Source organism: Aptenodytes patagonicus, chromosome W (assembly GCF_965638725.1).
Source record: "Aptenodytes patagonicus chromosome W, bAptPat1.pri.cur, whole genome shotgun sequence".
In the NCBI taxonomy this organism is placed as follows: domain Eukaryota; kingdom Metazoa; phylum Chordata; class Aves; order Sphenisciformes; family Spheniscidae; genus Aptenodytes; species Aptenodytes patagonicus.
Genome location: NC_134981.1, coordinates 15,309,923 through 15,454,101, shown reverse-complemented (window position 1 = coordinate 15,454,101; position 144,179 = coordinate 15,309,923). Strand labels below are relative to the sequence as shown.

Sequence of the window (144,179 nt, the reverse complement as noted above, 5' to 3'; positions counted from 1 at the left end):
CCTCGGCTATGCAGGAGTGCAACAGGATCCAGGAGCCTTGCCACACAACTGATCCGAAGTTGGCAATGATGGTGAGGATGTATTGCCTATGCAAAATACTGCCTACGTTGGCTTAGGTGCCAGGCCAATATCCAGGGAGACAATGTGAATTGAAGCCAGTAAAAATAGGGAGGTGAGGATTTCAACTTGCAAAGAAATCAGAAAGCGGTGCAAAGTGCAGGTTACCTGTGTGCTGTGCAGCTTTCAGCCTATCTAGCCTTGGCAGCACTGCTTGAATACTGTATATTCAGAGTATTTGAGAAACATTCTTTTTCTCCATCCCACAGTTCTGGTATATATCAAAATCTGTGGCACTACCTTTTCATATTGGATGTATTCTATTTTGTAACAATGATTTTTTGGTATATGCTGATGAAATATCAGCAAACAGCCATTAGGAAGTATATTTAGCAATCAACGTGTCTTAAAAGATACTGTGGCAACATAGCTCATCCCTTCATACAAAGCGCCTTCAGGTTTCATTCCAGTTATTGAGGGCTGGCTTGCTTGCCACCCAAGAGAATTTTTCTTATAGGATGGGTAAGATTTCTGCAATCTGATAAGGAACACTTCTGTACATCTGGTCAACTAGATGACACTTGATCCTATTACCACATTTTTTTCCCTCCACCCTCCTGCCTGATATTTCATCTTTAACTCAAGGTTCAGTAGCTAATGGTAGATAATTTAGCAAATGATCAGTTGAGAATAGGTCCAATTCAGCAGCTGCTGAATTCAGGCGGCTGCTGCCGCCTCCCACCGCGACGCCGGGGACAGGGCAGAGCCGGGCGGTGAATGCCCGGCTGCGAGCGCCTCTCTGGTTTCTGGGCCAGAAGCGTGTGTGGCTGTGTGTGGAGTGCGATGCATCAGCGCCGAGCAGAAAGCCTGCGTTTTTAAAGCAAGTTAAACCCCTAAACTCCTCGATTGGTATGGAGTTCACCTTTCAATAAAATGGGGGGTGTGTGTGTTTGAGGGGGGGGGGAGGGAATGGATGCAGTTTGCTGTGTGAATTTATGGTTATATGGTGATTGTGCCATTTTAAAAGGGAAGATAATATTCTTCATTGTGAATGCTGTTCCTAATTTGCAAGAATCCTCTAGGTCTGGTCCCACCCTGTTGGGCAGATGTCGCTCCTTGGAAAAGGACAGGGAAACTTGAACCATCTCCTCCTTCTCTTGGCTGATTAAATTACCATTACATATATTTTCCTGGGATCTATAAGCCATCGTATTCACTTGCCATGAGTAAATTCCCAAGCACTTTCAGAGTTTTAATATTACTGTATACTCTCACAAACCCTTAATTAGCAAGTCACTGAAGAAGCATAAAAATGAGTTTTCACTGATGAGCTGTTCCAACTTGTTCTTTCAGTAACTATAGCAAACAATGCAATGGAACGTGCGTCTGCAGGGTATGAAATCAAATACAAAAATATTAACCTGTGATGAGATATACAGTATACAAACAACCTGGTAATTTTTTAAAAAAGAAAAATTCTTAAAAATATAAATGGGCAAAACATCCACTCTGCACTTTGCTTAACCCATCCTTTATTCTCCTGGTTACAGTCACTGCACAGTCCTAGGACTTGCAAAGGTTTGTAGAGCGGTGCCGAAAGCAGAAGGACCGATTGCAGGAGGAGGAATTCCCTGGCAATGAGACTGACAGAAGTGGGATAGGTCTACTTTGTTCAGGCACTATCCATGATTTGTCTTCATTTATTACAGTTGAAAGCTGTCATAATTTTTATTTCAGATGTGTCATGACATTTGATGTTTTGGATGTAATTGCTGAGTTAATACTCACTTAGGCATTTTTGATCTTGTAGAAATAGCAGGAAAAAAGAAGTTTCAGGACAGGAGCATTTTCCCTGAGTGATTTGGAGTCCCACTGTGGTGGTACTGTTGTAGCTCTCCCATAATCATTTTCAATTTGATTGAATTCTAATGAACTCTTTTACCTTCAAAGGCGGTATTCTTGAATTTAATTGGGCTAGCTTAGCTGAGTTAGTCAATACTGCAAGAAAATATGCCAAGTTTAAAATAAACTTGATTTTATGTCAGTATATTCATTTCTGAATTATCAGCTATATCAAATGGACCACATAGGGGTATTGCTTTGTTGTGTCTCCAAACTCAACTAAAAGTAATGCAACAGTTAGTAAAGGTGTGGGTTATTTGTTGTTGGTGTGTACTTTTGGAAAGCCATTAAGACTTTGTAGATGCTACAAGAAGAAAGGAATAGAAATGCAGTAGAACTACCATTTTGATAATATGACTTTGTTACTTGTTACTTATTGACCAAAAAGTATATAGTACATAGAAGTAGATTATGTTTAAGAGGAATAACAGTAACTGAAAGACTTAATAGGACAACCCATACAACAAATCCTGATGCTTTCTGTTGTAACACACTGCTCTTAGCTGCTTATAGGTTTGCCACATCTAATTCTTTAAACTTACATTTTCAGCATCCAGTTTCTTCCTTAGCCTGTTCTTAAAAATCGGAGCCAAAATAGCCCAGCTCTTCCTGAGAGTGAGGCCAGTGGAAAATACAGTAGCTTTCCTGGGCTCAATTCTGGTAACATTTTCTTTGGAAAGCTCTAGTGCCCTCATGCTTCAGAGTAGATACTTGAAATTTGGCGGGAAGGTGCTATTTGCATCGTCTTGAAAATCTACCTAAATTTGGCTAAGTAAAAAACCTTTGGAAAATTACATTCCTCTGGAAAGAAATCGATTTTTATCAGCTTGATTCTAGCATAAGTTTTGTCCATCCTTGGTATGGAGCTCAGCCAGACTTTCTCTGTTATTGGAGTTGTAGTGGGGTGCAGCTGGTTCTGTGTAAGGTCTAGGTCTACATCTGCAAACATAGAAACTCTCTCTCTCTTGCGTTCATGTTATCTGGTATTTTTACAGCAATCTCTGTTGTTGTTTGAGGCACTCTGCTTTTGTATTGGGTTTGCATGGCAAGGTTTTGGTAGCGGGGGGGGGGGGGGGGGGGGGGGGCGCGCTACAGGGGTGGCTTCTGTGAGAAGCTGCTAGAAGCTTCCCCTATGTCCGATAGAGCCAATGCCAGCCGGCTCCAAGACAGACCCACCGCTGGCCAAGGCTGAGCCAATCAGCAACGGTGGTAGTGCCTCTGTGATAACATATTTAAGAAGGAGGAAAAAGTTGCTGCGCAACAGCAACCGGAGGAGAGAGGAGTGAGAATATGAGAGAGAAACAACTCTGCAGACACCAAGGTCAGTGAAGAAAGAGGGGGAGGAGGTGCTCCAGGTGCCGGAGCAGAGATTCCCCTGTAGTCCGTGGTGAAGACCATGATGAAGCAGGCTGTCCCTGCAGCCCGTGGAGGTTAACAGTGGAGCAGATATCCACCTGCAGCCCGTGGAGGACCCCACGCTGGAGCAGGCGGATGCCTGAAGGAGGCTGTGACCCCGTGGGAAGCCCGCGCTGGAGCAGGCTCCTGGCAGGACCTGTGACCCCGTGGAGAGAGGAGCCCACGCTGGAGCAGGTTTGCTGGCAGGACTTGTGACCTGGCAGTCTGTTCCTGAAGGACTGCACCCCGTGGAAAGGACCCACGCTGGAGCAGTTTGTGAAGAACTGCAGCCCGTGGGAAGGACCCTTGTTGGAGAAGTTCAGGGAGGACTGTCTCCCATGGGTGGGACCCCATGCTGGAGCAGGGGAAGAGAGTGAGGAGGAAGGAGTGGCAAAGACAATGTGTGATGAACTGACCGCAACCCTCATTCCCCATCCCCCTGCGCCGCTCGGGGGGAGGAGGTAGAGAAAATCGGGAGTGAAGTTGAGCCCGGGAAGAAGGGAGGGGTGGGGGGAAGGTGTTTTAAGATTTGGTTTTATTTCTCATTACCCTACTCTGATTTGATTGGTAATAAATTAAATTAATTTCCCCGAGTTGAGTCTGTTTTGCCCGTGACGGTAATTGGTGAGTGATCTCCCTGTCCTTATCTCGACCCATGAGCCTTTTGTTATATTTTCTCTCCCCTGTCCAGCTGAGGAGGGGAGTGATAGAGCGGCTTGGTGGGCACCTGGCAGCCAGTCAAGGTCAACCCACCACAGCTTTCCAGTTTGCTTCTGGATCCTGGTCTGCTGATTGTCCGTACTGTATACCGTTAGCTGATTCCTGGGCTCTGGGTGAATCAGCTTGTTCTCCTTTTTCTGAGAATAATTCACTTCAGAGTCTATTCTCAAGTGATAGTGTTGGAGGACCATGCCTAGTGGAGGAAATCGAATTTAGTGTGGCCTCATCTCAGCAGGCCTTCACATTCAAGCCCACCACACGCCTTCCTCCAGCAACCCAGGATGTGAATGATATAACTCTGACATGTTCTTAAAATCCCCACTCTGTGAAGCACGCATCCCTCACACTATTTAACTCTGAACTGAAAAATCACAGCTAAATAAGGGTTATGCCTTTCGGGCCACAGGTGTACCACTTGAGGACCACGAGTCTTCAAGCCTCCCCATTGGACCCAGGCAGCCTGGAGGAGAAAGCAGCCCTATCTGAAATTGGGAGGAGGGGTTTCCTCTGAAACTTTGGATAGAATCCAGAATTTCAAGTGTAACCCCTTTTCTGTTTGGTACATATCTGACCCTTGCTGAGGGAAAAACATCCTGTTGGCCCAGGCACTTTGTTGGCAATGGGCTGCTGAGCTGTATAGAGGGATAGGAGAAGACCCTGCTAACATAGTCTTTTTCTTCAGATCACTTTTGTTTAAATCCCAGGGAACTGGGACCTATACACATAAAAGTTGTGATAAAAGAACAGAGTTGAACATGCAAAATTAGGAAGTGCTCAAAATAAGTTAGTAACCTGGATTTGTCCTTTCTGTGCATCAGTACATCACACGGTCCTATGGGTCCACGTCCACAGCCTTGCTGCTGTCACTGTCTGTGGACAGGGGAAGGTAGTGTGATCAGAGAAGAGGCTGGGACTCCTGCCTCGCTTAGTGTTGAAATTAGAAGGTCCTCTAGGAATGAGGAAGAAAGGTAGGATGAAGAGAGAGGATTTTTTTTTTTCCTTGCAGAATTGGATTCTTTCTCTGCTTTTTTGTCGGAAAAGCCCAGTGCAATTTCAGGCAAGTCATTTAAATCAAATCTTTGACACGTGGTTGGAGCTTTTGTGTTCCTCTCTTTCTCTTTGCTCAGTCAGGAGCTCTCAAAACTGAATCATGATCTGGTTAAGCTGACCTGAATGCGGGGCTGCTGCTGCAAGGACATTTCATCCGTTCCTGATTGCATGTTCCCACCAGTTTCCCCATGCTGCCACTGGGGTTTGGTCTGGGGAACAGGTCAGGGACCCATTTACCTGAGTAATGTTTTCCCTTTTTTGGGCCAGGTCAGTTTTGGAGATCAGCTAACCTGATCCTGTTCACCTGAGCAATTCATTTAAGTGTTAGCACTGGCATAGGAGACAGTCAGAACTCGTGGCCAGAGGAGGGAGGGAAGCTGGAAAAGTCCCTTTCACTGGTAGCCAGCACTTCCACTGGCTTGAGCTGGTTGTGAAAGTGCATCTTGACATGCAGAGCTGCTGTGTATTCACAGCTGTGAAAGAAGTCAATGGAAATTGTATTTTGAATGTGCGAAGTATTCTGAAAAAATAAGGTTTTAGCTGTATCACTAGATATCCAAAAGTGGTAAGTACTTTTGACCTTAATTTTTTTTTTTTTTTTTTTTTTTAATGGGGCTAAGGATGATCTCTCATTTCACTTGAGTGTTGAAAAATAAATTCTGTGTCACTTGCAAATACTTAGATGCTTATGGTCAAGATATGTTGAGATGGATCCACAAGGAAGCTGCTAATTCAGTAAGTTAAAACGGTATACATAAAAAGTACAAGGCCATGTACTGAGCAGCAAGGACTAAACTGATAACTGAATAGCAAGTGAAAATTGCACATTTGGTGCAATAAATGAAGCCAGAAGTCCAGGTGAAAATGCAATGTATGATCGTAACACACATGTACACACACCAACTTAAAACTGTACAACCCGTCTTAATTTTTGCCTTTCTCCCTTTTTGTGATCATCTTTTGTTACCTTGCTGTTTTATTATTATATTTGTGAGTAATGTTAATGTTTAAAATCATTCTAAAATCTGAAGATTGTTTGAAAGCAAGACCCAAACGTGAACTCTTCTGAAACTAAAACTATCTCTAGTTTTTCCTGCTTTAAGAGAGTTTGTCAGGTAGTAAGAGTGTTGTTATATATTATTTTTGGAGTTTTGCCTTTCATAGCATTGCGCATTGAAGTAAGGCTTCATTCATACTGTGTTACAGGACTTGTATTTTGTACAAATGATGTTTATTTTAGAAAGCATACAGGATATTACCATCACACTCCTAAACACATTAACAGTTAATATTTATTTGTGCATAATTTGGGCAAAGTCAACATGAGACCTTACCAACAAGTTTTAACTATGTGCTGTCTGGCTCTGGAACAATTTTTTAATTGTTCTTTGCTTTTTTGATTCAGTGACACAGAATTTTCATTTAGGAAGTCAAAGAAGTAAAAGGACTGATACTCCTTGGTTTTATTGTGTTTCTTAGCCACTATATAAATGTTATTCATTGTGGTCTTTCTTCACTATTGTTAATTTTGAATGAAAGAAAGTAGTTTTTGCATTTCATTTATGTAATGTATTTTCATGAGGGCTAATAATTGGAACTGCCAATGTAATGGCTTAATGTCCAACAGCTAAATGTGAATAAAATACTTTCCTTTAGGGTTAATGCAGGTAAAAGGGAGTTTATACATCTTCAGATGAGTAAGCCAAGTAATTTTCTCCAGTAGAAATCTTGGGCAGTCTCTATCCACAGTTGTTATTTTCATTTAAAGGTTTCCTTTGTTAGGCTCTGTGCAGGCCGGTTCCCATTTCCATGGTGACCATGCTGAAATGCAGACAGGACACAGGCTGGATTCTCATCAGCATCCCCATGCACTTGCATACCAACACATGTTATCTGCTTGGTTTAGGACATTTCCATTAGCAGTTTTAATGTTTAGGACTTCTTTTTCACAGTGATCTCTGGCCCTGTGATACAGGGCTGTGTTAGGATTTCAGACCCTGTAAAGTGAGAGAAAGCAAGTTGATAAGCTTATTTTTTTGTGTAAATAAATTGGCTGTACTGTTCCCGTTCAAATTAGTCAAGGACATCGGAGAACTGTCTCAGCCTTAGTTTTCATTTCTGTTAAAATGGATAATGGAGAAGGATTTTTTATTTATAAACCTTTGTGAAAGACTGACACATATCTGTGCTAAATAGTTATATGAACATACCCCCTTTTCAAAGCACTGATAAAAGGATAATAAAAATAAATGAATGTGAATTACACAGAATAAATGATACCTTCTGTCTATATTAGCTGAGTGTGTGTATCTCTGTAAATCAATATGAGATAATATTCTTCCTGCTCATGCTGCACTCATTTTTTTGGAGGTGGAGAATACTAAAGGCATCTAGTAGAGTCAATATAAGCTGTGTGAGCCTTTCCATCACTTCCAAATCAGGATGGGAGTTCAGAATTACCAAATAAATTCAATATTCTCAGTGCTAGTAACTGTTACTTTGAATTAGTCCTCTGAAGATCCTGAAATGCTATTCAGGGACTAAGTTAGTTTTATTTTCTCCTGGAGATGCATATTCTTTAAAAATCTAAGAAGACTTGCACATTATTCGGGACTTAAAAGAGGAACTATACAGGCAAAGAAGTAAGATAAACACAGACTCTCTGAATGCTGTACGAGCAAAGACATTTTGTGTATAACCAAATGGCATCTGCATGGTTGAATGTCACACATGATGAATGTCACAGATTCTTTTGTCCCTTTCAAATTACTGGTAGACAGGGCAAAGGGCTTGGAAGTTATGCACAGCCCTGGTGGAACTCTCTTGCCTTATTCCTGATTTATTTTGCCCTTTTAATCCTGCTTCCAAGTTCATCATTCTTCCTTTATTTCATACAGGATATTTTTTTAGTCACACAAATCTCCTTGACTAATACGGTTGGTTATTTTTAATGAACAGATAATAAAGAACTCTTGAGGAAAATTACTGTTAACAACACACTTCTGGAAGGGAGCGTATCGCATAGTGAAGGGACCATTCTTAAATGAGAAAAATCATTGAGCGGTGGTGGGGAAAGGCTGAATTAGGTTTTTATCTACCTACCTATCTAGCTCAAATATAAGTGACCCTTGTACAAGAAAGCTGGCAGCAGTTGATGCTATGTTAAGGCTGCGACACAAAGCTGTATGAAATCAGTAGCTGTAAAACTGCAGATGCCCAGGCTGCCTGACTCTCTGGATTACCCAGTTAAGAACTATATCAACTGACTGCAAGATCGGACTTCTTATTTGAATAAGGAATAGTCAACCTGCGTCAGCTCATGTGAGCTTAGTGCAGCAATGGGTGCCATTACGAGAAGTTGTGAACTCAGCACTTTTTTGGGGTGTGCTTGTGCCATGCTCTGTGCTGCCTGGAGTAAGGCAGCTGCCTGTAGGTAAACCAGCTGGATTAGCTAACAGGGTGTCTACCTTTCTCACATACATAGCAGTCACTTCTCATAACTTCTTGGTTCTCGTGACTGTTGTGTTAGGCCGTAGGTAGTTCATGTCTCCCTTCAATGCGAAAGCGCACCAAGTAAGAAATTCTATTTAATTACATAATCTGCTAAAACAAGAAATCAGTAAATTAATGAACTTGAAGCCTAAATTTACTCTCGGCTGGTCCCGTTCTTAGTGAGGTAAATGTCTACGTAGGTGTCCAAATCAGGGCGACCTATGTCAAGAAATAGTGGCCTGGTTTCTTAATAGCAACATGCTACAATAAGGAAAGTAAAACACAGAAAGAATCCTCTTGATACAGACCTGTCTGAAGCAGAAGCAAGTGGGGTATCTTGTCCCTGGGCAACTAGTGTGTTAGATGGTTACCAAATATCGTTGCAATGTTTTGAAACTCAAATGTTTCTGTGCATGTATCCTTATTTGCGTTTTCTGTTTGAGGAGAACAGTAATTAAGTGAAGAAAGGCACATTTTAATAAATAGTTTTTCATAAAATTACTGTTCACCTATTCTACTTTCTTAGCTGTAAATGCTAATAAGACAATAAGAGTAGTGCTCTAATAATGAATATGAGAGCAATTTAATCTAATATTCCTACCGTGTGGTATAAAATTGAGTTCTTGCTATGTGCAGTACTTCAGATGCATATAGAACTGATTGGATTTATAGATATTAAACTCAGATTTAGCTGAAATTTCTCAAATGAGAATTTAGCTAACCTTTCCTAAGTGGAAAAAATGTAAGCAGCCTGACGCTTTGTCTAACTATGCCCACCAAATAGTTCCCATTTAGATATGCCTGAAATACATATAGGTCAAACTTAGAATAGCAGAAATGACTGAAAATGAAATAACTCTCTTAAGATGGGCAAAACAATAAACAGAGAAAAACAGAGAAAAACTCCAGCAGCACTGCTTGGATAGTAGTCCTTTAGTAGCTCTGCTATTAAGTTATCCATTTGACTCTAGCCAAATATCCTTTCATTTCGCTGTCTCTACTCTCTTTTTTTTGTTGTTGTTTTCTTTTACAATCTACCAAAGTTCAAGTTATCATATTGAACAAATACAGTAAATAAAGTACTCTAGGAGTCTCTGGAGTTGTCTTTCTCAGAAGTTGACAGCTACAATAGACTTAGTTTCTCTGAAGACAAAAAGCAACTGTTCTGCTTTTGTGGAAGCAAGTATTATCTCCAGAAAACTCTTCTTAAATGTACATGGGCCCTTCTCTCTGTCCCCAAAATGTACAATGGCTGCATTTTACAAAAAAGATAACTTCTTTCCGAACTCTGACTAGAGATAGCCTGTCACCCACCTGACCACAGGCATTTGGATATGTCCCGTGTGTGGGCTGAGGGCTGGGAGAGTACATGCTGCTACCTCACTGCACCTGAAACCTGCCCCCCGTGCCCCAGCTGGGCTGGGTCAGAGTGGTAGAGTTAGGTGGCTTGGGCTCAGCAGGGACATTTAGGCACTTTTAAAGTGCATGAAAAATATTTGCTTGCAAAGCGGGAAAGCTCCTGCAGTTAAGCAGTGGGTCGAGGGGAGTGTTTGAACTCCCATCTTTCTCAGGCACCAGCATTAGGTGGCTCCTTCCCCTGAAGTCAAGGGTGAGGAAAAATGTTGGGAGGTAGGTGTCTAGTTAAGCTCTTTTTCAAGAAGTAGCTGCCTGAGAAGTGATGGTAATAGTTACCTGGGAAACGTGGGCTTAGTTCTCCCTTGAGGCTTGTGGCAACGTAGACTCGCCTCTCGCACTTTTCCAGAAGTGTCTTTGCTACCAGGCAATAAAGCCAAGAGAAGCACTCTCTACCTCCGCTATTGAAACCAGGTCTCTGCTCATCCTGGGATGCATATTCATGTTTCCAGGCAGACAAGCAAAGACTTGTTAGCCTGTTAGGCCTGCGGCCTAACATCTGGGGCACTTAGCTGGGAGGAGAGGAGTTCTGAGTTGGCCCTTTTAGACTGCTCATGCAATTCACATTTGGTAAATAGTGCTTAAAAAGAAATTTAGCTATTTAGTTACATTGTTTAATTATTTAGAGCAGAAATTATTTAATCCAGGAAGCGTTCATCGCCTCTGGCCGTGATATCAGAGTGGGTCTACAGTAGGATAGGATACCTTGCTCTTAGACAGGGGTGCTTCTACACCTGTATCATATTCTAAGTTTTTATATGACTTTGTGCTATAAAGGTGACAGATAATTTCAAGTTCATTCTGGGTTAGGCACCTACTGAAGTCTGGGCTTCCTGGATTGTTTTTCTGATTTTTAATGAGCCCAAATTCTGCCTAGGCCCTATCTGGTGCCAGAGTTGATCATTTCAACGTGCATTAAGGAGGAATTTAAGTGAGTGATTGGGACCACCTACCTACCATTCAGTCTGCCAACTATTGTATTATATATCCTGTGGTGCTTTGGAGGTTTTCTTGTTGCAGGAAGCTAACGTAGAAAACTTTTTACAGCTGAGGCTGTTCTTTTTTCTGGGTCTGTCTGTGTACAGCCCAGAAAGTTGAGCTCCCAGCTGGCTCTTGAGAAGCTGTGAGGGAGGAACAGGGTCCTTAATGGTGTGATGGCACAGCCTCTCTTGAGCCACTGCAGTCCTCACGCTGCAGGCTGCGACACTGGAGCGGCAGAGGGATCGATCGTGAGGCGAGTCCTTCAGCCTTTTTCTAATTTAGCCTTTTTGGGTCACATTTAACAGTGATAGAATATAATATGATATAATACACTTATATGATGTAATACACTGAAATTCTCATGTAGCCTAGAGTGTGATATGGTAGGGAAATACAGATGCCTTTGGTTGCTTTCCTGTCTTCTTGATATCTGTGTGCAAACATGCATTTTCATCTGTGTACAAACATGCTTTCATAGCAGCTGAGACGAACAAATGCAACAAATGGGGTATAGAGACAGCAGTCGCATCAGCTTCTGTGTGACGACATGCATTTCCTCTCTTACAGTCGTAACGTGGCTCACGCTTCTCTAACTATATTTGGAAATATTGCTGGCTTAAAAAAAGGGTCAGCAACTGATAATGTGGGCACAAGGGAAGAGAATTTGCTGAAGTGAAATACTGCATGAAAAGTCAGGTTTTATCATGGGGAAGCACATGAAGGTTTTTTTTATGATCATTACTTGTGAAACCAGTGACAACTGCATATATATCATATATGTGTGTACAGCTTGTTAGCCTCATGTACTTTTAATTTCTTTGTGATATCGTTGAGAATAAATTGTGGTAGTCTAAGGACAAAGCTGTTTGTTGTACCAAGATAAAGGAAGAAAAGAAAAACTGCAGGTCAGTTTAAAAAGATGCAATTTATGTAAGTTTTCTGTAAAAGAAAGTTATTCCCACTGAACTTAATGATGGAAACATGCCAGGATAATAAATTTGAGTAGGCTTGAATACTTACTGTCTTTATTAAAAACACATAGGAAGTTGTCAGTCCAGCAGGAACTGCTCTTTTAAGCATTACTTTGGAATCAGTCCTTGTACGTACAGAAGGTTGTTGAGATTTCTTAACTCCAGATGAAGAGCAGCTTATTCATCTGCTCTGGGAGCCGAGGAGAGCAATGTGTGGGCCACAAATAGGGAGTTATCAAGAGAAAGACAAGTCTTTTGGAGTAACTCATGCAGTCGTGGGTAAATTTAAATAGATCTCTTACTCTGCAGCAGTGGCAGAACAGTAAAATAGACAGCACCTAGTAGTGTTATCTGTCACAAAAATTTCGCAACTGGCCCATGCCAACCGAGGAGAGAGGCTAGGACGCAAAGTATAGAATTACAAGAGTAATTCTTTTATTCATGCTCATGAGGTGTCCCATTCAAATTGGGGCACCCCAAATGCGGTTTTACACTTGGTTCTTATACCTTTCAAGTGTTCAGGTACAACGTGATTTGACCAATCACTACTTAACACACACGCTACTGTTTTGAAAAGCAACTATAATTCTATGGCGTCATCATCCACCTGCTTCTTTCTTGATCTAAACATCCCTGGAGTTGGTCTTGCTACAGTTACTTATCTATGATGCCAGATAATGGGAGGGTTTCACAGAGGTGTTAGAGGGGCTAGGATGCTGGCGTTATCTCAGTAGTCCAGAGGGATATCCTTTATTCTTCAGGGTGGGGGCTGTCCTTCTCCTCCTTGCAATGAGTTGGGGTCCTTTAGTCATGCTATGCAGTATACAATGTAATATATATATTTTTTTTTCTTTTTCAGAAAGTTCATACAATTTCATACTATAAAGACTAATTGGTACAATAGCTAGGGAATGAGATTTTTCCTAACATATCCCAGTCTCTCCAACTTTTCATTCACAATTTGTGTGTTGTATTATGTTCAGTTTGCTTTTATAGCAGGTTATTGGTAACTCTTCATTGCAGCTTCTCAGATCATAAACGGTTGTAATTGAAAGGCAGTGACTCAGACTTTCACACGCTCAGAGGCTTTCAGACTGGAAGCTGACCTACTTCCAGGAAGAAGCAGTTGGCCAACTAAGCCAAGAAAACTTGTCGGAGGGGAGGGAGGATTTGTTACTAAATGAGGCATTGTTTTTCCATTTTTCTGGGTGTTTTTTTTGTTATGGTTTATAATTTATTTCTACACTAAATGTTATAATCTCTGTTAATTATTAAATAGTTTGAGATATTGTAGCTGATGTGAAGAAAACTTCGGTGTCAAGATAAAAGAAAGTAAAACAAATAGATGAAGCAGTAAAATCAGGACTTACCTTTTCAGGCTTCTGTAAACATGATGAAATATCAACAAAATAATTGAAGTGAGGATTATAAGATACTCTGACTTTTAGTACAAAAAAATCCAGTGTCTTGCCAATCACATTCTTTTCTCCTTTTGATTTCCTGTCAGAGGTTCACGTTGTCTTTATTTAGAAGGTTGTTCTCAATAAGAAATCTGGTTGATTTAAAATAAAAACAGATTAACTCTGATTATAAAACTGTTGTTTCAGTACACGAGCTGAAGATGTCTACTTGCCATTATGAGTCTGTACTGATGAGGTTGTGCATATTGAAGAAAAAAATGTAAAAAAACTGAGGAGCACAGGTAGTGTTTTCCTCGATACTCTCAGTAATGGGGAGAGACTTTGGAAAAAAACAGGCAAGCCCAAGATATCAATACATGGCTCCAGGACTGGTGCCTCCACCAAAACTTTGGGTTTTTAAACCATGGAAGAGTCTTCGAGGCACAAGGTATGCTGGGGCCTGACAGGATCCACCTGTCCCGATGGGGGAAATGCATCTTTGCTCTTAAGCTGGCGGGACAGATTGAGAGGGCTTTAAACTAGAAGATACCATCAGGAGAGCTGAAGGTAAGCCAAGGGTTGGCATGGCATCGCCTGAGGGTGGCAATGCTAGTGGGAACATTTACGCTGCTCCAGGGAGCACTGAGGGCTTAGGAGCGTATCTGAAATGCCTGTACACCAATGCACGCAGTATGAGAAACAAATAGGATGAACTGGAAGCGTTGGTCAGTTCCCAGAGCTACGATGTCATTGGTATTAGTGAGACTTGGTGGAATGAGTCCCATGATTGGAGTGCTGGGATGGAAGGCTACAGGCTGTTCAGGAGGGATAGGCAGGGCAGGCGAGGTGGAGGTGTCACACTCGGTATGTAAGGGAGAGGTTTGACTGTACAGCCCTTACAATTAGGGATGATGTGGTTGAGAGCCTCTGGGTGAGGATTAGGGGGACGGAAAACAAAGCAGATGTCGTTGTGGGTGTCTACTAACGATTGCCTAGCCAGGATGACAGCACTGATGAGTTATTCTGTAGGCAATTAGGAGAAATCTCTGGATCGGTAGCCCTTGTCCTTATGGGAGATTTCAACTTCCCAGTCATCCACTGGGAATACCATACTGCTGTGACGAGCATGTCTTGGAAATTCTTGAAGTTTGTAGTGGATAACTTCTTGTCACAAGTACTCAAGTGAGCCAACTAGGACAGATGCCCTCCTAGACTTGTTGTTTGTGAATAGAGAAGGACTCGTGGGAGATGTGATGGTAGGTGGCTGTCTTGGCCACAGTGATCACGAAATGGCTGAGTTTAAAATTTTCGGTGCAATGAGAAAAAAGGTCAGCAGAGTTGCTACCCTGGACTTCAGGAGAGCAAACTTCAAGCTATTCAGGGAGCTACTTAGCAGTGTCCCCTGAGGGCTTAGGGGTCCACGAGTGCTGGTCAGTTTTTAAGAACCACCTTTTAGAAGCACAGGAGCAGGCAATCCCATTGTGTCGAAAGTCAAGTAAGCGGGGCAGAAGACCAGCTTGGCTGAACAGGGAACTCCTCGTGGAGCTCAAGAGGAAAAAGAAATTGTACGATCTCTGGAAGCAAGGTCACGCTTCGCAGGAAGATTACAGAGCCGTGGTTCGCATATGCAGGGAGAAGAGACGAAAGGCTAAAGCTCAACTAGAGTTGAAACTGGCCGATGTTGTGTCAGATAACAAGAAGGGCTTTTTTAAGTATGTTAATAGCAAGAGGAGGCCCAAGGAAAACATTGGACCGATACTTGTTGAAGATGGTCACCTGACTAATAGGGATGAAGGAAAAAGCGGAGGCATTCAATGCTTCTTTTTTTGCCTCGGTCTTTAATAATACTGATAGAACTTGGGCTGCCCGGTCCCCTGAGTCGGAGGACCACGACTGCGGGAACAGTGACTTTCCATTTGTGGACGCTGAAATTGTAAGGGACCAGCTGTATCCGTTGAATGTTCATAAGTCCATGGGGCCTGATGGGATTCACCCCAGAGTACTGAAGGAGATAGCGAGTGTTACGGCAGGACCCCTCTCGATCACCTACCAAAGGTCTTGGGAGTCTGGGGAGGTCCCTGCTGACTGGAAGCTAGCCAACATTATTCCAATTTATAAGAAGGGTGTGAGGAAACTACCCAGGAAACTAGACCTGTTAGTCTAGCCTCATTTCCTGGAAAACTTATGGAGAAGATCATACTGGGTGCTCTTGAAAGGCATTTAAGGGACAATGCAATCGTCAGGCACAGTCAACATGGGTTCACAAAGGGAAAGTCCTGCCTAACTAATTTGATATCCTTCTACAATAAGGTCACCCGCCTAGTGGATGAAGGGAAGGCAGTGGATGTAGTTTTTTCTGGATTTTAGTAAGGCTTTTGCTACTGTCCCTCACAGCATCCTTCTGGACAAGTTGTCCAACTGTGAGATGAGCAGGTACACGGTGTGCTGGGTGAAGAACTGGCTGAAGGGCAGGGCTCAAAGGGTTGTAGTGAATGGGGCTACATCTGGCTGGCGACCAGTCACCAGCCGTGTTCCTCAGGGCTCAATTCTAGGGCCAGTTCTGTTCAATATTTTGATCAATGATCTGGATGCAGGACTTGAATGCACCCTTAGCAAGTTCGCTGATGATACCAAACTGGGAGGTGCTGTTGACTCTCTTGAGGGACAGGAGGCCTTGCAGAGGGATCTGGACAGATTGGAGCATTGGCCAATCGTTAATGGCATGAAATTTAACAAGACCAAATACCTGGGACAGAGTAATGCCGGACACAAGTATAAATTGGGAGAGGAGTGGCTGGGGAGCAGCCCTGCAGAAAGGGATCTGGGGGTGCAGGTTGGCAGCAGGCTCAACAGGAGTCAGCAGTGTGCCCTGGCAGCCAAGAGGGCAAACCGCATCCTGGGGGTGCATCAAACACAGTATAACCAGCCGGTCAAAAGAGGCGATTATCCCCCTGTATTCAGCGTTGGTGCAGCCTCACCTTGAGTACCGTGTGCAGTTCTGGGCCCCACAATTTAAGAAGGCTGTTAAGGTACTTGAATGTGCCCAGAGGAGGGCAACAAGGCTGGTGAAAGGGCTGGAAGGCATGTCCTATGAGGAGCGGCTAAGGACTTTGGGTTTATCTATTTTGGAGAAAAGGAGGCTGAGGGGTGACCTCATTGCTCTCTACAGCTTCCTGAGGAGGGGAAGTGGAGAGGGAAGTGCTGATCTCTTCTCCCTGGTATCCTGTGACAGGACACGTGGGAAGCTGTGCCAGGGGAGGTTTAGACTGGACATTAGGAAGCATTTCTTTACCGAGAGGGTGGTCAAACACTGGAACAGGCTTCCTAGAGAGGTGGTTGATGCCCCATGCCTGTCAGTGTTTAAGAGCCATTTGGACGTGCTTTAATTTTTGGTCAGCTCTGAAGAGGTCAGGCAGTTGGACTAGATGATCATTGTAGGTCCCTTCCAACTGAACTATTCTAAATATTCTAAATATTCTAAAATATTTTATTCGAGATGCTTCAGTGATCGGCACCCTTTTAATGCATGAGACCCTCTTATTCTGGCACAGGCTTAAAATAGGTTTGAAGCAAACTTAGCATTTTCTCTTTTTTTTGGCTACAAACACTTGAATATCTTGTTCTGAATGCTGTATTTAGATAGATGTACAAAATGGATAAAAGATGTCCTTATAGGGTAAGCACTATATAAGATGGAGGAAAATGGCAAGAAAATGCCTAGTATATTATTCTTCTCTGGACCTCACCAAGCTCAAAGCAAATAAGAAGATTTGTGTGAAGTAGATCTAAAAATCAAAAGCCTGCTAATGATTATAAAAATGTGGAATTTAAAATGGCTGTGATTGAAATATGTTGAAACTGTGGTTCACTTGATAACGTTCATGGTGAGTCAGAGTGTATTTGCCAGCTTTTCTACTTTGATTTTGCAATGCAGTCATGAGCGAGAGGCAAAGACGATCCACAAGAATACCGCAGATGACAGTGTGTCTTCAGAGGCGGGGTTTTCTGGTTGCTTTTTTGCTCTTTTCTTTTTGCTACCCTTGACTGGCGGCCTGGCCAGACAGTGAGGATGATAGAGGTGTTTTTGAGAAGTGAGCAGTGGTCTGGCAGACACTTTCCCCATTAATCCAGGTAGAAATTCTTGCTCTCAAAGAGCAGTGCTCTGATGCTGCAGCAGTGCAAATGATTAAAAAGAATAAAATCAAGCCCCAGTGATAAATGGGAAGGACAGGTGAAACGGTTCAGCGAGGAGACTGGATGGGAGGCCGGGGAGGAAAAAAGAGCATTGCTTCCCTAAGCAGTGATGAGGCCCAGAGGAACCGCAAGGAGCTGAAGCATCCCCGGGCTGGGCCAGGCAGTGCCTTTGCTCCTCGGGCTCAGCCCCTGTCTCGGAGAAAGCAGGACCACAAGAGAGGCCCCAGAAGGTCCAGGGAGGGATGCTGCAGCACCTGCAGGAGGGCAAGTGGAGAGGTGGACAGGCAAGGCATAACCCACCGCACATTGTGTTGACCCCTGTCTGACTTGTCACAGTGCCCTAGGTGAATTTGAACCAGCACGGGGACTTCCCTTCAGGCTGTTGGTTGTTACATCTGTAGTTTTATCCAGTTCTGGAAATTTTTGCCCTGGCTCTAGCATTTAATAAAACCCTCGCCTCGGACACAAGGCAAAAGATCTTCAATGCATTTGCACTGAAGTTGCACTTAGACAGAAGACATTTAGCAAAGTTACAATTTGGCCTAGCGGTGTGATTTGCTAACAACTGTGTAACAGAGTCCAGGCAGTCAAATAGAGTTTTTCTTTAGATGTCACTGGATTTGGAGTCAGACTGTAAATGTTTATCATTCTAGGATACTTTTGGCTCTTCATTCAAAAGCCAGGGTTTATTTGCATGTGCACCATGCAACTTGGAGAGTTCTTCTTCCTCTGTATTTACATGCAGGGTGGCATTGCGGTAGAGCCTCCTGTGGCCTCTGCGAATGGGGCACTGCTAAATTATACTTGATTTCTGACTGAGGATAACGTAATTTAAAAACAATAGGCCCGAAAATAAACCTAGGACGTGACATAAGCAAAATACTTTGATAAAATGTAAGTATATTAGATCACAAAAGAATTACTGGCAAAATCTTTCAATAATCTAATTTTTATATAGTCAATATCTATCTCACCTCCTCTTTTCCCTCTCCCCAAAACCCAGACTTGAACTATGAATATATGTGGTTGTGATTAGTGTCAAAAGTATTGCAAAACTGATATGTCTGTACATATTCTCTTCTTCAGTCTTAAATAACATGACTCAGGAAATATATTTCTCTCTACCGATGTTTCTGAAGGAACTATACTTTTAGCAAAGGATGACTGATTGCTTTCCAGAAGCCAGCTGTGGATAGTGGTTGTTTGAAATAACTAATATATGATTTCCTGTTTTGAGTTTGTGGTCAAAATGTAGTAACTGTGTGAGTTGTATTTCGTCTTCTAGTAACGCTTGTGTTTTCTATTCTATGGGCAAAGACACAAAATTCATTGAAATTTTTTACATGTAGTGAACTTTGCCTGCAAACCTGCGGTTGTGATTTTAATGTTATCACTATGATGTTATTATTGTTATTACTATTATAGCTAAGCTACTGTGATGGGCTGTTTTATGCTGATTTAATCCCTGTTAACCTCTCTTCCAAAGCTGGTTTTGGGACCTGGAAGAGAGTGATAACAACAATGAGCTCGCTCTGCCCATCAAAGCTAGAGAAACACTTCTTAGAATTTAAGCTTAGATTTTTAAGATGCCAAAGATCAGCACATCTCTCCTTAAAGGATCCCTGTTATAAGGGATTATCATAAAGATCGCCACTTTACTATAAAATGACTCATACTAAATAACTGGTGAGGCATATTTTGTGTGTAGAGCAGATAAAACTCATTCTGTCTGGGCACACAGGAAGGGAGGGAAAACGTGAGGGATGTTGTTTAACCCATTGAGCAACTCTGTGAACCTGCCTCACCTGGGAACCTCGGGCAGTAACTGCACGGTGCAACCAGGTTGTGATTTCTTCCATTGCTGCCATTTTTGGAGGATTGTCAGGAGCCCTAAGGTGTTCCTCAGCTGGGCTGTAGCTTATTCCTGGGATCCCACTGTTGTCTCCGTCCTTCCACCTCCAAGCTATGGGAGAAGGAGTTATCTACTCACAGCTCTTAGGGGTCTCTGGCCCTTTTCCTGCAGGTTCTGTAACGGACATTCTCCCAGATGTCCACCTACAGCTCTTGATTAGATAGAAATCAGGTCCTTTATGAATGAGGAGTGGGCCCCCACGCCCTGCAGACTCATAACATTTAGGACCTTGTCCCCAGCCCACGCTACTGGTTCCCCCCAAAACGGCATGGAGTGGCATACCCTTATTCCTAGGCATGCAAGTGCCCAAGGAAAAGCAATTAATACCATGACCACAGCAAAGTGGAGTTTGCGTTAAGTGTCATGGTTTCTTAATGCAGTGATATCTTGCGTGTTTGTATTTCTAAGTTTTCCTGTTTGGACAACTGTTCTGACTGGACTGAAAACAAACGTTTCTGGCACGATAATGAAATGACTCAAAAATGTAGGTTTTCTGATGCAGTAGATAATGTGATTTTTGTTCCAGTGTTTCAAACACTGTGGCAGATAGACACTAGAATACAAACAGTATTCAAACAGTTACAATCGGTGTAATTTTAGTGTACCTCAGCAGGCTGCTGATGTGTTTGCTGTGCCATAAGCTTAATTTATGCCTTAAGGTAAAGGAGGATAACGGACCTCTGAATCATATTTCTTGCCTCCCTTCAGCTAAAACATTCCCATTAGTAATGCTGCAACTTTTAAGCCAAACAGTGAATGAGTCATTAATCTCTGCCCACAATATTATAACATCTGTAAAGAGTGCTAGACAGGCTTTACACATGGAAAAATTACTGGATAGGAAGAATGGTTAAATGAGTGAATATGTCTTCAACTTTTATGTATATAATGTCATGAAAACAAATCTGTGGCAGGAAGTCATACGGTCCTTTGAAAAACTTTCAAATGTGGCTATAAGTACAGAATCCATACAATTAATGGTAATGTATTTCTGAAAGCTTGACCACATTCAAGCTTTCCTTGATGTTATGCTGTGCAAGAACACTTATTTCTACAATAGCTTTCTATTGACAGGCAGATGGATTTGGTTTTAGGTACCGAGATTCCTTTATATTCATCTTATATCACTGAAAAGCAAACAAACTACACAGGAGGTTCACTAGACTCTTTTAAATTTATTTTTTAAAAACAATAAAACACATGAAATAATTTTAAAGGAAAAAGAAAATGCTGTGCAGAATGTTGTGATTTCTCTTTCTTAAAAAAAGATGGAAATTCCCTCTTATTCCTGTTAAGTGGTATAATTAACAACAGTACATTCTGATTCTCTTGCTCTGCCTCCCCCCCCCCCCCCCATAGGATCATCATTTATGCAATAGTTAATCCAAGAAATTAAAACAATTAGACTATGTGGAATTCATTAGATTAGAGTGTCCCTAACTCCGGCCTCTCTGTGCCAAGTGAGAAGATGAAAACCCTTGGCTGCAGTTGAAGGTGGATTCCCCTGACTCAAGCTCTTCAGAAGAGGGACGTCATGCTCTTAATGACTCGGCACAGGAGATGTACTAAAGTGCTCAGGTAAGGGGGTCAGGATAGGTGGGTTGTGTCTGCAGCAAGGGCTCAAAATACAGACCATACAAGCACAAGAACATAAGCAGCAGCTGAGGGAGACTGCTCTAATGTAGATGCTGTTTTCCAAGTCTTCTAAAATTATACAGGGGATCGACAACCTCTAGAACAGCCTCAAATTGAAGCAGGAGTGATGGTTTAAAGCTCTTGCTCCTTTCCAGAGAAGTCCTACCCTATAGCTTGTCCATTCCCTTTAATATTAGCTACTTCAGTGCTGAAGTTAGGAACTGAGCTGAGCCAGACTCCCTCCATCACTTAAGCTCTGGTTATATACCCAATTTATTTATTCCTTTTTTTACAGGCTTTTATTTGAATGAAAAAATGTTTAGCTTGATAGTTATTAGAATCATATTACAACCCTAATGTGTCTTTTTATAGGAACAAAACATTACATGCTGTTCTGATATTTTTTGTGCCTGTCAAATTTCAATGAGATGTTCCTGATGTTTGCAATATTGCTTTCAGTAGGCTTTTCTGTTGTATAGTGAAAAGCAGTAAAATACTGCTCTTGCAGTGCTGTGTGGAAAGGCTCTATGGATAAAAATAGTGATTTTACTAATTTAGCCTGTGTAAGAGTAATGTGCTATAGTGGTATTCCCTTTACATACTTATATTTTAAATAGATATTATAATTGAAAATCTGATAATAGGACAAACGTGAAAAGGGAGAAAGCATGACGACAAAGAGGAAAGCAGTGTGGTTATATGAAGCTTATTACCGCTTTTACAGTGCAAAGCGAGTCTAAAAAGAATGGAACACTGATCTCAAACATACTTTGCATTGATAAAATACTTATGTATTTGTGTGTAGTCTTTATCTAGGGAAATAGACTGTTCTATTGACTCATATTTCTTCAGTTAGGCTGATGCTTTAAAATAAGACATGAAATGTCATCAGAAAAGCAAAAAGCTCTGGTTAACAGATTATCATAACAGAAAAGTGAAACGCTTAAGAAAAAGTATGCTAGATAAAAATGATGTGTGGCTTGTACAACTTAGAGTGATTAGTTTTATGAAGCCAGGAAAAATGACCTCATGGTTAACAAACTGGCTGAATAATAATAAATATAAGTATTTCTTTTGCTATTACAGACTTTCCACATGTACATAGGTGAGTCACAATTCATTCATAATTCTGTTCCTTTACAAAACCATAATAGGATAACAGCACTGCTATGCCTTTACAGAGATACTATAAGGATAAAACATTTATAATTCTGAGGCATTCAGATGCTACGGTGACAAGTGCCATTTAAATCTTTCAACTTGGCAAAATCATACATTTTCTTAAAATAAAACCTGCATCTCAAAATAAAACCTGCATCTCACATGGGACTGAAAACACCTCTGTGAATATTAATTATCTTCATTGTTCAACAAATGGATTTTTGCCTGCCTTCGAGGACTATTTAACTCACAATGAATGAAGCAAAGATCCTATCCACAACTCCTCTATGTCTTTTTTTTTTTTTTTTTTTTTGCACTTCCATTCAAGTTTTCCTTCTGTGCTCAGAACCAGGGCAACTCATCTTGTACCCCTTCAGATCGGGTGCGCTTTCAGGCGTGCAGACGAGCACAGCAAGCAAGTCTGCTGACTCGGTGGCTCTCCCAGGCTCTGCAAAGCACAGCCACCCACAGCGTTCCCATGGAGGGCTTTGCCCTCTCCTCCGAGTCATGCTACTACCTTCAGCAGACTTTTGTTATGAAATAACCACTTTTCCCACAGACACAAGGAGAAGTTGCAAACACCTTCAAACTTAATCCCACTTGCTGCATTCTCATAAGTCTCAGCCTTTCCCCAATAACTACTCTCTCTAATTTAGGAACTAAATAGAAGGGACTTAAGAGTGACAGCATCTTTCAAACAATAAAGCACCTTCTGGCACATTTCCAGAGTTGCACTTGCCAGCATGTTCAACCCAATCTATGGTCTCTTCTTAAAGAAAAAAAAAAGTCTTTATAAAAATATATTACTGCTTTTTAAGCTATTACTATAAAGTCAGTGGAGCCTATCTGCTAAGTTAAAACTTTTTGGAAAACTGCAATGATTTTTTTTTTTCTTTTCTTTTTTCATTTCAGTAAAATTTGTACCAAAAAGAGGAACAAATTATCCTGGCTTCCTTGGCAAGGCAAAGGCATTTCCACAAATGAGTACATCTTATAGTGCTCCTCAACATTTTCTGATCTATTGGCAATCAATACTGAGTCATCTCATGCTGAGGCAACATTGCACTTTGCCTGCAGGCCTCCATTTTCTTCTGTTAATTTTGTGTGGCTGCAAGTAATGTAGGAAGCTCTTGAGGACAACGCACAGCCCGAGAGCCCTGGGAAGAGATCCTCGTGGAAGGAAGACAAGTGCATGAAAGAAAGAAACAATATTCTAACTAAGTTTAAAAGAATCTTTTGCTATCTACATTTCAGTGTATCCTCATATAAACTTTTAATCTTTGACACAAAATAAACATAATTTAAGTGCTTATTTAGTATGCAAAGTCTTCATCACTTCTTAAACTCGTAAGTAACAAAGATGAGGTGTGGCTTATAATACTAGAAGCAGCTTGCCAGTGCTAAGTTTCCTATCTGTGCTCTTAATTATCATTTTGTACACTTTTAAACTCATTGGATTAAATAGCTACAAAATAAATTTACAGTGACAGTTTATGAAGCACCCTCCTGGCTACTCCAAGATATACAGCAAGAGTCAAACTTTCAGGGTACCTCTAAACATTTTCTGCATAAATATGGACATTTCAATTTGCAGATACAATTGTGCCCCTGCTTATTTGAGTACAGCGTGCAATCAGATGGGCTTGAATGTTTTGTGCATACATTTTTTTAGGCCTGCCAAAAATCTGTTTCAAGTTCAAACGTTTATGTGATTTAATGGATCAATCCTTTATGGTCCTCTTGACCATAAAAATCTCTTTCTTAGAGTATCCTGGGTTCAGCTGGACACACTAAGATGAGCAGAAAGAGAAGTCCAAGGTATTTCAGTAATTTTCACCCAAAATTCTGCAGGTGTTTCTATCTTCTGAATTGTCATTACAGTATTTGGTGCATTCTCAAAGTTTGCATGTTCTGCTTCATGAACTGACAGTCTGCTTTCACAGAACTGACATAAAGAGGAAATTTTGAAAATTATGCTTTTTCCTTTTGAAAATCGTAAGGTGATAAAAAAGACTGGGATTGCTACAAGCTGACTTGTTGCATAATTTGAAATGAAAAATGATTCCACATACATAGGTATATAGAAATATGATTACGCATTTTCCATATTAAAAAAAAAAACATTAGAATCTTTGAACTCAGTTACTCTCCAAAAATGAGTAACACTTGAAAGTATGTCCTTGAGTATCACAAAATGCCATAAGGCTGTTTATTCTTCCTTTGCATCATTCACCTACGTGCTTGACTTGCTTCTTGTTGTTCTGCTTCTTTTTTAATGCACCAGAGTTTAGAAAACATAGTGACCACTGCATGTATATCTAAGTTTATAATTTTACAGTAACGTTTTTGAGGCAGACCTGAGCAAAATTTTCTGCATTGGCTTTTTTCTTCATTTCTCCATTTTCTTCTTTAGTGGTCTCTTGAAAAATCCAGCCTGCAGAAGAGGAAAAAAGTGACTAAGCATACAACCCATAGTGGTAGCATTCATACGCTGGTTCTTACTACTATTTTAATACTTTCAGTACAGTAAAAAGTCATTTTATATTTTTATCAGTGAAGTACAACATTGTTTTTCCTGGAACGGAAAAACTAAAGAGACATGTCATGAAAGCAGACAAAAGGAGTACAATTAATATATAGTGAGTGATTGCTGAATATTATGCCCACATAATGTCAAAGGCTAAAACGCTTAATAATAGTTAGTACTCAGTTGAATAAATAATACTTTATTTTATACTTGTCAAATTTTTCAAGAGATTATGCATGTTGAAATTATAAACTGTAACCTTCTAACACAAGTATAAACTGAATATTTAGCTTGGAGAAGAGTGCCCACTTGTGGCAATACTTACACTACAGGCCTAGCATCTCTTGCACTGAGAAAACCTGGTTATCAAAGGCCACAGCCAAAGCTAATAAACAAAAAAGCCCTTAATAGCACTAAAATCTCTTTTTATTTTTCTTTTCATAACATACTGGCAGTACAGGTTTCAATCGGTTAGCATTGCATGTTACACTTCAGAAAAGTGTAGTGTTATTAGTTAGTTTGTCATTTCTACAAGATTTCACTCTACTTATTAGATACTATTAGTGTCTGTGAGGTTCTAGTTATGAGAAGGCCATGGCAGAGAAGTTAAGCATATTTGTTTATTTTCATGAAGACAAGAATGTGCAGCTTACCTTCCACAAAGCAAATATAAGCAGTGCAAGAATCAAGAGTCCAGCGAAGATACTCAGGAGGAGAACCCATAAGGGGACTGTACCCAGTGAAAGTTCTTTGGAAATCTTAATCATGGTCTGCAAAGTGTTCAGAATGTAAGCAATAAATAACTTGTCCCTCTAAAACATCAACAGAGCAGCACAATTTTGATCAGTATGCACTGATTTTCCAGGGTACCACTTCATTCTAAGTACAGGAGGGAACTGAGAAAATAATCTCCAACATGAAACCTTGTATTTACATAATATCTTGCACTTTGTAGGTGCATTCATTTCATGAGGATTGGCCCTGCTATAAGTCAGTAATCATTGTTATAAAGGATTCAGTACCAAAACCATGAGTAGTTGAAGTGTATGTTAGGGAGTTTCTTTAGTATATTCTTCATCACTCAATGCCTGCCTCCCTGAAAGGTGGCAGTGATTAACAAACTTCTAAATCAATTAAGTGTAAAAGGCTGCATTGATACTAATTTAATTTTAAACCAGGTTTATCTGGTGTAAACTAAACTGAAATAAGGAATATTCACATTTAAATGAAAGTGACCATATACGAGTTTGAATTATTTTAACTTAACTTATTAAAGAGACAATTTTACAGTTCAAAAAAGCATTAGAGCGCTGAACACTAAGCATCCAACTTGAAATTATGTCTTTTAAAAAATTAATTCTGAAATTCTTTGGTTTGTAAAGGCAGCTCTCGTTAACTGCAAGCCTCTCAGTTGTGTTTTCCCTCCTGGATTTAATTTCAACCTATCACTTAAAAGAAATGCCTGGATACAGTACCAGCTAATAGTTGACCTGTGATGTTTGTATTTTGGATAAGATCTAATTCATACTGAATGTTACTTTGCTCTAAATTTTGGGAGTATTAACACATAATAAGACTTGTGCTTAAAAATGTACATTATATTAAATAAGCCCCTGCACGTACAAGTTATCACAGAAAAGCAATGCATTAGCCACCATAAACCTCTTGGAATAAAAAGTATTAAAGGATAAATAACAAATCTAAGAAAATGTCTTTCTGCATTTCTCTTTATATCCGATACCACTGCTACAATGTTGTATACAAGTTCTTATTAATAGCCTATGAATAAACAACTCTGGATTTTAATAGGAGCTCATTAGTGCAATGTTGTTTCAGATGTAGCATGTAAGAAAGTGACAGGGAACTTCTGAAAAATAAAAGATCCTGTTTCAAATATGTCCTGGGTAATGAAGTGGAAAGAAATAATAAATGAAGAAATAATAATAATAAAGAAAATACAATGTACAAAGTAGGATCACTTCTAAATGACCCAGGACAATTTTTAAAATACTATCGATTCATTAAAAGAAGAATTTTAATTATGCTTTTAATTTACATAGATGCAGGAAGCATTTATACTGCAACAGGCAGAAATACTTTAGACAGTCCTTCTCACCCAGGTACATTGGTGGGTAACAGGATTTCAGTATCATCAGCTGGCTAATTCTGACATTTTCTACTGTAATATGAAATCACTTACTTGTAATGTACTTATCCTACTCTGAATACAACAGCTAACAATCAGTTCACTAGTAATGAATGATAACGAATGATTCAGTAGCAGAATAAATCCTATGAAGAGTAAATCCATGAATTATCATGTTCTTACCTCCAGTTTTTGATGGTCATTTCTTAAAATCAGTGATGAGTTTTCACTCTTAAGTAATGCTTTCACAACAAGGGTTAAGCTGTGAGTATTTGCCTGGAAGAAGAGAGAAATACCTATGGTTTATAATTAGGTATTTTGAAGCAGAAAGCTTTGTAGAAATGAGAAGGGTGAAAGCAAAACTTAATGCCAAAGTTTTGGGAGAGACGCTGAAAAATGCGAGTCAGTGAAGCTGCTCATGTGTATCACCTTCAGCACACACACATCACTGTTTGCAAGACAGCAATACAGCTTTGAAAGAGTAGAAAGCAGAGATTTCAAAGAAATACTAATCAATCCTGGAATGCTACTTTGGCCACAGGGACAGATTCGGGCTTTCTAAAATACTGCTGTATCTCCCCCTCGTGTCCCGTTATTTTCCAGAGAACAACAAAAGACACAAAACAGGAACTCAGTGTCAAGAATTCATCAACTGAGGAAAACAGACAACAGCCTGGCGTTTGTCGTAACCATCAGACAATACTGAGGTGTGCTCGAGGTGTACTCTCTCTCCTCTGCTCTTTTTGATCAAAAAACCCTTTCTAGACCTGAGAAATCTTTCCAGATTAAAACTTATTTTAAAGTTATATACTTCTATGTACCCTCTCCTTACATCTGCTGAATTAGAATTTGTGGATGCATAAGTAACTAGTAAAAAAAGGACCATCAATGCAGAATAAGGCGTGGGTTTTTTTAATGTGTTTTGAAATTCCTGCTAAGTTCTAAGTACCTACTTTAAGGATAATAAAATGCATATAAGTTAGTTTTGAGGAAATTTAAAAATAGCAAGAGAAATTATTTCAAATACTAGAGGACTATGGAAACTTAAGAAAATTAAAGATATAATTTCAACAGACATTACAAACAGTGGCTTAAGTTTCTCAAACCCAAGAGTATTCCAAATGCAAATGGGATTTACTTACTTTTATGATGGTAGGTTTCCATACTCTTACGAAACATTCACTTGAGATATGTCAGATGGGACCAGGGCACAACTAATAGATGCACAGCTATATGTATCACAGTCCTGTTTAAAAGTCACCAGCATGAGTTAATAGTAAGAGATTTTTCACGTTACTAAAATAAAAACATGTAAACTGGTATGTATACATATCATAGATTTGCTGTGGCATCAACACTAAATTGATATTAATTACTGGGGCTTTTTACGTAAAAATGACACTGCAGTATATAAAATGAGTTAAGATATTCATGCTGTGGTAGAATAGTCCCAGTTTTTGCAGGCTCGCTTAGCCTTGAGGAAGCTCTTACTGTAGGTACACAGCAAAACTCATCAGCAGAGCTCCTAAAGGAGGCACAGCCTGTAACAGCAAGAAGCATTTTTCTGCCAACACAGCTATAGCTTCTCTGCAGTGTTTCTTAACCCTTTCAAATCGTGGGACACCTGAATCTTTCAAGCAGGGCAGTGTGCGCGCGCGCGAAAATTTAGGTATCTTTACTTCCCAGTATCATTTGCTAGCTGGGAGGGCAGCAGAAGTATGATCAACGCTTTGGAAACATTTGCTTAGCCTGGACCTTTATCACCTCTGTGAAGGACATATGATAAGCATGGCAAAATACTCCTCTCATGGCTCGGTTTCATTCACACCAGAAACTCAACTTGTACCTCTATGCTGAGGAGGTAGTATGATGGTTTTCCCCCTGACATGCCAACATAACTATGTCAGCAAAATTATACTTCGCAACTCTTCCATCTAAATGTGAGAGGCTAATCCTTTCCAAATGGGGTCATCAATTATATTTCTACCAACTGCATGGAAAATCTGCCAGATCAGAGTGGTAGCATTTGAAAGTATTTTCAACTGCATGTCTAAAAAAGTCGCAAGGGACATGAGAAGCTTTAAAAATATTATTTATTAGTTACACTGAGAATATAGAAGGTGAAGATTTACTCAGCTGTCAAATGTGCTACTGTTATTTATACATTTACTAAATAAATAAAAAAAACCCACCAACAAATTCAGTTCCACATACAGTTTTGTAGCCAAATAAAAATAAAAAACTACAGCTAGTCTACATAAAGATGCCTTTTCAGGCTATTAAGACAAAGTGAGTTTCCATAGGATACAGTTTGAAAGAAGCTTTTACATATTTATTGCAGAAATACTCAGCTCAAAGATCTGGGATGAATATACATACTATATGTAGGCTTACCATAATTGTATCCTTTGTAGGTTCTTTTATTTTTGGCAACAGAAATGGTTTCCCAGTGCTGATCTTTAAGGGATCTACAGGGTAACCAGTTTGGCAGATGGCATTCTGTTAGCAAAATACAAATATTATTCTTATTGTCTGAATATCCAACCTATTACCAAGAAAAGCTCTGGAAACAAGCCAACATTAATAACATTAATAATATTTACTAACTGCACCAAGCCACTAAATGTAATAAAACTGCATATTGGGAGAGTGCAGAAGAAGAATTTCAGATGGTGTAGGTATTGAAGTATCGTTATTCAAACAACAAATGAGCTTTTTATGAGATAATTTAACCTAAACTCTATCCAGCTACTTAAACATCTGTAGAAGCAAACAAGAGCTTCCTGCAAGATGACCACTACATGAACCAGGAAGAGTTGGCTATTAAGAGAGCTAAATAGCTTTTGCACAGGAATCCACAGAGCTTCTGCCTTAGCAAGCAGACAGGAACGTTAAGTGCAGGATTCAGGAGCCTCTGCTGTAGTGCCCGGGGAGGGGGAGTGGGTGCTGGAGCACTGCTAGCCCTCCACGGCTCCTTCAAAGGCAGCTGGCAAATCCTTTGGTGTCTTCGGTGTGGGGGAATTTGGTTTTTTGGTCCAGGTCATTCACTTTCAGATCACTAGTGTGAAGAGGATTGCAAATCCCCTGCAGTGCACTTTGGCACACTACTATCACTGTTTAGCTAACAGTAGATGAATTATACCTACAGAAAAATGCAGACTTGTGACCTTATGTGCAAACTTGGGTCAAATGTGGTGATTTCTTAGGAACAAAAATAATGGGGGAAGGAGTTAAGAACAGACATAATTTCTTTGCAGTCTAAACATGAAATATTTTGTTGGGGTTTGTTTTGGTTTTTTTTGTTGTTGTTTTAAAGTGAACCTTGAACTTTCATTTAGACTGTTTCTTTTGTTTTTCAGTGGTGCAACACCTCAAAATATGTGCAATATTTGGAGAGAGGTGCGCATGCGTGTCTGTCTCTGAGGGAAAGATTTAAAAAAAAAAAAAAAAAGGAGGTTCAGGTCACCACTTAGTGATATTTGGGTTGTTCAGTCATCCAGTTATTGATATAGCTCTAGTTTTAATATCTACAGATCTGGAATCATGGTACTTGCTGGAATTGTGATCTCCTCCAACTGCTCTGGAGGAGTAAAACAGAAAAACTACTCGCCCTCAAATGAGGGCTGCAGTGAAGAGTATTTGAAAGACGTGACCTACCACCCCCTTCAAGATGTCTCAGTGCCCCAGACAAGGAAGAAGCCAGAGGATTGTTAGTGCCGGAGAGCAGAAATTCAGGAAGATTAATTGCAGTAGCAGAAAGAAGAGGACTGAACAGGAGACTGAGCTCTAGATTTACATAGCAGAACTAGAGCATTTGCAAAACTAAGAAAGGAACTCCCGTCCCTCATTTCTCAGTCTGAACCCCTCATCACTTGGCAATATATCAAATTAACCTTGTTATAGTCCAATTATTGTTCAGCACCATGTTAAATTTGCTTGTTTCCTTTTAAGAAAATTTATATCTCTGTCTTCTTATGCACATCTTTACATACTCTTAAAACACCAGCATCTTGTCTTTTAGACTAAAAAGCAAGATCTACCTTGAAGCAAGGCGTAATCCCAGATGTTTGCACTTTGCAGTGTCTTACACCAAAAAAAGTTTCAAATTTAAAATAATAATAAAAATACAAATTCCTAGCTTACTTGGGAATGTGACAATGCAGCGAGGTAGAGAAGAGTATTCTTGGCTGCTGTTACATTGGGAAATAAGATCTGCAGCGTGAGGTTTGGCATTGGAAAGTATTCACCATTTTCAATCTGTAAGAAAAAAGTTTTGATTAGTACTTTCCTTATTTTATTGTGGGTTTTTTTCCCCCCTTTTCTATGTTTTTTCTTTTCTTCTGTTTTTTTTTTTCTTTTTTTTTCTTTTCTTTTTACATTTCCACAGTCAGTTATGCAAAAAGTGGTGTGATGAACTCTTACCCCCCCCCCGAGAACAGCCTGTTGTGAATTAGAAGACACATTCTCCTGTGGTCTTTGGTAATGGAATGCTCTATTGAAGGAAATCAAATGGACAGGATGAAAGGGGCCATTTTGACAGATTCTTTCTTGTTATCTTGTTTACTGCATCCTCTTACCATCCAGGACTTCTATCTAAGGTCATTTCATTGCAATTTTTAATAAAGCCCCCAAAATGCTTTAACATGGGAGAGGAGCCAATGCTGAGTACAGTGGCTCCTGCCAGTTCCTCCTCAGGTGTGCTGAGGCAACAGCCCTCCTTGCTCACCTGCTCCTCTCCCCTCTTTTCCCTGAGAAGATCACAGGACATATCTGTAAGCTGCTGCTCCTTCTGAACAGGCCTGCTATGGCTGAGGATAGAGAAAACGCATTGGTGGAATTGGTGGCAGGGGAATTGGCAATCCTGTCTCAGAAGTGGACGAGCTTAATACGTACTCAAGATCCTGTTTTAACTTTTTTCTTCTGACTACTTATTTGTGATAAGCTGCTTGCAGAGATGAGTTGTGCTCATGAGATCATAAATGGTATGCTCTGCAGTCCACCAGCTTTTATATTCAGAAAGCAAAGATTTTGAAGTGAGATGAATAATGTCTTAAACATCCACAAAAAGCCTCGGGATTACTGGATTTGAACTTTTAGAATAAAAAAAAAAAAGTAGCTGAGTAAGACACTGTGGGCTAAAAAAAAAACCAAAAAAACCCCACAACCTTTGCCATTGCTGTTTAGTGAGAGCAAGACCTTTCCCATGCCCATTTTTTATAGACAGAAAGTTGATTCAGAGACTTTTATCTTTTGTATATGGGACCTTTGTTCAGCATTGGATTTACACTGGGAAACAAGGATGTTCTCAAGATAACTAAATTCAGTCCTACTGCAACTTGAGGCTGGGCTTCTAGTCCATTAAATATCTTTTCCAAGTGATTTTAGTTTGCAGTATTCATTCCATTAGGAAGACAACGTTCTTAGAGTATGGCATTTGCCTTTTTCAAAGCTGACCGGATGTTGAAAGTATCTGTTCTGACCTACGTTCATTGCAATTTAAGTTCTCATTTACCAGGGCATGCTCTCTTTCCCCTGCTGAGGGCAGGGGCTCTAAAACCCACCAGAACTACTCCACAGGAGATGGACCACTCTGAGAACCTCTGACTCACCTTATTCCAAAGCAAGCGGGGGGGGGGAGTGTTAAAACACAAAATTCTCATGTAGAAGGTCTAACATATTGCATAGCTGCTACTTAAGTAATAGGCTATCACATTAAGTGATTAAAACCAAATTAAAAAAAAAAAAAAAAGAAAAAAGGGAAGAGATGAAGCCAGTACCTATATCATGCAGTTTTACTTGTTTCTTACCCTATAATGCAGAGTAACTTCATCCCCAATCTGCTCTGTTGTGTTAATAGCAATAGGGACGGTATCATTTGCTGCAATTATAACATGGTGCTCTTTGAAAACACTGTGGGTTAAGAAAAAACCAAAACACAATAAGCACAAAAGCTTCATAAAAACTCTAGCATTTAATAATATATGTCTTTTCATTATTTCATTAATCCTCCAGGACTAGAGTCTTGCAATTAAGAGTGCACTGCTACTTCCACTAAAGTGCAACTCATCCATTTTCTGATTAGTGCTCACTTTTTATTATGTACATTTCAAATGTTTTGTTCAGATAAAACTACAAAATGAGCAAACATTGTTCCCAAAAATAATACATCAGGGCCTGATTGTGCTGCTCTTATTCTAGCTGTGTAGTTCCTTGTGCTAAGAGTATTGCCATGTGAAACAGGAAGTGTCCTATAAAAGAGAGAACGAAGTAAAAAGAACAAAACTAGCATGTTCTAAATTCAATCTTGTTCCCTATGGGACAAAAAAGGCTGTATTTGAGCCATGAAATGCATCCAATATGAATTTGACTTAATTATTTACACCTGCACACCATGCAATGTTCTTTACTGATAATATTTATAATGGTTTTCAGGGATGGAATTTAACTGAATTCTAGCTATTTCTGAAAATAAAGTATACTACAAGACCTGCTTTAAAGTTTATGTCTGAACTGATAAAAACAAACCCCTGAGAATCTAAAATTAAGGCTAATTTTTGAAGCTGGAAATCAAACCCTATGCCATGCAATATTATAGCAATACAAACTCACGGCCATCAGGAAGCTGGAAGTGTTTGCTTTCTTATGTACCTGAAATGCCTTTGAATGAATAGAGCAAAATACAAGAATCAACAAAAGCTGCTGTTGTACTTGCAAACTGCAGATCAAATATAAAGAGATAGAAGGAGCTACAGCAAGATAGGGACAGTGACTGCTCCATTATTTCATATAACTGCTCTTTTCAATGCAGCCTGTGCTTCCTATTCATGAGACTAGAAGCTGTCATTTGTAGATACTAACTGAGCACAGCTCAACAACAAAACAGTACTATATTCTCTTTGAACACCTGCTCTTTACTGTGCTAGCAAATAGAAGTACAGAGAAGCATCAATATCTTACAAATATTAATCCTACTTCATATTTTACTGGAATTGTAACATGTCCTCTGTTGTCACTCAAGGTCTCAGGTGGTTCTTCACTGTCACTAAAATAAAACAACATATGCCGCTCAGATCAGACTCTAATATTCATCTGCACATGCAACAGGACTACTAGGCAGGAAAGGACCTGAAGAAACTGAAATACCTACAGCTCTGGGTATGAAAACACACTACCCATTTCCAATTAATTACTGTCTCTAAAAATAAATTCAAAAGACTATTTCCAGTAACTAAAAAGGTAAGTCCTGCACCAGTCCCAGCTCAGAGATGCATCTTTGTTAAAGTTACAGACTGTAGTTGACTGAATGAAAACGGACCAAATAAGGGCCACTACTCTCACACCATCCCTGTATTATGCAGGGACGGCAAACAGAGTGCATTCCTTTTACCCATCCAGCTCTATCACAGAAAACTTCTGCAGTGCTCTTGCTCTTTGAGGGCAAGACCTTTTTGTTTAGCATAAACTGATTCATGCTAAAGTATGAGGCAATTTTGTAAGAGAATAAACCTTTTCTGAAGGCAAAACTACTGGGAATTATGACTCATTTATGATTCTCAGGCTCTAGAGACAAACAGCTATTTATTTAGTCCACTCAGTCCGCTGCTGGACTGAGTACATCCATAAAGCTGCCAGCTCTACAGATTGTTTAACCACTTCTGACTTTAGAAAAGTCATCCTTGTTTTACTACGAAACACAAAGCTGTAGAGCTTTCTAAGAAAAAAAAAAAATCAGAAGGTAAACAAGCAATGATTGCAACTAACCTTGTTGCGTATACATGAATAGTAGCATTTTCCAGGAGATACGATGCATTGAATTGGAATGATATTTTGAAGGAAATCTGGAGAAATACATTACACATTTTAAAAGAAAAAAAAAAGGAAATAAAAGCACACTAATAAGGCTTGACTTAATGAAAAATGAGCAAAATTTTGCTACTTTTACCTATGGAATCCTTATTCACATTTTAACCCTTTTCTATGAAGGAATCAACTTTTTTGAATTTGCCCCAACCAAGAAGGAAATAACAGTTATCACTTATTAAACAGAAGCTTCCAATTTTCAGAACTGAGAAGCCTCAGTAAAACTTATTATATAGTATATTAGAAATACATTGCTAAATAATTCTTAATACAAACCAACTGGTCTTGCAAGCAATTTATCAAAACCATTTTTTTCCTCCAATGAGAACCATCAAAACCTGGCAATTGCAGTGGTGATGAGCTGCCTAAATAAGGCTGCTGGAATCTCAATATATAGTAAAACACCTAGAATACTGAACAGAAATTTTTACAATGTAAATAAATGACTACTAGGTCTCACAAAAATTCCTTACTCATTAGAACTAGGGCAAATCTATCACAATTTGACACTACACAAGATTTGGGAACACTGTCCCAAACATGTCCCTCTTCACACCCTGACACTTAAGGGTAATTTTATATGAAGCAAAAGTTTTACTATTTGTTACTGTACAGGATTTTTGAGCTCAGACTTTTATTTTTTCTTTAATGTGTACAAATCTTTATTACAAAGTGACCCAGAGAAAGTTGTCTTAGATATTTCTTCATATTAAAAAAAAAAATCCAGGAAAAGGCTTTAAAAAGGAATGTGTTAGGGATGCTTATCAGTGAATAAGAGATTAATTAATTTCTGAATGCAAAGGAGAGTATGAAATTTCTAAATTTAGGGATCTATAGCTACAGACAAACCGACAATGAAAGCATGTAAAGAAAATGAGAAAACTCCAGTAAAGCTGGGAATGGAACATTTGTGGGCACTGGCATTAGGTAGTCTGCTCATTTGGCTTCAAGAAAGTAACAGCTGATTTACTTCCTACAAGTCCAAGACAAGCTGGAATGTGTATGTGGGAGGCAATATAAGAGGACATCTCTCCTGATCCTCCCCCTCTGTTATGTATCTGCAACACAGACCCGATATGACAGGGGAACTGACAAGAAACTGCCAGGAAAGACAGTTTGTCTTATTTGCATGCAATTTGATATTTCCCAATTCAATATCAGAACTATTTCAGTGAGGCTTAGATGCATATTTTCAAAGGCTAAGTTTAGCTAAAGCTCCCTCTCTATTCCAACAGGAGATACAGACTTATCACTAGAGCTGTTCAAGCTGGAGCTTGATTTTTAAGTGGACTGCTTGCTGGAAAGGTCTCTCACTCCCCACTGAGCAGAGGTGAAGTCTTGATGCCTGGCATTGGCAGATCCAGATTAGCATTTCCAGATACCAGCCTATTCTCTTTTCAACCGATTAAATTTCATATACAAAATAACTAAAGTCATAGGCTCCAACCTGTGGAAAGCCACAGTATCTAATGTCTTATCAGTATATCCTAACCAATATCCTATACTTCTGAAGACAGACCCTTCTGGCCAGGCATGCCACTTGTCTTCTGTCAGTGTCAATGATAGCAATATGCACCTTTTACCTCCTCACATACCACATCTGACTGCCCAGTTGCTGAAGACCTGATGTTTTCTTATCTGGCTCAATGCAGTTCATATCAAGAATAGCTTGGGAAACACGCATGGACAGGTTTTGGGGTGAATGCAAGACAAAAGAAATTCAGAGGTGATAGGGACTGCCCTGGCCTTAGAACAACATGGAGCAAGAACTTGCATGCAGGGGAACTTTTTACCTCTTCTGCAGGTTTTAGAAATGGATATCCCACTTTACAGATGATGATGTGATTAGATTCACAACTATCTTTCTGTATATCCTAAAGGAAAAAGAAAGTGAAATCAATACCCTGTGCAAACTCTTAAAATTTTGACTAAGCGTCAAGGGCTTATCAAACATATATACCATTGTCACTTTTCATCATCAAAACATCATAAGAGTCAAAGCCTTAATTTAACTGGAATAAAAATAGGAAGCCACAACTTCTGCAAAACAGTTTCCACCTATAGACATCTACATTAATTAGTTGCCATTATTCCCTTCCAGTGAAAGCGTTTGGAACATTAGCAATTATATACAAACTGGACATCATGCAAACAGCCATGGGATCTAGCAGATCAACATATGTATAAGTACACGGTTTTTACATGTAATTTTGTAAATGTGTTCCTAACTTAGCAATAAAAGTGACATTCATACTCCATACATTATGGCCACAGGGTCAGCAACAGTGCTATGGATCCCTGACTTCTCCTAACATGCAACATCAGGACTTTTGATTGGAAACAAACTTCTCAAATGTTTCCCACCTGAACTGAGGTGAATTCATAGCATATCTACTGAGGCAGGCAGAAGGACAGCTATTTTGGAAATGCTGTCTGAGGTAGGCATGAGGCAGGCACTGATCTACGCTACCCTCCCATGACAGTGCTTATTCTATACATGTGCAAAAGGAGAATCCTAGAGGCTCAGGAGCCATACTGATGAATAATGAGGCATTTCTGGCTCTACAGATGTACAGATGATTCATGATGCTGACGTTCATCTGAGATGCAGGCACTTACTGTCTAAGTGTCATTGTGAAACTTGCATCTGTCGTTAGTGGAGGCTAGGCCATAGTCCACCCAGGTCAAAACAAATACACTCTTTTAGAGGTATAAGCAAGGACAGCACTCCCAGGGAATCTCTTGCAATCAACTGAGATGATGCCAGAGCAGTGGAATTCAGGCTTAATACAAAGGCTTCCTCAGATCATTTCCAATTAATTACTGTCTCTAAAAATAAATTCAAAAGACTATTTCCAGTAACTAAAAAGGTAAGTCCTGCACCAGTCCCAGCTCAGAGATGCATCTTTGTTAAAGTTACAGACTGTAGTTGACTGAATGAAAACGGACCAAATAAGGGCCACTACTCTCACACCATCCCTGTATTATGCAGGGACGGCAAACAGAGTGCATTCCTTTTACCCATCCAGCTCTATCACAGAAAACTTCTGCAGTGCTCTTGCTCTTTGAGGGCAAGACCTTTTTGTTTAGCATAAACTGATTCATGCTAAAGTATGAGGCAATTTTGTAAGAGAATAAACCTTTTCTGAAGGCAAAACTACTGGGAATTATGACTCATTTATGATTCTCAGGCTCTAGAGACAAAGTCTGGACCCCCTTGCTTCTGTGATAATATTAATCTTTCTGTTAAGAGGCATTCTTCATAACTGCTGTGAAGCCTACAATGTTGGGCTCCTAGAAGCAAAAGTATTTTCTGGTCCATCAAGAGAGCAGTTTGGATATGCAGTTCAACAGTTTATAAATGAACAAGGCAAATGGTAAGCAGTTTGAACACTTTGTTATATGTCCAGTTAAAAGGTTAAGGAAAAAATGTTGCAACTTGTTTTTATTTTATAATTCCAAATTTCATTTAAATGCATCCAGTTAATTCACTTTTATATTAGAGTTATCTATTTACTAGTAAATACTGACTTTATTAAAACAAAAGTGAAAATATTCTAGAGATGTATGCGTGTGAAGGTTCAGGGGTTTTTCCCTTCACACAATGCAGTCTGAGGTCTGTCTTTCTGTTAAACTTTTACTTTCATCTCCAGTACACCAGTTACCTCAGACTCACAATTTCTTGTAGAATTTTAACGCTGATTTCAGTCCTTCCTGTAGCAATAGCATCTCTGTTACACATTCCATATATGTGGGATATTTTTCCATTTTAACATTGCTGAGATTAAAATAAATCATTAGGGCTGGGAAGTTCTAATTATTAATATCAAAATTAAGTGAACTTAAATTGATATAATTTTGTGTCTGATATAGTATGTATTGTTCGCTTCTCGAGGGATGGCATATTTGTATGTGTATCATAATACAGTCCTAGCAAAGGCTTTATGTCCGCTGCATTTCTTCAGCCATAAAATTTGATGTGAAATCCACTGTTGACACAACACTGGGCTTGATGAGTAATTAGTAAAATTTTTTTCCTTGTAATGTTGATTTCAGTAAGAACTTTAAAATATTAACCCAGAGTAAGCCCATTTACTGGAAGACACATTGTTTTCTCTTCTGCAGCCTCAGCAACCACAAAGCTTAAGGCATCTTTCATGGCAGGGACTATGTGTCTATAAATAGTTCAGTGGTACTCACCTACTTTAAGTGGTAATTTGTGTATATATGGTTTTAAGTCTATAGTGGAAAGTCACACGTTATATATATTATCATAAGCTGTCTTGGTTTCGGCTGGGATAGAGTTAATTTTCTTCCTAGTAGCTGGTATACTGCTGTGTTTTGGATTTAGGATGAGAATAATGTTGATAACACACTGATGTTTTAGTTGTTGCTAAGCAGTGCTTACACTAAGTCAAGGACTTTTCAGCTTCCCATACTCTGCCAGTGAGGAGGTGCACAAGAAGCTGGGAGGGAGTATAGCCAGTATGACCCAAACTGACCAAAGGGATATGTCATGCCATATGACGTCATGTTCAGTATATAAGCTGGGGGGAGTTGGCCAGGGGGCAGCGATCGCTGCTCAGGGACTGGCTGGGCATCGGTTGGCGGTCGGTGAGCGGTTGCATCACTTGGTTTTTTTTTTTTCCTGGGTTTTGTTCCTCTCTCTCTGTCTCTTGTTGTTTTACTTTTCATTACAATTTATTATTATTATTATTATTATTATTATTATTATTATTATTCTATTATTTGAAGTATTAAACTGTTCTTATCTCAACCCACGAGTTTTCTCACTTTTACTCTTCCGATTCTCTCCCCAATCCCACCGCGGGGGGGAGGGTGAGTGAGCAGCTGTGTGGTGCTTAGTTGCAGACTGGGGTTACACCACGACATAAGGTGAGACATTTTAGATGCATCATTCTCCATAGAATGAAACAGTGTCAGAACCAAAATAGCCACAAACTGGCATGTTTGTTTAAGTGATGACGGACAGATAGTAAGTAGTTGAACTTTTTTCAGTAAAAAGAAAGTAAGATGTCAAAATCTGAAATCCATGGAAATGCATATGAAAATGTATTTTACAGTTAAATTTTGGAAAAACCCATACAAAAAAATTGAGCTAGCTGAGACATTTATGCATAGCCCTGCACAGAGACGCTGTGCAGTTGCAATTAGTTGCATATGCAAAGATGTAAGACTACCTAGATGCCACTGCATCTCTGGTGTTACCGTGTTTACCACCAGTGACCAGGAGGCAAAGCAAGAGGAGAGCACAGCTGTATCATCTGAACTAAAAGCTCAGCATTTCCTCTTCCTCCGTTGGGTAGGCACTTCCCCCTGCTCCTCGCCTGATGCTGTGGCAGCTTCTCACTGCTTTTCTGCCTGCTTTAATTATGTTTTTAGTCACCCATAGATCAGAGCTCCCTTTTTTTAAAACTTCTTTGTAAAGCTATTGAAGGAGAACAAGAATGTCTGCCTGAAGTGAATTGAATGCTTTGGCTCATACATGGTATTTTCTGGAGAAATTATGTCATGCATTTTATCCTTCTTGTAATTTTTTTCTGTAAGCTTACAACAGGAGCACTAGGATCCAGATTCACCCAAGCTATTTATGTTTTATATTTCCCTGTTTTATTATAACTTCTGATATAAAAACTCCTCCACTACCACTTTCTTGGATAATATATGGTGGAGTTTGGGAAAGAAAGTAACTTTGGATTAACTTTTCCTATCTTCTCCCAAGTATATGAATATTATTAATCTGGGAAACTTTTCTGTAGATAGGTACTTCATCATTTGTTCATTCACTGCATGGTGTCTGACCATAGCTCCAAAAGTCAGGGGAATTTTATCAGCTCTAGTTTGAGTAACCATGACTTGTTAGAGACTCTTCAGTGAAGAAAAGCTCTTTTCAGTCTTCCTCTCAATAAATCATTAGACATGCTTTAAAAAAAAAAGTCATTCATAGTTTACTCTCGTTCTCTTCATTTTTAGGCTATTTTCTTTTTCTTGGGACAGTAGCGCTTTTTCTTGTGTGTGTTATTTAAAAAAAAAACAACCCCACACTCAAGCTGTTCAGTAGAGTTGGTTTCTCCTATAAGTGATGCAAAGGCTGCAGTCCGTGTGCAAGAACACTTGATGACATGGATGAATTAGGAGTGAGATAAACAGACTGAGCCTTGCATAAGGTCAGGATGCTACTTTTTGTCAGAAGGGAGCATTTATCACCATATGCTTTTATGAAGAGACCATCATTGTGCAGCGTGTGATGCACTTGAGAACTCTGTTCAGGCACAGTGGGGCTGCTCACCACATCAAACACTGCTGGGGTGGCACCTCTCTCCAAGGGAGAGGTTATCCAGAATCTGAGATCCACCAGAAATTTCATCACTTCCTAGACCTTGCTTCTGTTAATAAAATCACATAGTGCTATATTAAATACAGCATTAAAAATCCTCCTGTATTCTTTCAAAGAGCAGAAAGGAGAGATACAGAAAAACCAGCAGATAATTCAGATGTATTTCTGGGAGGTACATCCCCTGAGGCAATAAGGGCTATAGAAAATGATAGAGAGGAGAATTTTTGCAGAACTGGGACTGTGCATACAGCAGTATGTTATCACTTTTGCTTGGAGATGAATTCAGAGAGAAGAGGAAAGACAGTCCAAATGAGTGCAGGGCTATAGAGGGGGCTGGTACGTGTTGGGAAGCTGTGACACAAACCAGCAAGGGAGCCCTTTTTGTGCAGTCTCAGATGATCCAGGATAATTGGACACTGGTCTGCTGTGCATTGATGGCACGTGATGCTCGTAAATAAGGACAAACTTGCAAGTCAAGCAAAGCTCAAGCTTTTCATGGTGTCTGGTGGGAATTTCAAAACAGGAGCTCTTTAATGAAGTCAAGGAAAATTGTGAACACCAAAGAAACTCAGAAAAATTTAGGCAGACCACCACACAAGTAATTAGCCACAACAGAAATATCATTCAGTTTACGCTCTGGTTCTCCCTGTCATGAGATCATCTGTATTTGAACATTAAATTCAGACTAAATTCTCTGTTATTTTATAAACATAATATTTTAGAAAGGTGGATTGTACCCTGTCAAGTTCGTCTTGAATGTACATGCCATAAACAGCAGCTGATAGTACATTCTGTAAAGATAACAGTACTTACTCCAGGCTGGAACTTGTTTTTATATCTATCTCGGGTGAGGAAGACTGAATAGCTGTATATAGCTGTTAAACTGCTTTTTCCTACCCATATGTGTCTTCAGGATATATGTGTCTTCAGTCTGTGGATACATCCCACAACAGAGCTAAAATCTTAGTCTGCTGTTGAGGTACTGTTTGGTATCAAGTTGCAGCCACCCTGCTCAGTTGTCAGGATTTGGAATTTTTGAATTTTGTTTTGGAATTTATGTTATGGGATTTTTCTTTTTTAAAAACCTTAATATGCACTACCCTTACTGATGTATCACATAATCATTGCACCACTAAATAGTTTTAAAAATCATTGCAAACTGCTCACTACTGATCAAAGCCCAGCAGCCTTTCTCCTGAGGTGGTGTGTTGCCTCTCCAGAACAATAAGACATTTTGCTGAAAAAACACATTTCTGCAGCAACTTTTGTTTAAATCGATACATTTTCAAAACCTTCTGATTTTAATGAGGAGGGTAATTTCTGCCAACTTTTTTTTTTTTTTTAACAAAATGCTGCCATTGTTACAGCTCCGGCTTTTCAGTGCCCCCACCACTGCTAATGTTGAATTCCTTGCCCAGCTTTTGCTTCCCCCTACTACATGAGGCACATGGAGGACAGGGAGTTGATTTGAGACAGCTGGCATGGCTTCACCAAGGGCAAGTCTTGCCTGACCAACCTACTGGCCTTCTATGATGGAGTGACTACATCAGTGGACATGGGAAGAGCTATGGATGTCATCTATCTGGACTTCTGTAAGGCCTTTGACACGGTCCCCCACAACATCCTTCTCTCTAAACTGGAGAGATATGGATTTGATGGGTGGACTGTTCAGTGGATAAGGAATTGGCTGGATGGTTGCAACGGCTCAATGTCCAGATGGAGATCAGTGATGAGTGGTGTCCCTCAGGGGTCCGTATTGGGAGCAGTACTGTTTAATATCTTCATCAATGACATAGACAGTGGGATTGAGTGCACCCTCAGCAAGTTTGCAGACGACACTGAGCTGAGTGGTGCGGTCGACACACCAGAGGGACGGGATGCCATCCAGAGGGACCTGGACAAGCTGGAGAAGTGGGCCCGTGTGAACCTCATGAGGTTCAACAAGGCCAAGTGCAAGGTCCTGCACCTGGGTCGGGGCAACCCCCGGTATCAGTACAGGCTGGGGGATGAAGGGATTGAGAGCAGCCCTGCCGAGAAGGACTTGGGGGTACTGGTGGAGGAAAAGCTGGACATGAGCCAGCAATGTGCGCTCGCAGCCCAGAAGGCCAACCATATCCTGGGCTGCATCAAAAGAAGCGTGGCCAGCAGGTCGAGGGAGGTGATTCTGCCCCTCTACTCCACTCTCATGAGACCCTACCTGGAGTACTGTGTCTAGCTCTGGAGTCCTCAGTATAGGAAAGACATGGACCTGTTGGAGCGGGTCCAGAGGAGGGCCACGAAAATGATCAGGGGGATGGAACGCCTCTCCTATGAAGAAAGGCTGAGAGAGTTGGGGTTGTTCAGCCTGGAGAAGAGAAGGTTCTAGGGAGACCTTATTGCTGCCTTTCAATACTTAAAGGGGGCTTATAAGAAAGATGGGGACAGACTTTTTAGTAGGGCCTGTAGCGATAGGACAAGGGGTAATGGTTTTAAACTAAAAGAGGGTAGATTTAGACTAGATATAAGGAAGAAATTTTTTCCGCTGAGGGTGGTGAAACACTGGCACAGATTGCCCAGAGAGGTGGTGGATGCCCCATCCCTGGAAACATTCAAGGTCAGGTTGGACGGGGCTCTGAGCATCCTGATCTAGTTGAAGATGTCCCTGCCCATGGCAGGGGGGTTGGACTAGATGACCTTTAAAGGTCCCTTCCAACCCAAACCATTCTATGATTCTATGACCTACAGTTTGCCTTTTTTCCTGCTTGGAGAAGCAGCACTGGCTTCTGTCTTCTAGGCCTTTTAAGTTTGTCGGTCAAAACTCTCTTGCCATAGCTCACTGTAGTTTTTGAACTTTTAAGTCTTTTGTTCAAAGGATCGAAAGTTTTAGATGGTGAGAAGTGTTTTAGAGTGTGCAGAGAAGCATCTATGGGAGTGAAGAGTTTTCTGGTCTTCATATCTATTCGTTGCTTCCTGTAATTGTAGGGAAAAGGACCGGATGATTTAAGAGGTCCTTTCTACTTTTATTTTCCTATTTCCTATTAGCCATCTTTGTTTAAAAAACACACTAAAGAGCAAATGCATGAAAAGAAAAAAAGAAGAAAACAAAAAAAAGAAACCAGAAAATATAAAACGTGCTCTGACAACAGCTGGGAATTCAGCCCTTTGCTATGAATTCTGATTTTGTTTTCTGCTACATCACAGTTTGCCAGTTACTAGCTTTGTCATGGTGTAATTTCCCGGAAATAATTCCTGTTGCACTTTCATCTGCCACTCCTGTAGCCTGTGTGGTATGGCATTGCCGCTGAACTTTATTTGACTTCATGTAGTTCCATTGCTTTGTATATAGCATCAGAGTAGTATAATAACTTCCAGTAAAGTATGAGAAATGTAAACTATATAAAAGACAAAATTAAATTTTCTTTAGGCACAGCTGGCATAGATTTAGATTTGGGTTTAGAATTAGAGGAGTTTATCTTGTTTGGCTTAATTTTGGTTTGTACCACACAACAGCTACAAGGCTAGTTTTAGGGCTAGCGAAAGTAAAACACAGTTGTGAATATTAAGTTCTAGAAGTGGATTGGGTATAAAGAGTGATGTTTTGTTGGCATAAATAGATGTCTGGGTTGGAATTAAAGTTGAGGTTGGGGAAAGGAGGAACTTCAGAGCCCACATTACTGCTGAGCAGCATAAAGCCCATGGAGTGATCTCAAATATGCATGCTGAAAGGGAGAGAACTGCTTTTTCTAAATTCTGTGGATGGTGCTTGTCTCAGTTATGCCGAGAGCAAGGGTTAGGGTTGGCATTAGGTTTGGATTTGGGGACAGCTAGTGCTCAAGCACTCTATTCTTTTTTTCCCTATTTCCTTTTTTTTTTCCTATTGCCTTTTTTTTTTTCTTCTCCCCTATTTCCTTTTCCCCTCTCCCCTTTCTTCTGGTAGTGGTGGTGAGGCAGGATTCTTCACTGAAAGGGTGGTCGGTCACTGGAACAGGCTCCCCAGGGAAGTGGTCACGGCCCCAAGCCTGTCAGAGTTCAAGGAATGTCTGGACGACGCTCTTAGTCATATGGTTTAGTTTTAGGTAGTCCTGTGAGGAGCAGGGAGTTGGACTTGATGATCCTTATGGGTCTCTTCCAACTTGAGATATTCTATGATTCTATGATTCAAGGGTCACAGGCCTTGGTTGAAACTGGTGGCAATAGGTGACAATGGCTAATGTCAAGTTCCCTGGTGCCAGACAGGTTTGTTGGCTGGGTGTTAGGTGTTGACATAGCACATGCTAAGAAGGGCAATTATGAATCTTGCAATACTCAAAGCCACCCCAGTGGGATGACAGATGTCCTCATCCTGTATCTGTGGACCCATTAATTAATCAAGCTCTGGTTTTGGGGTACAGTGTAGACTAGCGAGATGCCCACGGTTAGAGTTTGGTCAGGAGCAGTAGGAGCTCAACGTGCTCATCTCTTTCTGAGTTTTGCAAGGCCTGCCAGGATAAAATAAAGGCTGGTGCTGGCAGCAGTTACATCTTAGGGCAGTGTGAGGAAAATTGTGATTCTTTAGTCATGTTTTGGGATACAGATCCAAAGTTACACTTAACACACATTCTTATCATCATAGTTCCCTATATCAAGGCTGTAATCATCTTTAAATACACGGGTCTGTCTCAGGAACCTCTCTGGAGAAACTCTAGCATTGACCACAAACTTGTATAACATCCTTGTCTCCAACTGCTTTGTCATGCTTAATATCACATTAACTAAAGGCATTTTCTCTCAGGTTGATTTTCAGTGTGCATTTCCCTACTATAGACATAGCTTTCACAGGGGTTGATGGTTCCCAGACCCAGGCAGGGCCATGGGAAGGACTGCCACCACCATCACCTCAGACAGCAGCAGTAAGTGCAAGCTGCGAGTCTTTAGTTTAGATCAACCATTTGTCAATCGAACATACAAATGCAGGCATGAAAATTATTATGGCTCAACTATTTGAGGAGTGATAGCATTATGGAACAGTTTCCTGTTGCTTCTCATTTTCACTCTGTTTGTATAAACTCTGTGCTTCAGGATAACCCATGGCTGCAGAGCGATGCCAGTGCAGTGCAGAGATTTACAGTGAGTTACATGATCAGATGGAGTGGTGCAGGGGGTATTTCCAAGATCCATTAAGGTCATTCTTTTGAACAGTAGCTGTCCTCCTGCAGGGATTCTGAAATATATTTGCCTTCTGGGAAACTTAGAAAAAAACATATAAATATTTATAAATGTACCCAGTGCAATGTTCAGCTTGACACTTAATGATGAAAAGCTGTTCCAGTTTCAGATATTACACATGCAGTTCTGCCATCCTTTTAAATTGTTTTCTGTTTCCATGAAAACTGTTAGCCCTTCCTCTCTCCCATTATTCCAGTTAGGATTTTATTACTGTAAATAAAACTCTGTAGTACCTAACAAGGGGGGAGACTGTAACACCCTGTCTTCCTCCTGTCAATCAATATTGACCGGCTCCAGCCCTCTGTGTCACTGCAAGTGTTTGCGAGTAGTATCATCTACCAGCATATGCCTGGAGTAGTTTCTAATGAGCTCTGGTTATTTGGTCCTGGTGGTTCTGTTTTCCACTGTGCAGATAAGCTATATTCCTCAGAAAATAACAAGATCAGAGGCCTCCTCACAGGTAGTGTAACATACACTGTTTTTATATAGAGAGGTATTTATGAATTGCAGGTTTAGAGATGCTAAAAGTACACAAAATCCTGTTCCTGCTGCCTGCATAATCACTGTTTTTCAACAAGGTAACTGAGAAGGAGGTAGGTATTTTTAAAATATTCCTACACAAAAAAAAAGAGACTGAAGTTACCCCCAACTGAACTGGTAAAATGGAATAACATTATTTGTGCTCTTAAATTTGTGTTTAATTGTGATGAAATAAAGTAAAAAAAAAAATGCAATTAGCAGTATTTTCTTTGAGAAAGCTAAAAAGGACTCAAACTCTTGCTTGTGCATCTAAAACTATGTATTTTTATCAAAGCCATTTTATTCAAACTAGTTATAAAATTGCAGCAATAAAATCAGATGACTCCTGGAAAGGTAATATGATATATAGCAATTGCTTTGAAACATAATCGTTTCATAAAATGTGTTCTTTTGATAGTGCAAGGTATTTGCATTACCTACCTATAAAATTTTAGAGGAAGGGAAAATAATAATAATAATAATGATAAAAGAATATACAAAATAAGTGATGCACAATGCAATTGCTCACCACCTGCCGACCGATGCCCAGCCAGTTCCTGAGCAGCGGCCACGCCCCCCCGGCCACACACCCCCCAGTTTATATACTGAGCATGACGTCATATTGTATGGAATATCCCTTTGGCCAGTTTGGGTCAGCTGTCCTGGCTGTGTCCCCTCCCAGCTTCTTGTGCACCTCCAGCCTCTTCGCTGGCTGGGCAGTATGAGAAGCTGAAAAGTCCTTGACTTAGTGTAAGTACTGCTCAGCAACAACTAAAACATCAGTGTGTTATCAACATTATTCTCATTCTAAATCCAAAACACAGCACTATACCAGCTACTAGGAAGAAAATTAACTCTATCCCAGCCGAAACCAGGACAGAGAGTTGTGCTGAAACATAGGTGTTCTTAAGCAGTATTCCCAGGGGGTGAATTAGTTGGTTTTGTGAAGGCTTTCAGTTAAAAATTAAAGGTGTCTTGAGTAGCAGATATTGAAGGGGAAACCATATGGCAGATGAAGGAATGAGTCAGAGAAAGTGAATCACTTCATATTGTAGGCACAAATTATCATAAGTCTTAAATTTCTTGTTCAGGATTAAATACTTCACACAGCAGTCTATTATCCCCTGCAGTATTTTCTTTCTGACTCAGTGTTGTCAAGGTGTGGTAGTGTTCAAGCTCAGACATAAGCATGTGGCTGTTGCTGAATAGATCCTGTAGGAAATGCTTCTTATCAGTTAAAAGAATAACTTAAAAGGAATCAGTTAACCGTTACCTGACAGGAAAATAAAATTTTTTGTCATTCAATCCCCAACGTATATGTTTCTAAATTTGTATGCATTTGTATATATTAATATCTTTGCTGTATTTCTTCTGACACTATGACATAATGTCACAAAAGCAACAGTATACATATTTCAGGCAGCCTGATCCCCAGAGGCTTCTCTACCAAAGTTGCCCCTGGTGAATCCAGTGTATTGACATGCAAGTGAAGCTCAGCTTCTGAACAGCTCTGGAGAAAACTCCTGAATGCCTTAGGTGCTATATCTGGTAAAAGCCTCTTTACCTGTTACCTACAGTGTGCTAAGCAATAATGCTGCTGGACTTTTCCAGTGTCATTAAAAAACCTAATGAAATTCCTGTTACTTTAGGTTGTTGGTTGGTTCACCCTGGAGTGGCTATCCAGCTAACAGAACTGGAGATATCTATGCATGTCCTGTTGGTACATCCAAAACCACATGTAAAAAATTGAATTTACAAGGTAAGTTGTAATGAATAATGTCTTGCTACAATTGTTCAGTTTTTCCTTGTTTTTATACCAGGCCAATCTATCTAATAAAATAACAATCAGAAACTAGCAAGACCAATAACAAAAATAGGTGTCAGCAGAGAATGTTGCTGCACCGGCATGCAGAGGAATTTCATTTTCATTGACAAGCTCAGCATTCCTTGGTCTTAACCTCCTTGAAGAATAAAATATAGATCTTACTGTATATTATAAGGCTGTTTCTAGAGCGATCTCTCTCTTGTCCTTTTCACTTGGCTGTTCCTGAGTTCTAAAATTAACTGTCGGCAAGCACTTACAGGTATTTTTACAGCTGCCCCTGTGATATTGATGTGAACTCTTTTTTTTGCCTTTCTGCCATTTATTTCACACATTCCTAAGGTGGATTTGATTTCTGACTTATTGTATAACTGTATTATTATTATTACTGTTTGCTATATCTTTTCTGGAAATCTTTTTGTTCTACCTTTATAAATTTTCTTATAGTCATTTGTATCAGCCCTAATAATGTTAGTAGTAGCAATATATTTACTTTATACTTGAGGGTTCTTGTTGTAAGGGTATGTGGAAGAGGAGTGTCTGCTCCTTTAAGGGTATCTGGTCAAGGACCTTTTTCAGTGCAACAAGAAAAGGAGGAAGCCATAAACAAGAACATGCAGGGACACAAACCTGACCAGCAAATGATCAGGGAGATAGTGATGAGAACCAAACCTGGTCAGTCACACTAATTGATGGGCTATCAAGAAACTACAGGCACCTCTTCCAGGAAAATCAACCTGGAATTTGCAACTGTTAAGACTGTAAACCAGGGGGACCCCGGACTGGGAGGAGTGCAGGAATTGATGGAGCTGTACAAACCCATGGGGGATGTGCAGGGGAAGGGGGAGCAGGGAGTAACAAAGAGAGGGGGATAGGCAGAAAAGGGTATAAAAACGGGTTGGTTGCATGTAAAATGGGGCTGGTCAGGATGCTTGTTTGGCTGAGCCCTGTGTCTGATCATCGCAGTCTGTCCTATCTCCTTATTAAATCTTTTCTTAAACTATCTCTCTGCATAATCTCAGTCTCTGTCCCGTGTGTGTGCTGCAAGGACTGTGCCAGCTACTGGTGAGACCTCTGTGTGTGTGAGTGAAAATTGGTGCCAGCTACTGGAGTCAGGCCGGGGGTGTGGGTGCCCTGGCCTGTGGTGCCAGCTACTGGAGCCAGTGGGGTTCTTTAACTTCCAGCCACTGGGGCAGCAATGGTATGTGTCCCAAAACCACCTGCTGGGCGGGGGACCAGGGTGAGTGAGGAGAGTGAGGGGCTCCACACTGACTGCCTCGTGCCGGCTGCTGGGGCATGAGTGTCTGTATCTTCCCCAAACTGTGTGTTCATGTGTGTGTGTATGTGTGTGCGTTCATTTATTCGTTCACTAGCAAACTTTAAGCTGGACCAGCTGGCTTAGGAGGGGCCTCGGGTTGGGCCTCGGGGTCCGTGCTGGTACACCCAGGGGGACTTGCAAATGTGGAGTGCATGAGGGACGAGTGTGTGAGTGCTGCCTGTTTGCAGCGAGCACCAAGCTGGACCAGCCAGCAAGTAGGGGACCTGTGGGGTGGGTAAGGGGGCCTGGGATCCAGGCAGGGATACTGGTGGACAGAGGGGCCATGCTGGTACTCAGAGGATCCACGAATGTGCACGTGCTTATGAATCCGGAGTGTCGTGTGTGTGTGCCTGCACTAGTGACCTTCAGTCTCTGCCAGCACAAGAGGAGCACACCCTGTACACGGGTGCTGCTGAAAGCAACACCTTGTCTGTGGCAGTCTGTGTGACTGGCCGTTTCAGGGTCCTCTGTGTGTGTCTGTGTGTGTGTGAGATGTGTGCTCAGCTTCACTACTGGTGCCGCGTCCCTCAGCCTGGGCAGAGGCTCCAGGTCCCTGGGCACCGGGCTGGGTTCCAGCATCCGGGCAGGAGGGTCCTGGGCCGGAGCGGCTGGCAGAGACAGGCACACTCTTAACATCACTTAACACTTGTTACATTCTCATTTTGAATTGCACTTACTGAATATACATTATATGAAGCCTTTTCTGCTGCTGTGTGTTTGCAGACTAAGTATAAAATGGGATTCACTTTCAGATACAGTGAAAATACGGGACCACAGAGTGTGCCAAGATGCCTACTTTATGCTTATTTGTGGTGCAGCACATTTCTGTCCTCCACCGTTCCTTCCACATTTTTGTCTAAAGCATGATACTGGATGAGAGGAGTCTGGTGTCCTGAGGAATGTAACAGTAGCTGCTCAGCTGCAGCTACTCAGCCAGCCAAAAATACTCAATGGCAAAGACGACAATTTCTTCCTCTCTTTTGCCTTCACCTCACTTGAGAGCAGGTATTCTAAATGGCCATACTTAATTCATGTCTATAATTAACGGTTAGCAAGTTTTTGACAAAGATTAGCTTTCGTTTCTTTTGTCTCAGAATTTTATACGGCCATTTGGAAGAGGCATCTTAGATTCTGAGAAATCAAGCTTTAGAAAAGGAATTCTAACTTACTAAATTGGTTCTACATGTTATTTACTATTCTGTCATTATTTAATCTCTTTTTATTTCAGCTTTAATAAATATTCCAAATGTGACTGAGATAAAGGAAGACATGAACCTTGGCTGGACTCTAATACAGAACTCAAAAACAAGAGGATTTTTGGTACGTATTGAGGACATATTCAATAGACACAGAAATTTCTGAGGAGAATGAAGAAATTAGAATTCTCCACACTTTTTGATTAAGTCCAAGCTGAATGTATTTTATTATGCAGCATAGATTAATACATATTTTGCATATTTTAAAACACTTTAAAATATTTTAAAATATTCCATCCCACTGTCATTACCTATTGTAATCAGCTTACATCAGTTTGTTCTTTGCGCAGTGCTGTGCCTTTAGTTAAAAGGAACAGCTCCCATCTCCCTACATGTAAAATCTCCCTTCTATATTTAACACCCCACAATCATTCTCCTTTGTCCTTCGGTTTGCTAGACAAACACAGAGTTTTTTGGCTGAAATGCCCTTTTTAAAATATACCCCTCTCAAACATGAATGACCAGATCTATGCTGTATTCCACATGAGTCTTTCCAGGGCACTATATAGTGTATTTGGTATTTCCCTAGCACTAGAAGTGCTTCTTGTTACATTATCTTCAGGCCATATTTGCTTTGCATGTTGGCATGTTTTTAATATGTGATCTCCCAGTTTTCCCCTGCATTAATGATGCATCTTCAATTTCTGACTGTAACAATGCTAGAACATTAGAGCATTTCCTTTTTTTTTTTAAGGTAAAGATCAGCAAAGTTTATTAGAATATTTTTATTTTTTGGTCCAAGATTAACATCACAATTTTGAGTTACCATTAATACAGAAGAAAACTAGAAAACAGGCAAATGAGATTGATCTAAAAAGAACTTCAAAATAAAAATAACTAAATTAAAGACTTTCCTCCAGCTTCATAGTTACTGGTATAGATGATTTCTTTTGTACCTCTCACCTCTGTAAATATCCATCTTTTCCAGTAAAACTAATCATGCCCCATGTGGCAGCTAAAAAGAGCACTTATCTCAAGATCAGATAATGTAGATATACTTCCTTTCTCTTGTCTAGAAAATCTGCCATCTTGTCAAATATGTTAGGATAGTTTGATGTGGTCTGCCACTGGTAAACCAGTGTGTGATTTATCTCATTTTCCATTTACTTCTGCCTTTAATTACCTTTTTTTCAATATTCTTGAGAAAAGGGTAATGATGCTATTCACTCTCTCTTCTCTTCCTAAGTAGAGACGGTGCATTTTCTGTTTTCCAGGCTCTCCTGACTGGACAGGGCAATCAGAAAGTATATGTAATGAAGCTATCATTTCTTTCAGAACTGTTGGACAGAGGTTATGTAGAGGTTATGTTTTTTCCTTGAGTTCTTTTAAAAAGAACCTCCCCCTCCAATATCCTCATGACAAAATACTGTCTCAGTATCTGTCTTTTTTATCTAGGTACTTTTGTAAAAATTCTTCTAATATCAGAGGTGTGGCTGTCATGCAACCAGCTGGTTGATCTAGCTGAAAACGTTTCTTTTTAAAGAGACCATTTTCAGCAAAGAAGCAAGATTATTTTCCCTGGAAGGCAATGAAACACATAGCCGAGGAGTATGTGAGGCCAGGGCCAAACTTCTTTTAGCTGCAGCTAAATAGGACAGTGCATACTGTGAGGCTGCACCCTCACTGGAGACGATGAAGAAGTTTAACATAAATATTTTGGCAAAGTGAATTTCCCTTGGGAACAAGGCTTCTCAAATTAATAAATGTGTGTTTGTGCACTGATCACAAAACTCTTCAGTCTGGTCACACTGTTGGTGATAATCGAACATACCACAAGAAAAGCTCCTCTGCATGTTTGCAGCGACCTCCTGGTTAGTGGAAGTACTTCTCTGCATGCTTATAAGCGATGTGCAAATACCAACCCTAGTTTTAAACACATAGTTTGTAGAGCAGGTGGCTTAAAGCAGCACAGATTCCTTGCAAACCAAGTCACACTCCCTAGAAGTTATAGCTGTGCTTAGTCTGGAGAGACCAGCTTGCAGGAGGCGGCACTAGGATGATCACAAAATATTCACAAATAGAGAATCCTTTTTATGAGAAAGTCTATGAAAGGGGTTACCTGACACTGTCACAGTGATAGCAAGGGATTTGGCCTGATAATCCAAGAGGGCTCCTCTGATCCTATATTCCTGTAGTCCTGCTTATTGTGCTTTTGTATATGGATATGGTGAGGTAAGTATTTGTTATTTTTATAGTTTCTCTTTTTTGTTATTTTTAAAGACTTGTGGTCCCTTGTGGGCACATCAGTGTGGAAGCCAATACTATGCAGCAGGAGTATGTTCTGAAATCAGTCCAAGTTTCCAGATACTAAGAAGCTTTTCTCCTGCTGTTCAAAGTAAGGCAACATGTGCAAAACAGATTCAATTAAAAAAAACAGATCAAACAAAGTCAAGATACATTTTGTTGGGGACTTTTAATTTGGGATTTTTAAAAACATGTATGTGCAAAAAGTAAAGCCCTGTGATTCACGTGTAAGGACTGACAGATTCTGATCTAATGCTGATATGAATCTGGACTCGCTCCTCTGAATTCAGTGGATTGCACCAGAGCAGTGAAAATGAAGACAGGCTCAAAATCTGCATATGCTTCTATTGAGTCTTCATTCAGGCAAAACCTTCCTGATCTGAAGTATTGCCCATGTGAGACCTAACTATGCACCTCTGGATTTAGCCAGAGAGTTGTAAGTACATTGACGCTGAAAGTGCATTTAATGTCCACTTTTTATTTTTGTTTTAGAGTGTTCCTCTGTCAAAGATGTTGTGGTGGTTTGTGATGAGTCAAACAGCATTTATCCCTGGGATGCAGTGTGAGCATTTTTGAAAAAAATTGTACAAGGCTTAGATATAGGCCTTAACAAAACCCAGGTAAGTCAAAGACATCTTTGAGAAAGACAAAAAAAAAAAAGGTTTTATTAGCATAACTACAGTACCTCCCCCAAGGCCAGAGATTATGCAGTTGTCCTTTATCTTTCAATATTTGGGTTTTTATCTGACAGCTAACCTATTCCAAAGGGGGTTAGTAATTTGATTCAAAACATAGACCAACTAAAATAGAAGTCTAGGTTATATCTAGTGGATTCAGATCTCTTTCATATATTATATGTAAGAATAATTAAAATGCAGTCTGTGGGGATGTGGTAAAAGTAGAACAGTTTCTTTTATGGGCTTTTCATATGGCTCTTACTTTCCAACTGCTGCATCTTTAAAATAGGAATTTTTCCTGCTTGGTTACTATCTGATCTTTGAGTTCTTTTTTCCTTTTAATTTGATGATGGTAAGGAAAATTTTATTGCCTTTTTTAAAACATTTTCTGTCTTTGCAGTTGTCCATTTTTCATAAACACTTCTGGGAACAAAGACTGGGGCACTGGAAATCTCTCTCCCTAAGGCTGCCTTCTTCCTTGGGCTACTTTGGAAGCGAGGTGCTTAAAAGCTAGGCTTCCTGCTCAGTCCTTTCCGAATCTCACCTTTAGCATCTTCTCCTCTTTTTTTTTCTTTCATACTAAATGTACGTCTTAGCATATTTATTTAGCATTCACCTGTATTAAAAATAAAAAGGGTTTGCAGCACTGTCAAGTAACTAACTTTTAGGATTTCCTTAGAAGAGATCAGAATGAGGTGCTGTCCGCTTGCAGAATTTTTGCTATTTTCTCATTTTTCCCCAGAGCTCCCTGTATTATTGCTGTCCATAAGCTCTTCCAGAAGTAACCAAGCAAACATTTAATGCCTACTATTTCAGATTGTTTGCATTAACATATTGTAGTCCATAATAAATTACATAAGATGCAAGAGCATTTAGCTTGCTTTGCTTTCCAAACGTGTTAATATTAATTGATTTTATATGTGTTGAAAGAAAATGATAACCCCATATGCATCTGCAGATCTTTTACTCCAGCCTCACAAATAATTAAGCATCGTGATTCTATGTAACTGATTGTAACGCGTGATAATCTAACAATTTCTTTATTGCATAGGTGGGTTTAATTCAGTACGCTAATGATCCCCATGTAGTGTTCAACTTGAATACGTATCAAACAAAGGATGAGGTTGTTAAAGCAATGGAGGGAACATATCAGAAGGGAGGAGATCTGACTGATACTTTCAAAGCCATTGACAATGCAAGGTAAAACATATTGATGATTACTATGCTACTATTGTAACTTATCTTACAAGTTGACGAGCACATCCTGAATGTCATTCCCACTGAAAGTGCAAGTGCTTGGAGCCTCTGAGGAGGTTCCCAGCGCCAGGCAGAATCCATCAGGTACATTTACAGTGCTCCGTGCAGAACAGTACAGGGATATGTAAACTAGACTTTCTGAAAAACAAGTCCTTAACCTTTGGGTTAAACTCTACACTAAAGTAGTTCTGGTAAACAACAGAATTGTTTGGGCTGTCTCAGATGTCTAAACATGACAGTGCATCCAACCATGGACAAGGTTTTAGGAAAGATACAAAATCACTGAAAGAAGTAAAATTTATCCAGGGATTCAGTGGGACCGATAACACTCGTGTTTGCAGGTCAGGCCTTGGTTGACTGCAGAGAAAATAAAATCGCTTGTCTGGTGTCAGTTTGTCACTGTAGCACCAGCAGCATGAAAAACAGGAAAAAATTAAAATTATATACCATGACTCTGAATACATATACAAACCAGGTCTGTTCCTCAATAGGAAGATGCTATATTGCAATTGAATCAAGGACAGAACTCTAGACCAAAATACATGCTGAATCAAATGGCCTTGAAAATCTTATTTAGGGACAGAGTCAGCCTTCAGTGGAGTCCAAATTTGCAGTAGTATTGAGGAACCTAATATTAATACTCTTTCCCTTTTGTTTGAACTTGGTGGAGCCAATTCCTGGCTACTCTGGTGTTACAAAACATTAATAGTTCTGATAAAAAAACCTTTTTATTTAGAAACATTTGTACAAAAAAAGTTTGTTTTCCCTGGAATGTACATTTCTATCAGAAATACCATCCAGTCCTACTTTTTTTTTTTCCCCCTCTACTTCCTTGATTACATTTCTGATGGTTCTTTGAGCAGTGCTTTGAGAAAAAGCTAATACTTTCTCTTCGCTGGGTAAAAAACTGGCTGGACGGCTGGGCCCAGAGAGTTGTGGTGAATGGAGTTAAATCCAGTTGGCGGCCGGTCACGAGCGGTGTTCCCCAGGGCTCAGTTTTGGGGCCGGTCTTGTTCAATATCTTTATCAATGATCTGGATGAGGGGATCAAGTGCACCCTCAGGAAGTTTGCAGACAACACCAAGTGGGCGGGAGTGTTGATCTGCTCGAGGGTAGGAAGGCTCTGCAGAGGGACCTGGACAGGCTGGATCAATGGGCCGAGGCCACCTATATGAGATTGAACAAGGCCAAGTGCCGGGTCCTGCACTTGGGTCACAACAACCCCATGCAGCGCTACAGGCTTGGGGAAGAGTGGCTGGAAAGCTGCCTGGCGGAAAAGGACCTGGGGGTGCTGGTTGACAGCCGGCTGAACATGAGCCGGCAGTGTGCCCAGGCGGCCAAGAAGGCCAATGGCATCCTGGCCTGTATCAGAAATAGTGTGGCCAGCAGGAGTAGGGAAGTGATCGTGCCCCTGTACTCGGCCCTGGTGAGGCCGCACCTCGACTACTGTGTTCAGTTTTGGGCCCCTCACTACAAGAAGGACGTTGAGGTGCTGGAGTGTGTCCAGAGAAGGGCAACGAAGCTGGTGAAGGGTCTGGAGAACAAGTCTTATGAGGAGCGGCTGAGGGAACTGGGGTTGTTTAGCCTGGAGAAAAGGAGGCTGAGGGGAGACCTCATCACTCTCTACAACTACCTGAAAGGAGGATGTAGCGAGGTGGGTGTCGGTCTCTTCTCCCAAGTAACTAGCGATAGGACGAGAGGAAATGGCCTCAAGTTGCGCCAGGGGAGGTTTAGATTGGACATGAGGAAAAATTTCTTTACTGAAAGAGTGGTTAAACATTGGAACAGGCTGCCCAGGGAAGTGGTTGAGTCACCATCCCTGGAAGTATTTAAAAGACGTGTAGATGAGGCGCTTAGGTACATGGTTTAGTGGGCATGGTGGTGTTGGGTTGACGGTTGGACTCGATGATCTTAGAGGTCTTTTCCAACCTTAATGATTCTATGATTCTATGATTCTATTAGGAGCATAATTAAAAATTCTTATTGCAGACTGTTAATTTACAAATAAAAAAAGTAAAATACTACAGATGCACCTTGTTCTAAGTCAATCATGGACATATTCATTACAGTATGTATACAGAATTCCATCCATTATAAACTGACATCTGATAAATCCAATATTTTATAACAGACAGTATGCCTTCTCACCTGAATTAGGAGGATGCCCGACAGCCACAAAAGTAATGGTTGTTGTGACAGATGGTGAATCACGCGATGGCTCCAACTTGAAAACAGTGATAGGTAAATGCAATGAAGACAATATAACCAGATTTAGCATTGCTGTAAGTGATACTATAATTGTATATATTATTGCAATTTTTGAAAGATCATTTTGTTGTGTATGCATGAAAATGCATGTTCGATATATAAGCTGTATGTAATTGTTACACTGGTGAGACTGAAACTAAGTGAAATTAATCTTTATGAACTAGTGAAATATCGGTGGTCTTTAACTGGCTGAAAAAGCAAAACCAATATTACCTGAGCAACTTCAGTGGGTTTTTTTCTTTGCCTTGGTTTATGTCTTTCCTATCTGAATGGTCCCTTGTATAGGAATATAGTCTAATAAGTAATTCAGTAATATGAATGAAAGTAATTTTATTGTTTTGTTATATGTAGAATACTTACTCAAATAATACAGAAGGAAATGGAGTAACACCATGGTTTCCTTCGCTCTTCTTTTGTTCTTTTTCTCCCCAAGGTTTTGGGATACTTAATCAGGCATGAGCTTGATACTACATACTTAAGAAATCAAAGGAATTGATAGTAATCCAACAGACAAATATTTCTTTAATGTGTCACCTGAGGCTGCACTATTGGAAGAAGCAGAAACACTTGGAGAACACATTTTTAGCATAGAAGGTAAAATACTCAATGTCTCTGAAAAATTAGATCAGATTCTCCTAGCTGAGGAGCTAGAAGAATTTTATTTAGCTTCACCTTAGTGTAGTACTGTGAAAATGAGGGGCAGCTGGAGCCACTTGTTGCTCCCCAGGAGGGCTCTGGTTTGCACAGGTGTTCCCCCAGCTACCCCACCCCTAATGAGCCTGAGCTTCAAGTTGGTTTCTGCAGATTTGTGGGAAATATCCCCCATTTGCTGAAAATTTCAGTCAAGTCCTGGGCTTCAGGCATCCACCGAGGGCTTGTCCATATGTGTCCAAATGTATTTGGAGCTATTACCACTGGAGGAGTAAAGGTATCTTTATGCTTGTCAGATTCACTTGTGTTTCTTTGTTAATGGTAAGCAAGTGTAAAGATAAAAAGCAAATCAGAAGGCTAGGTTACTGATTACAGAACTGAAAAGCTACAGTAATGCAATCTGTGTGGCATCTACCAGGCTCCATCCCTAGCATCACCCACAGTCCTCCGTGTACTTTTTGGACGAAGTTGCTGTAGAGGTGACTCAGAGGCACTTAATTCCCCCAAAAGCCAGCTTTTTAAAGTCAAATTTAGATCTTGCTTGGGAGACTTGTGACCTGCCCTCAGCCCTCCCAAAGGAGCTTTTCATGGCTGCAGCCTTACCGTGCTCAGGATGAAATCTTCCCCTTCTCTTTCACTTCCGTCTATTCTTTACCAGGCCCATGCTGCTAATCAAATCAAGGGGATCAGTTGAGCTCCCCCTTCTTGGGTTTTGCTGAGTACTCCTGTTGAATTCCCGTTACTCGAGTCCCATCCATCTAGCTTAGGAAATATTCCTAACATTTACAACAGTTTTTATAAGTCATATTATGATAAACATTCATTTGAAAGTTGTGAATATAGTTAGAATCATAGAATCATTAAGGTTGGAAAAGATCTCTAAGATCATCGAGTCCAACCGTCAACCCAACACCACCATGTCCACTAAACCATGTCCCTAAGTGCCTCATCTAAACGTCTTTTAAATACCTCCAGGGATGGGGACTCCACCACTTCCCTGGGCAGCCTGTTCCAATGTTTAACCACTCTTTCAGTAAAGAAATTTTTCCTCATGTCCAATCTAAACCTCCCCTGGCGCAACTTGAGGCCATTTCCTCTCGTCCTATCGCTAGTTACTTGGGAGAAGAGACCGACACCCACCTCGCTACATCCTCCTTTCAGGTAGTTGTAGAGAGTGATGAGGTCTCCCCTCAGCCTCCTTTTCTCCAGGCTAAACAACCCCAGTTCCCTCAGCCGCTCCTCATAAGACTTGTTCTCCAGACCCTTCACCAGCTTCGTTGCCCTTCTCTGGACACACTCCAGCACCTCGACGTCCTTCTTGTAGTGAGGGGCCCAAAACTGAACACAGTATTCGAGGTGCGGCCTCACCAGTGCCGAGTACAGGGGCACGATCACTTAGTTATTAAAGCTGCTAATTTCAGTGTACTATTAGTGCTTCCTAGGGCACATAAAAACAGATTAGCCACAGGAACAACACTGTGCAGACTGATCCAAGCCATCTATCATCATCTTTTGCCTCTTTTGGAAGAGACTCCATAGCATCATGGCTCCATGCAGCCATCTTATCAATTTGCCATTAATTTGCCTCAAAATATTCTACTGTTTATCAGCTCTCAGAGTTCCATTGTTTGTAAATGTTGGAAATGCTTTAGCGGAATTGGTGGGTTTAGAAAAAATTACATACAGTCCCTATATAGCTACACTCAGAGGCAGCAGGATTGGATCTCCTGTGTTGTTCTATAGGGTTAACCATATGTGAATTTTTTTTTACCAGGTACAGATCAAGGTGATACATTCCAAATAGAAATGTCACAGGTGGGCTTCAGTGCACATTACTCACAAAAAAAGGTATGTGAATTTAATTATTTAATGATATAAGTAGATGTAATTATGTAGACATGAATGCTTAGAAGTGCAACAAAATAAGACTAATAAAACACAATGACCAATTTTAAGATTTTTTTTTTTTTTTACAAGCAGGAGAATGTCAAAATATGCTCTTTTTTTTTACTTGGATACCACAAAAATTACTTCTAATAGATGGTGTATATCCCTAAAAGGAAAAAATTATTCATTAATATGTGAAGTTGAGTAATAGTTTCTTTCATGTAATGATTTTGAGATTAGTTAATCCAATGATTTCAGTGATTTCTGAGTTCACCTAGCATAAAAAATTCAGTTGCTCCAAGTTAACATTTTGCAGTTGAATAACTCAGAAGAATTGAAACAATATTGTAAAGCTGACATATTTCTAGGCAGTGACCAAGATGTAAATAAATAAAGTCTGAAAATAATTTGTCTAATATATATAAAGTTAATAATTTTTCTTTAAAGCATATTTCAGTTAGAAATTAGAGAGAATAATAAATCAGATATATTTTTCATGCTAATCAATTTTAAGATTATCTTGACCAAATAGGTCCTCTTTATAAAATTCAAGTGTGGTTCAAGCAGCTTTCAACTGAAAATACAGGAAGGTTGTCTATTTCTCATAGCCCTTCATCTGAATGAAAAAATTTCTTTAAAACGTTCTCCCTATTTGCACAAATTGAAGTTTTAATTTATCAAGCACTTGATGCTAGGAAATGGCAAAAATTAAGAAATATTTGAGGTTTTCTTCAGGAAAATTACACATACTATTTTTATTGCAGTTTTCTATATCAGTATCTCAGTTCAGTAATGAAAGAATTTCAATAATGTGAATAATCTAAACTATGTTTGTTTTCTGTGTACAAGTCTAAGATTAAGTATGTATAAGCCATATTAATTTGGATTTTAGATTTAATTGTCCTCTCAAGGACATCTCCTTACAATACACCTAAATAATGAAATTTTGTATCTTTTTCCATCAGCTTGCGTGCTGTCATTTGCACTTTTATTGGCAAAAGGGGGCTTTAGCTTTTTTTTACCATTTTGTTTGACAGTCTTCTGAGGATCATGAGTGCATAAAAGCATGGTAAGCCCAACCCCAGGGTGGACAGGCTTAGGAAATTATCACAGTGTTTCAAAGAATCATAGAATGGTTTGGGTTGGAAGGGACCTTAAAGATCATCTAGTTCCAACCCCCCTGCCATGGGCAGGGTCACCTTCCACTAGATCAGGTTGCTCAAAGCCCCATCCAACCTGGCCTTGAACACTTCCAGGGAGGGGGCATCCACAAATAAACCCATTTTATCTTGAGTTGCAGGGCCCTGGGAGCTAAAGCAGTCACTTATCCTCTTGCAATAGAGGGGTGATAATCCCACTTAACAGGGTAGTAAAATCCAGCATGTAAGTGGTAACCATAAGCAGCTCCAGTCAACTGCTTGCAGTCATTAGAATGTACATCACTGCCTTAAAACAGAGCGATGTAGGAAATTATGTATGGTAACTTCAGCTTCACTCACACTTTTTCTGAAATAGGTAGTTCTAAAATGTTGATTTTTATTTTTTAAAGGATGTTCTGCTGTTGGGTGCTGTTGGGGCTTATGACTGGAGTGGAACTGTAGTTCAGGAGTCTTCAGTCACCACCTTTCCAAGCCATGTGTTTGAAAAAATTCTACAGGACAGAAATCATAGTTTGTATCTAGGTAAGGGGCTGAAATACAAATCTGGAAATGTATCAAACCTTTATTAAGATATTAAAGAACTTGGAAAATTCTGCTCTAGCCAGACAGCCAGACTCCTGTTAAGAACTGATTTGAGAATAAGAAAAGAATTTTGCATCCAAAAAGATTTTATTTACTGATCAATAATTCATTGAATGAAATCTTTATTGTGGTTTTAAAATTCTACCCATATCAATGTGGTAAGCTGAAAAAAAAAATCAGGCTCTGTCACAGAGACATAAGAAGTCATGGGATTTGAAAAAGCTATTTAGTGTATCATACTGATTGTTCTGGGTACCTTCTATTTTAACATTTGTATGTACTTCCCCAATTACATGTGGATGAGAAGTTGATTGACTTGCTATTGTTTCATCTATGCTCTCTCTTTTCTTGGCCTTTTCCAGTTCAGTTTATAGTTTTAGGAATATTGCTGCAGTTTAACAGAGGTCTTATAAATAAGGCCCATATATTTTCTGATGCATGTTTTTGTGACCCAATAAAGCCAGGCAGTTTGTCTTCTCAGTACATTGAAATGTTTTCTGCAAACCTACAACATGCCTGCTCTGGTAATTCATCCCTGAAGAATACAACTGCATTAAGCAACTATGACTTTCTTATCCTTTAAGTTATTTAATGAGATGAGTAATCTTTTCCCTATGACTTAGCAGTACTTGTATCCAGCACAATAAAAAAACCTAAACCAAACCTTATGAGCAGTAGCTCTTTTGCATGTCTGAGCTCTTCAGTTTTTCTATTCTTCCCTTTTCTAGAATAATTCCAAAAAGGTCAGGTCACTTTCTTTCAGCACTTCTCCACTAGGTACTTTCTAGAGTATTGGCCTAAATCTTTTTGGAGCAAACGATGTTGTCGCCTTTTCTTACTCCTCATTGACACTGTTGCTGTCCCCTCATTTCCCTTCCACCTCCTCCTTTCCCCCACTAAGAGCTCTCCATACTAGTGGGGAGCCCAAGCTAAAGGGCTGCTAGCACAGTACAGCTTGCTAGTTTGGCCCCTGTTCTGCGCTGCACCCTCTCACTTCAAATGGCTGTGTGATCTATTAATTAGGAATGTGTAGCCTGCAGAATAAAATCTTGTTTTGTTGTTGCTTTTTGAACTTCTGGTCTCTAGTGATGTTCTCTCCCTAGAAAAACATAGTGACTGCACACAAGTCCGAATTAGACTTGTATACGTAACGACCAAGGCATAATCCTTTTAGACTGTGCTCTTCACTTTGTATTGCAGCTTGCTAAAGACCTGCATGTTCTGCCCAGTCACTGGGATTTTGTTATTCAGTTTAATTATAGTCTTTAGAAAGGATGATTTTGTTTTCTTCTGTTAAAATAAATTTGCTGTAATTAAACCACAGGAATGTAAAATATGTAGTAATGCTAGCTTTATAGCGCTAATACATGTTTAAAATATTTGCAGGTATTAAAAGATGTTTCCTGAAAGCAAATAATGTTAGAATAATGGGAATGAGGATTAAAATGTTCAAAGAAGTTCAATCAATCTAAGCCCTTCAGCTGACAAGCTATTAATATAGCCTGTTGTATTCAGCCAAAGCACTGGGCTGTGGTTTGGTGAGCTGTGGGGAAAATGCACTACAAGCTTTGCAGAAGCTAGGTGTTCCTCCCCGATTTGAAGGCTGGCCCAAATGTTGATTTCATGTTTATCTTTATTTCTTCATTCCAAGGATACTCTTTGCACTCTTTTTCCTATCTCCTTCACAAGCATGACATTTTTGTGGTCTATGTTTTACTGAATAGGCTAGACTATTGATCTATGTGTCATTGTTCTCTCCAGAAGACTATTGCAAGTTTGATATGACAACTTAGTTTCCTGTCTGGAAGCATCATTCTCTACCACTAACACACCAGGTTGACTCATCCTCTGTGCCTTTACAGATAACCAACTGACAACTTGTAGTTAATGGTCTCTCACACATGTTAAATGTTGGCTTCTCTCCCCAGGTTATTCTGTTGCTGTTCTCTCAACTCAGAGCTCCATCTATTTTGTTGCTGGCACACCAAGATCCAACTACACTGTCAGAGTAGTGGTTTATGGTGTTGACAGCCATGGTAATATCGCAATTGTGCAGTCCCAGAGAGGTGAGCAGGCAAGTATATTTTGGTCATGAATGCAGATTTTGCAGGCATCTGTTTTTATTGACACAGCAGTAAATTGCAATGCATTTGTTTTGAAAATTCCTCTTTCTTGCAATGCATTTAGAATCCCACTTGCACTTTTCTCTGCCACTAGACTATTTCAATGAGGTTAACTGCAACTCTTAAACAGTATTTTAGGAAGTCATTCAATTAGTGGTAAAAGATAATCTACAAAGCCACTTAATGTATCATGCTGTCAACAGTTCTAATTGGGGGAGACTCAGTGAGCTCCACTCTGCCTGAGAAGTTGTGAAGATGATATCAAAAGAGAGATTTGGAAGCTCATTCTCTTTTTCTCCATTTGGGAAAGAGCAGAAAGTTTAGAGGGTTTTGGTTTGGCTTGTTTGTAAGACAAATCTGAGAGTAAATCAGAGATCGGGTAGTTTCATGTGCACAGTTTAACATAAAAAAAATATACCTCCCATAGCTTATTCTCTGTTTGCATTCTTATTGTCGAGTGGTAAAACCATAGCAGTAGCTACTGGGTGGAAACAGTGGACACATAGTAAAGATATGATTCTTCAAACACTGGAGTATATTATATAGTAATTTCCTTCCAACAGGCAATATTTCATTCATTAGTATTGGACTATTTCTGGGTGTAAGAGTTTTCTGAGTCAGGTGCTAAAACATTATGCTTTACAAAATCCACATACAAACACAACTCTCTTACTACTGATTTCAGATTGGCTCCTATTTTGGCAGTGTGGTGTGTTCAGTGGACGTTAACGGGGATTCTGTGACAGATGTGCTCCTTGTGGGTGCACCAATGTTTATGAATGGCCTGAAGAAAGAGCAAGGGAGAATATACGTGTTTTCCATCACAAAGGTAAGAATGGCACTGTAGCAAAGCTGGAATTGGCTTTCTGCCTCCCTGTCCATGATAAGAGGTGATATTTTCATTTGCAGCTGGAGGGATTTGCTGTTTTTCCCTGGACTACAGTTTTACCAAGGAAAAAGCAGTCCAAACTGCAATAGTACTTAGTGGCAATGTCTGTTCTGTTAAATCAGAGAGTGATCAGAAGAGCGATCCCTGGCCCCATGGCCAACTGGTGCAGACTTGCTCAAGCTGGCATTGCTTCAGGCTAGCTTCTTTCAAAGAAGACTGTCCACATGCATGCTAAAAAGCCTTTGGCCCTGGATCTCTTCAGAGCCCCTAAGTCACTATTTAGTGTGTCTTTTTCAAAGTGTTTGAAATACCGTGAGTGGCGTTTTTGTAATGAGAAACAGAGTGTGTGCTTTGCCCAGGGTGTGGCATAAGTGCAGGGGTAAATGGTGTCAAGCCTGCCTGGTTTAGAGGACTTGCCCATTCTGCTTTTCAGGAGCAGCTGCAAACTTTCCCCAGAACCACTTGTGCATGTAATCTGGGAATAAGCCAGCTGGAACAAACCAGAATGGAGCAAATAATCAAGTTAATAGCTAAGCACTATTAGCGACCAGGGGCCTGCTGCTCTAGGTGGCTCCCTGGCTCTGGTTTTAGGCACTGTACACAAATATAACACAAGGTTGACCATTTCTCTGAAAAACTTAGCTCAAGGCTTTTGCTAATTAGTTGTTTGCCATTTGATTTTGGCAAATCTGTTCAACACCTAACAATATTCCCAAAACAGTTCTAATAAATGCTCTTCTGCCAGTTTTCTGCATTGTTTTGTAGACTTTCACACTGGATGGTTGCTATTACTCATGTTGTCATCTTTGTCAGCAAAACCATCTTATTTGTCTGATGCTTGACTGACTGTGTTTTTTGTTCAGACCTGTGGTAGGTGTTTTCAGAATATCCATATTAACAGTCCTGAAGCCTCTGGCACTTTTGAACAGCCTCACAATCAATCGTGGATGTCTGGATATGCAAAGTAAATTAATACCTGCTATCCATCAGAGAAAACAGAACATGGCCTTTTTACTAGGTAAATTGCAATCAAATAGAGAGGAAGGACCATCCTCTTCAACAGCAGCTCATAGTCAGATCATCCTGCAGCAACAGGAAACTGTACCCTAAAGCAATTTCAAGGTAGATGGAGGTGCTAGAAGTGGTACTGCTGGCAACTGACGTTGGTCTTTATGACTGTGGAATTAGACACAAAATATGGAAGAAAAGAAAAATGGAAGGATTTTTTTTTTCATGTTTTGAAAACTGAATAAATGGGAAGACTATCCTTACAACTTTTAGACTTTGTCAAATGCTAAGTTTAAAATTATTTGAAGTTAAATAATATATTAAGAATAATGAGAGAATGATTTTTTTTTTTTTTTAAAGAACCTGGATTTGTGCAACTTGTCTATGTTGTGCAAATTATACATTTCTAGTAATTTTTAATAACTTGGCTGGTATTTCTAAAATTTTAAGCACAGTGTGATAACTGAGGTTAAAAATGAGAATGATATTTGCCAGAGAGTTGAATTTAAGCTAGTGTAAATGTGATTATTATAATTATATATTATAAAGATCTCCAATCTTTCTTCCTTCATTGGCACTGGAGAGGTCAGGAGTTTAGCATTTGGACACGTTTTTTGCATTAGTTTAGTTAGGAAATTGCATTTCTGTTTCAAAGAATTATGTCCAGTTACATAATTTCCATTCCCTCTGCATAAAAACTGGTAATTCAAAACTGGAAACTGTATTTTTCAATGTATTGTGAAACTTTCAGAACAGTCAGATGAGGACAGTGAGAGCATTTAAGCTTCATACATATGGTTATATTTGCTGTTAGTGCTTTGCATAGCATCCTTTAATTTTGCTGTGTAATGCTTGCCAAGACTCTGAGACATAATGCAAACTGAATGGGCAATACAATGGGGAAGGAATTCAGGGTTGAGCAGTCCAAGGGGAATGTACTGGAAAACAAAACCAAAAAACAATGCACATAGATACTGCTCCTATGTCTAATCTGATGCAATGATAGTTGTGTTTTTGCTTTTGCTTTTTATTTTTTTTCCTTTTTTTAAAGGGAATTTTGGATCAACAAGAACTCTTAGAAGGCCCACAGGGGTCAGAAAACGCTCGCTTTGGATCAGCGATCGCAATGCTTGCAGACATTGATTTGGATGGCTTTAATGATGTTGTAATAGGTGCACCACTGGAAAACCAAAACTCTGGAGCAATTTACATTTACAATGGATTTCAAAAGACTATAATTACCAAATATTCTCAGGTAAATAACTTCGTTGCATAATGTTGTACTCAGTGCCTTTAGTTCTGCTAGAGGAAAACAGAAGGATTTTCTATTTATTGGCTACTATTTCATCTTCTTAAAGGAGTAATGTTATTATCATGGCTTATTTCAAGTTTTGTGCCTCTTCTTCAGCTGTCAGCATGCCCTGGATGATGTTGTGGTGCTTATAGCTGAAGTGTACAGAGGAAAAGGACTTGGAGGATGCTCTATCTGAGCCTCCTATAATTTTTGGTGCCTGTATATGAAGTCAGCTGATTTCCTATACATTTTTTGACACCCGTTATTCAGGTTTTTAGGGCTGATATACAACAATGAAGATTGGATAAATCCCAGCTCTGTAAATTATAAATATGTAGTATTAAAGGAAAATACTTTCAAGGGTCTTTGCATATCCCATATGCTAATATAATGGTAATTTTAATGTCACTTTCCATGCAGACTTTCTGGTTGCAGAAAGTATTTGTTAGAAGTCCTGTTAAGTTTCCTATTCTTTGAGTTGCTCAATGTGAGATGGAAAAAGTTTCTAGTAAGTACTAGCTGGCATACAGCAGTCAGTTAATTGATCTACTCCCAAGACAGAAAAATCTAGTCCATTGTCTGCTCCAACAGGGGAGGAAAAAGTGCTTAAAAGCATCTGAGAAAACATCCACAAAAGCATTTTGTTTGAACAATGCATTGTGTATACAGGGAATATCAGTGAAAATCCATTGCTTAGGCTGCTATCTACAGACTTAAGCATGCTTGTGGCAAACTCAGTAATCAAACTCTCCCAGAAAATTTTAGGATCAGATTCTGGTTTTGGACAACAGCTCCAGTTCTTTGGAAGATCAGTAGATGGCCATAGAGACTTAGATGATGATGACATTACTGATGTATCAGTTGGTGCTGGTGGAAATGTGGTTCTGCTATGGTTGGTAAACTCTTTTAGAAAGGAAGCACTTAATGATTCAGATGCAAGTTGAGCATTTAGTTTATTAAACAGCAAAATAAACAAACCAAAAAGCTCTTTCATTCTATGTGTTCAGAGCCTTCATCACTGCTATCGTAACTAGCTGAAAAACAGCATTAGACTAAACCTCTTTTAAGTATGTATCATCAAACCATCGAAAGCCAAGCCAGCCTGGGGGGCAGAGCCAGGGCACGTGGGGGGGGGAGCCAGTGGTGGAGGCTGCTGGGAGGGACTCGGGCAGGGACGGGGAGGGCCAGGAGACACCCCTGCCCACCGCCACTGTGCAGGCACGTGGTCCAGAGGGGAAGGGGCAGCAGCAGGGAGTGTGGCTTGCTTGAGAGTATTTGTAACAGTAGGTTGTACTCCAATCGCTGCAGTATAATTTTGATAGCTGAGCCTGAGACAGATGAAACCACTTCCCACACAACCTGCGTGACCTTTACTAGCTGGTAGGCTGATCTGGGGGAGAGACTTGTCCTGCAGAGTAAGGACAGAGAGCAGTGAAAGAGAGTTGGCACCTATTTCTGGCAAGAAACCCATCTTTTCTGGCATGTGGCCTTTGCCAGAGCAACCTGAGTGCTTTCACAGATCAAAGAAGAAAGGCTTCACAAGAACCCAAATCTTGTGCCTCCCTAAGTACTGTGTACTTTCCACTATTTCCTTGAGGAGCTAAATTAAAAAGCAGCTTGCTTTCCTGTCTGTCACCTGAGGCTCCTCATTGTAACAAGAAAAACATCACTGAATTGCTACTTATTTTATAATAAAACAAGATTATTAAAAGTGAATGGTCAGTTTCGACCTTTGACCCACAATAGAACTGCTGCTGGTGCTGATGGGAGTTAATTAAAGAAAATTATGCTCCTTGGAGTACCAGCATTTATTTAGACTTGATTAATGAAGATGCTAATTTTTCTTTCACTCCATCATTTGGTCTGATTAACGAGTTTCACTTTTTATTAAAGTGTTTGTTTTTACATGCAGGGTTCCTTTGAAACTGTTCTTCAAAATCTTGATTAATTACATGAAAGTTGTTTTTCTGAAAAATAAGAGTATTACTTAAAATGAAGAATTACCCTTCTTCACCTTCCCAGAGGAGCTCAGTAACTTCCCTAAAGGAGCAGAAGCAGCTTACTTATTGGGAAAACAGGACAAGGGCTTTGTTCTCTGTTATCTTAAGGGAAGGATTAGAGCATTAATTTGACATGATAAATTATTTATTGTCATTACTGAAAGTTACTGTATCAACAAATTCAGTTACATGCAAATAATTTTACCAGTGCCATAAAAAATGTTTGCATTGGGAAGCAAAAAAAAAAAAAATCAATGTTACATTTACAGATAGTAATAGAAAACAGCTTCTGAGTTACCCAGTGCTCTTGAAAATCACACGTAACCTTTTAAAAATATTTTTCAGGTCACAAAACATTGCAAATGTGTCCATAATTGCCTCATTTAAACCTGAGAAAATCGGTCTGCTGAACAAGAACACAGAAATAACTGTCAAAATATGTTTTCACGCTACATTTAGACCTGCTAAGAGAAATAACCAAGTGGGTAAGAGTATTTCAATGGCTTGTTTTATATTAGTTCCTTCAAAAGTCCATGAGTAGTGGAAATTCTAAAGAAATATTGGATTGAACGTCAAGAAAGGCAATATCAGTATAAAACTTAAGTGCTTGAGAAAGTGGTTTTAAGACCTACTTTCATCACTGGCTCCATAATCTTTGAAAAGTGAGGAATTAACAATATAAAGGAGAGCTGTATCCTCACTGTTCAACAAATCCCAGAAAATGTCATTAGTGAGAAGCTGATTTTTTTCAACCTTTGCTCACCAAGTTCTGTTGTTTTCCTTCAGCTGATATCACTCAGACACAGCAAGAGACTTTAGGAAGGGTAACTGGGTATCTCTGGAGGATGCTACTTGTGGGGACAGAGGCTTTGTGAGCTGCTGGTTTCAACAGCAGACTGGAGACTTTTCTTTTGTCTTCAGAAAAAAAAAATCTATAGGCTCAGTGCAGATGTCAGTGGGGAGAAGTTCTTCTTTTCGGAGGACAGGAGGGCACCAAATATTTCTGAGACCAGCACTAGCCTCTCATGAAGCTATTTAAATGTACATGTCATGGATAACACCAGTTGGACTACTTCAGTGCTATGTATAGTGCCTTTAGTAACTCATGTTAGCTATAAAATAACAGTGAACTTCCACAGTGTATTAGTTGTAACATGAAAAGAAGAAGACAGAAATTATTATGTGATTGAAGAGAAGATGCAGGTTCTTTATAGTCTCCTCAGAGTTCAGGGATATGGTTGCAAGGCCCCTTTATCTAGTGTAATCCTGGCCCTGCTGACTGGCTTTTTGCCTGAGCTGCAGGCTCAGACATCTGCAATGGAGACTGGATTGATTGCCATTTAATGTACTCTCTGTGGATGAGAACTTATGTCAGGATTTAAACCTGTTTGACTGCTTTGGAAAACACAAGAAAATTTTATCATTTTGAGACTGCTCTGTGTTTAGCAAGCTACGAAAAAAGTAAAATATTTAGTGTGGTTTGGAAAGCCTTATCATTCTGTAATGTTGAGCATAGTAATGAGATCATGGGCAGACTCAGCAAAAAATGTGCTGTTATTCTTCTTGTAGCTATAAAGTACAATGCAACATTGGATGCAGATCTCCAGTCCTCTGGAGTGACTTCTAGAGGATTGTTCAAAGAAATGAGGTACATACAGAGGGATCTTGTGGTACGTCATGAGGAGAGTTGTGTTCATGACGTCTTCAGTGTACAAGTAAGTGCAATTGCAAGCAGCCTTATGTGACAAAACCGATCAGAGGAAGATGTTGATGAATTTTACATCTATAAGATTAATTTCATGCATGGTGTAATCAATGATTTACATTTTTCAAATCCCCCACAACCGGAAAATACCGAGTAAAATTCTGATTTCAAAGACACTAATAACTGTCTTATTCAGCACAGCTTTTTAGGACAGAAGAAGCCGCTCTTAATTATGTACTTCAGCTCTGACATAACACAGAGCCCATAGTCCATAGTTTCCCTCTGAGTAGATTCTTCTGTAAGAACTAAGACTTATGTGGCAAATGTTTTATCTCAAGCTAACAACATTTCAGGCAGACTTCTGGTGCATGCTAGCCCTATGTATACACAAGTTGTGTTGGAAAAAATAAAAATAAAGTCTCCTTCTTTGGAGAAGTACTCCACACAGAGCGCTGAGGGTGCCCCTCTACCTCCCCATCCTGTTGCGCAGCAAAATTGCTCATTCCACTCATGCCAAAAGACCACACTGGAGCTAGGATTTTCTTTTATTTTAAAAGCTCATTTGCTTAGAAGTATTTTAGCCTGCAAGTGAAGCTTTTGACCAAAAATGTGCCTGCTTCAAAGCAGGAAGAAAAGCACAAGCTGAGAATGTATGGGTGCTGGTTTTTGGGAGGGTTTTTTTTGTAGTATATTTCATGAATGGTAAATGTCTGGTAGGGATGCTTTTAACAAAAGACAGTGCATTTTAATGAATTCTTTTCAAAGTGATGATAAAACTGGCTATGGTCTACGAGTTTCTTTGATGTAGGATAATGACATGCTAAATATTCTGCAAAGTAGTCAATAAACCCTTATGTATTGTAGATTTTCCTACAAAACGTACAATAGAGTTTCCCTCTACACACTAACTCCTACAATGAGAGTACTTAACTAGCTCTCAGGTCGTGTAAATATGACTGCAAAAGTTCTGTAAAAATGCTGTAAAAAAACACTGTAGGAGTTAATGCTGTAGGTGACCTGTACTCTCTAGCCTGTATTCCTTCTTCCAAGCTCAGCACAAAATTCTCACAAGATCATTACAGCTCACAAGAAATTGCGCAGGACTGGTCCTTGTCCCACCTTTCTCCTGCCTCTCTTCTAGCCCTACCTCTCTTCCCCACCCATCTGCATCTCTAGGAATTACTGCCATAACACCTATTTGTACTGCTCCTTAGTGTAATACAAGTCCTGTTGAAGACACAGACTGGGAATTTCCTCTCTGTTTTATCAAAACCTGATATTAAGATGACTTTTCTGTCTGTTTCCTCTGCAGAGCGATGGGACTGAAGTCTTGTGTCAGACAGGAACAGCACAAAGTACAGTCATTTGCCAAATAAGCTATCCTATTTTCAGAACAGGAGAACAGGTACAGCTAGCACGTTTAAATAACCTTGAATGATACCCAAAAGCTTTTTTTGTTGTTTTCCCCTAAATCTGCATTTACTGCTGGTGAGGATTTCTTAGATTTGGCAACAGTTAACTTCCCTTTGGGATTCAGAGGCATTAAAAGAAGCAAACTAAGGGCTAAACTTTTGTGACCCTCTACCATATTAAAGGAAAAAAGGCTCTTGAAGCACATTTGTCCCTAGCCGTGGCTTTCAAATGCTACTGTAGCTTTGTAACTCTTGGAGGGTGAGGGCTGGGAGCAGAAGCAGAGAGCATCATGCGTAGCCTCCCGGGAACTGAGCACAATTCCCATCAAACCCCTCCTGCTGCATGAACCAGGGGTAGCTCCCTCTCCTGCTCTGTGAATCTCATCTCTCCAAGAAAGCAGCATTGCTTTGAGAGGAGAGGGGTGGCCCACACAGCCCTAGGATAGATCGTATATCCTTTTTCTCATATATACCATAAATCCTGGGATATCCATGGTTTTATGGAACTTAATCTATTATGCCTCTGGGGCAGAACAGAAATAGGCTTCCAGCCTCTAACACAGTCAACTGGAGCAATAAGAAACTTGCCAGAGAGAATATAAACATGATGTTCGGGCGGGGGGGGCAAAACCAAAAAACCTAATTAGATATAAAGAGTTAAGTTTGTTCTGAATTTTTAATGGCATTGGTCAAAGTGGACCTGTTGGAGTGACGTCGTGGAAAAGAGTGAATACAAAGCTTGTGTCAGTGCTAGTGTTTAAAAGCATGTAATTGAAGTAATCCTGAACACCTTTTGTTGCAGCTTGTAGCTAGTTATACACCATTTAAAAATGCAAATAGCTAATGTTTATGTAACAATGTCAATTTGTAGGTGAGAGAACAAAGCAATTTTGTAGTATTAGAAATTACTGAAATACTACACAGAAATAGGTGGAGAATTCAGATATAGAGGGCAATTCTAGACATTTGCACATATGAATAATTATGTTGTTATTGTGAAGTGCTTTGAATGTTGTACCATCAACTCATTTATCGTGTGTTCCTTGTCTCTTCCATAGGTATCTTTTTATATTACCTTTGATTTTAACCTGAAAAATCTTCAGAATGGCAGTTCTAAGTTTTTGTGCATTGAGGTAAAGTATATAATCATATGAAAGCAAGTTAGGTATTAATACCTTATTTGTATAAAATAATATAACATCCGACTTAAATGTGTTTTGATGAACAGTGAAAGTAAGGAAGAGCAAGAACTGGACAACCAGGTCAGCTTATCAATTCTTTTGTTGTATGATGCAGAAATTCACTTCACGAGGTATGCTGAATAATGTAAAGAGTTGCTGTCATTTTTCAAAGGCATTTGAATATAGTAACAGTCTTGAAAGGCCACTGAAAAGATAGTGAAACTTTGTTTTCATTTTGGAAGTCATAAACAATTCCCACTTCATCAACAATAGCAGAACCTTATGTTCTTCCAATAATCTTACACACAAAAAATTATGGAATGTGTAGTAAGAAATTGTGGATCCATGTTTACCTCTGCACAATTGTTACAGGGGATCAGATGCTCATGTAAATGGAAGCAGTATAAAAACCAAACAGTGCTTGTGGTTTTGATAATATAATTAGTATATACTATATAATAAGGGTGGGCCTCTGGGCTCAAATGTAGTGACGTTGGATCAAATCTGGAGTTACTGATCAAAACTCAACAAAAGAGCAACAACAAAAAGAAACAAAAATGCCCCAGTTCAAACTCTCAGCAAAGAAATTAAAAAATAAATACATTTTTATGGACATATCTGCTGAACCTGAACCAAAAATATAAATGCTTGTTAGCAGTTTGAGATAATGATTTGAACTAAAACCTGAGGTGGCACATGGCAGATTCCTCCTTGCTGCAGCTGCGGTGGCAGTGGGAGCAGCACACCCCGCTTTCCCATGCACCCGGAGACTCTGGCTCACACCTACCCCTTCCCTCCTGGTGTCAGCCCTTTCCCCTCCCTGTGGAAGGCAGGTCGAGGCTGTTGCAAGAGGGATCCTTTACCCTGGGAAGGGCAGTTTGTAAGGAGAGCCAGTTGGGTGGGCAGGGGGAGAAAGACAGACAAAAATCCCTTTAAGACTGATCTTTATTTCATGCCATTGAAACCTCTTATCTTCAGCCCTGGAAACCCCCAGTGATCTGGGATGCACTGAAACAGTAATTAGTCTGTTACTGTTCCAAACAAGAATAACTTCAGTTACAGTTTAACTTAAATTAGAACGGAAACAAAAATACACTGGTTTGACTCTTGGATCAAGATAGGATATTTTACTTTTCATCAAAGAAAATATTTGTTTATCTTATCTTCCCCAATTACTGAATTTCTAGGATAAACTATATGTAGTTATATTTGACGCACTTGATCACCAATTCTTGGTGGAAAAAATGCTTTTGTGTCCCGAAGCATTCCAAAATTTGTAAACATAAACTGGTAGAAAATAAATAGTAATTATTCAAAGAATGACAGAAATGTGAAAAAGAGGAAGCTGCTTAAAAATGCAGAGCAACGATGAATTTGGGGTAATGAATATTCAAAGACCACCATAACTACAAGAACTGTTGGTTGCATGCAATGACTTGAGCTGGAATAGGGAACACAGTACAGAAGCTGAGTTTAATAACCTGCTTTGCAACAGCAGTTTTGAAATATTCGGAGGCCCTGGATTCACCGCAGCTGGGTGCATCAATTCTGGAGTCATGCAGAATTTTTCAGATTATTTTAATTGCTGAAAAGCACTTGAGTCAGCGAAGCGAGTTGTTTCAACTCTCTGAGAAAGTCGCATGAGACTTTAAGAGAAGCAGAGTGTTTGTTACTAAAGCTAGCAGCCACACAGAGATTACAGGAACATCTGACTAGGTGGCTAGCACAGCAACTTAAGCAGCCTCCTAGGAAATTGAGATGGTGCAAACTTGAATCAGCAAATTTAATTAGCTGAGAAATACAAACAGAAACTCGGTGCTTCAGAAAAGGCCAGGCACGGAGTCTATAAAAGAGTTACTCAAGGAAAAACAGGGTTTTGAATTCAGGTGCATCTCCTAAGTATGAGAAAATGCAATTTCATATGCAAGTCAAAGCATGAAGGAATCCCTACAGCTAGAAAAGGATTAGTTATTCTTGGAGATGAATCAATTTAAAAGAACTAAAGGAAGTACACGTTATGCTAAGGTACAATTTTAAATGCTTCCCTTGGAGTTAGCTCATTTTTACACTCTCTTCCACTTAGGAAATATCTGTCTGGAGATAGTTCCTTCTTGAGGCAGGTAATTTAGCCAAGAAGCAACCTCTTAAAATACAAGGGTTGAGGAAAAAAGTGTCGTCTTGCTGAAGTGAGGCTTTTCTAGGGAAAATCTCCTAATCTGAGTTTCCAGGAGAAGAGATGGGAATCAGTCTTACTAGTGACTCCTGCAAGGACAAGGAAGCTGATACTGTGCATCCTGGAAGGACCGGAGATTTGAGCAATAAGGAAGCAGAAAATGCTTCATGCGGGTTTTCCTAGGAGTCCTTGTGAGGAGGCCCTTCAAGGAAAGGGCCCACGGGAGGAAGCATGGAGGATTGAAAAGGATCCACAACGCAATATAGAGGAGCACAACTGATCAGGAAGCACCTCTGTGAGACTGCACACATGTTAATTTGGGATTGTATGCACAGATGTTACCCAGATTAAATGGGGAGAGCGGCACTGCTAAAGAGGAGGGATTTGTACCTTGTGCTACAGGAAGAGCTGATGTAGGGAATCATGATAGCTCCTGCTCCTTGTTAACTCACTCCCCAGCTTGGTTTGACTGCTCAAATTAGCCGCCTCGAGGATGAAGACCAGAAACAGTTCTGGGATGCTTCAGAGGAGGAGCTGCTCACAGTAGCACATGGATGCGATACACCACACAGGGATGCTTTTGTTGTCTTTGAGTACGGTGCCAGCTGGCTGAGCCCCTCAAGCATCCACAGGCTCTCGTACCGTGTCCTTCCATCACACACCTGTAATTTCATGCTATGGTGGGCTATAACCACCCTCATGTTACTTTGGAAATTTTTAATGAAAAAAACCCATAAATAATAAAGTGGCCCAGAGGAAACAGAGGGCTATGGGATATGTACCATGCGCACAAGCAGGGTGCTGTGTGTGTTTCCACACTCAGGCAGTGCGGAAACAAGCCTGCCTGTGGTCTATGGCATTAGGGCCCAGGATCTCCCTTGGGGTCTGTTGGTATTTGCTGTTATAGATGTACTAAGGGGAACTGTCAGGGGGCCTTTTCTGAGGACGGAGACCACTGCAAGGCTGAAAGTTGCAGTTTGTGCCTGGGAGAGGAGCTTGCAGTATGGCGCTGAAACACCATGGGGTGCAAGAGGCTGAGCGGAGCCTGCGTTTCATGCAGCCCTCCTGTCTTACCTTCACATGCTTGCTCCAGCTTCGGGCTTCAGTACACCATGTATTTTCTTAACCAACTTTGTAAAATTCAAACAGCAGTACAAGTGACTTATTTTATCTCTGACTGTACTTCTGACCTGTTTCACAAACTTACAACAAACCAAAGCACATCCAGTTACATATGTTTTCAAAGCAGCTACCAAATTGAAATGTATTGTTTTATGGTTGTTAACTAGGCTTGCCAACATCAACTTCTATGAAGTATACTCTGGTCATAACATTCCTTCCATTGTGAAAAATTTTGAAGATATTGGCCCCAAGTTCAGCTTCTCAGTTAAGGTTAGTAAATGGTTTTGGTTTGAGAAGCTGCCTTACCTCCTCCTGTAGTCTGGTCCCAAAACATAGTTGAAAAAACATTCCTGATTTCACTGTCTGATTTTGATGCTTTTGAATCACCCAAGTAAGAAAAAAATTGCAAATACCTGGGGGATTGTTGTGGTTTAACCCAGCAGGCAGCTAAACACCACACAGCCATTTGCTCACTCCCCCCACACCAGTGGGATGGGGGAGAGAATCAGGAAAAAAAAAAGTAAAATTCATGGGTTGAGATAAAGACAGTCTAATAGGACAGCAAAGGAAGGGAAAATAATAATAATAGTAACGATAAAAGAAGATACAAAATAAGTGATGCACAATACAATTGCTCACCACCTGCCGAACGATGCCCAGCCAGTTCCCGAGCAGCGGTCACCGCCCTCTGGCCAACTCCCCCCCAGTTTATATACTGAGCATGACGTCATATGGTATGGAATATCCCTTTGGCCAGTTTGGGTCAGCTGTCCTGGCTGTGCCCCCTCCCAGCTTCTCGCTGGCAGGGCACGAGAAGCTGAAAAGTCCTTGACTGGTGTAAGCACTACTTAGCAACAACTAAAACATCAGTGTGTTATCAACATTATTCTCATCCTAAATCCAAAACACAGCACTGTACCAGCTCCTAGGAAGAAAATTAACTCTATCCCAGCCAAAACCAGGACAGTATCCACCCCTCATTCTATACCATCTACGTCATGCCCAGGTCCCATACTTTCCAATACAGTCCAATTAATCACCACCCCTTTTCCTGTCTTTTCAAATATACACACAGACATCATTCCCTTAGTCTATGGGCCATCCCTCTAAAATATCTGTTGGGTTCATTCAGTCCATGACTTTGGGCTCCATCTGTCATAACAGTCTTTCAGGGCAGGAGAGATGGTGTGTGGTGTTGGATTATTGCATGCTGAAGCCAGTTTTGGTCCCATCACCGCCGCACTTGTCTGGTTCTATCATCGCTGCACTTTGCTCGGTTTCATCAAAGTTCATTCATCATTAATCTAGGTGATTCTTACTGTAATACCTTTGATATGGCATATAGCCACCATAGAAGTGATGACATACAGTATTATATAGCAATTAACATCATACAATTCAGATCATTGGCTATTCTCACCCAAAATCAAATCCCCTTGAGGTACACATCGGACTTCCCCATCCTCCTGCATCACCCACCAAGTGAACCCAGGTCCTTGAGCAAAAGCAATCCCACAGATGGGTTTGCCTTTGCCTGAGGCAGGAGTAACCCAGACTGCCTTCCCCAGCATATTTTTTATGTGCACTACAGGGACTTTATCCCCTTCTACAGTACGTAAAAGTTATGACTGGGCAGGGCCAGCTCGATTGGCAGATCCCCTAGTGTTGACTAACCGGGTGGCCTTTGCTAAACGTGTATCCTAATGTTTGAACATACCAGCACCCATTGCTCTCAGTGTAATCTTTAACAGTCCATCGTATCAGTCAATTTTCCCGGAGGCTGGTGCATGACAGGGGATGTGATACACCCACTCAATGCCGTGCTCTTTGGCCCAGGGGTCTATGAGGTTGTTTCGAAATGAGTCCCGTTGTCTGACTCAATTCTTTCTGGGGTGCCATGTCGCCATAGGACTTGCTTTTCAAGGTCCAGGATAGTGTTCCGGGCAGTGGCATGGGGCACGGGATATGTTTCCAGCCATCCGGTGGTTGCCTCCACCATTGTAAGCACGTGGCGCTTGCCTTGGCGGGTTTGTGGGAGTGTGATATAATCGATCTGCCAGGCCTCCCCATATTGATATTTCAGCCATCGTCCTCCATAGCAGAGAGGCTTTAACCGCTTGGCTTGCTTGATTGCAGCGCATGTTTCGCATTCATGGATAACCTGTGCAATAGTGTCCATGGTCAAGTCCACCCCTCGATCACGAGCCCATCTGTATGTTGCATCTCTTCCTTGGTGACCTGAGGTGTCATGGGCCCACCAAGCTAGAAATAATTCACCCTTCTGTTGCCAGTCCAGATCCACCTGAGCCACCTCAGTCTTAGCAGCCTGATCCACCTGCTGGTTGTTTTGATGTTCTTCAGTGGCCCGACTCTCAGGTATGTGAGCATCTACGTGACGGACTTTTACAACCAGGTTCTCCACCTGGGCAGCAATATCTTGCCACAATGCGGCAGCCCAGATGGGTTTGCCTCTGCGCTGCCAGTTGCTCCGCTTCCATTGCTGCAACCACCCCCACAGGGCATTTGCCACCATCCATGAGTCAGTCTAGAGATAGAGCACTGGCCACTTTTCTTGTTCAGCAATATCTAAAGCCAGCTGGATGGCTTTCATCTCTGCAAACTGACTCGATTCACCTTCTTCAGCAGTTTCTGCAACTTGTCGTATAGGACTCCATACAGCAGCTTTCCACCTCTGATGCTTTCCCACAAGACAACAGGACCCATCAGTGAACATAGCATATTGCTTCTCATTTTCTGGTAGTTCATTATACAGTGGGGCCTCCTTAGCACACGTCACCTCCTCCTCTGGCGATATTCCAAAATCTTTGCCTGTCCATAAGTCCATAATCACTTCCAAGACTCCTGGGCGACTGGGGTTTCCTATTCAAGCCCGTTGTGTGATCAGTGCGACCCACTTACTCCATGTAGCATCAGTTGCATGATGTGTACAGGGGACCCTCCCTCTGAACATCCAGCCCAGCACCGGCAGTCGGGGTGCCAGGAGGAGCTGTGCTTCAGTACCAACCACTTCCAAAGCAGCTCGAACCCCTTCATATGCTGCCAATATCTCTTTTTCAGTTGGAGTATAGTGGGCCTCGGATCCTCTGTATCCCCGACTCCAAAACCCTAGGGGTCAACCTCGAGTCTCCCCTGGTGCTTTCTGCCAGACGATCCAGGTAGGGCCGTTCTCCCCGGCTGCGGTGTAGAGCACATTTTTTACATCTTGTCCTGCCCGGACTGGCCCCAGGGCTACTGCATGAACTATCTCCTCTTTAATTTGTTCAAAGGCTTGTCCTTGCTCAGGGCCCCATTTGAAATCGTTCTTCTTTCGGGTCACTTGATAGAGAGGGCTTACGATCAGACTGTAATTTGGAATATGCATTCTCCAAAAACCCACAGCGCCTAAGAAAGCTTGTGTTTCCTTTTTGCTAGTTGGTGGAGACATGGCTGTTATTTTGTTGATCACATCCATTGCGATCTGACGACGTCCATCTTGCCATTTTATTCCTAAAAACTGGATCTCCTGTGCAGGTCCCTTGACCTTACTTTGTTTTATGGCAAAACCGGCTTTCAGCAGGATTTGGACTATTTCCTTCCCTTTTTCAAAAACTTCTCCTGCTGTGTTGCCCCACACGATGATGTCATCAATGTATTGCAGGTGATCTGGAGCCTCACCCTGTTCCAGTGCAGTCTGGATCAGTCCATGGCAAATGGTGGGGCTGTGTTTCCACCCCTGGGGCAGTCGGTTCCAGGTGTACTGGACGCCCCTCCAAGTGAAAGCAAACTGTGGCCTGCACTCTGCTGCCAAAGGGATTGAGAAAAACGGATTAACAATATCAATTGTGGCATACCACTTGGCTGCCTTTGACTCCAATTCATATTGAAGTTCTAGCATGTCTGGTACGGCAGCACTCAGCGGCGGCGTGACTTCATTTAGGCCACGATAGTCTACTGTTAGTCTCCACTCTCCATTAGACTTCCGCACTGGCCATATGGGACTGTTAAAGGGTGAGCGAGTCTTGCTGATCACTCCTTGGCTCTCCAGTAGGTGAATCAGCTCATGGATGGGAATCAGGGAATCTCGGTTGGTGCAATATTGCTGCCGGTGCACCATGGTGGTAGCGATTGGCACCTGTTGTTCTTTGACCTTCAGCAACCCCACAACAGAGGGGTCCTCCGAGAGACCAGGCAAGGTGGACAGCTGTTTAATTTCCTCCATCTCCAAGGCAGCTATACCAAAAGCCCTCCGGTACCCTTTTGGGTCCTTGAAATACCCTCTCCTGAGGGAGTCTATGCCAAGGATGCACGGAGCATCTGGGCCAGTCACAATGGGGTGCTTTTGCCACTCATTCCCAGTTAGGCTCACTTCAGCCTCCAATACAGTTAGCTGTTGGGATCCCCCCGTCACTCCAGAAATACAGATGGGTTCTGCCCCTGTATAGCTTGATGGCATTAGGGTATACTGTGCACCGGTGTCTACTACAGCCTTCTACTCCTGTGGGTCTGATGTGCCAGGCCATCGAATCCACACAGTCCAGTAAACTCGGTTGTCCCTTTCCTCCACCTGGCTGGAGGCAGGGCCCCTCTAGTCCTGGTCATAGTATTCATTACTCACTTCTTGTAAATGCGAATCAAAAGTCCCTTTATTAAGATCGGAAGTAAGATTGGCCCTTCTACTCTGTCTGGGGAACTGCCCGCTGGAAACTGGAGCAGCAATTTTCCTGGAAGAACCCCTTTCTGTGATTGTTTTCCCTTGCAATTCACGTACCCGTGCCCCTAGGGCTGAGGTAGGTTTTCCATCCCACTTCCTCATGTCCTCTCCGTGGTCACGCAGGTAAAACCACAGGGTGGCCCGTGGTGTGTACCCACTATATCCTCTCTCTTGAGCAGAGGGACGCTTACTCCTAATGGCTGAGATACTGGTCCATACAGGTGGGGAGTAGGACATATCCTCTTTGAATCGCTGGCACTCCTGGGACAGTTTCTCGGCTAACATGTCCAGCAGTTTCTCCACAGCCGAGATGCAGGTCTGTAGGGAGGAAGAGAGACTTTCCTCGTATTGCTGGAGTTGACCAGCCAATTCATCCACCGTTTGTCCCTCTCCGTCTTTCCAGATCATCACTGCCAATGAGTTGGTATATGATGATCGTGTGCTCCGTATCAACTTCCGCCACATGGGTCACGTGCACTTGACTTCATCTGGATCTTTGGATAACTGCTCATTGTCCAGGTTATCATAAATCACCTCCAGCACAGCTAATTCCCTCAGGTACTGGATACCTCTCTCCATGGTGGTCCACTTGCCTGGGTGACATACAACATCTTCCTTGAAGGGATACCTTTCCTTCACGCCTGACAGGAGTCGCCTCCAGAGGCTGAGGACTCGTGTCCCTTTTCCAACTGCTTTGTCAATGCCCCCTTCCCTGGAAAGGGATCCCAGCTGCTTGGCTTCCCTACCCTCTGATTCCAGGCTACTGGCCCCATTATCCCAGCATCGGAGCAGCCAGGTGACAACGTGCTCATCTGGACGTTGGCTGAAATCTTTTCGTATATCTCACAGCTCACTCAGGGATAGGGATCAGGTGGTTACCATCTCATTTATGGGTTCTGCCTCTTCCTCCTCCTGTTCTCGTGATGGCCCTGTTTCATCTTCATCCCTTACTAAACGAGCTGATTTTCTTGTGTATTTCTTCTTGTGTATAGGGGCAACTGATACCGGCATGGGTTGGTTCTCTGGTTCAGCTGCAGTGCCTGTCGCCAGGATTTGAGTAGCTGCAGTGCCTGTCATGGGGGTTGGAGTAGTTGCGGTGCCTGTCGCCGGGGTTTGAGTAGCCGCAGTGCCTGTCGCGGGGGTTGGAGTAGCCACAGTACCTGTCACGGGGGTTTGAGTAGCCACAGTGCCTGTCGTGGGGGTTTGAGTAGCCACAGTGCCTCTCGTGGGGGTTGATCTCTGGATGGTGGTATTAAATAATTGTTTAACCTTAAACAAGACCTGAACCACATTCAGGAGACAGAGCAATAGGAACATGCTGGTTTGAACATCCCAAGGATATTCAAAATTCTCTACAGCTGTTGTAACTCGCCTGAAGGAGAAAGGGAAGGTGAAGGAGCAGGGGAAAGTGTTCCCCCCGTCTCCCCCACAGATTGGTTCCCTGAGGAGAAAAGGTAAAAGGTGTAATTATTAATAGTTTCCGAAAAGTGGTTCCCGAGGTACGGAGATGATGGCAATGCTGAGTACAAATACAGAAGTACAAATACGAAAATTAGTCTCATGACCAATAATTTTATCATATCATAAACCAGTAGTGTTACACAGTGCAGCAAAATAATATCCTTGATCCAGCTCCCAGAGGTGATAGACAGCACAACAGGGAACATATACAGCAAGTAAGGTGTTACATAACACAACTTTGAGAACAAGCACGACAACTTTGAGAGTAAATTAATCAACATTGTGACCAGCGACTGTTAAACCAATATGATGAACGCGTATAACAAATTTGCCTTAACACGCTCTGGTCAGATCTGTTGTTATCTCAACCCTTCGTGCCCCACGTTGGGCGCCAAAAGGACTGTTATAGTTTAACCTGGCAGGCAGCTAAACACCACACAGCCGTTTGCTCATTCCCCCCCCACACCCAGTGGGATGGGGGAGAGAATCAGGAAAAAAAAAGTAAAATTCATGGGTTGAGATAAAGACAGTTTAATAATTGAAATAAAGTAAAATAGTAGTAATAAAAGTGATAAAAGAATATACAAAATAAGTGATGCACAATGCAATTGCTCACCACCCACCCACCGATGCCCAGCCAGTTCCCAAGCAGCGGTCACCCCTCCCCGGCCACCTCCCCCCAGTTTATATACTGAGCATGACGTCATATGGTATGGAATGTCCCTTTGGCCAGTTTGGGTCAGCTGTCCTGGCTGTGCCCCCTCCCAGCTTCTCGCTGGCAGAGCATGAGAAGCTGAAAAGTCCTTGACTTAGTGTAAGCACTGCTCAGCAACAACTAAAACATCTGTGTGTTATCAACATTATTCTCATCCTAAATCCAAAACACAGCACTATACCAGCTCCTAGGAAGAAAATTAACTCTATCCCAGCCAAAACCAGGACAGGGATAAATGCTTATAGTCTTTATCAGGTTAAGGATGAAACTTGCACTTACTGCACAAGTAGAATGGGGGAGGGATTGGTCCTGCACTGTTTACATATTTAGAAGATGGTTAATGCTTAACTTTAGGCTAACTTAAACTGTTATTTCACAGAGCATATTTGTCTTCTGCCGACTTGATAAAGGAAAACAAGTCTTTGCAGGCTTGGACTTTGAAACTTGAAGTTTGGCAAGAGTTAAGTGCTAAAACCAGATGCAAGAACTAGCCAGATCACAGCATTTATTACGTAACTCAGAATAACTTAGATACAAATATGCAGTGTGGAAGAAACTTAAATTATGTTCCATTTACATTCCTGTAACTGCTACTCTAAAGGACTAAATAACAGGCCTATTGGCTGTGGCAGAATATTTGCTTTTCAAAACATATTTCATGCAGTTAATAAGAGCTTTGCTAAGGAAACAGACAGGGACCTGAAGCTATACAGTATACTTTCTGCTTTACTATTGGCATAATGTAATTATTACCCTAGTAAGCGTATTAATACAAAAGTCATTGAAGCAAAAGGAGTCCAGTTCTTTCATAATTATCCATGATTTCTGATTTTCTTGCTATACCAAATAATTTATGCATATGTAAGTATAGCTACCTGAATTAATTGTGAGTTATTTGCTTTGCAGGTAACAACAGGAAGTATTCCAGTAAAGATGGCATCTGTAAAAATCCATCTTCCAGAACTGACCAACAAAGATAACCCACTGATATACATCTGCAGTCGCCACAGATCAGGTGAAGAACTGAATTGCACAAACTGCCGTGTTTCGGGTTTATTCAGTGCCATAAACATCAATTATTTCCCTCATAGTGTGGCTAAGATTCAGGGAATCTCTGCCTTTTCTCCTTGTCCCTTCCTCACAAAGGGAAGGGGGAGGACCACAATGTCAGCGGTACACTGGTCTAGTACTTGGCAGATGTGGATTATCTTTACGGTCCATAACTGATTTTTCATACAACCCTGGAGCTCTTCGACTAGGTCCTTCTCCAAGTTCCTGGGAAGGGCAAAATAAAAATGGAATTTTTAGATCAAGACAAACCTTTCAGGTCAATCTAGGGGAAAAAAATCACCATAAGAGCAGTTTAATTCTGACCAAAAACACATACGGTCTCTTAGTTTCCAAAAGTATCCAGTATTATATAATTCACAATCTAGCCTTTCACAGCCACCATCTCATCACAGAAATATATATTATTATGATGACTATAAACTCCTGAGTATAATGTTATCGAATTCCATTCCTGCCATCTTTCCTAGGCCAGAGGTGTTACTTGTCAAGCTTGGATAAATCCACTGCAAATAGGAAAAAGATCTTATTCTGCATCTTTCAAGAAAGAGAACTTCAGAGCTTCCAAAGAACTGGTAAATAAGACTTAGGTCTGCAGTACCGCAGGACAGGGGCACAGAGCTAATCCTTTCAAGCCCACTGCTGTACCTGTGGGGACAGCTATGGTGGGGGGTGGCATTCCTCACTCACAGTGCAGGAGTGCAGCCTATGGATGTTCTTACATATTGCATCTGCCTTAGAGAGAAGAAAAGGTGTGTGTTCTTCACAGCTTGCAAGCACTTAATTTGTATGCACAGAATAGCAAAGGCAAGGGCAAAAAATCTGAATGTTAAAAGAACATTTGTTAAAGTGTATTTTTTAATGCACGCTGTTGCCTCTCCTTGCTGTTTTCCCTGGAAGAACTGTAAGAATGCAAAGTGCAGTAACATCGCATGCAAACTGGAAGACCTCATGCTGAAGGGAGAGTATTTTGTGAATGTGTCCACCCAGATCTGGAACGGAACCTTTGCTGCTGTATCAGCTGCGTCTTCATGAAGGAACCAATACTAAAATATTTCCTAGTTCCTGATATTTTTCAAACTTCAGTAAAGAGACCTTCCAATCTAGAAAGACCTTCCTTTACTTTACATTGTTGTGTGTGTTTTTCCAGATTGAAAACTTGAATCTAAAGGTTACTTTTAAGTAAGTAGTGAGGCCACATAACAGAGCTGATAACCTTCAGTCCAGCACAAAACCTAAGAAAGTGCTGTGATAATGCAGATCTTCACAGCTGTAAAAAAACATTTTTCTGTGTCTGTTAAATTCATTCAAGAGGAACTACAGTTTCCACAAAACTCAACATAGGACAGCAGAGTACAGTATTGTCATAACCTGGAAAATAATGTTGCTTTTAGATTTTGAACATCATAGCCTACATAGTGATCATTTTAAGTCACATCAAAATATCAAGAGCCTATTAGATATCAAGATAGTCACATCAAAATATCAAGAGCCTAGCAGCACAAAGGAACTCCAGCCAGTAAGACAGCTTCATTGGGGGCCCAACTTAAATGCCTCTATGCAAACACGCGTAGCATGGGGAATAAACAAGAGGAGTTAGAGACGTGCACACGCCTGCAGGGCTACAACCTTATTGGCATCATGGAGACGTGGTGGGAGGGCTCCTATGCTTGGAGTGTTGGGACTGAGGGATACAGGCTCTTTAGGAAGGACAGGCAGGGGAGACGAGGAGGGGGCGTCGCCCTCTGTGTCAATGACCAGCTGGAGTGCATGGAGCTCTGCCTGGGGATGGATGAGGAGCTGACTGAGAGCTTATGGGTCAGGATCAAAGGGAAGGCAGGGACAGGTGACATTACGGTGGGGGTCTGCTACAGGCCACCTGACCAGGAAGACCGAGCGGATGAGGCCCTCTATAGACAGATGGGAGCAGCCTCACGCTCACAAGCCCTGGTCCTCATGGGGGACTTCAACCACCCCGACATCTGTTGGAGGGACAACACAGCAGGGCATAAGCAATCCGGGAGATTCCTGGAATGCGTCGATGATAACTTCCTTCTCCAAGTGATAGAAGAGCCAACGAGGAGAGGGGCTATGCTGGACCTTGTTCTCGCCAACAAGGAGGGGCTGGTGGGGAATGTGAAACTCAAGGGCAGCCTGGGCTGCAGTGACCATGAAATGGTGGAGTTCAAGATCCTGAGGGCACCGAGGAGGGCGCACAGCAAGCTCACTACCCTGGACTTCAGGAGAGCAGGCTTTGGCCTCTTCAGGGATCTGCTTGGTAGAGTGCCATGGGACAAGGCCCTGGAGGGAAGAGGGGCCCAAGAAAGCTGGGTAATAGTCAAGGATCACCTCCCTCAAGCTCAGGAGCGATGCATCCCAACAAAGAAGAAGTCAGGCAAAAATGTCAGGAGGCCTGCATGGATGAACAAGGAGCTCCTGGGCAAACTCAAACACAAAAAGGAAGCCTACAGAGGGTGGAAGCAAGGACAGGTAGCCTGGGAGGAATACAGAGAAATTGTCCGAGCAGCCAGGGATCAGGTTAGGAAAGCTAAAGCCCTGATAGAATTAAATCTGTCCAGGGACATCGAGGGCAACAAGAAAAGATTCTATAGGTACGTCGGGGATAAAAGGAAGACTAGGGAAAATGTGGGCCCTCTCCGGAATGAAACGGGAGACCTGGTTACCCGGGACACGGAGAAGGCGGAGGTACTCAATGACTTTTTTGCCTCGGTCTTCACGGGCAAGTGCTCGAGCCTCACCGCCCAAGCTGCAGAAGGCAAAGCCGGGGACTGGGAGAATGAAGAGCCGCCCACTGTGGGAGAAGATCAGGTTCGAGACCATCTAAGGCACCTGAAGGTGCACAAGTCCATGGGACCCGATGAGATCCATCCGCGGGTCCTGAGGAAACTGGCGGATGAAGTTGCTAAGCCACTATCCATCATATTTGAGAAGTCGTGGCAGTCCGGTGAAGTTCCCACTGACTGGAAAAGGGGAAACATAACCCCCATTTTTAAAAAGGGAAAAAAGAAAGACCCGGGGAACTACAGGCCAGTCAGTCTCACGTCTGTGCCTGGGAAGATCATGGAACAGATCCTCCTGGACGCTATGCTAAGGCACGTGGAGGACAGGGAGGTGATTCAAGACAGCCAGCATGGCTTCACCAAGGGCAAGTCCTGCCTGACTAACCTAGTGGCCTTCTAGGATGGAGTGACTACATCAGTGGACATGGGAAGGGCTACAGATGTCGTCTATCTGGACCTCTGTAAGGCCTTTGACATGGTCCCCCACAACATCCTTCTCTCTAAACTGGAGACGTATGGATTTAATGGGTGGACTGTCCGGTGGGTGAGGAATTGGTTAGATGGTCGCATCCAGAGGGTAGTGGTCAACGGCTCAATGTCCAGATGGAGGTTGGTGACGAGTGGCGTCCCGCAGGGGTCCGTATTGGGACCGGTACTGTTTAATATCTTCATCAATGACATAGACAGTGGGATCGAGTGCACCCTCAGCAAGTTTGCAGATGACACCAAGCTGAGTGGCGCAGTCGACATGCCAGAGGGACAGGATGCCATCCAGAGGGACCTGGACAAGCTGGAGAAGTGGGCCCGTGTGAACCTCATGAGGTTCAACAAGGCCAAGTGCAAGGTCCTGCACCTGGGTCGGGGCAACCCCCGGTATCAGTACAGGCTGGGGGATGAAGGGATTGAGAGCAGCCCTGCCGAGAAGGACTTGGGGGTACTGGTGGAGGAAAAGCTGGACATGAGCCAGCAATGCGCACTCGCAGCCCAGAAGGCCAACCGTATCCTGGGCTGCATCAAAAGAAGCGTGGCCAACAGGTCGAGGGAGGTGATTCTGCCCCTCTACTCTGCTCTGGTGAGACTCCACCTGGAGGACTGTGTCCAGCTCTGGAGCCCTCAGCATAAGAAAGACACGGACCTGTTGGAGCGGGTCCAGAGGAGGGCCACGAAAATGATCAGGGGGATGGAACGCCTCTCCTATGAAAAAAGGCTGAGAGAGTTGGGGTTGTTCATCCTAGAGAAGAGAAGGCTTTGGGGAGACCTTATTGCAGCCTATCAGTACTTAAAGGGGGCTGTCGTGGTTTAATCTCAGTCGGCAACTAAGCACCACGCAGCCGCTCTCCTGGATTTAGGATGAGAACAAAGTTGATAACGCACCGATGTTTTAGTTGTTGCTAGGTAATGCTTACACTAGCCAAGGACTTTTTAGTTTTCCATGCTCAACCGACTGAGAAAGCTGGAGGTGCACAAGAAGCTGGGAGGGGGCACAGCCAAACTGGCCAAAGGGACATTCCATACCATGTGACGTCATGCTCAGTACATAAACTGGGGAAAGCTGGCCGGGGGGGGCCGCTGCTCGGGGACTGGCTGGGCATCGGTTGGCGGGTGGTGAGCAATTGTACTGTGCATCACTTGCTTTGTGTATTATTATTATTATCATATTATTATTATTATCATTTTATTTCAATTATTAAACTGTTTTTATCTCAACCCACGAGTTTTTCTCACTTGTGCTCTTCCAATTCTCTCCCCCATCCCACCGGGGGTGAGGGGAGTGAGCGAGCGGCTGCGTGGTGCTCAGTTGCCGACTGAGATTAAACCACGACAGGGGCTTATAAAAACGATGGCGGCAAACTTTTTAGCAGGGCCTGTTGCGACAGGACAAGGAGGAATGGCTTTAAACTAAAGGGGGGTAGATTTAGACTAGATATAAGGAAGAAATTTTTTCCGCTGAGGGTGGTGAAACACTGGAACAGGTTGCCCAGAGAACTGGTGGATGCCCCATCCCTGAAAACATTCAAGGTCAGGCTGGATGGGGCTCTGAGCAACCTGATTTAGTTGAAGATGTCCCTGCCCACGGCAGGGGGGGTTGGACTAGATGACCTTTAAAGGTCCCTTCCAACCCAAACTATTCTATGATTCTATGATTCTATTAGTGCTGCCAGTTATATTTGTTAGAGAAGGTATGGAAATTTTTTTTAATTGATTTTTTTGTTTTTATTAGAGTTGGTGTCAAAGAAACTGTCCTTGCTTAAAAACCTACAGGATGCTTAAAAATATCCATCAATAATATCTTGACTTTCCCATTTTAAATCACCATTTTAAATCAGGATATAACTCATCATGAATTACCAGACTTTTTAAATGAGACCATGTTTGCTTCTCAGCTAGGCAACCAACCAGACTGTCTTGGAGTCCTAGGTTTGCCTAGAGCATCAGGAACATGATACAGTCTCAGTCTGTCTGGCGAGTCTTATGGCAGGTATTGACATTTAACAGCAGGCTTGTTGTCAGCTTCAGCATTCAGCTCTTAAAAGGAAAAGGTCAGATTGATAATGTAATATACTTATGCAAATGTGTGAAGGAAAGCATCTGTCTGTCTGTCTGTAAAAGTTTGTATTTTTCAAATCAGCTGGGTCAAGACCACTTGTTAGTGCTGTCAGGTATGCAGAAGGTGGAGACCTGAATAAAAGGTTGCTACCCTCACAAGAAAGTGAGTGGAAATAATTTGTTTACCACTGGGAGATGGGAAGGGAAGATCGCATGTCAGTTTTCCTCTCATCTCCCATTTTGTTATTTTCTATTTGATTGTCAATGTTCAGTGCAAATAATCTTGCAAGCACCCAACAATGCCACATAATCAGCCTTTTTATTTAGTGGCAATCGTTCATTGTCCAAGAAGAGGACAGCAGGCTTCCTGGTACCTGCTAAGCAAAGCAAGGAAAGATGTGTTTAGGAATTAACAAGATGCCTTGAATAGTGCTCAGGCAGGTTTCTAAACATTTAGGAGTGCAGGACAGACCACTTGGGCAGATTGCCATGGTGCAGGCGTGCAATAACTGTATACTGCAGGGACGGTCAATTCAGTGTGTGTCAGCTGCTGTGGACCCACGGTAGCTCGCCCACAGTACCTGGCCCTGCTGGGGGCTGTAGGCTTGTTAGAACCAGTTGCAGAGAAATGGTTGAGGAGGCAAAAGGACGGAGCACTCATTGCATCTGGTACGGCTGGCGAGAGCTCCCGTATTCCCATGAACCTGAGGCCATTCCCATGCACAGGGAGAACAGTGGTGAGCTGGTAGTGTCTGCACAGCTGTGCTCCTCTGCCTCTGGACACATGCGCAGAAGCAAGTGGTATCTGGCACAAGGTCCCTTTTCAAATAGGAATTGGCTTAAGATTTTTGTTGTCATCTTTGTTTAAGCCGAGGGAGTGATGTCAGAATTTGAGCAGTGGAGAGGAACAGATAGTGATAGGAAAAAATAAATGGGGAAAAACAGAAGCATTGGATAGAAGTGAGGGGGGAAAGAAGAGAAAGAACATCCAGTTTCCATTTCTTTCAAAGGCCAGAGATATGTCCCCATCTGTCTTTTGTTGCTGAGCTATTTCTCCCTTTCTGTTATTTTTTTTCTCCATCTCTTCCCTGCTAGTAGCAGTGACAGCTTTGAAATAACTATAAAAATGGATATATAATAAAATTCTTCTGTTTTGCTTGAACTATATGTTAAAGAAGAAAAGCCAGTTCTCCAGTTTCATTGCTAATAAGTAAAAACAGCAAAATTAGGCCTGGATTACTGATACATTATTACTTTCATAGACACATTAGCTTGGGACAAATAGAAAGATAATTTTAATTTTCTTAATACTGTGATTTTTTTCTGGTTCTGAAGTCTTCATTTCAAAGCAAGAGAATTATTTTTAGGATGTCTATATTCTAATCAATTTGCCCTGTAATAGAGCTTTACAGTTTTTTTTATCTCTTTCAGTCAACTTTCCAGACATTACAAAATTCTGCAGAGGCAGAAATCTATACTCATAACCCCGAGTTATTTATAATTGGAGAGAATACCCTAACTGTAAGTGATGGATAAGTAGATTTTTTTCAACTTCTCTATCTTTTACTGTATTAAAGTGATAATATTTAATTTTCAGTGTCCTTTAGGAGTACATAGCAAATTACAAACTCTGATGACATTTGATTATGTTGAACTAATGTATCCTTTTGGCTATATACAACCTCCCTTAAGTTACTAAAATGTTTTAATTTCAGCCGACTGCTATATAAACCAGACTTAGTTAAAATCTGCAGATCTCAAATAGATTGTAGAACTATCAGCAAAACTCAGTTAGAAACTTCTGAAATTCATTTAGCTTCCTGTTCATGAAAAGATCAAAATTTGGACTTCTTTCTGCAACAGAATTAATTGTTGTAGATAAATGAGCTCTGGGAAGAAACATTTTACCAAATCTGATTTATAGTCTTACTTCTGTAAGTGTATTTGATTTGATGTTTGTAGACAGATGTTTGGCACAGGTCTCCAGCAAATATACTTAATCTCATTTGTAAAAGAATGTGGAGTATTTTTTGCATTTGGAATGGCTGTCATATGGACAACACAGACACAGCTAATCTCAAGAAAAGTCTCCAAACCACCACTTTGTTAGTCTAGAATCCTTCTCCCAAGGTTTCCATCCACTATATACAAACATAAACAACACTTGAAGAATACATTAGTGCTGTGGTGGTGTTGTAATAGAGGGATACCTTGTTCTCTTGGCCTATCTAGAGAGGAACACTCTTCCATTTGTAATACTAAGTTTAGATTTATTTTTACAGGATTTACCAGCCTGTTTTATCCATAAAAATAATCAAGGCCTTTGAAGACCAAAATGCAAGTTAGTAAGGGAGTCAAATATCTGTGAGAATGTGTAGCATAGCCCATTCACAGGCAATGGAAAATTCAATTAAATATGTACGAAAGCAGTTATTGATTAACCTATCTCAATGTGGAAAAAAGACCATAATTCAGTGCTATGTTTTTTTGTCATTGTTTTCTCATGGATCACTCCATTTCTTGTAAAGAACCTCTAAGTAGACCCATTTGTATTCGGGGAAACCTCCAGTGCCTGAAGAAGCCACCGAGGCGAAGGGCTCCGGAGCGGAGGATCGCGCCGGGGGACCCTTCCTAAAGCGGCAAAACCGCGGCAAAAACCGCGAAGGCAAAAGCGCAGGGAGTGAGAGGGTGCCCCAGCCCCCCCATTCCCCGAGCCGGAGGAGGGAGCTCCTGACGAGCGGCAGCTCTGACTCAGCGTGGGCGGGGACAGGAGGGACGGCGGCCAAACCCCCTCACATACAAGAGCAGCCCCCAGGGAACGCGAGTGACCCGGAGCGCGGCGAACAGGGCAGGCAAACAATACGTGGCGCGTCAGAAGGGCGTGGCGCGTCAGCTCGCGCAGGCAGCGCGTGCAGGGAAGGCGAGCGGGCAGGGCGCAATCCCCCCCTCCTGGCTCTAGAGGCCAGCTCAACTAGTAGTCGTCGCCCTCCCAGAAGAGGACCTAGCTATGGTTTCCACTCGGCCGAAAGCCATCGCCAGAAGGAATGTGGTGACCCAGACAGAGCCCTCACACAAGCATACAGCTGTCCAGGTCTCTGGCTGCAGGGAGTGCCTGAGCCTGTCACTTGTACTTGGAGGGCAGCAGAGATAACACCTGTGTGCAGTGTGACCAGGTGAATGATCTGCTCAGCCTGGTGGCAGAGCTGAAGGAGGAAGTGGAAAGGGTAAGGAGCATCAGGGAGTGTGAGAGGGAGATAGATTGGTGGAGCCACACCCTACCATCCCTGAGGCAAAGGCAGCAGATGGAGGCTCCGCAAGAAGCAGAGGATCCCCTGCCCTCTTGCCACCAGGCAGAAGGAGGGGACCTAGGTGACAGGGGGGGAATGGAAACAGGTCCCTGCTTGGGGTGCCAGGCGAACCCCTGCCCGGCCTCCCTCACCTTCCCAGTTGCCCTTACACAACAGATATGGGGCCCTGGAACTTGAGGGCCAGGCAAATGAGGACGTAGATGAAGGTCCATCCAGGGGGTTGCCTAGGGTGAGGCAGTCAGCCCCACGCATTACGACTGCCGCTGCTAAGAAAAAAAAGGAGGGTAATTGTCATAGGCGATTCCCTTCTGAGGGGAACAGAGGGCCCAATATGCCGACCGGACCCATCCCACAGGCCTCCCTGAGGCCCGGGTCAGAGACATTACTAGGAAGCTCCCTGGTCTGGTACGGCCTTCTGACTACTACCCGCTGTTGGTTCTACAGGCTGGCAGTGATGAGGTTGCAGAGAGAAGACCTGCAGTGATCAAAAGGGACTTCAGGGCACTGGGGCGACTGGTTGAAGGATCGGGAGCACAGGTAGTGTTTTCCTCTATCCCTACAGTGGCAGGGAAGAATACTGAAAGGAACAGGAAAACACACCTGATCAACATGTGGCTCAGGGGCTGGTGCCATTGGCGGAATTTTGGCTTTTTTGATCATGGGGAGGTTTACATGGCACCGGGCCTGCTGGCAACAGATAGAGTTCAGCTGTCTCACAGGGGGAAAAGGATCATTGCTCATGAGTTGGCAGGGCTCATTGAGAGGGCTTTAAACTAGGTTCGAAGGGGGAAGGGGATAAAACCAGGCTCACTAGAGATGAGCCGAGGGGTGGCATGCCAATGCTGGGGGCGAAATCGATAGCCCAGCTCAAGTGCATCTACACCAATGCACGCAGCATGGGCAGCAAACAGGAGGAGCTGGAAGCCATTGTGCAGCGGGAGAGATATGACTTAGTCACCATCACAGAAACATGGTGGGGTGATTCCCACGATTGGAGTGCTGCAATGGATGGCTATAAACTCTTCAGAAGGGACAGGTGAGGAAGGAGAGGCGGTGGGGTGGCTTTGTATCTTAGGGATGTTTCGATTGTCTAGAGCTCAACGATTGTGATGATGGTACGGTTGAGTGTTTATGGGTAAGGATGAGGGGGAAGGCCAACAAGGCAGATAGATATCCTGCTGGGAGTCTGTTATAGACCACCCAACCAGGATGAAGGGGCGGATGAAGCGTTCTACAAGCGGCTGGCAGAAGTCCCACAATCGCTAGCCCTTGTTCTCGTGGGGGACTTCAACTTCCCGGACGTCTGCAGGAAATACAACACGGCACAGAGGAAACAGTCTAGGAGGTTCCTGGAGTGTGTGGAAGACAACTTCCTGACACAGCTGGTAAGTGAGCCTACCAGGGGAGGTGCCTCGCTCGACCTGCTGTTTACTAACAGAGAAGGACTGGTGGGAGATGTGGTGGTCGGAGGCCGTCTTGGGCTTAGCGACCATGAAATGATAGAATTCTCGATTCTTGGAGAAGTAAGGAGGGGGGGCAGCAAAACCACAACCATGGACTTCCGGAGGGCGGACTTTGGCCTGTTCAGGACGCTGGTTGAGAGAGTCCCGTGGGAGACGGTCCTGAAGGGCAAAGGGGTCCAGGAAGGCTGGACGTTCTTCAAGAAGGAAGTCTTAAAGGCGCAGGAGCAGGCTGTCCCCATGTGCCATAAGAAGAACGGGCGGGGAAGACGACCGGCCTGGCTGAACGGGGAGCTCTTGCTGGGACTCAGGAAAAAAAGGAGAGTTTACCGCTTGTGGAAGAATGGGCAGGCAATTCAAGAAGAGTACAGGGATCTCGTTAGGTCATGCAGAGAGGAAATGAGAAAGGCAAAAGCCCAGCTAGAACGCAATCTGGCCGCTGTCCTTAGAGACAACAAAAATGTTTTTACAAATATATTAATGACAAAAAGAGAGCCAAGGAGAATCTCCATCCCTTATTGGATGCGGGGGGGAACACTGTCACCGAGGATGAGGAAAAGGCTGAGGTACTTAATGCCTTCTTTGCCTCAGTCTTTAACAGGCAGACCAGTTATCCTCAGGGTATTCAGCCCCCTGAGCTGGAAGACAGGGACAACGAGCAGGATGAACCCCCCATAATCCAAGAGGAAGCAGTTAACGACCTGCTATACCACCTGGATGCTCACAAGTCTATGGGGCCGGATGGGATCCACCCGAGAGTGCTGAGGGAGCTGGCGGAGGAGCTCGCCAAGCCACTCTCCATCATTTATCAGCAGTCCTGGTTAACGGGGGAGGTCCCGGACGACTGGAGGCTTGCCAATGTGACGCCCATCTACAAGAAGGGCCGGAAGGAGGATCCGGGGAACTACAGGCCTGTCAGCCTGACCTCGGTGCCGGGGAAGATTATGGAGCGGTTCATCTTGAGGGCGCTCACAAGGCATGAGCGGGACAACCAGGGGATCAGGCCCAGCCAGCACAGGTTCATGAGAGGCAGGTCCTGCTTGACCAATCTGATCTCCTTCTATGACCAGGTGACCCGCCTAGTGGACGAGGGAAAGGCTGTGGATGTGGTCTACCTGGACTTCAGTAAGGCCTTAGACACTGTCTCCCACAGCATTCTCCTAGAGAAGCTGTTGGCTCACGGCTTGGACAGGTGTACTCTGCGCTGGGTCAAAAACTGTCTGGACGCCTGGGCCCAGAGAGTTGTGGTGAATGGAGTTAAATCCAGTTGGCGGCCGGTCACGAGCGGTGTTCCCCAGGGCTCAGTTTTGGGGCCGGTCTTGTTCAATATCTTTATCAATGATCTGGATGAGGGGATCGAGTGCACCCTCAGGAAGTTTGCAGACGACACCAAGTTGGGCAGGAGTGTTGATCTGCTTGAGGGTAGGAAGGCTCTGCAGAGGGACCTGGACAGGCTGGATCGATGGGCTGAGGCCACCTGTATGAGATTCAACAAGGCCAAGTGCCGGGTCCTGCACTTGGGTCACAACAACCCCATGCAGCGCTACAGGCTTGGGGAAGAGTGGCTGGAAAGCTGCCTGGCGGAAAAGGACCTGGGGGTGCTGGTCGACAGCTGGCTGAACATGAGCCGGCAGTGTGCCCAGGTGGCCAAGAAGGCCAATGGCATCCTGGCCTGTATCAGAAATAGTGTGGCCAGCAGGAGTAGGGAAGTGATCGTGCCCCTGTACTCGGCCCTGGTGAGGCCGCACCTCGAATACTGTGTTCAGTTTTGGGCCCCTCGCTACAAGAAGGACATTGAGGTGCTGGAGTGTGTCCAGAGAAGGGCAACAAAGCTGGTGAAGGGTCTGGAGAACAAGTCTTATGAGGAGCAGCTGAGGGAACTGGGGTTGTTTAGCCTGGAGAAGAGGAGGCTGAGGGGAGACCTTATCGCGCTCTACAACTACCTGAAAGGAGGTTGTAGCGAGGTGGGTGTCGGTCTCTTTTCCCAAGTAACTAGTGATAGGACGAGAGGAAACTCTCTGGCCTCAGGTTGCGCCAGGGGAGGTTTAGATTGGACATGAGGAAAAATTTCTTTACTGAAAGAGTGGTTAAACATTGGAACAGGCTGCCCAGGGAAGTGGTTGAGTCACCATCCCTGGAAGTATTTAAAAGACGTGTAGATGAGGCGCTTAGGGACATGGTTTAGTGGGCATGGTGGTGTTGGGTTGACGGTTGGACTCGATGATCTTGGAGGTCTTTTCCAACCTTTATGATTCTATGATTCTAAGAAGCAAAGGGAATATATGTGTAGTTCTAGAAATAATGCCATGGTTTTGCAGAAAAATTACATGCCTGTATTTGAAGTGTGCCGAGTGCCTCATCTTTGTGGCATAGTATTATTTCTGCTAGGAGATGAAAGTCATTAATACACAATGCAAATATTCCAATTAATTGTACATGCTTTTTAGGTAGCTCATAAACCATGTATTACTGGGCGTTTTTCCACAGTTGGACCATGATACTGCCAAACTTACATTACCAGCAGTTCTGTTGGTGATTTCAGGAGAACCAGAATTTGAATAATTATTCAAATGACTGTTGATTAAGTCAGTTGACAAATAAAATGTAATTCCTGAGCCAGCCATTGAAACATCTGCAGCTGGGACTTTTACAGCTCTGAGGCAGTGGCTGAACAGACCCTGAAAGTTATCCACAGGGCTCCTAAAAAACACAGTGGCTTTTGGTGAGGCTTACAGCCTGATCCTTACTCGATAGCCTCTTGCCCTGTGAGAAGTCTTGGAAAATGTGCCAGCTGATGGAGGTACACTCTCCCTAGGGCAGACAGTTTCCTTCGCCACTTCAGCAATGGAGTCAGTACCCAGCACTACATACTTCTTGGCAGGCCAGATGTGCCCTTCACACTTCCTTGGGAATGGGACAGTGCAGTAGCAATCAGTGTTTCTCTACTTGCCCTGTTATTTTGGACCAGTAACTGGGTTGGTAGGATTCATCCAACTTAATATCTACATTAATCATCCACATCAGTTAGCCCTTCTATAAACCCTAATCTATAGAAAGAATAGGTATTTCTGAGATGTAATTCATCTCATCTTAAAGATGATTCTAAAAAATAGGTAAGGTGAATTATGCCCTAAAAGAGCCTATCCTTCTCCATTGGAAGCCAAGGGTCTATACTGTAGATATAACACTAGATGATGTGAATCCCAGCCGTGGTATCTTACTGACCACAGTTTTACTTTAAGACATTTGTTCTTAGGCATAGATTTACCTCTCCAAAAGTGCCACTTCACTGTTAATGGAAAAAGCATTACTAGGCAAACTGCACACACATACAAGATTGGCTCTTTAATTTGGATGAGCTGGGTTGCCACATAGCCAAATGAATTAATATTGCCTTGTGATGCCATGTGGGGAAGCTGCTTAGATATCTTTGCGTAAAAGCTTTCAGATTTTTTCCAAATTGGAAAGAACTGCCAGCTGGAGGACAGAACGTTAACCTGCTATAATTGTCATTATGGCCATTTGGTTAGAAAATACACAAAGCCAGCCTGCCTCAGTGAAATGAATACATATAGCCACACTTAGCACAACATTAGAGCCTTCCAGCAGAAATTACTTAAATCACTGAGATGTCAGTCCAGTGCAAGTTTCCCAGAAAGCTTAAGATTAAATTACACCAGACAAATGCACTGAGAAAGTAAACCTACGTGACTTCTTTTATCACGTTTCAGGAAGGAAAAAAAACCCTTCATGCTAAATCTATGTCATTCCAAGATTAAATCTAAAGATTTGACAGTTCATAAATATTAGAGCAATGTCTCCCTGAGCAACTATGTTATATGTAACTATATAGTTGGTCATACCCAATCCAACTAAATAGGGTATCACCTGAAAACTAACTTCCAGACACTATATGCTGTTCTGGGAGCTCTCTGGCATTGCTTGTAGTTCAGGAAGCATAGGTCTGCTAGAAACACTCCTGTTTGACCCATACATCTTACTGCAAATTCTTGCGGTTGACTCAGGAGAACACAGATTAACATGAGAAGATCTAACAAGTTGTTAGTGATTTCCCAGAAGGTAGGAACAGCAGGCAAAGGAGATAGAGGTACCTGCCTGGCAGGAGGGGAGAAATTTCAGCAGACGCAGTGAGTGCATGATGGTGTCTGGCTTCCATGATTTGTATTGCCTTCTACAGCTGCTTACCACAGATAACAGGCTCTGACAATGCTCAGTTGGAAGTGGTTCTTCTCCAGCTGACGCAGCAAAAGTCTGTTTTGAGCAGATGGGGCTCTACACCAGGCTATTCCCAGCCTGCATGTAAGCATCTCTGGTTTACCTAGTGATGGTGCATCTGTGCACTATGGGGACAACTCTGAAAGACCTCCTGTTAATGGAGGGGCAGAAAGCTGGCAGGAAGAGATTGCTTCTCTGCCTGTTGTGTATGGCCAAGAGTGATGAGGGCCCCTAATCCTTAACTGGCACTGCCATGTGCCATGGTGGTGCAACCAGGTACCTGTGGACACCAGTGAAAGGGCTGTAATTGCCTGGTGTGTTCCAATCATTGATCCTGGAATGTGTGCAGTCCAGCTGTTCTTGATTAGTGAAGTATTTGGTTTACAAATCCTACTTTATATGCAGTTAACATTAACACCTAATGCACAATCTCTCTGCTTTCAGATCCCAGTTACAATAATGAAGCTGGATGAGAAAGCTGATACCAGTTGGTGTTGTGATTGGCAGTATATTGGCTGGACTCCTCTTGCTGTTAGTATTGGTTGCTGTTTTGTGGAAAGTAAGTAGGTGTTTATTCTTAAAAAGAAAAGCAGAAAGGGATAAATACATTTGGGCTATTTTCTTTGGAATCTCTCTTCTCTGGTGCTGAACAAAACTGCACATGCAGTTTAGTGGTAAGAATAATACTGCGTTGGCATTACACCCTTGATGGGAGCATTTAGAAGTGCTTTAAAAATCAAAATTCTAAAATGGGTCCCCATAGAAATTGGCAACATTAAGATGATAAATGAGTTGCCAATGGTTCAAAACAGGGGCAGTGGCATTTTTTTTTTTTCTTTTGACACTGCCTGCCTCCTTCCACAACTCCCCAGCTGGGCTCTGAACTCCCATGATATTCCCGGTGGGCAAAGCTGGGAAATAGAAGCAAGGAGATAGGATATACACTGAACAGACAAAAAGAGAACAGAGAAGGGTGAGGGCAAAACATCATTTACCAAGGATACCTAGATTAAGGGGAGGGAAAAGTTTTTCTGTGTGCCAGGGCATTGGTGCTTGAAGGGCTCCTTGGCACATTAAAGCAGCCTGAAGATGCCTGTATCTTGGCAGGGAGATAACTGGCTACTCAGCACTGCTGTTCTGGCATTTAGTTGCACCAGGCAGGAGTTTAAGGCCCAGCTCCTTTCATTTTACAATTAGGAATTGCCTACAAATCAAACACCATATGTGTGTGCATGCACACGTGCATTTCTACCATCATGCTATTTAGCTTAGCTGAGAAATGTAACTCTTGATGAATGACTGTGATGTGGTGTTATTTTAATACTTCTCACAGCTTGGCTTCTTCAAGAGACAGTATGAGAAAATGACACAGGATCTAGAAGATATCAATGAAATTACAGAACTCATGAGTTATGTGGATAAAGAGAGGAGATCTGAGCCACCAACAGTAGTTGTGATCCAGTCGGTTCTTCAGCTGGAGTGCCTTAAAGCTTAATTACATTTAAACATTTCTAATGAAAGTGTCTTTTTTATAGATTAAAATATTTTACAGATTCTACTTTATTATAAGAGTAACTGCAGGACAGTTTGTTTTTTAAAAAAATGATTTATAGTGCCTTTTCTTATAAATTTTTGCCTTTCAAACAAACTTAGCCCTTAGAACTGGCAGGTCTGGAGTTTACAGTAACATATTGTGCCAGCAACCCTTCTCCTGATCCACTGCAGAGTGAAACAATTTATTTCAGATTATTGTGGAACAGCATCAGTTTGTAATTCAGTTGACAAGTACTATATGTGTAAAGGACATTTTCTATTAAGTTGATGATGAATGTGTGGTGAATACTGCTTCCAGACTGGGAGAAGAAAACTCATTTTTTCATTGACTAGCTCCATCCTTATTGTTTTAGAGAAATGACTTGCACCAGCAAACCTTTTTAACCTTCTCTCTGAGAAGAAAATATGAATTTCGTAACCGCTTACAGCATGTTCTCTGCAATGTTATGACTGGTTTTCAAATTTCATCTTGAGAAGCACTACCAATACTGTTACACTGGGCTTTATTTTGTATCTATGAAATGTTATGTTTTGGGGTGGGTTTTTTTTAACATTCCGTGAAAAACAATCTAGATTAGAATCTAGATTGTCAACAAGATTGTTGCCATCAGCTGAGTTTGTGACCAAAACAATTATTTAAAAAGTAAAAAAAAAAGTAGCAATTGCATAAATCTAAAGAATAAGCTCCTGACTTGTAATTATGAACCCTGAGGGCAAATGCTCTAACAATAAAGATAAAAATTTGTCTGCCTCAATTCTTGTATAAACTTGTGAGGAAGAAAACAAACCCTACATCCATACATGTGGGAAGCTCCTACATAACTAGGGTCATGCACTCCAGGCCAGAGGGAGAATTTCACAACAGAGCAGATGGCAGCATCTTTCATTTCTGGTGCTGCTTGCAAGGAAATTTAGGCATTCAACCAGATTTCCTTCTTCCACCTTAGGTGGTCAATATCTGACATCCAACTTCTTGGGGGATTTAACAGTTTATCAATTAGGCAGCAATGATTCAATTCACCAGTCTTCACTGGGTTTTATTTTGTCCCAGACAACAGGATTTTCCTCCCAGCCTGGACATAATACTTTTCCCAAAATAAAGGGAAGGCATAGCAATGGGTAAGGTTTTGTATCCTAACTACTTCAAGTTGCTAGTTTTACTTTTCTTTTACAATTAATACTTAGATGGCTAATTCAGTTTTTGTAATGGGTGAGTTTATTGCACTTTTAAGTTGGCACAGCTACAAATAATGCTGAAAATACTATGTATATTTTGTATTATGCACAAGGGTTTTTTTTGTTTTAGTTTTTAAAAACAGCATGTTACAGGTAAAATAATATTTTGAAATATTGAGCTTCAGCATGTGCTTCTGTTTGTGCTTGCAGCAAGAGAAGTCAGGAATACCTTCAACAAACTCAAGTTATATATGATTCTGGTCTTGAATCTAGCTGCTGACTTCTTGAAGTACTAGAATCAAGTCCAAACTCAGAGTTAGTTTCATATGAGCCTATGTGTAGATTTGGAATTTACAAGAGAGTTTATAATCAAACTGACTTCTGAAAGCTAGCATGTAAGCTCTATGGGAGCAGGGACTGTATCTCTGTGGTGCCTACCTGAGGGCCTAACAGCATTACTACAATAAAAACAAGAATACTGCTGAACACAGCATTTATTTTTAAACAGCACCCTAAAGAGAAGAAATGCTACTGAAAAAGCACTATATAAAATGGGGCCAAATATGTCTTTGTTCCAGTAGCACACAGTGAAAACCCTAAGGGGATGACTCTGCTAGGTATACAAAGAAGCCGCGCTTAAAATCTTGTAGGTTATAGTTATGAGTAGAACACTACCAGTAAGCTATATTGTAGTATAAGTCAGTTCACATTAGTGCAAAATATCTATTTGGATAGCTCTGAGTGCAGCTATGTTGGTGTTAAAACCTTACCATGGTCAGGCCTTCCTATAAACATGAGGTTATCTTCACTGGCATCTAAAATTGCACCATATTCTGCCAGCCCCATGCCCTGCACTTTATACTATGTACAGAATTGGTTGGCAGTAGCATCTCCTGACACCAGCTCTGGCTATTCCCCACCATGCGTTGGAAAACCGAATGCAACATTTCAGCAGGAGTACGGTGGGGGAGGAAGGGGGGGAGGAACTTGGCTGTGAATAGGAAGACAGTCATGGCAGTAACTACCACCTGAAAACTAGCCACTTTCACGGAGCTTCCTCTTTTTTTTTTTTTCTCCCTTTCACCTCCTCCATATTTTAGCAGTGGTACATAAAGTTTCAAGCTACCAACTTTAGCACTTCTATAATACAGAACCAGATGACCCTAATCTTAAGGCATAAAACTCCATCTTTCACCAAATCTCAGCGTTCTGCAGAATTGAAAGCCAGATTCCTTATATCCTGACTTGTGTGTATTACCCTTTATATCCAAAACTGAGGTGCAACAAAAGTTTGCATATTAAAGACTAAAGAAAATGAAGGTATGAAAATGCATCTCAAAATCCATAGCTAATTGCCTCAACTTTTTATTGCCTTTAAAGGTAATAAAGTGTACATAATTTTCACAGCCTCAGAAAAGTTGAGTTCTATCTTTTAAGTCAACCTTTCTGCCCTCATTTATGATCAATTATTCATAGGCAATCACCGGCTTTGGTGTGCTAGCAGTTTTTAAAATGTATTTGCCTCTTTCTCTTAAAGCAGTAGAAATGGAACATTTAAAACAGAACTGCTATAAAGATACATCAGGATACTAATTTTTGTAACACTTGATAAGATCAAATTGCATGGTTGGTTTGTTTTTTAAAAAACAGGCCTCGGGTATTAAAAAAAAAAACTGCTGATTTAGAGTCGTCAGTCTATTCTTAACTCTCTTCAAGTACCTCCAAAGGACACTTAATGGAAGAGCTCAAGATTGAGTTTTCAGAGCTTTGGGGGGTGGTTAGCATTGTCTGCTTTCATTACATTTCATTAATAATTAGTTTTAGCAGTTTCCTCTTTCTAATGTTTTTGATGGAGCAAATGAATGTGTTAGTCTATAAAACTACAAATTCCTTGAACAGCTATGGGAAAATACAGCACCTGTATTTCCCAGCATGGCCAGCACCTGGGCAAGCCGGGCAGGCTGGGAGCCGCTCCTCCCGCACAGCCATCTCTCGGCTGCCATCTCCTGGGTAGGTTCCTTATAACACAACCCCGCCGCCAGTTTATTTCATGACAATCTTCCATCAGTTACTGTTTTCATAGTATGCATCAGGCTGAGCTTCTCTTGAGAATGGAACAAATGAAAGATTTTGAGCCAGAAAACTCTTAAGCAATGCTGATATATGGACATTCTGCCAGACAAAGGGATCAGTGTATTCAAATATTGCCAGCCAAGACCAAGACATCTTTTCAGAAGGAAAAATTCTCACTCTGAAGACGCACTTCCCTCCCACAAACACCACTCATCTGGCAGATCTCTACGCAAGTCACGTTTACCCTCTGGTCTGCAGCATCTGTTCCTGGGAACATCTGTCTGTACCTGGAGCCACCACCTCTGCAGCATGCTGTGACACAGCTGGAAGAGCCACAGAGGGGTGGGATTAACCTGCCAAGGCAGAGAAACAGCTGGACTCGTCCCAGAAAGCTAGGACTGCATTGTACATTGATCTGCAGCTGCCTATCATCCCACTCATGGACCTCACCAGAACACAAGGTAGTCCTCATCCAGCAGCCTAGTCCTGTGTGTGTAGAAACCAGGACATGTGCAGCCACATCGTTCCTTGACATGCAGTCAGATGCAGCTGGGATTCATCCCCTGGCCTGGAAATTTGGAAGCACTTCTAGACATAGCCTTAGGCAGCTATCTTAAGATATCTCCCTAGCAGAGAGGGTAGCCCTACAGAGGGAGCCGGAACACCGAGCTTGGAGTATGGATTTAAATTTCAGTGCGATACATTTTACCTCTAATTATGCACATCATCCCTCCTAGGGGCTTTTCCATTTCACTTTTAGATGCCAGCTGAAGAACCCAAAGTTACACAATACTGATACATCATTGTTCCAGAACAAAGCAGTACTTGCCTCATGCACAGCTAGGGACACAAAATGACATTTCATTGTTTTGACCATGGCAGCGTACACACATTGTAACACTCAGCTGTGGCTCAGTACATCATCTCTTCCATTCATTGTTCCTGGTCACTGTGAGGAAGTACACAATTATTCTTTCTCTTCTTTTCTGCACCCTCCTTCCCAGCTGCATTGCTGATGGAGAAGGTGCACTTAAGGTCACCCTGGAGAAATCTACCAGGAGGCTGCAGCACTAGAGAGGCACTAGTGCAACACACTGAATCCACAGGAATTGCCCCTGATCATAGGGCACCAAGTACAATTTAACTGTTCTAAATACCACTAGTTTTCTGTATCAAAGCACAGCACCAGTATGCAAGCACTGCATAGGTTTTACTTCATTCATAAACCATCCACCACAAGGCAAATTAGGCATTTATTTTCGTGAAATTAATACACTAATTAGTTGCATGATAACAGCAAACATGAACATGGAAAAATGAACACCAAAAATGGGAAACAGTTTGCATATTAGGTTTTTTTTTTTCTCTAAAAACAAAAAGAATTATTTGACAGAGGAAGTGATCTGTACTCAGGATTCTGTACAATTCCCAGTAAAAATGACATTCAAATAGTAGAGGGCTTCTCTCCAACCTCCAAAGCAAAGGAAAATTCAACCTTGAACTTGCTCAGTATCTGCCTAGATAACAGGGCCTACATGGTTTGGAGGCTGCGTATGTGTATGCACACAAGGAGCAGCTGCTGTCCTGCAGAGCAAGGACTTGCTCACTTCCATTGAGGAAAGTGCATCAGTAAGCTAATAAGCACAGTTTAACCATGCTTCTGCTTGAAGTTGTGTGTTCCACTGGGTTTTACTTAAGCCGGATACAGTAACCATCACTAAGTATTAAAACTGACTGAGATCACTGGGAAAAAAAGATCATTGCCTAATTTTCTGGTTTTATTTTGTGCAGCTAGAAGCTGTTTGTAGATTTTTTACTGCAGACACAATGAAATGGATTATACAGCTGAGGCTTAAGTGTTGTGTGATGTAATGATATATAAGCTTGAGCAAATCATTTTACTTCTCTTTACCTCATTTCCCTTCCTTTATATCTATCTTGTCTACATTGATAATGAGAACTAGATAAAATTGCCTCTCAGCATGAGTAAAAATGCCATACACAATGGGACTTTGAACTTTTAGCACCTAAACACTATCATGGCACAGAACAATAATATAAATAAAATTATCTTACTCAGATGAGCAGCCCATTGTTTCCAGTGGAAGCACAGGCATACTATGTCAGTCTTTTTCTCTTTAACTAGGTTTCAAAACAGTAACAAGAGAAAAACTGTATTAAAATCATAAATGCAAATATAAATACATATATAAACTGCAAAAAGTTCAATAGATGCACTTTCCTTTGGAAAAACTAATCCATTTTGATGACTTTGAATCCTAACCTGTCTAAAGTCAAACTACTAAAACTAATTAAACTTATTCTTATAGTTGCCTTTTTGTAATAATAGCTTTTTTTTCCTGCAGCACCATACAATTACACAGCCAAAAAATCTCCTTCAATATTAATCATGTCTAGACATCATTAAGTAGTTACAGGTTTGCGTGTTATTGCTAATCCAAGTTTGTTGCTGGTAGAGTATTAGATCTAACTTTGAATCAAGGTCTGTCCATATTTTTTTAATGTAATGGACTTGTAATATCAGCTGCACAGTAAAAATGTTTCTGTGAGACACAGCTACTGGAAAGTAACCACTAATAAACAGTTAATAACTCTGGGGTATAGTTTATATTTTCTTCTCTGTCTGTACCAAAATGTTTAATCTACTTCAAGTAGCTTTCATGCTACAAGAATGTCAAAATAGCATAAAGGTTGCAAACTGATTCTGCATTCATATAAAATTAAACTCAGGATTTTAAGATAAAAAAAAAAAAATCCAATTGTCCTGTTGTGACCTCCCATGCAGACAGTGAACACAGACTACCGGTATAAAGGCATTAAAGCAGTATATATCACAGAGGACTAAATACCTTGCAACCAAGAATTTTAGGGAAGATTGTTTTAAAAACTGACTCCATATTAAAAAGCACAAAGAGATTATTTCAAAGGAGAGTCAAGAACACTTAAAAACCCTACTTATTACTCATTCATTTCATTCAGTCCTAATTAAATTGTTCAGATTGAAATGTCTATTACAACTGCTTAAAAACATATAGATTCTCTGTAAAAACAGCTCAAAGCTAAACCACTATGCTCATTAGGAACAGTAACACTTTATTTTAAAAAGAGCACAGTTATTTTTCTGAATTTGCCCAAAAGCATTCCTTGTTTTCTTTCCAAGAATATTTGTCCTCATAAATCTCCTGGAAATATAAACAAAGAATGGGAAATATTGTGGGAGTCTGCTACATACAGCCACAAGCCAGGCCAAACAACTCAACAGTCATCCTGCTGTTATTTACTGATCACAACAGGACTACACAGCACTTAGCCGGCAAACAGAAAAGAGGACAGCATCCTTAGAACATACTGACTTACATATGGGCAGATCCTGAACCTTGGGCTGAACCCCATTACATTTAGAAGGGCCCATCTATGCTGAAGTCACTTCAGGAGAGATCTAGAAGAAATGATGTAAAAGCTGTAGAGTACACAGCACTCGTGTCTGAAACACTGCCCTTTTTACATGTTGCTATGTTAACCTACTGTACCATCATATTTAGGAATGAGAGTATTTAAGTGTATATAAAATGTCAATATTAAAAAAATAAAAATTACAACAATACCCAAAATACAGTAAGTATTACATCTTCAGGACAGACTGGACTACCCAGCCGCAGTCCAGTCCTAAGCAGCAAATTCAGCAGGGTTTTGAGCCCCTGATTATTCTTTCTGAGACCACAGAACTCCAGTCTCCTGAAAGAGGTATCAGAAAAGTGGAGCAATGCGGAGAACATCACTGTTACCACATGCCAAGTTTTGCCTGGGAGAGAAGGCAGAGTAATGCTCATTACTTGCATGCAACACTGTTGTTATGCAACGAGACTCTTTCTAGACCCGGGCTGGTCTCTCCACATTGTTGTGTGCCCATACTAGCTTTGGGACCTCTGCACATCCCTTCATTGTGTGCTGTTGCAGAAAACAGAAAGACAAGAAATGCTTGCAAACTGCAACGCTGTCCAAAGCAGAGCTGACTCAAGGCTATTCCACAAGCCTGCGCAGAACTGAATTTTTGCCACCCAAAAGAGGAGAGCTCAGGGCTCCTTCACTTTGACCCCAGGATGGAGTTAAGAGGAAAAGGAGCTGGATGGTACAGGCAAGGGAGGGCCTCCCAGGTGCCCTACCTGCCACAGATGGGCCTGGCTGCATTAGAAGAAACTCACTGGTGCTAGACATTGGCATTCCGTCAGGAGCAACTGCCGCCCATAATGCTTCAGCTCCTTCCCTTAAGAGCAGCAGCAGCCTCCAGCCCAGCCGTCTAAGACTCTGGCACAGGCCTAGAACCAAATTTGTCCCAAACATACCTTTTTCCATATTGGGACGGACGCTTTTAAGGTGTTGATGCAGTACATTACAGCTTCAAGGGATTCTGCTCTGTATGGAGAGGAGACTGAAATAATTACACTTGCTTCAGTTATTGGAACCAGACTAGGGAGAGAAGAGGAACAACAGCAGCTTTAGCTAATGCTTAACATCAAGAGCACACAAAAGTTGTGGCCATGTCACGTCAGTATTCTGGCTACACGCTCTCCTGACTCATTCATACTGAGCAAGTGTCAAGCCATGTCCAAAAGATTATACACTTTTAAAAAGAAAGAAAACCACAACCAAAATCATTACCAGATGTGAGAATTCCATGCTTTAGAATAAATAAACCCACCAGCCATAGGCTTTTTTCTTCTACTCTTTTTTTTAAATAAAGTCTATGGAATTAAGAGGAGAAAATTGCTAACTTGCAACAATGCATAGGAAACTCACTGGAAGCTAGCTTAATAATGAACAGTAACAAGTCAGGAACGGCCAGTTCTTATCTGAAAACCTGAGAAGTCATCTCAGTTTGCACAAGAATTTGTGAAAGAAGAAATTAAGTGCCTCAAACTATGCAGATTTTGCAATGAAACTTAAATTTTGACAAATTCTGATTTCAAATTATGAAATTTTTCCTGTTTGGTGTGTTGTTTTTTCCAAACTTAGTTAATAGAAGTAGCACAAGGTTTTGTTTTGCTCCTCACAAGGGTAGTATTCCCAAAAGCTGCCTCCCAACCCTCCTTCTATACTAAGACTCCTCTGGCAAACAGCTCAGAGGAAAAATCTAAGCTTAAATGCTTTGAGCTGCCCTTGAGAGAATTGTTCTCTCTGTTGACTATAGAGGAAATCTAAGGAAACTACCCCTCAGAGCTAATATTACCCTTTGCGATCACCTCCTAAGTTCCTTCTGCTGAGAGAAAAGGAAACAAGCATTTGCAACACACTCTGCAAATCCTGCTAGTTTCAGTGAGAAATCTGATGAACAGTGAAGGGTCAAGAGTATGTCAGACACTAGTATTCCATGTTTTAAACCCACCAGAAAATGCTTATCCAAGACTCAAGGAACAACAGGAGGTTCTCCTACAAACATGGCTGGCAATTACCATGCCTCTCCCCCTCCCCATAGTCTAAGCTTTCAGGTTCCCTATGGCATAATTTGACATAAATCTGACAATAAGAAACCAACATTCTGTGGCACCTCAATGGAAAGAGAGAAGAAAAAACAAAGTGGTGCCAACTTCATGTCTTTAAAAAAACAGCAAAAAAACAACAGCATCCCCTTCCCAGCAATGAGATCTCAATCCCTTCTCCCCACTTTCAAACCATCACACCAGCATCAAGGTTCCTGCAGTCTAAATATGGATTCCAGCAAATACTACCAAAACACACATTTTGAAAAAGACTATTTCTGAAACTTAGCTGTGCAGTGAGAGCTTGATCCTGCAGCCAGCTTTACTGCATTACAGTTTATATAGACTCCTGCACATCCTGCAACTATGTAAGCACAACCATGCACCAGACAAGGATTAATATTCCACTTGCAGAAGGATGTGGTCTGGCCATACATACCCAAGTCTATGGTGTACTGCAATATGTTTGACTGATGGCCATTTCTGTCTAACATCTCTGCAGATTTTCTTTATTTCGGTCTCTGCCATTGAAGTATACACTTCATACTCTAAGTGAATCACTTTTTTCCCTTCAAAATTTTTTCTCGTAGTACCTAAACACAAATGAGTTATCAACCAAAAGCACCAATAAATACTGAGTAAAACCCAGGATCTCCCACTACGGCCAAGGTCAGCACTGTGCAAACATAAATTACCTCCCCTAATCATGTCTGTGTAAAGAGATTCTTTGAACAAGAGAAATCTATAATATACAAGGAAGAATTTAGTCTACAGATTACACAAGTCTGTAATCTGTAATGCCCAAGGCTGGGACATCTTCTGTGGTAATTGCTAAGGTGCTATTATTGCATTTGCCTATGCAACGTTTATGTGCTCAGTATTTAGGAGCCCAGTGGCACTAAGGTTTGAGCACAAAGGGGTTTCAAGATCTGTACCATGTACGTAAAGCAACAGGACAGAGCCATCAGCCTTGACCTTCACCAGCCCATGGGTAAAATAATACTTTTCTTTCAACCAAGGTCTGAGTTACAGCAGCTTTCATACAGGTGTGGACCTGTGGTTTGCATAGCCACAACATCCCACTTCCCACCTTGAATACGCTGTGTCCAAGGGGATGAGAGAATAGCTCCCAAGCAGTCCTGTACTCCAGAGCTGCTGTTCTGTTCAGCCCTAGGATAGCCACACCAGCAGGGAAGCTTCTCACCACCTTGTCCCAATGCAACTGTTTAAGAGCTGCCATGCTCTTGTTCTAAATAATTCAGAATGTGTTTTCTAAACGTCCTGGGTTCAGTCCAAGAATTTATTTATTTGAGAAGCACGAGTTTGGGGTGTGGACAATCTAGGTTCCATTTATTAGACTATTAACACACTCAGAGATCCAGCTCAGAAACATTAACCTCAACAATGAACAGAGATGCTGCCTCACAGTATGGTGAAATGACCAGCTCTGACCATCTGCAGAGAGCTTTTCAGACTTGAGCTGGATAAAATCTTCTGGCACATCTTCGCTTACACCCATAGCTCACTAGAAAGGCTGAAACCAAACAGACTCTGTTGTTGTTTTTGGCAATACTAGCATTTGCCAACTGTCTTTTATTCAGTGCTGATGCCCCAATTTATTCAGAAAACATGCACCATCTACTTACCCCAAAAGACCAGTCTCCATGGCAAATTCACTTCTCAGCAGACTTCCTGAGAGAATATTAACTGCAAATATCAAGTGATGACCTGGTTTTTAATGCATACAGGTTCCTTCCTGGTAGGAAGGTCTGTTTCAGTGACACAGGAGACACTTCTAATTTCTCTGAGTAGAAACCAGTCACCAGTTCATCTAAGAATGAGGAGGAAAAGAAGTATTTTGAGCAGCAGCAACGGAACAAGCTGCAGTAAATACATGGACTGGCACTTGAAAGCATGTAAAGAAATGAAGCTATTCTAAGGACACCAGTTCCTTTGACAGCAACAAAAAAAAAAATTTGTTGGGTTTTTTTTAAGCAGCAGTCAATTCTTTTTCTGTATCATCTTTTCTGTTAAAACGTGGCAGGACGTTTTTCATTATTACCTTTTTTAGGAAAGCTGGATATCTATTGACAGTCAGAAATAACTACTAAAGAATAACAAGACCTAAAACCCAAATTTAAAACAATGCCTGACCTCTCTGGCAATTTTCTTCCATTTACTACATATGTGTTTGTCCCGGTTTCGGCAGGGAGAGAGTTAATTTCCTTCCTAGTAGCTGGTACAGTGCTGTGTTTTGGATTTAGGATGAGAACAAAGTTGATAAGGCACCGATGTTTTAGTTGTTGCTAGGTAATGCTTACACTAGCCAAGGACTTTTCAGCTTCCCATGCTCTACCAACTGAGAAGGCTGGAGGTGCACAAGAAGCTGGGAGGGGGCACAGCCAAACTGGCCAAAGAAACATTCCATACCATGTGACGTCATGCTCAGTACATAAACTGGGGAAAGCTGGCCGGGGGGGGCCGCTGCTCGGGGACTGGCTGGGCATCGGTCGGCGGGTGGTGAGCAATTGTACTGTGCATCACTTGCTTTGTGTATTATTGTTATTATTATTACATTATTATTATTATTACTTTATTTCAATTATTAAACTGTTTTTATCTCAACCCACGAGTTTTTGTCACTTGTGCTCTTCCAATTCTCTCCCCCATCCCACCGCGGGCAGGGGGAGTGAGCAAGCGGCTGCGTGGTGCTCAGTTGCCGACTGAGGTTAAACCACAACAGTCCTTTTTGGCGCCCAACATGGGGCTCGAAGGGTTTGAGATAATAACAGATTAACCGGAGTGTATTAAGGAACTTATATCTGTTAATAGTTGTGGGTCACAATGTTGGTGTCTCTGTTCTCGATATTGATTTGTATAATCTGCATCGTGCTCTTTTTTTTGCTGTACATGTTAGAGATTGGTGTTGGGTTTTGCAGTTTGCTGTGGTCTGCAGTGATTAGTGATGTTTCGCTTGTGAGGTTTGTTTTTAGAACATTGACCTTGACGTTAGTGTGGTACGTAAGAAGTTTCGCAATGAAGCCATTACTGTACCATGGATACCATTTCGTGGAGACAACTAGCAATTACAGTGACTTTTCTGAGAGTTTTTTTACGGAGGAAATACAGAATGGCAGTGTCACTACCTTCTTCTATGATGTTTCCTCCTTCATTACAGTAACTTTTCAGTATTTTGAACATCCTTGGGTAGTTAAGATACTTCCATTGGTACTTCTTTGGAATATCGTTTTGGTTTTGTCTAAAGCTGGTAAGCAATTTAAGAATATCATCCAGAGATCTGCCCCAAGGCTGAATAGTTATGAGTGGCAGGGTGTGTGGGACAAGATGGGCAAGTACCTAGGCCAATGGGCACCCCCAGTGTTTTGGAACTTCACCCCTGAGCAAGCGCAGAATCCTGAAAAGTTAGTAGAACATTTGGACAAAGTATGCTGTCACCCTGGCAACTCCAGAGAGATGCAGATCATTGCAACGTGCTGGGGCCTGGCCCATGCCTACCGAGCCCTGTTCAACACCATTCAGTGCCCTCAAAGGGAAGAGAAGGTCTCTGGATACGACGGTAAAACGACACGCACTGCGGCCACTCAGACCCTGGCGAGAGGCCCTGCGGCCACTCAGACCCCGGCGACAGGCACTGCGGCCACTCAGACCCTGGCGACACGCCCTGTGGCTGAACCAAAGAGCCAACCTGTGCCGGTATCAGTCGCCCCTGTACACAAGAAGAAATCTTAGAAGCGGAAGTTGGCTCGTTTAGTAAGGGAGGAAGAAACTTCTTCTAAAAGGGAGCCAGAGGAAGAAGTGGAAGAGGCAGACTACCCTGGAGAAGGGCCATCACGAGAACAGGAGGAGGAGGAGGGCCGGCAACTGCTCGGGGAGGAAGAAGAGGAAGAATTCATGAAAGAGGCAGTAACCACCCGATCTCTATCCCTGAGTGAGCTGCGAGATATACGAAAAGATTTCAGCTGTCGTCCAGGCGAGCATATTGTCACCTGGCTGCTCCGATGCTGGGATAATGGGGCCAGTAGCCTAGAATTAGAGGGTAGGGAAGCCAAGCAGCTGGGATCCCTTTCTAGGGAAGGGGGCATTGTCAAAGCGATTGGAAAAGGGACATGAGTCCTCAGCCTTTGGAGGCGACTCTTGTCAAGCGTGAAGGAAAGGTATCCCTTTAAGGAAGATGTCACATGTCGCCCAAGCAAGTGGATCACCATGGAGAAGGGTATCCAGTTCCTGAGAGAATTAGCTGTGCTGGAGGTGATTTATGGTGATCTGAGCAATGAACAGCTATCCAAAGATCCAGATGAAGTCAAGTGCACACGACCCATGTGGCGGAAGTTGATACGGAGCGCACCATCGTCATACGCCAATTCATTGGCAGTGATGACCTGGAAAGATGGAGAGGGACAAACAGTGGATGAATTGGCTAGTCAACTCCGGCAATACGAGGAAAGTCTCTCTTCCTCCCTCGTCTCGGCTGTGGAGAAACTGTCCCGGGAGATCCAGCAACTCAGAGAGGATAGGTCCTACTCCTCACCTGTATGGACCAATACCTCGGCTATTAGGAGTCAGCGTTCTTTTGCTCAAGAGAGAGAATATAAAGGGTACACACCACGGGGCACCCTATGGTTTTACCTGCGTGACCACGGAGAGGACATGAGGAAGTGGGATGGAAAACCTACCTCAGCCCTAGGGGCACGGGTACGTGAATTGCAAGGGAAAACAATCACAGAAAGAGGTTCTTCCAGGAAAATTGCTGCTCCAGTTTCCAGCGGGCAGTTCCCCAGAGAGAGTAGAAGGGCTGGTCTTACTCCTGATCTTAATGAAGAAACATCTGACTTGTATGTACAAGAAGTGAGAAACGAATACTGTGATGAGGATTAGAGGGGCCCTGCCACCAGCCAGGGGGAGGAAAGGGACAACCGAGTTTACTGGACTGTGTGGATTCGATGGCCTGGCACATCAGACCCACAGGAATATAAGGCTCTAGTAGACACCGGTGCACAGTGTACCCTAATGCCATCAAGCTATAGAGGGGCAGAACCCATCTGTATTTCTGGGGTGATGGGGGGATCCCAACAGCTAACTGTATTGGAAGCCGAAGTAAGTCTAACTGGGAATGGGTGGCAGAAGCACCCCATTGTGACTGGCCCAGAGGCTCCGTGCATCCTTGGCATAGACTCCCTCAGGAGAGGGTATTTCAAGGACCCAAAAGGGTACCGGAGGGCTTTTGGTATAGCTGCCTTGGAGATGGAGGAAAATAAACAGCTGTCCACCTTGCCTGGTCTCTCGGAGGACCCCTCTGTTGTGGGGCTGCTGAAGGTCGAAGACCAACAGGTGCCAATCGCTACCACCACGGTGCACCAGCGGCAATATTGCACCAACCGAGACTCCCTGATTCCCATTCATGAGCTGTTTCGTCGACTGGAGAGCCAAGGAGTGATCAGCAAGACTCGCTCACCCTTTAACAGTCCCATATGGCCAGTGCGGAAGTCTAATGGAGAGTGGAGACTAACAGTAGACTATCGTGGCCTAAATGAAGTCACGCCACCGCTGAGTGCTGCTGTGCCAGACATGCTAGAACTTCAATACGAATTGGAGTCAAAGGCAGCCAAGTGGTATGCCACAATTGATATTGCTAATGCGTTTTTCTCAATCCCTTTGGCAGCAGAGTGCAGGCCACAATTTGCTTTCACTTGGAGGGGCGTCCAGTACACCTGGAACCGACTGCCCCAGGGGTGGAAACACAGCCCCACCATTTGCCATGGACTGATCCAGACTGCACTGGAACAGGGTGAGGCTCCAGATCACCTGCAATACATTGATGACATCATCGTGTGGGGCAACACAGCAGGAGAAGTTTTTGAAAAAGGGAAGGAAATAGTCCAAATCCTGCTGAAAGCCGGTTTTGCCATAAAACAAAGTAAGGTCAAGGGACCTGCACAGGAGATCCAGTTTTTAGGAATAAAATGGCAAGATGGACGTCCTCAGATCCCAATGGATGTGATCAACAAAATAACAGCCATGTCTCCACCAACTAGCAAAAAGGAAACACAAGCTTTCTTAGGCACTGTGGGTTTTTGGGGAATGCATATTCCAAATTACAGTCTGACCGTAAACCCTCTCTATCAAGTGACCCGAAAGAAGAACGATTTCAAATGGGGCCCTATTGGACACTATTGCGCAGGTTATCCATGAATGTGAAACATGTGCTGCGATCAAGCAAGCCAAGCGGTTAAAGCCTCTCTGCTATGGAGGATGATGGCTGAAATATCAATATGGGGAGGCCTGGCAGATCGATTATATCACACTCCCACAAACCCGCCAAGGCAAGCGCCACGTGCTTACAATGGTGGAGGCAACCACCGGATGGCTGGAAACATATCCCGTGCCCCATGCCACTGCCCGGAACACTATCCTGGACCTTGAAAAGCAAGTCCTATGGCGACATGGCACCCCAGAAAGAATTGAGTCAGACAACGGGACTCATTTCGAAACAACCTCATAGACCCCTGGGCCAAAGAGCACGGCATTGAGTGGGTGTATCACATCCCCTGTCATGCACCAGTCTCCGGGAAAATTGACTGATACGATGGACTGTTAAAGATTACACTGAGAGCAATGGGTGCTGGTATGTTCAAACATTAGGATACACGTTTAGCAAAGGCCACCCGGTTAGTCAACACTAGGGGATCTGCCAATCGAGCTGGCCCTGCCCAGTCAAAACTTTTACGTACTGTAGATGGGAATAAAGTCCCTGTAGTGCACGTAAAAAATATGTTGGGGAAGACAGTCTGGGTTATTCCTGCCTCGGGCAAAGGCAAACCCATCCGTGGGATTGCTTTTGCTCAAGGACCTGGGTGCACTTGGTGGATAATGTGGAAGGATGGGGAAGTCCGATGTGTACCTCAAGGGGATTTGATTTTGGGTGAGAATAGCCAATGATCTGAATTATATGATGTTAAGTACTACATAATATCATATGCCATACTAATGATATTACAATAAGAATCACCCAGACTAATGAAGAATAACTTCAGTGAAACCAAGCAAAGCACAGTGATGATGGTACCAGAACTGACTTCAACATGAAACAATCCAACACCACATACCATCTCCATCTTTCCTGCCCTGGAAGATCATTGCGACAGATGGAGCCCAGAGTCATGGACTAAATGAACTCACCGAACATTTTAGAGGGATGGCCCATAGACTAAGGGAATGATATCTGTGTGTGTGTATATATATATATATTAAAAGAAACCCAGGAAAAGGGGTGGTGATTAATGAAAATGTACTGGAAAATATAAGACTTGAGCATGACGCAGATGGTATAGAATAAGGGATGGATATTGTCCCGGTTTCGGCAGGGATAGAGTTAATTTCCTTCCTAGTAGCTTGTACAGTGCTGTGTTTTGGATTTAGGATGAGAACAAAGTTGATGATAACCCACCGATGTTTTAGTTGTTGCTAGGTAATGCTTATACTAGCCAAGGACTTTTCAGCTTCCCATGCTCTACCGACTGAGAAGGCTGGAGGTGCACAAGAAGCTGGGAGGGGGCACAGCCAAACTGGCCAAGGAAACATTCCATACCATGTGACGTCATGCTCAGTACATAAACTGGGGAAAGCTGGCCGGGGGGGGCCGCTGCTCGGGGACTGGCTGGGCATCGGTTGGCGGGTGGTGAGCAATTGCACTGTGCATCACTTGCTTTGTGTATTATTATTATTATTATTATTACATTATTATTATTATTACTTTATTTCAATTATTAAACTGTTTTTATCTCAACCCACGAGTTTTTCTCAGTTGTGCTCTTCCAATTCTCTCCCCCATCCCACTGGGGGAGTGGGGGGAGTGAGCGAGCGGCTGTGTGGTGCTCAGTTGCCAACTGAGGTTAAACCACGATAGTGTTAATCATTTATTGGTGCACCAGTTTATAGTTTTTGGTCAGCACAATGGTTATCTCCAGCAGGAAACGCAAGTTATGCTCTCTCAAAAGAGTACCGGGGGTGGAGGGAAAGAATTGCAATCACATCTCTGAACGTAAACAAAAAAAAGATTACAGGAAGATTATACATAATCCATGAGACATTTTAGCACAGGATGACACTCCATAGGAAACTAAGCAAGAAGTGATACCTACTTAACAGAGCTTGGACAGATTCAGCCTCCACTAATTGGTGGGATGATGGCAACCTTGTCTCTGGGCTGCAGGACCAGGAACTGGTCTCCAAGAAGCATATACACCTGCTGAACAGCAAAAACCACTTGATCCCAGATGACAACAAGCCTGAGGGGGATTGGCAGGAGCACAAATAGGTTTCTAAACAGAGTGTTTGCGTTTAACCATGAGATTTCATTAAACAACTAACTGGTGCACAGTCTAGGGCAGCTGAGGTAAATACCACTGAGACTTACGCAACTCTGCTTCCAATATACTTTCAAAAATATGACAAACACCCACCTCCTACTCTTGGATTTTCTTGTTGAGGCTAAGGAGAAACCAACTTGGTGTAATTTTCAGAAGTCAGGAATTGGATTTGTCGTAGGCCTTTATAAACTGCATCAGAAGCAACCAATGTATACCAGACCCACTTTAAAAGCTTCTAACCAAGAAGCAGGTAACTCAAGAGGATACCAACTATCCGATTTGAGATTAGAAGGAAACGTTCCCCTGATTAAGTCTGGCTGGAATGGACAGCAATTTTCTTACACAGCAAGAAGTGTTGTGGGATGCTGTTTGTGAGACCTCATGAAGATTTGGTGGTCAAAGGCTTGCTCGTCGTGTAACCTCACAGTTTATGAGGCTTTGGGTCGTTTGTACTTAACAGGTCTGAAATTTGCTATTGATAAGGAGTGGCAACAGAGCTAAGAGAGCAGATATGTTTTTCTGGCAGACCTATATATTTTTTGGTCTTCACATCTGTGAGATGTTGTGAGAGTCCACAGCTCTGGATACCACAAGGCAGGGAGTCGCTTTCATGACTAAGTGCAATCACACAGTGAGTATAAGGGCAACACCAGTAAGATAAGCAGAAAAAGAATGCCAACATTTTACTTTAGAAGATGCAGGCGTGATAACTGTTATTGTTCAAGACTACAAAATCTGGCACAGACAGCGGAGAGCTGTATTGCCTAGAAACAAGCAAGCATGCCAAAAGGGTACAAGTAAAAATCATCTTATTTCCTACCAGCCAGATAGACAAAAGCAGGCAAGGCACAGGCTGAGCAAAACACAGTAGCACTGACTCAGAGGGCAGACTGAAGGGAGGGACTGTATGAAAGTAAAGCAAGCGACTGAGGAAATGAGCGCAACTATGGACCTGAAGTGCCCATTAGAAGGATGGTTTATAATTAATGTTACTTGCAAGTTAATTCATTGGGGAAAATGGGTGGAACAGAAGAGCATTGTCAAGTACGCTCAAGCTGCAGTTTGAATATCCATTAGCAATGTGAATAGAAGTCTGTGGTCAGTGCCCTACAATTATGTTGAGTTTTTCCAGAAAAGCTAGGAACAGAAGCATTTTCCAAGGCGGCTGCTATGAAGTAACTGCACATACAATATGTACTGCTCCAAGTCATCATTCATAAAAGGACATAGTTGACAAACTATGGCAAAGTAACCAAAGGTGCTGCTGCTTCTGACACCGAATAATAGGCTGCAAAGTAAAATACACTCATTCCTTACTGCCTCCTCCCCCAAAACACACTTGGTCTCATTCTGTGTGAGGAAAAGGACCCTGGTCTAACATTTGGTTAGAGCTTCTCATTTGGAAACAACTGCCATTGCTAAATAGTTGGGTTTTTTCATAGCCTTTGAGAGTAGATCTAATAAAGAAGGATGGTGCCTAAAGGAAGACTTTGGCACCAAAGTGCCAAAGGCCTAAATCCTGAGGACCTCAATCTCTGTTATGCTTTACTTTTTTTTTTCTTTTTTTTTCAAACGGTGTTGCACCTTTGTCCATCAGACTCATTCTTGACAAGACTGAGCACATTCCCTCACCTGAGGGGGACCTTCTGCTGACACCCCCAAAGAGCACCAGTGTTGCAGGGGTCCTTTCAGTGCACACCTAGCACACTCTCAGGACCAGACCCAATAAAACGCAACCAACAACGCTTTTTTTTTCAAAGCAGAGGAGGTTGAAAGTGGCTGAGCCTATTTCCTATGTAAGGGTTGAGTGGCTGGAAACCCATGGCAGGGCTTCAGTTCCCTTCTTGGCCTGCCTTCCAGAGGGTGCCATAAGCTCAGACTAATGGCTAACAGTACAGTTAAAGATAAGTGATCAAAAACACCTGCACGTTATCATGAATTTCTTATTTATTGCCCTGGCTGTGCTAGATCCCTTCTTGAGACATCTCACGTTCTCCACAGGTACTAACACAGCTCAGGTGTTCTGTTTTCACATGCAGCGGAGTTACCACACTGTGGCCCTCCTGGACGATGGGCCACATGTCTTAAACTACCCCTCATGCCCAACTTTTGGGTACGTTTAATGGACCTAGTCTTTCCTAGCATATACATAAAGCTATAGCATTTGCAATTGGCCAAAACACAAAATGCTTGCTGCAGGTTACAAGAACAAGGTACCTTCACTGTTTTTATGGTACCAAAGTACCAATACATGTTCCAGCTCAACTATAAACGCTGAATTTTTATTTCTTTACAAAAAAAAAAAAAATGTTAAACTTTGTGCACCTCAGCAGTAACTTTCCCAAATACCTTGGATGAATCTTAACAATCTCCTCCCAGAGCTGCAGAGAAGTGACCTGCTGTGGCACCAAGAGGTTCTCAGAGCGCAGCCCCGCCAGCTCCGCTCTCCTGGTGAAATACTGCACGACGACCTGCTCGAGGAACAAACGCCGTTCAGGGGAGCAGGGGCCCACTGAATAAAAAACGCTATTGCACATTAACTTCTCCGAAAATAATAAAATAAACGAAACCAAACCAGCGTGAGAAAAAGCTTTCCCTGGCTTTTTTTTTATGCCTACAAGCTCTGTCACGTTCTTCATGCTCTGGTTGTCAGAAAGAGAGCCGGGGGAGGGGGGTGTAAGCGCGGATCCGTGCCTCGCTCCAGCCGTCCAGGCCTCGCCCGCCGTGCCCGCACGGCGCTTCTGCCCGCCGACCGCCAGCACCCCACCGAGGAGAGGGACTGAGGGAGCCCTGCCACACCCCCCCCCAAGACCCGCCTCGCCTCTAACCGGAGCCCGCTCCCCACGGGCGCCGCCGGGCCGGGAACAGCGGCACCTACCTGGCAGCGCATGGAGCCGCGGTCCCCAGGCGGGCTGCCCTCTGCCGCGGGCTCCCGGCGGCGCCTGCGCCCGGACGAGAAGCCTCGGGCCTGGACCGCCCCCTGCGGCCTGGGCCGGGAGCGCGGCATAGCCCCGCTCCGGGACTGTCAGGCCTGACTGGGCCGGGCCGGGACGGGCCTAGCAGTGTGGCGCAGCCCTGCGCGTGAAACCAGGTGTTAAGCACGGGTGGATAACGGAGGCGCGAGACGGCCCTCGGAGGTGGTAGGGGAGCAGGGGAGCATGGAGTCGGAGACCGTGGCTTTGCCCCCCAGACAGCCTGTAATTTTGGGAACACCACCTTAAAAGGTAGATTTTCAAATAGGCTCAGTCCCTGCAATGGATGGGGATTGCAAATGATTGCAGACGTTATGCGTCCACTGCCTTGCATACACTATACATCCACCACACATACACATAATAGGTATGCATAACATGTAAAAGCCAAAGATCCATCAAAATGCTGATACAGGATTTCTGGAGTAAGTCCCCTTTTAGTGCAGAGATTGCCATGGCATGATCTCACCTGTCTTCCCGTGGACAACTGTACGCCTTCAGCAATTGCCTGCATGGAAAAATAGCACCATGGAAGAATGCTAGCTAACTTCATGCAGTTTGGCACTGGGGAGAAGAGGAAAGCGGTGTGGGGTATGTGACAGGTGCTGCAGAGACACCCACAGCAATTGTTCAGCGGGACACAACTGTGCCCTGAAACCATGTCGTCATGGGTGGCCAGGGTTATTTCTGTGCTGTTTACCAGGCAACACTTGTAACCTCACAACAGCAAAACAGTAGCTCCTCCTGTCACACTAACCAGAGGGAACTCTGGAATCATTATCAGCAACATGGAGTTTGTGGTATGTAAATGAGCACTTGTGATTCGGGCAGGTAGTCAGGTAGAAAACATCCATCCTAGCTAGATGCAACACTGTCAGCAAAAAAAAAAAATGCCCTCAAAAGAAGAACTGCTATCCAATCATTTCAAAGTTGAGAAGGGAACCAGACCATTCTATGTAATAATTCTTGCCTCTGAGATACAAAGATGGGAACAACGGCACAGTTTTCTACTGTGCAATGAAAATTAAAGTGATAAAGTTTTTCAAAAAATGTGCAATAGAAATACAATTACTTCCATGGAGCATGTATTTTGTACCAGTTATCCAGTATACCATGTCTTAATCCTCTGCTGCGAGGAACCAAATGAGTTATTTTTTAAAACTGTATTCTTTTGTTTGTGAATGATTAACTACTGTTACAAATTGAACTCTCCTCAAGACAGCATGTGTCAAGTGAATAAAATGATTGTGGGTTTTTTTTTTTCTCTGGGCTGTGTAATTTTGGATCTATAACTCTTAAATTAAATAGATCACTTTGACAAGGTGCGTATGACCCAGCCAGTAGCTAGCAAGTGGCTGGCACATTTTTCCGGTGCAAAAGATGTGCCACAGGTATCTGTCCTTAGAGTCAAGTGGGTGAGTGCTGGACTTAGCTGGAGCAAATTAGCCTCTCAGCCCAGAAAACAGTGAGCTCTCAAAGATTTATCCCTAGATTTAGGGTTGAATTTAGAGTTAGGTCCACTATGGAATAAGGAGAGAAGAGTTACTGCCAGAGTTTCTGGATTTTCTTTATTTGAGCTCCAACTAATGACTCACCTAAGCCAATTCTTGAGTATTTTTCAAAGGATGGGTCAGTCTTCAGCCCTGTGTTGTGTGACTTAGTTAAAGGCAGAATTTGGGCCTAGAAGGCACAGGAATAGAGTAGGATTTTTGACTCTGATACTCAATTAACTGTGTTCTAGAACTGATAAAAAGAGGTTAAAAGTTCTTAAGAAACCAAAGCAGGAATTAAGCTTGTATGCTCTTCTGTCCTTCCTTTGTAAAGCACCTAGCACAGGGAGATATGGAACGCCTGCAGATAAATAATACAGTGTTAGTTTATATTCCCAGATTAAATTGTTGGCCCTCTAATTATCATAACGTGTAAGAATTTGAAACATTGCACAAGGTAAGAAGCATTTCACAGTATGGATTTGCTGAAGCCAATGCAATTCCACAGGAGTTAAATCTGATCTGTGGGTGGCTGATGAAAATAAAACCAACCTCTTACCCACCAGTTCAGAATTTGAGTTGAGGTAGAAACTTGTCATATCAGATTACACATTGCAGCTACTCTACCTATCAATTCTTTATAATCATTGTAGCTGCTTTGCTCAGCTTAAAAATTGAAGTTTTGCTGAAGTTTTTACAGTGTTTCAGATCAGTATCTTTATCTACTTCTGGAAGTGCACACAGCACAATCATGATAGGTATGGTGGGTTGACCCTGGCTGGACGCCAGGTGCCCACCAAAGCTGCTCTATCACTCCCTTCCTCAGCTGGACAGGGGAGAGAAAATATAACGAAAGGCTCATGGGTCGAGATAAGGACGGGGAGAGATCACTCACCAATTACCATCACATGCAAAACAGACTCAACTCGGGGAAATTAATTTAATTTATTACCAATCAAAATCAGAGTAGGATAATGAGAAATAAAAACTAAATCTTAAAACACCTTCCCCCCACCCCTCCCTTCTTCCCGGGCTTAACTTTCAACGTTCATCACACGTTGTTTCTACCACTCCTTCCTTCAGGAACAGACTGCTCCAGCATGGGTCCCCCACGGGGTCACAAGTCCTGCCAGCAAACCTGCTCCAGCGCGGGCTTCCCATGGGGTCACAACGTCCTTCAGGGCACATCCACCTGCTCTGACGTGGGGTCCTCCACGGGCTGCAGGTGGATATCTGCTCCACCGTGGACCTCCATGGGCTGCAGGGGGACAGCCTGCCTCACCATGGTCTTCACCACAGGCTGCAGGGGAATCTCTGCTCCGACGCCTGGAGCACCTCCTCCCCCTCCTTCTTCGCTGACCTTGGTGCCTGCAGAGTTGTTTCTCTCTCATATTCTCACTCCTTTCTCTCCAGCTGCAATTGCACAGGTTTTTTTCCCCCTTTCTTAAATATGTTATCCCAGAGGCGCTATCACTGTCGCTGATTGGCTCAGCCTTGGCCAGCAGCGGGTCCGTCTTGGAGCCGGCTGGCATTGGCTCTATCGGACATAGGGGAAGCTTCTAGCAGCTTCTCACAGAAGCCACCCCTGTAGCCCCCCCACTACCAAAACCTGGCCACGCAAATCCAATACAATAGGATATCCTGCAAATGGCAATCTAGCTTAGTTTTAGATTCTGATTGTATCGCATGGTTAATTCTTTCAATATCAGTGAAAGTATTCCAGGTTTTTTGCCTTCAATCTTTTCTTTACACTTTAGACATAAAGGTTATATAGTTGATTCTGTAGAATGCTGGACTTGTATTTAAACATCCTGATCAATTCTACACCTAAAGTTTAGCAGTTTTGAGTAATAGGGTCAAAAGTGCATACACTTTTATAAGCACTCCAAAGAGACAGTGGCACAAGATGTTCTTCACAGGTATATCCTATTGCAGGCAATTAGACACTAGGGGTAGATCTGCATTGACCCTAGCTGGGGGGTTGGCTGCAGCTTGCAACATGCCATGTTCCCATACCTACCTCCTTGCCATCTATGTAGGAGCCTTGCTGACAGTCTGCAGATGATCATCATCATACAGTCAATATATAAAACTGAATCAGTATTCTTATTGGAAGTGTAAGTCTGTTTCGCACATTTCCAGAAAAACATGGCTAGATCCTGACTCATAATGTCTTCCATTGAGGTTGATCAAACTGGAATTATTTCCACCAGCCTATATGCACTGTGCATATTCAACTCTTCTCTGTGCTGTTTGACAACTGGAATGCTTTCTTTGTAAATAAGAAATGCAGTTTTTCAAGAAAGATTATATTCTGTTGAAATTTTTCCAAACCCTGGAAAAAAGTTGTGATTAGTTCTGAAAGCCAGTCACTTGATAACTTTTGCTTTTTAATATGAATCAATAGTTTTTGTGAGGGAGATAGATTGTGGCTGTGCAGTTAAGAATGAGTTGAGTTTTGTACTTCAAATTTACATTAAGAGCCATGCTATATCCTGACATATAACTAGGAAATTCTGCTTGCACCTAAGTAATATGGGATTGCCCCCACTGCAAGCAAATAATGAAAGCCTATCTTAAATAAAGTGTCCAAATTCTGTATGCAAAACCAAGACACTAAAGTTCCTATGGCTTTGTTTCAACTAAAAGTTTCATTTTCTTTTATATATAACAGCGCGCACATACACGAGGGCACCAGCTGACATCTTATTCTCAGACCAATGTGTAATCTGTTTGTGAAATGAACATGTCAATCAATGGTCACTCCATCCTTATACTTACAGAGCTAGAGTAAAGATTGAACTGTTAAATGTTCCCAAATTTTGTTTTATTCTTAGGGCAGCAATATTTTGACTTTATATTCACTCTATATTCAACAGAAATCTTTTAATCACATAGAGATGTGATTAATGTTAAGTTTTGATGTGATTGATGTTAAGTTTTTTAAAGAAATAAAATTAAAACCCTTTTTTTTAACCTGGCTGCATAATGGAATGTAAGTGAGATTTCATTAAAATCAGTAAAGTTTATTATTTCTTAGCTTTGAAAGGAGAACAAAAATCCCAAGTTTTTAGCTTCATTTTTATTAAATCCACAGAAATATGCAGACAACACCCATTCCATTTGTAGAAGTTATACAATCTTTTAAAAAAGCAAAGAGCAATTACTGTTGCTCTACTCTGGGTTAGACTGAGGATTCAGGACCAAGACTTCCTTTCCCTGCTGAACTCGAAGAACGTTCACCAACGCAAATACAGTACAAGAGCAATTGTGTTTCCTCTCCCAGCTCCCAAAGTGCCAGGCAATCAAAACTGCAAAGGCATGACACTTTTTTCAGGAGCCAGCAGACTGCATGCTATAAGGAGGATGTAGCAATATATTAGTTAAATAAATAGGGAAGGTTACACCAAGCAGACTGCAGGGTTGTTTGACAGAGATGACTGCACACAACATGAAGTGATGCAAAGGGTGTTTTTCTTCAAAATCAACTGGATAGCATTTTAAAGGAAAGAGAAACTTGACGGGAACTTCCAAAACACTTTGGAGGGTATTCACAAAAGCTGTCTTAGCCTAGTGAGACAAATCTCCCTAGACTCAGCAGCGGAAACCCATAGGCTTTTCCAAAGAGTGAATCAGAAGAACCAAATTAGCTTCTTCTCTTGCCTGCCTCTGGCCAAAGCCTATTTCTTCATTGACTGTTGGGGTGGTCTGGAGAAATTGGCCTCTCAGGGCTAATCTTGGTCTTAGTGAATACTCTCCTGGTGACAGAGAAACAAAATACCATTGTTTAAACATTAGAGATATCATGGTATAGTATAGTCCTCTGGAATGGGGAAAGTCTAAGAAAATGTTTTCCCAGCAGGAAGCCAAAGAGTTGGAGAAGTCAGAAAAGGTGTTGAGCTGAGGACTATCCTCAGTCCTTACTGCAATGCAGATACATAGACAGAAGCATGTTTCATAGCATGAGAACAAACTTGAGCATTGGAGCGGACATTAAAAAATTGTGAAGATAGTTATATATGAAGAGGTAGAGGCATCTTCAGAAAGCGGTTCAGGTCTCTCACACCAGCCTAGCTTTGATACTTATCCTTGGTAGGATATCTGCTGTCTAGAGGCAACTGTGGAGCTTCACTGACTATAGAGGGATCATCTGTGACTCGATTAGGCACCTAACTTTTAGACAGCTAAAGTTAAGTGAAATAGTCCCATCAAGTTATAGGTGGTATTGTGCATTTGCAGCTCATGTCCAAATAATGATCACTTCTACATGGCTTATGACTCTAAATAAGAAAGTTTTAATAGTTGAAATCTTTCTCATATTTAGTACCTGAAGACCCAGGTACTAAAAATGACACCAAAATAATGACACCAAGGTTGGCACAGGAGAAAGCAGTGATGTAGATGAGCAATCCAGATGCATAGTCATGCATGTGCGAACAAAGAGTGCAGGCTTTGAACACACAACAAGAGTCCTTGTACTGGGAAGTGACAACTCTGGAAAAAATGTAAAGGTTGTAACTACAGAGGTCGTGTGGTGTTTCCCTCTGCAACTCTCTCTTGCTAATAGATATTCAGTGAGAGCATGGATCTTCTTCCTGTATACTTAAGAGTTTCTCTTCCTTAGCACTTCAGTTCACAAATGGAGTAAATTGGTTCAAATGGACCATTTCACAAACTGAATCCAAATGTGTTAACATGAAATTTGTGTGATACAAGCCATAAAGTCTCCTAAAAGGCTCCTGCTTTTGCAGTGCTGTATTTGGAGTAATGCTATTCAATAATTAAAATGAAAATTAACAGAAAAAAAACAACAATCTGTTTATTAAAAGAATAATCCTTCCATGAGCAGAAGCACTAACATGTTTTCCATGGATTAACTCAGATGTCTTACCACATATCTCTACCATGGAGATCAAGTAGTGGTATAATTAGTAAAGATATTAGGGCAAACTGCAGTTACGGCAATTTTTTTCCAACTGCCAGGTAAAGCCAAACATTTGTTAGTATAAATTATATTTGAGTAGAATTATGGTGTTACTTTTTTTTTTTTTAAATTCAGGGCACCTCCCAATTGTTTTTCCTCAGCACATTCCAGTCTCAAGGCAGTCCTCTGGCCTTCCCTTCCTTAGTCAGGACTTCTCCTGGCCTCCTCAAATTTTTATTTTTCAGCTTTCACTATATACCCACAACCAGGGAACTGCAACCTCTTTTTCCAGGCAGCAGCAGGACCTGGACATACTTGCTCCACCCTTGCAATGAGTCTAGATACACTGCAGAATGCTTCAAGAGTGTGGTAAAGATACTGCCCTTAGCAGCTTGAGAGAAACATACTCTGTCCTGATGCACAGCAACTTTATAGGGCTTTGGGAGTTTGCAAACCAGGGTCTTTTTTAGAGAGTTGATGTCCCTCAATCAAATTCTGCAGGACTGATACAAATGGAAAGTAAATATTGATTAAAATAAAGGAATGTCTCTTTGCCTTTCAATTTTAGACTCAGGGGTAAAACCACTACTGAAATTCAGGTTTTCCTGGCTGATCAGAATTTATAGCTAATCCTAAGAATAGTCTTGTCACTTCCTCTTAAGCCTATATATCTAAACAGTGAGAAGTAAAAATAGTTGGAAAGTTTGAAGCATACCATGTCTGCTTAATACATGAAGTGTGGTATCTGCAGGCTTGAATTTCATGCAGTTTTATGTGCTTTCTGCAATGAGGACATTTACAGTCTCTTCTGAAGAATTTTCACTTACAAGTCTTGTAAAAATTCACAATACTCTTAAAGTATTGCAGATAACCAGTTAGTCATAACCCCTTTTTTGATAAGGAGCAGATACACTTCAATCAACCTGATGCTGATGATTACTGACCTTGTATTAAAAGGCTAACAAAAGCATTTGTTGCCGTAGTATGTACACACATAGCATTTCTAATTCTGTAAGCACTTTCAGCTAGTGTAGCCAGCCTCGACATCAAATGTGGTAACTGCTGAAAGCCCTCTAAGCCCCAGCCAAAAAACCTTTGCAAAGAAAGCGTATCGGTTCACCATGCAGCTGCACGGACATTGATGCCAGCTCAGGAGAGAAGGTACAGGTGGGAACAAGCAGTGGGAAGGTGGGATCATTTATTTCAGCAGCAGTGTGGGGTTTATGCCAAAATAAACTGTTCATGGGACTACTGACTAAGGGTTGCCAATATAACAATGATATGTAAGTAGAAACTCACACTGATAAAGTCTTTTGTTAGTCATTCATAAATTTAAGAACAGAAAAGTGAACCCAGATTTCAGAAGAACTTCAGATGTCTGATACCAGAATGTAACTGTTCTCTCAATACAAAATTCAAAACGGAAACAATTTGTGCATAAAGATGGGCATGCTGTTGTCAAAAGAAATGAAGGTGCAAATAAATGAAATTGAGTGCATTTCCTCTGCTGTTCATGCACGTCATCAGCTGACCTATACAGCTGGGGTCAAGGTGCTGGTACCCCCAGACACAGGCCGTGATTGTGAGCAGACCTAGGGGTGGCTCCTTTGAAGTAAAATTGTCATATATTTTGAGAATAAACAAGTCTAAACCCTGTGATTGATTTATCAAATAAAAAACTCAAAACTGATTAGTTGAGCTAAAGAAATTATATTTGAAGTTATGAGAAAAGATGTCTAGAATATCAAGTAACCTCCTACTGTTAAGTGAGTGCCTATGGATTACTCAACTAATCTGGAATAAAGCTTTCACTGTAAAAGTAAAGTTTCCAAAGTAGAAATTGATATGGAATTTCCTTTGGGCTCAGTACTCAGACCTCAGACCTGGGAAATGAATGTGATCTATAACAAACCTAATATGGGCTCAAATGCTACACAGCCTCCTCCAGTGACCCCAAGGTAATCATTCTTTTCTTCAGTGCTTCTGTTGCTACTATTCCTTTGGTAAAAGCTTCTTGTGAAGGCTTCTCAAGACTGAGGGAAAATGCCTTTTTAAACACCTCCTCCTGAACTCCCATCTCAGTTTCATACAGCTCCGGCATCAGACCAATTTAAAACTGGTCATGTCCAGTTTTAGCCTCTTTATAACTAAGATTGAATGATGCACACGCTCATCCATGTATAAATTAATATGATTAGTGGGAGCCTGTAACTCACAAACCTATAGCAGATATGAGCTTTTGCTTTGGATCTTTCCCTTGAATTTGAACAGAGAGAAAATGGAGCTGTTTGTTTGTGATTTCTTTTTTTAAAAAGTTGTTGCTCAATGTAGTCATGCTTTTCATCTCTAGTAAGAAGAGTAGGAGTTGACATATTCACCCATCTTCAATGCAGCAGCATAGTTAGTTTTACAATCCAGCTTATGTGTGAGAAAGGATATAGTGTAAATGAGGAACTGTGGTTTAGGAATCATTTCTACTGTCTCGTCCATTTTTTACTCTCTTGATATGTGCCAATCCTGGTTTTGTAGATTCTCTTGGGATCTCAGAAATTGTGAAACTGAAGGTGACAGGTCCAGAATTCACTTCAAGTAATTACTGATCAGTTTCAATATCATTTATACCTCCTGTGTAGCTGTTTTTAGCTTTTCACAATTCTCTCTGACCCAGCAGAAATAGAGAAAATGTAATGCTTGATGCAAATTTTATTTGATGCAAATTACAGCACCACTTTAGCTATACATGCAAACTATGAAGACTTTTCACCTTGCCTTTGTATGTTACTGAACAGAGATTCATCTTTTTGCTTCTTCCAATTATGGATCCTTCTTCTCTTTGGTCTCTTCAGGAGGCTAGGGCAAATTACAGCACATTGCTTTTGGCAACTCTGAAAGAAAATTCATGTTCTCACATTCCAAGACAAATATTTGAAAGGACTGTATATAGGTATGCCATATATTCCCAGCACACGAATAAGAGAAAGCAACACTTTCAAGAAGTAGGACCTGTGATGGAAAAGCAGAATATCTTTCCTTCAAAGACTTTGCATTACCACTGTTTCTACATATTCGTCTTGGAACTTCTTCAGTTCTACATTGACCACTGTCAAAGATGCTTTATTGTTAAAGTCAGACTACTGGGGCTTTGGAGTGATTGCTACAGTTTACTAAATGCAGAGGAGGGTATCTCAGCTTTAACTATTAGAATATAAAGGGGAAAAATAATGTAAATTATCAAGAACAGATTTTACTTCATTCTGTAGGAATGGAAGTACTTCAAATACAGTAAAAAACTTTTAAACTAAATATTTCCAAGCGTATGAGTTTTCACAATATTGCTACCCTAAGAAGAAACTTTAAATATTATAAAAATGCATAAAATTATGCTAGTAAGTATTCTTTTTAAGACCATTTTATATAATTATAATTACATTGTCATGCAGACTAAAGTAACTAGATCATCATGGTCTTAAAGCTTAAAAATATGTCATGCTGGAAAGAGGGCATGACACCACAGAAGTCCCAAGCAACAGAGCCTGTTAGCATTTGTGCTGGTGTTGGCTGGGATAGAGTTAATTTTCTTCATAGTAGCTAGTATGGGGCTATGTTTTGGATTTGTGCTGAAAACAGTGTTGATAATACAGGGATGTTTTCGCTTTTGCTGAGCAGTGCTTACACAGAGTCAAGGTCTTTTCTGCCTCTCACACCATCCCACCAGCGAGTAGGCTGGGGGTGCACAAGAAGTTGGGAGGGGACATGGCTGGGACAGCTGACCCCAACTGACCAAAGGGATATTCCATACCATATGGCGTCATGCTCAGCATATAAAGCTGGGGGAAGAAGAAGGAAGTGGGGGACGTTCAGAGTGATGGCGTTTGTCTTCCCAAGTAACCCATTATGTGTGATGGAGCCCTGCTTTCCTGGAAATGGCTGCACACCTGCCTGCCCATGGGAAGTAGTGAATGAATTCCTTGTTTTGCTTTGCTTGCGTGCGCGGCTTTTGCTTTCCCTATTAAACTGTCTTTATCTCAACCCACGAGTTTTCTCACTTTTACCCTTCTGATTCTCTCCCCCATCCCACCAGGGGGGAGTGAGTGAGCAACTGGGTGGTGCTTAGTTGCCAGCTGGGGTTAAACCGCAACAGCATTCATAGAGGTTCTGATACTGAGAGGTGTCGTAAGTAAAACCAAATCACTCAGATGCCTTTGACCACAGTATTAAGTAAAGCATATATACTTCTGCAGAAGAAACATGAGTATAACACCACTCTGTAGGTGAGAAATCTGGACAGATAGTCACTGATGTGTGCCCATCACTGACATCTGCTGCAGAAGTCTCCCAGAACTCGTACACCTCAGTCATAGATGTGCTGGGAATTCACTAGCCTTCCCCGGAGCAGGGGATGACCGTGGAGCTTCCCAGCTTCATTTCACTGAGCAATCCTGGGGGACTAGAATCCCTCTGGTGGGATGGCAAAATTTGCAGAGTATATGTGAGGAAAATAGTAGGTATTGATAATATGCAACTATACATATTATAACTTTTGCAACTATTTCAACTTCAGTACCTTTGCTTGGTAAAATTTGCAACTGGGTAATTCTCATACCACTTGCCTTTAACTGTTGGCATGTAACAACAATATTGGCCATTACATCAGTGTTACATTTAGTCATGGGGAAAGAACAGGATAGTTGTTGTAAACAGTCTCGGGAAACAGGGATCAACGGTAAAATTGATTTAAACTGACCCTGACAATGAAGTGGTCTCATCACAAGGCTCTGCATCCAGGGCCTGTTAAAATAATCGTTTATTTTCCTTGCTGTTTTTGAGACACTGAAACTTTGTCAGCCTTGAAACAGAATGAACTGCCAGGAGTGTAGTTGTTTTGAGTAAATTTTCCCAGAATTTCAACACACCATGGATGGCAATGACGTCTCTTTTGATGTTTGTTGTCCTAATTCCAATGCACAGTGCTGAGTGTAAAACACAAAACTGCAGGTTACTCTGCAACAGATTTATGCAAAGAAAACAAAAATCTTAGTAGCTCTGTTACCTGCCCCTTTTATTTTAATTTTGCTCTGGCATCTCCAGAATTTCCAGTTATACCAGTTTCTGAAGAGGCTGCTCTTCCAAGAATAACTTTCTCAAGGGGTAAAATGAAGAATAATAATTCTGTAACATGCATTTTTAAAGTTTCCAGAAAAAAAATCTTACTTTTTTCATCTCTTCCAGGAAAGGCTTAGGCTGGACTTGATTTTTTTTTTTTTTATTTGGGGAGCAAGCACTGGACAGAGGAAGCAAAAAGTGTTGTCTTCTTCAAGTCAGTTCAAGATAATTGGATGGTTGGAGCAATATCCATTCCCCCCCCAAAAAAAAAGCACCTGCTATTACTCTGGAAATTACCCCTTGAAGATGCTAAGGAAAATATTTTCACAACGGGATTGGTTGAGCACTGGAACAGGTTACTCAGAAATGATGTGGAGTCTCCATCCTTGGAGGGATTCAAAACTCAACTGAGCAAGGCACTGAGCAGCCTGACCTGACATTGAAGGTAGTTCTGCTCTAAGCAGGTGCTCAGACTGGATGATGTCCCATGCTCCCTTCCAGTGTAAATACTTCTATGAGTCTATTATTTTGAGGACTTCCACAGAAAATGCTAATTTCTTCAATTCTTACACTTCGGTTCTCAATGGATCCCTGTGCTCAGGACCACACATTTATTGCTTGCTCAAACTTGGTAGCCCATAAATGGGCCCTTATTAATCAGTAAAATAAAATAACTGACTACAGATGAGAAAATGAGAAAGCCAGAGGATTTTTACAAATTAAATGGGTATTTAAAAAATGGGACACCTTTCTCAGGAACTAGGTAAGAACTGAATAATCTTGGTCACCAATAATATAATAATCCACAGCTGGAATTAGCCCAATGTTCAGGGCTCTTCCTACCTGGATTTTTTTTCAGCCCATTAGGTTGCAAACTGTTCAGTTGCAGAAAATGTCATTATTTGTATATCTTCTTCAGAGAGCAAGAGACCCAGTTCCACTATTTGACCCATTTTTGTGGCTTTCTTTCAGACCTCTCAACATTTATTTCTTCCTGGCTGAGTCTCTGGGGATGTAAGAAACAAAGACCAGCACATTTTTTGCCTGTAGCGCTGAGCAGCGCTGTGGCTTCTCTGGTTACCATATGTCCTAACACGCAAATGCATAGTGCCAGCTCGTGCAACATGTGCTATGCTACTGGCTGAATAAAAGTGTCACACAGGATTCAGCTGCATCACTTTCTTGCCTGCAGGTCTACACTTTTTCCTCTCATTCTTCCTCAGTTTTATGCATGTAGAATTAAGGTTTGTGGGACATGAGCTGAATGCAAAGGTCTGATTCACCCAGTTTAACTGAAGGACTTAAATTAGGAGCATATTTGCTCTAGGCTACTTTAATAGTCTGTTAAGAGAGACATTTTCAGGGGGGGATTTAGGGGTGAGCTGAATAACGCTCTGGAAAGATTTTCCCCTTTTTCTTTCAAGAGGGAGCTAACAATGAATACATTCCTGATTAAGGTACCTGGCCAGCTGCCTAGAGTTAGGTGAGATGAAACCAGCCAGAGCATAAATGCTAACAAGGCCAGCCCTAATCAATGGTCCAAGCAACAACCTTATTTTCCTAGCAGCCCCTCAGACCTGGCCTGTTTAACCTTTCTTCTGTCCTTAAATTATCATATGCCAATGGCACTATCCTTACTAGCAATGTGCATGCTCCTACCCCACAATAACTCATCCTTCCTTTATAGAGGAGTTGGCAACAGCAAGCTACCTGGCATGTCCCAAGGTCCAAGCCTGCCCGCAGGCAGGTGCTGCAGACCAGAGAGGATCCAAGCAGAGGCACGGAGCGGGCTTGGGAAGCAGAACAGCAGTGAGCAGAGGGGAGAGAAGATGAGGTGCTGAGCTGAGGAGGTGAAAGACAGGAAGATGAAGAGGAGAAGATGAGGGGATGGTAGAAAGTCTTAGGTTATGAGGATATGCATCTGGGCTTTTGGGAGGAATGTAGAACCCCTAAATCCTAGCGGGGACCTGAGCTGTGTGAGGTCTGCCTCCGTGTGAACAACTGCGCTGCACATCGCCTTGTGCTCCAGCCCCTCCACCCTGTTACAGAATAGAGTCCAGCAGTAGTTCAAAAATGATCCATGAGATTCAGATCCTGATTTGGATTTGACCCCGCTACGCCCCAATACTGAGAGATAAACTGGTTTGGAAGTACAGAAAAGGTAAAATATGAAGAAGCTAAAAAGAAAGAAGAAATGCAAAGCTGACTAAAAAGGAAAGGGGAATTACAGCTGATGTGCCCTGAATTCTGTAGGAATTTCTTTTTCCTCTCTTGGTTAAGTATTTCCAGATCATATACCTAGCTGTCATTTTTTCAATATTTAATAATTGTCCACTAGTCAATACTAGGTGCATCTCACTAGCCTCCCAAACTTTTGGGGTCAAAGAGAGCTTCCTATAGCTCCTGTGAGCTTTATTAGGTGTTGCCCACATTTTTTCTAGGAAAAGACTTCAACCTGCTGCAAAGCAAGTCCTGCAATGGTTTGGGACTCTCTCTGTCCCACTGAAGCTTTTGTGCATGAACAAGTGCAGTGGATCCGGTGCACTCCTTTTAACTGCTGAGCCCACATTTGGGGCTGTCATGGTTTAACTCCAGTCGGCAACTAAGTACCACACAGCCACTCGCTCACCCTCCCCCCCCAGTGGGATGGGGGAGAGAATCGGAAGAGTAAAAGTGAGAAAACTCGTGGGTTGAGATAAGAACAGTTTAATACTTGAAATAATAGAATAATAATAATAATAGTAATAGTAATAGTTATGGAAAGTAAAACAAGAAGGGGGGGGAACAAAACCCAGGGGGAAAAAAAACCAAACAAGTGATGCAACCGCTCACCACCCGCCGACTGACGCCCAGTCAGTCCCTGAGCAGCGATCGCATCATGTATCTCATTAGAGACAGACAGCATCTTTTAGCATTTTACATTTCAATGTTCTCTAGAAGACATTTTGCTTCATCCATAAAATGCCATGAAATTAATATCCTGACTTTATATGCCAGGCTAGCTAATAGAAGAGGGAACGGGATCTAGCAATAGTGTTTAGGTTTTTGTCTTAGAGGTTTCCTAGCTAGTCTCTGATCATCTATTTTTGTCTATGATTATTCCACTATTAACCTTGTTGTGATACCAGATTAATTTTATAAATATGCAACTAGAGATGGGCCCAGTCCAGTCTGAACATTTGTGTGTACATTTGTGTGTTTATCTTTGCCTCTGTGTGTGAAGCTTATTTCCAAAGAATCCAAACCTGGATCCAAATCCAAAGTCCTCAGATGGTCCCTGTCACTGCAGAAGGCTAAACCAAAACAGCTGAGCACAGCTTTGAAGACATTTAGATTCTAAATCCTGATCCAAATGACTTGAATTCCTTTCCTTCTCCCATCCCTTTAATCTAGATTAAAGATAAGATCTTGAGAGCACAGGAAAAAGAAGAGAGAATATCAACAGTTGATATTAATTGCCCTCTATCAATCCCTGAAGAGTTCTCAAAATATTTAGACAATATGATGTGAGTAACAACATTAATAAACTAAATGTGAGAAAGAAAAAAAGTCGGTAATTACAGGGAAGTTTAAACATCACATCAGATAAGTAAAAAAGACCTCTAAATATAACAGATAAAAAAGATAAAATAGAAAGCATAGTAGAGAAAAAAAAATCAAAATCAAAGCATTGGCCTCAGTGCCATAGGGGTCACATGATTAAATAACTTTAATGCCTTTCCAAAAAGAAAATATCATTAAAAGCCTGGAAGAATTGAGTTCTGAATTAATTCTTCATAGACATTCAAAGCACTTCCCCCTCCCTTCCATCCCAGCATTTTTCCTAAGGTGTCTTGCTTGACCCATTAAAAACATGTAATTGTCATAAACAAAAAATAAACTTCTTACCATTAACAGAAGATTAAAACTTTGTAAGAAGTAGTGTGGAGTAATAAAACCTTAAGCCAAGATTACATTCAAGGTCTGAAAGAGGCTCTTTAAATATGAATATATGGAATTTATCAATTTTATTATTACCATTATATACTGTGTTTGCTAGTCAGTTTTATTTATTAAGTGTCAGTTACTAGCAGATTTGTTTGATTTAAAGGTAAAATAGTTGTTAATTCTTTATGGCAGTTCTGCAAAGTAGTAGAACCCAAACTTTTACCAAAAAGATCCCAGTCAGTGCAATTTGCAAAAGCTTGTGGTGGGTTAGCTTAACCCAATTTTTTGGACAATAAAGTGGGTCATACATGATTCTTCTTTAACTGGACTTGAATGGACAGATGTCTTAAAACCACCTTTATTCCCTGCATACAAGGCATTGGGGCAGGCATCCTCTGCCCAGCACTCCCTTCTCCCTCCTGCTGGAACCTCCTCACCTTCTTCCTTACTGCTTTACATCTGCTGATCTTCTTCTCTTTCACCAGTCATTTCTAACAAAGTGAAACAGTGGAGTTTAATATACTTCACTCTAGGGTAACAAGTATTTTTTTTTCTATGTTTTTGCTTGCATTTTCTTATAAGAAGTTACATTTCAAGGCAGCCCTACAATATTTTCATTAAGATGAAATACTGGGGGCATTTCCATTTAGATGAAGGATATGTCACAATTTTAAGACTGTTTCTCATGTGGTTCTTCAGTGACATATGTTTTTTTCCTGTAAAAAAAAAAAACACAATAAAGGGAATTGGCCTGGGGAAAATGCCACTGAGATACTGTTAAGAAGTCTGACTTAAAGCCAAGCAGCATATGCAGAGCGAATGCTCAGTCCACCCATTGTGCTTACAGCCACAGGGGGCTGAGAATAATACTCTATGAGATTTTAACAAAAGTGTGGTAAAACTATTTTGGTATAGCTGCCTCAGTTTCTGAAATCAGACACCTTAGTTTTTAATTTAATTTATACTCTGTTTCTTTAACATAAATTTTTATTTCTATGTTAACACTGCATTATTATGCATTTGAAGAAGAGCTGTGAAGAGAGTGCAACCTGCCACTTAGCATACAGCAACATTAACAACTTTAACCAGGGTACAACTCTTATTCCAATACAGGTGATGAGCTACTGATAAGGAGTCGGCAATTGCAGAGGTTATGGCCATGGTGCATTTACCTGCTAGTACTTTGCCCAGAAAGCAGCCTATGAAGAGCTATTTCAGTCTAGTGTAATTTTGAGCAATTTGGGGACTGATTTAAGTTGGACTAAGGAAAAGATCACTTTCAGGCATAGGCCAAAATTAGGAAGATGAAGAGAAGAATCACCTTTGTTCAGTTTTAATTCCCCTGTGCCCAGAACAGTGTGATTTACCAAAGAATCTGATCCATCTTTGACAGTTTTTCTTTTACTTTCAGTTAAAATAAGGATAATAATTTAGGGCCATCTGATAGCTTGGAAGTGTAGAAGTGAAAAGTGAAGAGGGGACAGCATGCTGTGCCGGACGGTCTCCCAAGAAACCCACCCTTTAAGGGGCAGACACCTGGTGTAATCACTACCTCCTCACATCATCACGGTAGCCAAAGCAGAAGGTGGTTCCTGAAATCACAAGCACAGCCCTGGTCTTTTCTGGTGGCAGTGCAGCAATGCACTGCCTCTTGCTTAGGGCTTGGAACAAATCGGCCATTCAGCCTTAAGGAAAGTTTGTTAGCTAGAATATTAGCTACAACCTTCAAAACAAAACTTCTTACTATATTGTCACAGAATGCCTGTAGATTTATGGGGCCTTGGGAATACAATAAATTAATCACAGTAGTACTTGTTTGTTTGTATGAAGATTTGCAAAACAAGTAATAAAGTGTTGATTGGTGTATTTTTTTTACTTGTTCTGGATCTAGTTTCCTTCTTTAAAATGAGCTATTCTAGGAATACATCTAGGAAGCCAGCAGTTGGTAGAATGTGATTAGGATTTCAGGAGTCACAGTCACAAGTCTTATCAAAAATCATTCAGATCCTAAGTTCGATCTTCATTGTATTTATTCTTTAGCTGAAACAGTCTTCCATAAATTTTACAAAAACTACATGGTACAACATATAGCATTACGAAGAACTAGCTAAGAAAAAAAAAGAGGATTATTAAAGGTAATATGCACTGACTTTCCAGTAAAATAAATGGAAATAGCAAGTGGTTTTATTTTATCTCCTAAAATACTGAATAATTGAATTTCGTTTAAGAACTCAGATGTTTTTTATTAGGACTGCTAAAAAGCTTAACAAACTGTTTCAGAATTTTCCAAATTACATCTATCTGCATAAACTAATAAAATATAAATGATCATTTCCAGTAGTTCTGAAGAGAGATTAATTCAAAAGTTGATATATTAAGCATTCTTCACAATCTAATGCAGTTCTTATCCTTCATCTCTCTGTACATTAGAAAACACCTAACGCACACTGAAACTGCAGATGTCCCTACATGCTATAAGCAATGCCAGCCTGAACTCCTGGGGACTTCCATGCTATCTGCATGCTACATTGCCTCTTGAAGGAGTCTCTTTTCTCAATTGATGACATTGCATGACTTTTATTTTTGGCAAGGCTTTTTCAGTAGAGGGACATGATGTAAAATAGAATAACCTGATGAAATACAATAAGTTAATAAAAGCGTTGTACACAGAGCACCTTTCATCATGACAGATCCCAAAGAGTTTTACAGACTGTACATATAAAAATCATTCTTCACCCACCACTGAAATGCAGTTACTGCTGGAGATGAATAGGGTAACCATTCCATGCCAGGAATAACAGCTTTTTTGAGGAAGGGAAGTTAAGAAAAATGTCTTCATATGAAACAATAATGGGAACATTTAGAAAGGCCGGATTTAATTACTAGTATTTGCATTTGGTCAATGCGTTTAAAAGATTTCTTGTAAATACATGAATCAGTAATAGGGATATGAGTATCCATAAATATTTCATTTGCCACAAGTTCTTAGGATTTCATTTTGCCTTTTCTCAGAAACAGCACTTTAAGGTGCAGAAAAAAAAAATTATCTATTTAAGGATTTGTCCTGGTTTCGGCAGGGATAGAGTTAATTTCCTTCCTAGTAGCTGGTACAGTGCTGTGTTTTGGATTTAGGATGAGAACAAAGTTGATGATAACCCACCGATGTTTTAGTTGTTGCTAGGTAATGCTTACACTAGCCAAGGACTTTTTAGTTTTCCATGCTCTACCGACTGAGAAGGCTGAAGGTGCACAAGAAGCTGGGAGGGGGCACAGCCAAACTGGCCAAAGGGACATTCCATACCATGTGACGTCATGCTCAGTACATAAACTGGGGAAAGCTGGCCGGGGGGGCCGCTGCTCGGGGACTGGCTGGGCAACGGTCGGTGGGTGGTGAGCAATTGTACTGTGCATCACTTGCTTCGTGTATTATTATTATTATTATTACATTATTATTATTATTATCATTTTATTTCAATTATTAAACTGTTTTTGTCTCAACCCACGAGTTTTTCTCACTTGTGCTCTTCCAATTCTCTCCCCCATCCCACCGCGGGCAGGGGGAGTGAGCGAGCGGCTGTGTGGTGCTCAGTTGCCGACTGAGGTTAAACCACAACAGTCCTTTTTGGTGCCCAACGTGGGGCTCGAAGGGTTTGAGATAATAACAGATTAACCGGAGTGTATTAAGGAACTTATATCTGTTAATAGTTGTGGGTCACAATGTTGGTGTCTCTGTTCTCTATATTGATTTGTATAATCTGCATCGTGCTCCTTTTTTTTGCTGTACATGTTAGAGATTGGAGTTGGGTTTTGCAGTTTGCTGTGGTCTGCAGTGATTAGTGATGTTTCGCTTGTGAGGTTTGTTTTTAGAACATTGACCTTGACCTTAGCGTGGTATGTAAGTTTCGCAATGAAGCCATTACTGTACCATGGATACCATTTCGTGGAGACAACTAGCAATTACAGTGACTTTTCTGAGAGTTTTTTTACGGAGGAAATACAGAATGGCAGTGTCACTACCTTCTTCTATGATGTTTCCTCCTTCATTACAGTAACTTTTCAGTATTTTGAACATCCTTGGGTAGTTAAGATACTTCCATTGGTACTTCTTTGGAATATCGTTTCGGTTTTGTCTAAAGCTGGTAAGCAATTTAAGAATATCATCCAGAGATCTGCCCCAAGGCTGAATAGTTATGAGTGACAGGGTGTGTGGGACAAGATGGGCAAGTACCTAGGCCAATGGGCACCCCCAGTGTTTTGGAACTTCACCCCTGAGCAAGCGCAGAATCCTGAAAAGTTAGTAGAACATTTGGACAAAGTATGCTGTCACCCTGGCAACTCCAGAGAGATGCAGATCATTGCAACGTGCTGGGGCCTGGCCCATGCCTACCGAGCCCTGTTCAACACCATTCAGTGCCCTCAAAGGGAAGAGAAGGTCTCTGGATACGACGGTAAAACGACACGCACTGCGGCCACTCAGACCCTGGCGAGAGGCCCTGCGGCCACTCAGACCCCGGCGACAGGCACTGCGGCCACTCAGACCCTGGCGACACGCCCTGTGGCTGAACCAAAGAGCCAACCTGTGCCGGTATCAGTCGCCCCTGTACACAAGAAGAAATCACTCCAAACGTCCCCCCCTTCCTTCTTCTTCCCCCAGCTTTATATACTGAGCATGACGTCCCATAGTATGGAATATCCCTTTGGCCAGTTTGGGCCAGCTGTCCTGGCTGTGCCCCCTCCCAGCTTCTTGTGCACCTCCAGCCTTCTCAGTCGGTAGAACATGGGAAGCTGAAAAGTCCTTGACTAGTGTAAACACTACCTAGCAACAACTAAAACATCGGTGTGTTATCAACATTGTTCTCACCCTAAATCCAAAACACAGCACTGTACCAGCTACTAGGAAGGAAATTAACTCTATTCCTGCTGAAACCAGGACAAACAGCTATCCAAAGATCCAGATGAAGTCAAGTGCACACGACCCATATGGCGGAAGTTTGTAAGGAGCGCACCATCGTCATACGCCAATTCATTGGCAGTGATGACCTGGAAAGATGGAGAGGAACAAACAGTGGATGAATTGGCTAGTCAACTCCGGCAATACGAGGAAAGTCTCTCTTCCTCCCTCGTCTCGGCTGTGGAGAAACTGTCCCGGGAGATCCAGCAACTCAGAGAGGATAGGTCCTACTCCTCACATGTACGGACCAGTATCTCGGCCATTAGGAGTCAGCGTTCTTTTGCTCAAGAGAGAGAATATAAAGGGTACACACCACGGGGCACCCTATGGTTTTACCTGTGTGACCACGGAGATGACGTGAGGAAGTGGGATGGAAAACCTACCTCAGCCCTAGGGGCACGGGTACGTGAATTGCAAGGGAAAACAATCACAGAAAGGGGTTCTTCCAGGAAAATTGCTGCTCCAATTTCCAGCGGGCAGTTCCCCAGACAGAGTAGAAGGGCTGATCTTACTCCTGATCTTAATGAAGAAACTTCTGACTCGTACGTACAAGAAGTGAGAAATGAGTACTGTGATGAGGCTTAGAGGGGCCCTGTCTCCAGCCAGGGGGAGGAAAGGGACAACCCGGTTTACTGGACCCCTCTGTTGTGGGGTTGCTGAGGGTCAAAGACCAACAGGTGCCAATCGCTACCACCACGGTGCACCAGCGGCAATATTGCACCAACCGAGACTCCCTGATTCCCATCCATGAGCTGATTCGTCGACTGGAGAGCCAAGGAGTGATCAGCAAGACTCGCTCACCCTTTAACAGTCCCATATGGCCAGTGCGGAAGTCTAATGGAGAGTAGAGACTAACAGTAGACTATCGTGGCCTAAATGAAGTCACGCCGCCGCTGAGTGCTGCCGTACCAGACATGCTAGAACTTCAATACGAATTGGAGTCAAAGGCAGCCAAGTGGTATGCCACAATTGATATTGCTAATGCGTTTTTCACAATCCCTTTGGCAGCAGAGTGCAGGCCACAGTTTGCTTTCACTTGGAGGGGCGTCCAGTACACCTGGAACCGACTGCCCCAGGGGTGGAAACACAGCCCCACCATTTGCCATGGACTGATCCAGACTGCACTGGAACAGGGTGAGGCTCCAGATCACCTGCAGTACATTGATGACATCATCGGGTGGGGCAACACAGCAGGAGAAGTTTTTGAAAAAGGGAAGGAAATAGTCCAAATCCTGCTGAAGGCCGGTTTTGCCATAAAACAAAGTAAGGTCAAGGGACCTGCACAGGAGATCCAGTTTTTAGGAATAAAATGGCAAGATGGTCGTCGTCAGATCGCAATGGATGTGATCAACAAAATAACAGCCATGTCTCCACCAACTAGCAAAAAGGAAACACAAGCTTTCTTAGGCGCTGTGGGTTTTTGGAGAATGCACATTCCAAATTACAGTCTGATTGTAAACCCTCTCTATCAAGTGACCCAAAAGAAGAACGATTTCAAATGGGGCCCTGAGCAAGGACAAGCTTTTGAACAAATTAAAGAGGAGATAGTTCACGCAGTAGCCCTGGGGCCAGTCCGGGCAGGACAAGATGTAAAAAACGTGCTCTACACCGCAGCCGGGGAGAACGGCCCTACCTGGAGCCTCTGGCAGAAAGCACCAGGGGAGACTCAAGGTCGACCCCTAGGGTTTTGGAGTCGGGGATACAAAGGATCCGAGGCCCGCTATACTCCAACTGAGAAAGAGATATTGGCAGCCTATGAAGGGGTTCGAGCTGCTTTGGAAGTGGTTGGTACTGAAGCACAGCTCCTCCTGGCACCCCGACTGCCGGTGCTGGGCTGGAATGTTGAAAGGGAGGGCCCCCTGTACGCATCATGCAACTGATGCTACGTGGAGTAAGTGGGTCGCACTGATCACACAACGGGCTCGAATAGGAAACCCCGGTCGCCCAGGAATCCTGGAAATGATCATGGATTGGCCAGAAGGCAAAGATTTTGGAATATCGCCAGAGGAGGGGGTGGCGCGTGCTGAGGAGGCCCCAATGTATAATGAACTACCAGAAAATTAGAAGCAATATGCCCTGTTCACTGATGGGTCCTGTTGTCTTGTGGGAAAGCATCGGAGGTGGAAAGCTGCTGTGTGGAGTCCTATGCGACAAGTTGTAGAAACTGCTGAAGGAGAAGGTGAATCGAGCCAATTTGCAGAAGTAAAGGCCATCCAGCTGGCTTTAGACATTGCTGACCGAGAAAAGTGGCCAGTGCTCTATCTCTAGACTGACTCATGGATGGTGGCAAATGCCCTGTGGGGGTGGTTGCAGCAATGGAAGCGGAGCAACTGGCAGCGCAGAGGCAAACCCATCTGGGCTGCCGCATTGTGGCAAGATATTGCTGCCCGGGTGGAGAACCTGGTTGTAAAAGTCCATCACGTAGATAGATGCTCACATACGTAAGAGTCGGGCCACTGAAGAACATCAAAACAACCAGCAGGTGGATCAGGCTGCTAAGATTGAAGTGGCTCAGGTGGATCTGGACTGGCAACATAAGGGTGAATTATTTCTAGCTCGGTGGGCCCATGACACCTCAGGCCACCAAGGAAGAGATGCAACATACAGATGGGCTCGTGATCGAGGGGTGGACTTGACCATGGACACTATTGCGCAGGTTATCCATGAATGTGAAACATGCGCTGTGATTAAGCAAGCCAAGCGGTTAAAGCCTCTCTGCTATGGAGGACGATGGCTGAAATATCAATATGGGGAGGCCTGGCAGATAGATTATATCACACTCCCACAAACCCGCCAAGGCAAGCGCCACGTGCTTACAATGGTGGAGGCAACCACCGGATGGCTGGAAACATATCCCGTGCCCCATGCCACCGCCCGGAACACTATCCTGGGCCTTGAAAAGCAAGTCCTA

At 41.9% G+C, this 144,179-nt stretch overlaps 3 protein-coding genes and 1 long non-coding RNA gene across 4 annotated transcripts; 1 reads left to right on the top strand and 3 right to left on the bottom strand.

Moving 5' to 3' along the window:
• Positions 1-24,378: 24,378 nt before the first annotated feature.
• On the bottom strand, positions 24,379-32,860 carry LOC143172080 (uncharacterized). Its single transcript, XR_012997291.1, has 7 exons — positions 32,764-32,860; positions 31,100-31,213; positions 29,351-29,455; positions 28,099-28,202; positions 27,140-27,232; positions 25,464-25,580; positions 24,379-24,717 (listed from the first exon to the last, which is right to left on the bottom strand). It is a non-coding gene; the product is annotated as an uncharacterized LOC143172080 (long non-coding RNA).
• A 77-nt stretch (positions 32,861-32,937) lies between these two features.
• On the top strand, positions 32,938-100,708 carry LOC143172172 (integrin alpha-2-like). The gene is given in 32 exon segments (XM_076361425.1): positions 32,938-32,980; positions 33,128-33,158; positions 38,068-38,193; positions 48,527-48,636; positions 51,246-51,337; positions 53,494-53,608; positions 54,010-54,137; positions 55,246-55,394; positions 57,583-57,733; positions 58,153-58,196; positions 58,198-58,313; positions 60,145-60,218; positions 61,807-61,939; positions 63,928-64,073; positions 64,808-64,951; positions 67,071-67,274; positions 68,069-68,205; positions 69,659-69,798; positions 70,883-71,028; positions 72,331-72,423; positions 73,489-73,535; positions 73,537-73,563; positions 73,659-73,742; positions 77,074-77,176; positions 84,700-84,788; positions 84,790-84,808; positions 85,332-85,436; positions 85,762-85,875; positions 91,641-91,730; positions 99,658-99,692; positions 99,694-99,772; positions 100,547-100,708. Coding segments are annotated over 32 exon segments (3,276 nt in total).
• A 6,442-nt stretch (positions 100,709-107,150) lies between these two features.
• Positions 107,151-111,033, bottom strand: LOC143172136 (molybdopterin synthase catalytic subunit-like). The gene is given in 5 exon segments (XM_076361387.1): positions 107,151-107,219; positions 108,381-108,504; positions 109,954-110,110; positions 110,920-110,967; positions 110,970-111,033. Coding segments are annotated over 5 exon segments (462 nt in total).
• Positions 111,034-117,693: 6,660 nt separating this feature from the next.
• Positions 117,694-123,116, bottom strand: LOC143172272 (molybdopterin synthase sulfur carrier subunit-like). The gene is made up of 3 exons (XM_076361493.1): positions 123,102-123,116; positions 120,251-120,375; positions 117,694-117,820 (listed from the first exon to the last, which is right to left on the bottom strand). Exons 1-3 carry the CDS (start codon positions 123,114-123,116, stop codon positions 117,694-117,696), a joined length of 267 nt encoding a protein of 88 aa, XP_076217608.1.
• Positions 123,117-144,179: the final 21,063 nt, after the last annotated feature.

Coding starts and splice junctions, on each gene's coding strand:
- LOC143172272 (XM_076361493.1), bottom strand. Junction 117,821..120,250: donor ATTGTTAAGATTCATCCAAG/GTATTTGGGAAA, acceptor AATCCCCCTCAG/GCTTGTTGTCATCTGGGATC.